The sequence below is a fragment of the Tyto alba genome, unplaced genomic scaffold, assembly GCF_018691265.1.
Source record: "Tyto alba isolate M040663 unplaced genomic scaffold, T.alba_DEE_v4.0 Super-Scaffold_44, whole genome shotgun sequence".
NCBI classification, from domain to species: Eukaryota; Metazoa; Chordata; class Aves; order Strigiformes; family Tytonidae; genus Tyto; species Tyto alba.
Window position 1 is genome coordinate 11,606,368 of NW_024881320.1, and position 115,396 is coordinate 11,721,763.

At 39.7% G+C, this 115,396-nt stretch overlaps 2 protein-coding genes across 10 annotated transcripts; both read right to left on the reverse strand.

Moving 5' to 3' along the window:
* Positions 1 to 1,297: 1,297 nt before the first annotated feature.
* Positions 1,298 to 31,361, reverse strand: ADORA2A (adenosine A2a receptor). 3 transcript variants are annotated; one of them, XM_042805573.1, is made up of 4 exons: positions 31,283 to 31,361; positions 25,769 to 25,896; positions 14,713 to 15,599; positions 1,298 to 7,177 (listed from the first exon to the last, which is right to left on the reverse strand). In XM_042805573.1, exons 3-4 carry the CDS (start codon positions 15,060 to 15,062, stop codon positions 6,217 to 6,219), a joined length of 1,311 nt encoding a protein of 436 aa, XP_042661507.1. In that variant the 5' UTR covers positions 15,063 to 15,599; positions 25,769 to 25,896; positions 31,283 to 31,361; the 3' UTR covers positions 1,298 to 6,216. The 3 variants fall into 3 exon arrangements, with proteins under 3 accessions (XP_042661507.1, XP_032857369.1, XP_042661508.1); XM_033001478.2 differs by having other exon boundaries at positions 25,769 to 25,936; positions 31,283 to 31,355; XM_042805574.1 differs by lacking the exon at positions 25,769 to 25,896 and having other exon boundaries at positions 31,283 to 31,303.
* Positions 31,362 to 39,616: 8,255 nt separating this feature from the next.
* Positions 39,617 to 112,701, reverse strand: SPECC1L (sperm antigen with calponin homology and coiled-coil domains 1 like). 7 transcript variants are annotated; one of them, XM_033001433.2, is made up of 16 exons: positions 112,532 to 112,701; positions 97,826 to 98,015; positions 92,157 to 92,316; positions 89,740 to 91,373; positions 87,686 to 87,893; positions 80,735 to 80,808; positions 80,041 to 80,216; positions 78,056 to 78,219; positions 76,306 to 76,397; positions 69,093 to 69,183; positions 67,106 to 67,189; positions 65,089 to 65,245; positions 61,488 to 61,590; positions 50,391 to 50,507; positions 49,411 to 49,470; positions 39,617 to 47,228 (listed from the first exon to the last, which is right to left on the reverse strand). In XM_033001433.2, exons 2-16 carry the CDS (start codon positions 97,976 to 97,978, stop codon positions 47,139 to 47,141), a joined length of 3,363 nt encoding a protein of 1,120 aa, XP_032857324.1. In that variant the 5' UTR covers positions 97,979 to 98,015; positions 112,532 to 112,701; the 3' UTR covers positions 39,617 to 47,138. The 7 variants fall into 7 exon arrangements, with proteins under 7 accessions (XP_032857324.1, XP_042661167.1, XP_032857322.1 ...); XM_042805233.1 differs by lacking the exon at positions 112,532 to 112,701 and adding an exon at positions 112,045 to 112,118; XM_033001431.2 differs by lacking the exon at positions 112,532 to 112,701 and adding an exon at positions 111,893 to 111,909.
* Between the last annotated feature and the right edge of the window lie 2,695 nt (positions 112,702 to 115,396).

Genomic DNA, 115,396 nt, shown 5'->3' on the forward strand with positions numbered 1-115,396 from the left:
AGAGATTTCCAGATCAGCCCAATTGTGTTGTTAAATTGGGAGCTCTCTCTGTTCTTTCAAGTACTTGCTTTCTTCCCCGGGCCAGGTACGGCCATTGTTCCCCCTGGGCTCCTGCAGTTGCCCATTGTTCCTCTGAGCTCCCAGCCTTTGATGCTGCAGAACAAAATGCACAGTGTTTGTGAAGGGAGGGAAAAATCAAAACCACTTTTCAATTACACAGTTGGTTGAACAGCTCAGGCACAGCTGGCTGCAGAGCACCGGCGTGCCAGCACCTCTCCACAAACTGGGGCCTCCAGTGAGGCCTCTGGCTCAGCTGCAAAATGAACCAAAAGAGAGAATGACCAGTAGTTGACAGTTATCTGGTGAACTTTGATTTTATCACTTTCCAATTCCAAATGCTCCTGGATTGTACAGACTTTCACTAACCTCACACACATAGTTAGTAGCTGCTGGCTGAAAATAGCTGGAAATTATTCCTGCTTCATTCTGTCAGCATTGCTCAGAATTGGCTTGAGAGGCATCACAGCAGCATCTAGATTCATTACCTCAATTTCCAGACTAATTTGGCTGACATCACGCCAGGGCTGGCTCAGCCTTAGTGGCATTGGCAGAACAGGACAGAAGTCTGAAATTGTGATGTTCTTACAAGGAGGTCTGAGGTGCACCAGCAGGGCTGTGTGGAAGGAGAGCCAGCAGGCTGGGATGCTCCAGTCACAGCTGCAAAGTTGTTCCATGGGCCAGTTATGGGCCCTCCAGGTCCTGCTATGCGACACACCGTGCCTGGCACTGCAGCAGTTTGGGCAAATACAGTGCTCTACCTTGTGCTCAATACACAGCTGTAAACATTTTCTCTTTTTTCAAGATGACAAATCCCAGGACGTCAGAGATGTGAGGAGTCTTCTGGTCCATCTGAGTCTGTCACCTTAGTCCATACTAATATCTTCTGCAAAAGAATAGGCAGCACCAGGGAGAGAGCTCTCCGGAAGGATCAATCTGTGGAAAAAGCTAATAAAATAATAAGAAAACACTTGCACAAAACAGAGCCAGCCAGCCGGATCTTCCTGGGACAAAGGCACTCACACTCTCTTTTACAAATATATTTTATTATTTTAATGCTTATTAAGAAATGTAACCAAGACAGACTCAGCAGCACCAGCGGCTCCTCACTGCCCAGCAGTCTGATGACTTCACAGATATGAAAACTTCACAGATTCAAAAAAACCTTTGGTCAATGCACTTTAAATACATTTGCATGCACAGGTTCTCCCACCCCCTTCCCTCCCCTCCCACTGGTAACTGACAAACAGAGGGAAAACAACAACTATATTCATAAAACATTTAAATTAAAAGAGTAATTGTTTTATAGTGACAGCGTGTGCAGCAGGGTGTTCATAGTGTCTTGGTTTGCAGACCACAGAGACAACCACTCCATAGGACAGGGGGCAGGAACACCAGCTCCTGAGAAAGAGTGGGGGAAGCAAAGGATGTTCTTGGATCAACAGGTTCCAGTCTTGATTTTAACACATTCTTGTGTGAACAGTCCCAGCAGACAAATAAGATGGGGAGTTACACACAACACTGCCCCAGTCTGGGGATTCTTAGTCTGTCAGGGTTAGTCACCTCTCAGGCAGATGAGGAACTGGTGTGATTTTAGTTACTCTTGATGTGTCTTACTGTAAAGGAGGCCAAAAGCTCAGGGCTAGAAAGAAAAAACTCTCTGGTATGACTCAGTCCAGTTATTAGGCAGCTAAACTTAGCAAACACCACTAGAGAGTATTCTACAGTTTAAATGCATTGCAGCACTGTTATAGCATGCTCGTCCTTCCCACAGAACATGGCTGGATTGATTTGGTTTTAGGTAGGGCTCATGTTCATGAAGCAGAAGGGCTTTTTGTTACACCTGGACACACTCACGAGACAAGGCAATGCATCTGAAAAGATAATCCATAAGAACCACCTCTCACATACAGACCATATGAAGTCAACTCTCCACACACATCAGACAAGGTTGCTCATTTTCAGTGACCCCAGGAGAGCAGCAAAATGTACATCCTTTCCAGAGCCCTTCCTCAGCAAGTCACACCTTGGTCTCATGCCAGCACGGCTCCCCTGAGACCAGCTGTGCAAGCCCCAGCACCTCCCAGCACATTCCTGCTCCCTGAAATCCTCCCAAACACCTACCTTACAAATCTTCCTTCAGCACCAAGATTTCCCCTTAACCCTAACCCTCCAGTCTGCTCCCCCACCTAAGAGACTTTTCTATATCCAGCAGTATCCCCTGGAGCCTCTTTTCAATGAACGATCAAAGATTCAGACTATTCCATATAACTCTCAAGTCCATCTGCACAATAAGCTTCCTAGCACCAACTGGGACCAGTGGCAAACCTTTCTGTCTCCAGTAACCCCAGCTGTTCCACCACGCCAAACTGCTTCTCTGTTCAAGAGCTGCAACTCAAGCTTGCACAGGGCTTTGAAATATTACCGATCCAAAACAAACTCTGCAGGACAAAGCTGTAAGTGCATTTATTTGCACATGCAAAAAGCAGCGCCCTATTGAGGAGAGGGCCCCAAGAAGAACTCTTGATAAAATTATTCCTGGCAACTGATCAAACCTTACTTTCTCCAAAACCCTATAAAACAAATAAACCCTGGAGCCTGAGTCTTCAGGGAATGGTGAAATTCATGGAATGCCCTCACACCAAGAGAGGCACCACATCTCACTATGGGTCCCCAGCCATTTTTAGTAAGACGTTCCAGTAGAGTGAAAATAGTTTTTTCTTACTCCAGCTCTCCCTCTCTGGACCCACTGTACCTTGGATTTCCAAGGAAGTCTTTTCCAGCCTCTCCTGATGGTTACCTAATTCTTCCCTTTGTCTTGGTACCATCTTTGTTTATCCAGAACAGCTATATTTCATCAGCTAAACATTCTCCAGCTGGAAAGAAAATGGGGATATGAGTGGGGATGTTAGGAAACAGTTATTAAACTTTCATTTTTCTAATGACTCCTGCCCTATGCAAGTTTGGAAGACAGGTACTTTTCTCAAGAGTGGAGAGCGCTGCCAGGAGAAAGAAAGAGGACACTTCATTGATGGGACCCTACAGCTCCTTTTTTTTTTTTTTTTTTAAAAAAAAGCAAGCCTTGAAATGATGATCCCTAGGAAACAATAAATAAGAAATCCAAAACTCTGTTCAAAAGGCTCATGCTCCCCAAACAACTACTTCAGAAACATCTTCTGAAGGTCCATCTCAGACATATGTTTGCCAGAAGGCACACAGCATGTGGTGCAATTGCCATCCCTTCCTTCCTGTGACTACAGACTTCCAGTTCTATAAAAAACACACTGCCTCCTTACCCACAGTGCACTTCCTCCTGCACACATCCCCTGGCCCCTTCACACACCCTTTTCATTTCAAATCTGGATCACTAATGTTGAAAGGGACTGGACACACTTGGGGGGCATCTCAAACAGCAACAGAAAAGCTAATTTCAAGACATCTGGAAACTCAGTAAGCTTGCATGGTGATCTGGTTGGGCAGGAAATTTTTCCAGAGGGACAATCCTAAGTCTGTTGCATCAACATAGATCAACTTGATTCTTGTGGCAACCAAGCAAGAAGCTGCCATAATTGAGTGCGAAGAAGCTCAGGAAACAATAGAAAGCAACCAACCCACATCAGCTGTTGAAAGTCTGATGCAATGTGGCATAAAACATCCCTTTACAATGGCAGCTAAAGCTCAATAGGAGACACTTCTGCACTCGTGTGTGTTCCAGCTCATGAGAGATGCTGGTATTTTCCCACACTTCCTTCCCTGCTCTGCTTCTTTGTGGACCTAATTGTTATTGACATGAATACCGGATGTAATCTTGTGTTATTCTTAGAAACATTTCAGCTCCCAACTGAGGCCTGAGGAGATCAGATCCCCATTTTCCTGCCTGAGTTCCTCTGCCACTGCTACAGGAGGTCCCTCCCACAAATAATCTATAGAGGAGCCACCCCACAAATAATCTCCAGAAATATTCCATCAAGAAAGATTAAGAATAAAAAGATCCCAAGCCACCCTACAGAGGAACTACCTGCAACGTCAGTCACAGGGAAATGGCTTAGAGTTTGTTAATGGTGCTGGAGTGATAATCCACTCCTCTGATGTTAGACTATGTGGAAGAGCTGTGCCAAGAAAGCAGTAATTCAATTAAACTGTGAGGTCTATTGTTCTACAAACTTGCCTGCCTTTCTGCTAAGGACCGTGGTGGCAACCACATCTTTCTATCCATCTCACAGTAAACCTTGTACTAGCCTGGAGCAGTTACATACTTGAACACGTTCAGCATTATAAACTCCTCCCTACCTTTGTGTAGAGAGACTGGCAAAAAGAAAATTCTCCTCAAATAAAACTGACTTTTCATTTTAATAGTTCACAATATTTAAAATAAACATGGAATAAGAACACACAAATCTAACCTGCTCTTCTTCAAATATCAAAATCCAGCTCCCCTTTCCTTTCTGAAAATTAGATTATTTGGCTTCTGAAATGTTAGTGGACAGACATGAGGATGAGCCAGCTTTGGGGGATGGTATTTCTGATGTTTTCAGCTAGGGAATAAGCTTCAGATCCCTGAAATTACCAGACTTTTAGTTTTCCAGTAGAACTGTTACTGCCTGTCTCTCCAGAAGGCTGGTGGTATTGGACAGGGATTATTTGTCTGGAAAACAAAAACCAGATAATCTTTAGGTAGAATTCAACCTGACGTGGCATTCTGCTGTCCTTGAGCTACCAGGCTTCGTAAGTGATACAGAAAATTATCAAACTGCTCTACACCTCTACAACAAACCACATCAGTGCATACACTTGCTGCAGCACAGATCTGCCTTTTCCCTTACACAGATGACTGCAGTTTCTAAGATGATTTCCACTACTGACGCCTCTCAGCTTCTCAGAATAGGAGCATCTTCTAACCAGACAGACCCAGCTCTGTTGGACTCTGCACTGCAGGGACACTTCAAGCTTCACAGTAAAGCACATCAGGAAAAAAACTGAAGTCACATAAGAAAGTCATAGGAGAAGAGGTGTTTAAATAATAAATTCCAAAAATAAGCGTTAGGTATGTGTGTGTGTTCCTCCCTACCCCAAGAAAGAAGAAAATAATCCCACAGCCCTTTGAGTAAGGATGAAAACGACCAAAATATGGAAAATTAGCTCCCCCCACACATATTTGGGGCCATGGAAAGAATTTGCATTCTAGGAGCTCAGGAGGACAAGCACAGAGGCAGGGGGAAAAGCAGACATTGCCCATCAGCCTACAGACAGCTCACACACCCAATAGCTCTTCACAGCACCTTAGGGCATGACCACCCAAGTGACAGACCACAACCTGGCCTGCTTGTCTACTATGTGCAGCACCAAGTCCTGCTAACAGCCCTTTTGCTAAGGGAAATCCATATTACAGACTCTGTTTTCATTATTTGTTAGATGAAGTGGAGAGCTATGAGGTTATATTTGCCTTGTGCATTGACAACATTGAGTGCTCAGGGAATGGATATGAATTCTTGCCCATCTTTTATAACTTAACATAAAGTAATCTTATCAAGACAAGAAGAAAAATCATTTGAGCAACCTGTTGCACTATAAGCTTTAAAAACATGAACTGAAAGACAAAATGCCATGGTTGAAGGTATTCAAAGTTCCCATCAGGTAATTTCCTTCCCTCTCCAAGCAGTTGCTGGCATCCTTCCTGACCAACAGATGCTGCTATCCCCCTTCTGTTTGTTGCAGGGCCAAAGTACTAAAAGGCCCCTTCCCTGTTGCTCTTCGCAATTCAGTGAATACTTCCAGCCATGCTTTTATTTCTGTTGGTAAAGACAGCAAAACTGACATACAACCACAGATACACAGTACAGCATGATGTCATGATATGCCCTGCATCAGCAGAGTCTCCCAGTGCTGAACTCGGAACACCATCTTTGACCTTGGCACTGATCTTGGTGACAGGTCATCGATGGGTAACGTGTCCTTCCTTCCTCAGTCCGTTTCAATGGGATCTTGGCTTTTCTCCAGTCTAGTATTTAGGATCATCCCCACAGTCCTGGGTAGGGACCCCTTTCTCCACAGCGATCTGCATACACACCTCTCCCCCCGCCCCCCAACTTCCCTTTCTGCCATGGCAGAGGTCACCAATGGAAAAAAAATAATTCTACCAGGAAGACTTTGGAAGTCTCATCAGGAAACATCAGCTGCTGCGAAGGCTGCTCTTTCCAGATCTGAGTAAGCCACCTGGGTATCAATTAGCTCTTCACTGTGAAGCTCCCTGTTCATGCATGCATCTGAAAGAATCCCATTTTTGCAGGAATGTGGGAGATGCCCATTTGTCTCCATGTCCAGAGCATTTCCATTCTGGTGCCATTCCAAACCAGCTTTGCATTTGTTTAAGTCCTGCTTTTCAGGATCCCTGTGGATCTCTCCATTGGTGTATACCTCTAATGCATACTCACTGATTCGTATGCTGGCGTTCTCTGCGTCCCCACCATGAGTGGAAGTCCTGGAGCTGGCTGTTCCTGCCTTGAACGGCTCCTTCCGGCCCAAGATATGCTGGCTGATAATTTTACGGAAGGTGTAGCGGAACTCCCTGATTCGGTAGGCATAAATAAGAGGATTTACAACCGAGTTGGCATGAGACAGGATAATAGCCAGATACATCAGCCAGAGTGGAGCATGGGCACAATTCGGGCAAAAAAGGGTAAAGCAGTTAATAATATGTAGTGGGAGCCAGCAGACTGCAAACAACCCAACAATGATGGCTAAAGACTTAGCTGCATGGACTTCCTTCTGCAAAGTGGAACGAGAACGTTCCCCATGTACCATCTTGTTCTCCATCTGCTTGAGCTGTCGCCGGGCTGCCATGAAGATTTTCAAGTAGATACCAAACATGAGGAGTAGGGGCAAGAGCACACAGGCAAAGAAGTTGTAGTAGACCATGTACTCCATGGTGACCACAGCCTCAAAGAGACATGCCACCATACTGTTGCTGCAGTTGATGGGAGAGGACTTATTGGAACCCAGCTCTTCTATCTGGGAACGATTGTGCCACCCTAGCATTGGTGTCAAGCCGATGATGAAAGATAATACCCAGCAGATGGCAATGATACCTTTAGCTCGAGAGCCAGTCACCAAGCCATTGTACCTATAAAGCAGAGGAAATGGGAATTACATCAATAGCACTCAACAAGCCCCTGACACCCAAGAGACTTCCCAAGGGCCCAGAAGACAGCAAGAAAGGCACCTGTTTCTTCAGATGGGCCTCTGAACTGCCGTGCAGAACCCATGGAGCACAGCAAGGACTCCATGGTGACATTGTATGCCACCTATTTCCCTCCCCTTTCCTTTAAGCAGTGTAGAGGTGATATGAAAGCAGGGAAATTGATACAGTTTTCATCTGTGTTCCTTCACCCCACCAGCCCACTTTGGTCATGCACATTGATCTTGCAGTCTGGATAATCAACAGCACTACTCTGACCCTGGGTGAAGACAATCACCGTGGCTCTCTTGCTGAAGGCTGAGGTAGTTCCTCCTTTCTGGCAAAGAAACAGCCTTGTAGTGTGGAATTTCTAGGTCTGTCTTGCAGTAAATCTGTTAGCCAAATAGCACAGAAGAACTCAAAGGCACAGTGCCAACAGCCCCATGTCCACATTCGGGTGTGCTCCAGGGAAATTCTGCTGACTCAGTCGCAGAAGCCAGGTTGGCATTGCCTTGCACAGCACCTCACTCTGCTCCACAACGGTACTTTCAGAAAGGCCAGCACCACCAATCTTCCTTAAATAACTGAGAAAATTCAGCAATTTTCCTCATCAGCCCAGATAAGCTGACCCCATCTTTTTCTCAGAAAGGAGGAATTAAGCTGAGGACAGTGCTCTGACTACAGGTGTGCTGTGGGCTGCACTGCACACACCAAAGGGGACTTCAGAGGTGGAGGTACTGATATGCCTGGTTGAAGCCAGTGCTCTTAGCAGTAAATTCATCAAGATCTGTTGAAAGAGACAATATGCAACATGGTGAGAATCTGACAGTGCAGCTAGAGACCTTGGTTTGTTTGAATTATTGGCCAGTTCCGAAGGCCTCACAGGTTACTGCAAGCTGACTCCACCAGTTATTCTCTCTGAAAATGTCAATCAGGGCAACAGTTTAATATTTCCATGCAACTTCCTTCCTTTGGTAATGCTTAGCATGGAACATAGATGGCTGGTTTCCCACAGTGTCCAGTGTGGATCCCACACTGTACTTGACCCCACGTGTCTGCGATCGCACAATGGTAGTGCTGGGCTCTCAGTGTTTACCCAATGCTCCTTCTCCCTCTGTCCCCAGAATTCTCTCAGCAAACAAAAATTAAAGAAAAATAATCCAGCAAGCCATAGAATTCTTTCCATCTCTCAATGAAATAGTTACTCTTAAAGGTTCATGCTCCTATCCCAATGCAAGTTCATGACAGGGGAGGAGAAAGACTGCTTTTGCCGGGCACAGTACAGAATGGAGATCTTGCACATGGTTTAAATCCCTGCTGATGGGCCCTGGAAAAAAACTGGCTCCACAGAAGACCCTGCAGGCTTGAGTGTCCCTTCCTCAGTTGCATTTCAAAACCGGAAAAGAGGGAGTGGGTGAGGGAACCAGCCACACAATTCCCAGTACCCAAAATACACTGAAACCCTCCTTCTAGAAATGAGGGAGAGATTCAGCTGATTCTGAGAGACAAAAAAGTTTATCCAGCAAGTAGCGGATCCTGCTCAATGCTTAGGGGATGCTAAGGGCACAGTACGGATAGTAGCGGGGAGCTGCTCACATTCAGATCTCATCAACACAGCAAAACAGCATCTGTGCTTTGAAAAGTACACTCAGGGAGCAAGAGATTGGCTGAAGGCACTTGAAGCTTGGAAAAACAAAAAACAAACCCTCAAAACCCTGCAGCCCTGGAATTGGCTACATCTTGTCAGAGGAATTTTGAAATTTTGCAGCTGTTATCCCACGACTAGAGATGTCCCTTCCACTAAAAATATATTCATTACTGCTCCAAGCAAACACGCCCCCACTTCTCCCTCCCTCTTACCCTCTGGGGATTCCCATGCAACAAACTTTACAAGGCTTAGGAACAGCACTTAAGCCAAGCAGCTGCCTGCTTTCCAGCTGCAGTGTATTGTGCTGGCAGTGGCAATTACCAACCTACCAGTGAGTGCATTTCCATAATGCCTTGCTCAGGATCTCCAAGAGTTGAGAGAGAAAGCTCTCAGCATCTCATGACACAGCATGTGGCACTATGTTGGCCAGGTACCCATCGAGAAGTGTAAATTTGCTTGGGAGAGCTTACTTTCTAGAATCCACAGGAGACCCCTCTGAATGACTTGGCTGAGGGTTATTGTCCAGATGGACTTTACCGGACTCATTCTTTCTGTCCGCTTGGAGATGTCACCAGGCCGACACTGAAGAGTCTGGGCACCTGTCTGAGTACCTTTCTAGGCTCACAGCAGCCAGGCCAAAGCTAATCTCTGTATCCCCAGTGCTGTACTGCTCCACGTGGTAAGTTCAGGGCTTCCAGGAAGCATCACATACACTGTGAGCTGCTGGCCCCTATGCAGGAGACGCAGCCTGCTGAAAGGAGCTGCTCACACCAGCAGCCCATGTTCTGCATAGTTGGCGGGTGACTTTGTAGCATGTCTGATGTGTCCGGACAGCACTGGATTGTCTGTGCACAAGCAGTTCTTGTGCTTCCTGGAAATACTGGACTTGCTACACAAACAACAACTTCTGCTCGTGAAAGTTCCAGACACAAAGAACACTACTGCAGAGCACAGGGACACTCACGGTGGAGTTGGGTGTGGGAACAGGGCCACCTGACTCCTCTAGAAAACAAAACCTACTTTTGCAAACACATGAAAATGTGGATGTTTTCTCCCAAATAATTTCACCTGCCCTGCTGCTCTCCCAACCATCAGACTGGCAAACTGACTGCAGGAGAACAGCTGCTCTTGGTGAGTGTACAACTCATCTGTGCTGTCTAGAGTAACTTGGCTGAGGATGTGACACTTCTGGGTCCTTGGCCTAAGCTCTGTGTCATCAAGACAATGATTTCCACAGAGTGTAGTACCTCACTTGTCCGATTCCTACACTGTGAAGCTGGACAGAAGACAGAGCTGGTCCTCGGGTAGAAGTTAAAATCTTTCCATACATTGCATGGTATGTAGCTGGCCTAACTCATCATCACAGCATCCATCCAGCCTGCTGCTTGTCTTCCAAACCCACCCCTGGCTGATGGCACTGCGCATCTTGGCCAGATGGCTCTGCCACACGTGGAGAACATTTCAGCCACCTTTACTGCATCACACCAGAAAGCCTGTGCTCAGCGTTGAGGACACTGGGCTTTGATGTGAATTCCAGCAGGGTGCAATGGTTTTTAACAAACCACTACAAAACACTGCTCACTGGACACTTTCACTCCACTCAAACCTCAGGCAGCTGCAGTCATAGGGGGCAAGAAAAAAGGAGGATACTCTATCCCTATTACATGTCATCTGGAAATGAGAGACACCAGCAATCCCAGATCATCCAGGAAATCTTGTGGCAGAGCAAGAAACCAAGCCCAGACCTTCTCAGGCTCCACCTAAACAATCCTTTCCCAGAACTCTCAGTCAAGGAACTTCCTCCCCTGTTACCAGTTGCTAACTGATACTAGTGCTTGTCTATGCTATGGAGATGAGTAGGGTGGGACACCACAGGTGGGCACAGGGCTCTAAACAGCAGAAGCAGTAACGGTGGACAGGCATCGTTCTTTTGCTCGTGGCACGGTCAGCTTCCAGACTAAAACCTTGGTAACAGCAAGTTCCGTGGTGGCCCATGAAGCCATAGACAACTGGCAGTACTTTCAAAGCCATGCCCATCCTTGTTCAAAGGAGGTGAATCTGCCCACAATCTATTTGACACAAACATGAGTGCATGTAGGAAATGCTTCTCATGAAGTCAAAAGGTTTATGGTGATCAGGGAAAGAAACAAGTCCGGATACGGCTTGAAGTGACAATAAAACATTAAATCCCTGATTCACTGATTCAGATGCTCATATACGAGCATTTGAGAAGGCAGCCCTAGAGAATTAAAGCAACAGCTGAAACAGACTGTTCTCAGCACAAAGGTCCCTTCCATGTCCTATACCTTATTCAGAGTTTGTGTTCATCTCTCCTATTCTTCCTGCCCCAGACTTTGAGAAGCCAGCTCTTTATGTTCAGCTCCCCTTAGCCTCTGGCAGAAAAGCATCGCAATGCCACCACAGAGCTGCAGTTTCAATCACCACTGCCTGGGACAAATCTGTCCCAAATTTAGGGAGCTGCACCTTAGTTATGGTTTACCAGAGACATGCCAGCAGCTTAGGCAGTCATCTTCAAGGCAACTCTCATCAGAGGAAAAGGTCTGCACATCAGCAGGTTACTGTAGTTGGCACTCTATGACCTGCGTTAGTATTTATGCCACAGGTGAATATCTGAATCCAGCAGACAGAGCAAGCAATAATCCGAGAAAACTTTTCCATTTGTTTGCAGGAAGAAAAATTTATCCTCTTTCCCATGCATCGGAGCTACCATGGGAGCTCTCACCATGGGAGTATCTTTACCAAAACGCCTGCACAGGAACACGTGGCTGGGCCCTGTGCCCACGGAGCATTTGCTGGCACCAAAGAGACGGGAAAGCGGCAATTGTTCTTGGCCCATGACTTCATCCTGGAGCTCAGACTTGCAGCCAGTTTTGTTTAGAACGCCTGGAGGTTTTATATCAGTGAGCACAGGTTTTCAGGTACCTGCCATGTTAGAGACACAGTTTGGATTTTATCCTAGATTGAACAATGGCTCAGACTCACTTCTTTGGGAGTGCTTTATTGCCACTGGCAGAGTGTTACATTTGTATAAAACCTGACAGAATTCGACAAAGTGTTTGAAAACTTTTGGAAAGTTTATCAAATTCTACACAATGTTTTAATCATTTGAAAGGTAGAGCTCATAAGATGTTCACAAATTAGTTTTTATGTATTTTAAAATTTTACCTGCAGATATCTTTTCCTCACTGCAATGTTTCAGAGGGAGGGTCTTTTATCCACAGAAAAATCAATCCAAAGGTAACTCTAATTATGTACTGAGGTGTCCAAAATCAAGCAATATCAGAAATACCACTCTTCTGCCTCCGTAATACTGACAGTTTATTTGTGTGGGAATATTCATCCACACATGTATTCACTGAAATATGTGGTTATCTTCCTTAGGACATATCAGACATGAAACAGTTAAAAAGAAAAAGAAGAATCAAAATTAGGTTTGACCCGTTTTGGTTTTGCTAGAGTGAAGGAAGTCTGATTTATTATTTTTTTAAGAGCATTCATCTAATGAATACCAGGAATGTCTAGTGTTACCTTTTTTTTTGTCCTCTGAGGAGGAGAGAAAAGACTTTCCTAGGTATTAAGGGATGGGGTGAAAATGCTGCATCTTTAGTGGCAGAACTTTCCTTCTAATGGTTTGACGCATTTTTGAGACAACCAGATATTAGAAAAAGATGAGGATGCGAGCAGTCTGAATCATATCACATTTCCCTCTTCAGCTAATCAGCTTTCACTTTCTCAGCATGTCTGAAGCTATAAATCTAAGATTTATTCATCCATAAATTCTTAAAGGGGAAACAGAATTGACAAGTTCTTCACTCCTACTGTAGAAGGACAAATTAGCAGAGGACAAGGAGGGGCAGGAACCCATGGATCTACCTGCAGGTTTCTGCATCCAGTCAACTCCACTGTTTCTGAGGCACAAGAAGGTGTTTTCTGTTTTTTCAAAAACAAAATCGTGAAACCGGTACCATGCCCAGCACCGATGATGCCTGATTTTTCTAGAAGACTCTTTACTACCTTGGCTATTCCAGGAAATTAAATTTTCATGACAATATAGTTATAGTGATACCCCCAAAAATGGGCAGAAATCCAGATTTTAAAAATCCTTTTCCTGGCAAGTCATCCTCTAGCAATAAGAGTGCTTAAACTGTCAGCAAAAGTCGTCAGAGTTAGCTCATGAGAGATGAATTAAAGACATTAGCCCTTCTCAAAATAATTTCAGAGGCAAGCTTCCAAGGGCTACTCTACATATGTTTCTTTGTACCATTTATCATTATTTTGTTTTTTAAACTGAAACCATCTATATGTAGAACTGTAGAAAAGTGGAGACAGTGTAATTTATAGGTAACCAATATTGATATAGCTTTCTCTGCAATTGAATGGAATAGTTATTCCTTACAACTACACCAAAAGTAGAAGCTGTAACAGGTATCACTACAGGTTTGGAAACCAACAATTAATGGTAATGTTATAGCAGCACAGGCTTGCTGAGGCAAGGCTTCAGGAAAGACTGTGCTGCACTGGTCCACATGGAAAGGTAATCTCCGAAGCTCTAGGGAAAAGAATGCTTTCTATTTTTGAATGGGAGGTTTGTGTTAATCAATATACATGCTGGATGATCAAAGTATTCACAAGAGACAAAACTAAATTGCACAGGTCAACACAAGTAATTGAAACTCAACAGGAGTAAGGATGTCCAAAACTCAAACGTGAGAGCACAACAATCAGAAATTTGTTCCATTTTTGCAGCCACATTTGTTGTTCAGGATAGGAAGCAAGTCTCTCCATTCCTGAGAGTGTGCTGCATCCTCCTCAGGACAAGACGGGAAGGAAGGAGACTCCTACACTTTGCCTGCACCGGCCTCTCCCGGGGCTTCCTCTACATCTTTTGAGCTTACTGAATGACTTGGAAGCATTGTCACACCGCATTCAAACCCAGCCCACAAAACACAATGCTGCTTCTTGCCCATGGTCAGATATATCCCATCACAACAATGTGCTTCTGGAAAACTGAACTGAGTAGCAGCCCCTCTGCATGTGGCGAAACTTTCCCTCATCCTACATTAGCCTCCCTGGTTACACAGAAAGTAGCAGCTAGTCATATTTAGCTTTCAAGGTCTAATATTGAAACACCCTTTTCTTTCTTTAAACTCCAGAGTAGAGACCACAGTACAACCTTCTGCAGGTCTGGGTTAAGACAAGCCTCTGCCTTGACCTAATACATAGTTTGATTTCAGAGGCAGTGCCTAAGCTAGTCCAAATCTTCCTAAGGCCCATTTCTTCACAGCCTGCTGCTTCTCCTCCTTTCCCATTCAATGGACCCCCAAGAGAAAACCCCCATCCAGACTCTCCACAACCCCGCTGCTACAGCTGCAGAGTCCCCCATTCTCCCCATGGGGAAGGAAACAAGTTGACCTCACCCCCTTTCTACCCTCCACCATGTGTTGCTTTAGCTCCACTTTCCCACAGCGATCCTTCTGGTGCTGTTGGCTGCAGCTCAGAGCACAGGTTATTGAGGTTACTGCATGATCCTGTCTAAATAAGGAGCGGCAGCTCCCAGGCAGCGCCGTTGCGATGCCATAGGCACACACCATATGAGGACAGAGAAGAACTGGAAGAAGAAGCAACCAGAATATCCAGCAGCCAAGGCAGCCTTCAAGACCTAGAAAAGTTTTTTTTCAAATTACAAGGGAAGAAGTGCTGCTCCTCATTTCACTTTTCCTTCCTCGTTTCATCTCCAGATCTGTTGTTTTTACTGACGTTCATCCCTCACCAACCTAGCCCCCTCCACCTCCCCAGCCCAACACGTGCTTACCTGAGGGGTATGCGGATCGCAATGATTCTGTCAATGGCAATAGCAAGGAGGCTGAAGATCGAACTCTGAGTCAAGACCAGGACGAAGCAGGCAATGAAAAGACAGCCATAGAAGAAGGCACAGAAGCCAGTGCTGATGGTGATGGCAAAGGGGATTGCCAGCACGCCCACGGCAATGTCAGCAGCAGCCAGGGACACCACAAAATAGTTGGTGACGTTCTGCAAGTTGCTATTCAGATAGACTGCCCAGCAGACCAGGATGTTCCCCAGGATGGCCAGCACTGCAATGACCAGTTCCAGGATGATGTAAGCTACGTCTGAGAGGAAGTCTTCTTTCCCATGTACTAGCATGGTGAGAATGACCAGGCCAATGTAAGAACGTGCCAGAAAAGCTCAGCGTTCATATCTGCAGAGCACTGAACAGCCAAGACACCTCAAAGCCTCCTGGGGTCTCGAAGAACGCTCAGCTGCCAGCCGGTGAAGGTTGCTCACACGTACCCTTTTCTCCCCATAGCTGTTCAAGATCTTTACAGTAGCAGTTGTCAAGAAAAAAACCCAGAGCTTTCCAACTGCTGCAAAGTTGATTAACCAGATGCAGAATAATTCAAACTCCAGCAGATGAATGGACAGGCGAATATCTCAGGTAGACATGCATGGCTCCCCAGGCCACAAAGTCCAGCAGGCAATACAACACAGAAAGTATGGCAGTGTCACATCGGCTGCGACTTTTTGTTTCCTGTTGACAATCACACTGCTAGTCATAGCTTCCTGCCATGTACATACCTACTAGCAACATCCTCCAGTTCTCTTTTTCACCTTTTCCCACTAGGACTTGAGAAACAGTCTTTTCAGCTGAAGCAAACATTCAACTTCTTCGCTTGTAGTTTCCTTTAAAAAAAGCAAACAAACACCAACCACATATACTATGTAATCAGCTGTACACAGGAGATGGAAAAAGCAAAATCTCATTAAAGCAGCACATTAAATTGATAACGGATATTAAACAGACCTAGAAGAATACATCATGGGCAAAAATCTCACATTTTGTCTATCCTGAAAGCTGCAGGGCCAAACCCAAGGTTCAGGAAGGCAGTATTTCACAGTGGTGATGAGAAACAAGGGATTTTTTGTTTTCAAGGCTACTAACTGAGCTGGCACTTCAGCAGCTGCTCAATGGTCTGCCCTGAAACACGAGAGCCCCACTAATTACGTCTTGGCAAGTGCTGTGGTTGCACGGAGGAAAGGTGGAGGAGCCTTTATGCATACACCTGTCTCCCTCTGATCACAAACACGAGACTTGAGGCGTCACGTGCTACCCACCCTCATGTACTTTGCCACACAAGTGTGCTGCACCAACATGCTGCTCTGTGATGACACGAACCTTCATTCATAAGGGGGGTTATGTTCCTGGCATGAGTGCTGCTCACCACTCTGCTGCCATACCCAGTCTTCCCTTCAAGTGCACAGATACTGGAACGTGATTAGTGGCAGGGAGAACAGTCCAAGGTCTGTCAGACAGTGACATCTTTGAGGACTTTCCTGCTGAGTGTGCACACTCTCTGCAAGGGGCGCTGCAGGTTCCCCTCCTGCAATGCCATCGGTTTTGTTCATGTAAATCTTTATCCTATAAGCAAACCATTTATTTGTTATACCTGCACCGTCCATAGCGTTTGTTGCATCCACAGATTCAGGTCAGCATCATTCTTCAACTACAACCAGCCAGAAGCACATCCACCAAGATACACCTCTCCCAGAAACACACACAGGCACAATGCCAACTTCATCTCTCAAGTATACAATCATGTTCCTGCAGTATCATGCACACAATCTGGGACTAAAGTTGGTGCCACTTTCATATGAACTGCCATTTCGTATGAACAGGTACACATCATCTACATGCTTACATGCCTCACTCACACACTGTGCTTGCAGGTCACCTTGTACCTCTGCCTTCAGACATGGGTGCATTTCATCACAGTTTCAGCTAAAAATATAGCAGTGGAGAATACAGTTCCCTGAGCTTCGTGCCAGTCAAGAGGTAATTGTTCGCTGTCCTACCCTGTCACTTCCAGAGTGGGTTTTAAACCTTATTTAGCAAGCTTTAGCAGTAATATTTTCTCATTAATTTAAGAAAACAGCTACTTGAAACATCAGAGGGTTGGGGGAGAGACAGCTGATAAATCACTTGAGCTCAGTTTTGGATGCAATATGAACCTCCAAATCAAAAGATTTTTGGGAGGCCATCCACAGGTGATCTGGTATGGTCTAACCCAGAAGGGTTTCATACCTTCACAGTTCACTCTGTTTTCAAGTCAGAAACCTAATTTCTCAGGATAAAATAAAAGGGTAAAGACAGTGATAATAAAAGAAAATATGATTAACTTGTGATTCACATCTGATCTCAGGAATACAATCTAATTTTAGACCTTTCATTGATTTAGAGCTCTATTGCTAATGCTGCATTTGAGAGGAAAGTGAATGATTCTTCTTGGTTTCAATATGCTTCACAACCCTAGCTTTTTCTCTACCTTCAGCAATCTTGCTTATGTGTTTTGTTTAGTTTGTGTGGAAGAAATCAACAGAAGAGATTAGTTTGTGATCTAGCTATTAAGAGGAAGATAAAGATCTTCCATTTAATCTTTTCTAAAGAACAAAAAAACCCCAAGATGACTCTATGTTGTCTACCTTGCTTTAGCAAAAACCCTGTTTTTTTCACTAACCTCCTAAAGATTGCTTCTACTTGCTTGAATTTCAAGTATGTCAGTGATACGCTCCTGCATTGCTCTGCTAGCATCTCATGGTCCATTACAAATTCCAACAGGTTTGTTTCAAAGCAGTGATACCGAAAACTCCTCCCTGCAGCCTGACTTCCAGGGAAGGGGATTAGAATTAATATAAGATATAAATAAAGAAAATCTGGAGGGAGACAAAACAGAAAGGGCAAGATGAAAAATAAAATACACTTTGTGCACGTGTGTGAGCAAGAAAGGGAAAAAAAAGACAGGAAAAATGTGGCAAGAGAAAAAAACCCCAAACAATGAAACAAGTGGAACAGTGGGCAAAACAGGTCTGTGAGAAACACAGTGCATGCCTGTCAGATGTGTGACACATGGCTGTGCCTGAAGGCTCTGAAGCAGGTGCAAGCTCCCATGGCCCTTAGCATCACGGCAGCAGAGACAGCACCGGGGTAATACTGCAGCAATGGAGCAGGGACTGTATGTGTCCCCAGTTCCTAACATGCTCACACGTTTCCATGCAGGTCAAGCTCATGACCAAACTCCAGTGTCAGGACAAGTTTAGAAAAATTTAACAAATCACTGTGACATACCTGGGCCAAAACTACTGCTATGTAAAATAAAACCACCATAAACACCGCCTCAAGCTACTCCAAGATGAAATTAAAAGAATTGAAGAAACCACTTTTTGAAAGGAGCCAGACTGAGAACTGGTCATGTTAATCCTGATGCTGAGAGGATTTAAAGTCCTGCTATGTTGCTTTTGCACCTCATATTCATACCACATACATCTCAGTGAAGAGGATCAAAGTGAAATTACTGGGATATTGTTCCCCATTTCAGAGCTTCCTTTAGTAGGATTATGAATTCATATTAATCCCAGAGACATTTTGTTTAACCTGACTCTTTCAATGGCTCATCTCAAACTCACTTTCCAGCAGGACATGGAGGGAACTAACAAAACTATGCTGCAGAGGTCTCCCACGTACTAAGTGTTCAGCACAAAGACAAAGCTGGAATTGCCTACAGCTCTGCATGTATCCTGTAAAAGCACGATGCTGGAATCTGAAGTTTAATGACCACATCACATACTGTTTTCTGACACAACAGAGCTTTTAACCTTCTACTTCAACTATATCATGGTCTGATGTTAAATGAGAATTTTTTATCTCTGAATTTGTTTAGTTCTTTGTTTCCCATCCCCCTTCACAGTGGCCAGATTCTTCAATCCAAGCCCTAGCCATTTATTCCAAAGCAATCTGTGAGATGTTATGTCCAGAAGAGGACAATGTGTCCTTCTACCTTCTGCTCTCGGATGGGCCAGAAAACACTTAAGAGAGTTCTGCAGAGCCAGCACATCTCAGAAGAGAAATGGCCAGAGCTGAGCAGGTGTCCCAGCCACGACAAAATAACATTTTGTGTCTGCTTCAGCATCAGTGCTTCTTGCAGTAGCCACTGACATTAGAAAAAGCACTTATTATCCACAAACCCCCAGTGCTTCAGAGGCTTCACCTGCTACTTACAGAAGGTGCCACAACCCGGGAGGTTCCCATGTTCAACCCAAACTCACCCATCTCTTGCAGTGTCAGCCTGCTATAGCTTTCATCCAACATGATAACAAGTCTTTAATTGTAGAAGTATTTGCAACTTGCTTTAAAACAAGAACAGGCTCAGTCTTTCTGCTCATACAGCCAGAAATTTAGTACATAGAGATAAAATGAAATACAGACCACCTAGAGAAGAAGACATATACCTAAAGGCAATACAAAATTTATTACAGAATCATCTACTTCATGTAAGACCCAAAGGCTCAGTAACTAGGTCTGACAAGACAAAATTAATTAACAACCTGCTTTACTCACCGGGGAAGTGTATATTTAACATCTCAGGCCCTTGAGGGATCAATATTGCAAGCCTCTTGAAACTTAAGAAAAATAACCCGTATCACACAACCTACTGGACAGCTACAATTAGTATTCCTTATTAAGCCTGTGTTTTATTTTGTTAATTGGGTTAATTCCATCTTGATACCTTGGGCTATGTTCCGGCCTTTTCTCCATTATTAAATAAGCCTTTTTTGCCACTCACAAACCTGTACAGCTGTTGCTCTGTTCACTTTTAGTGACTTGGAACACTCTGTTCGCTCTCGTATTTCAGCCCCAGTGAAAAACTGCTCCTTGAAAATTCAATAAAGCATCTGAACAGCACGTTCCCATGAAGCAATTCACCACTGGAGCCTAAGCAAGCTTTTGTTTGGCATCTCCAGTTGGCTTTGGACTAAGGCGTTGCCCCTTCTCTCTCCTGAGTGCCAAAAGCATTGAGGTGAGCCCTTGGCCACTGCTTGGTTCGAATCACCAACCTCAAACAAGCTAATTTCCTTCTCTTGGCCCCTTTAGTCTGAGTTCAGGCATCCTGGTTTTGGTTGCCCACACTCTATCACACTGGTACAGGGAAGATGCGCCCTCTGCTCCACATGCCAGGCTGACATACATGACAATGTCTGTGACACTTCAGTTTGATAGCTACTCTTAGATATTAGCAAAATCTCCAGAGGATCAGCAGCCCTCAGGGCCCCCAAGAGAGTCTAAAGGCACGTAGGTGGCAAGCTGCAGCTTCCCTGGGCTCCAAACAGGATTGGTTTCTCCTTGTCTGCTTCAGGATGGGGTAAGCAAGGCGGCAGGCGGCTCGCGAGGCCACGGGGGAGTCTTCATCAAGGCTCATTCCACAGATCACAATCTAGCATCTCCTTTTGACAACACGACCCTTCCCAGGTACCAGCCACGTACAGATTACCTAACTCCCTTAGGGAAAACCTTTGGATTCACACATGGCTGTAAACAGAAAAATTGGTGCTGCTAAATCATGTTTGCTACTTTCCAAAGCCTGGAGGGGGAGATGCTTGTCAGTTTTTATCCTTTCTTTGAAATCCCTTCAGCTCAAAGAGAATCCCCCTATCTTTTAAATCAAAGACTCTAAGAAATCTTGTCTCTCCCTATTTCTTTACAGGATCAAGTCACAATAAACGAGCCAATGTGCTCACAGGCAGTACACAAATCTGCAAAACAACCCAGGCTGTAAAACATAATGAAAACAGCTGTCCTGTTAGGGAGAATGATAGGGAAGGCAGCAGTAGCGCTTTTCTGCGTTGCTCAATGCTTTCTTTTCTGAAGTTTGATATTTTATGAATGATTCATGTAGAGAAGCTTCCTCATGCCCCTGACTGCTCACACTAAACCAGTGTACTTGGAGCTGTCAGAAAGCATCCTCAGTCCTGCCTCCTATTGAAGGATGAAGAGATGTGGCTGGGTGGGACAGGAAAAAGAGGGGAAAGGAGGCATCACCCATCTAACTAAGACATACTTTTTCTGGTTCCCCTATTTGCTTTATTAGTGGCTGCTGGCTAAATGATCTTTTAGGTCATCTGCTTACAGTAATAGGAGGAAATTAAATATTAATAATAGACTATTTCCCTCTAGACTGCTCTTTGTTAACAAAGGATACAAGTGAAACAAAGCAGGCAAAATTATCAGCACACCACGCTCTTGGTTTTCAGGTACCTGGAGCACTTGCAGTCTCCCTTAACCTCCCCCGGAGTTGCAGATGCCCAGTGTCCTGCACACCTGCCTGTGTGGCCACCCATAGAAGTGCAGAACTGGGTGATGTCTGGAAATACTTGTTCTATCAAGGGGGTGCTCATGGCAGTTTGACCCTTCAGAGGATCATTTTAGACTTTATCCAAAACATCATCTGAACCACCTATGCTCTGGCTGCAAAAAATGCAGGGCCAAGGATCTTCTGAAGCACACAGCTTGTCTCCATTTGGGTAGCGAAGTCTTCCTCCAGTGTAAACCCTAGTGGGGTAACAAGCTTTATGGGTTGGCTTTGAAAATTCTCCAGAAATACTACGTAAAATGAGGGCTTCAGCTTTGCTAAACTTGGTCTAATCTCCTCTTACAGGAAAGCAGCGACCTTCTAAGGCTTAAAACCTTCACTTCATGTACTTGTAAAAGGCAAAAGAAATGGCTCGTCAGAGATCTGTACTGCCTCTGATCTTTGTCTGTCAGTTCAGAAGAGGGACACATTTCTGCTTTACATTTCCATCTCTGCTGCAGTCCAGGCCCAAAAAGGAGCCTATACTCACAGCAAGAACAAGCATGGTGAATCTGGGTGTAAAGTCTTTACTGACTAGGGGGATTACTAGAGGCACCCATACCGCTGCAGCAGTGACAACAACAAAAAGCACAATAAAATTATACCCTTCAAGCCTGTCCCATGTCTCTCTTCTCCTCCTGTTTATACCCCATATAAAAATCACAAAACAAAAATGCCCAAAAGGTGAAAAATTGTCACTGGACAACAAGCAAAGGTCATAATATAGATGGGCTGGCTAATAGGAAGGGCTAATCCAAAATCAGTATTTCAGCTTTGCCTCCTTGCCTCCTGCCCTCCAAGTGCTAGAAGTAGATTAATTTTTATTGCAGTAGCGGAAGAGAAGACTAGAACAAAACGCATTTTACCATTTTTTTTTTCCCCTAAGTGGATGTTATAAATGTTTAAAAGCAAAAAAAAAAAACCTCACAGTAATTATTCCCATTCTAATGGTCACAAAAAGCCAGGGAGGGCAAAACTAAGTAAGGCTGAATGACCAGCAGTTAAATAAGCCAGATCAAACAAACAAACAAAAGGGAAAAGGCTCCCCTGTGCTCACTAGAGTAGTCTCACTGGGCAGCAGGCATCATGATATATTGCCAAAAGGCACAGAAACATGTTGGATTTTTGAGCAAACCATTTGTATCCAGGATTGATGATGCTGATTTACCTACAGTGGCATTTCCAAAAATATAAAATAGAGCATTTGGATAAGCTTTCATAAGACAGACATGTAGAAAAGCATAATTAAAACCATGTACCATGGCCAGAATCAAGTTATTACTGCCAATATCATCCACAATGTCTCTGAGGAGCCAGTTTTCCTTTCCTGTGTGAGGGAGGAACTCAAAAGCAAACTTTGCCTCTCCACAGCCCTACTAAAGCCAGCTGTGTTCATACATAAGGAGCATTTCCTTCAAGAACAAATAAGTGAAATGAGGAAACAGGATATCAAGAAGAGGTGACCCACTGAGGAATACAGGCAAGGGAAGAATTTGCCCTGAAAATATTTATCATATTGCTAATGCATCCATTGTGGTATATTGTAAAATAATGGAGTAGACTTCTCTCCAGATGTGACTTGACCTCTCATTTCTATATGAAGTTTCCAGACAGGCAGTTGAGAATTGGGTACATCTGTTCATTTTCCTGCATTTTTATTCAGTTGTTCCCAAACCCTATTTGCCTTCTCTAACTACAGGTTTGCTCTCCACCAGGCTTTGTGATCCCTGCTGCCTCTCCTCCAAGCACCGTTCTTCTGCAGGTTGCAAGTAGTATGTGTGTAAGCTCTGCCAGTGAAACAAAAGCTCTCTACTCCTGTGCAGGGAGTGCTGTTGAACCAGGTCAACCAACATCCTATCATCTACAGCAGAAAGTAATATAACTCTTTCCATCTCTGTCCATGTAACTTAAAATGATTCCCCAGCTGTCCTTCCCTATCCTGATGAAGGTACTGTATAACTTGAACAGAGATGAGCAAATTCTACCTGCCTCTGAGCCAAAGCAAAGCTGTCTCACTGCATTAGCTCATCCATGGCTCATACGCTGACCCCTCTAAGCAAGGGTTATTACTGAGGACTCACCATGAAGCTCCCATTACCACCCAAGTGGTTTGACTCATACCCACCCACATTATGAAAAGCAGTCAACCTCCATTGGGTTGCTAACACAGCTCATCACATCCTTCCTCCCCAACTTGTATTCATCCCAAAAGCAGGCAAAAGCCACACTAACACATTTTCTGCCTCCTTAGTTTGTTGCCATCAACCTTCCCTCTTCCATTTTTTAAGGTACTTACCCTGACTCGCTAATGCTTATTTGCTCTGTGTCACACCTCATCATCCCACTAGTGTTTCTGTCTCAGTCTTGAAGATATTTAAGACATTTTTAGTACTCTGTCACCCTCTGTGGATAAGGAGTTGATGCTCTGATGATGTCTTGAGGCCACATGCCCTTACTTTGTCCCTCCCTCTTCTCTTTGCTATGACTTGCACCATACTGCTGTCACTCTTGCAAAGTGACTTGCCTTTTCACTATCACAGTCAACTACACCAATACAAGCTTTTCTAGCAGTACTCAAAATGACCTTTTTTTTTTTCCCCCCAAGTCATTGATTATAATCTGATTCATTAAGAGCTCTCCAGTGTTACTGCTTACTGATCCCAAAGTCTCAGTGTTTAGCTGGTGCTCCGAGGACTCTAACAAAGTCCTTCCTTCATTTCCTAAGTCCTTGTGCTGTGGTAAAAGCACATCCGCTTACAAGCAACAGCCTGCTACCCGTGCCCACTTCCTCCTCTGGCTGCTCAGGCCAGAGACGCTGATGATCTGGGGTGGGGAGAGCATGCAGCTGCTGGTGAAAATGACATTTCTAGTCATTGGTTTCTCTCCTTCTACATCAAACCATTGCACTGGAGAACCAGTAGCCATTCATAAATCACTTTAGAAAACATTTTACGGGACTTTCTAGCTGTTTATGAGTTAGTGTGCTTGTCTAGAGGAAGCAGAAAAGCAAGGAGAGTAGCAGCAAGTACCCTGCTGCAATAGAGACACCTCCACCATGCTTGGGAAGTGGCCCTTTTCTCCTATGAAAACTTAAGATATTTTACAGTTTCTGCACAATAAGAGATCATAAAAAGCTCCAGCTATAGAGAAATCTGCAGTTATTTCTCAAATGCATGATAACCGTGATCCTCACACCTTGCTGAACAAGGATAAACCAAAAAGTACTCCCAAGGCATATTCCTTAGGGACTGAGGCATTTGACTCCAAACACAAACAGATGTTAGTCAAGCAAAGATGGATCCCAGGGAAGTGCCCAGAACAGACATCCCGCAACTTTAGGATGGTTTCTCCCAAGTGGCCTGTGTCCATCTCTTGCCTGCTATGATCATACAGCTATGCTGTACTGTGGCTACACGGAAGAAAAGATTTCCCTTTAGGAGTGGGGTAGAAAAGACAACAAAAACTGTCCAAGAATCCTCTTTCCAGTATTCAGCCCATGAATACAGCTTCTTACCTTCCTATATCCTGCAAGAGCTGACCCCATACAGCTGTACCAGAGAAAAAGAATCATGTAACTACATCAAATTTGCCAGAATCCTTGATGTCTACCCATGTTATAACCCTAAAGGAATCATAATAGTCAAGCAGAGTTTGGATCAGCATTTAGAAAGACACAGGATGATATAAAACAAAATATTAATGTTTTTTATGTGTTTGACAAAGTTAGGTACCTACATTTTAACAGGTCCAGCTAAAGTGGCCTGATTTCTGGGAGGGAAGCAGTTTTTGGAATCAGGGTATTTTAAGAAATCCCTGGCTTGGTGGCCATTAGCACATGTCATTTTTTGCCGAAATTCCGGGCTGCAGAACATTTAAGAAACTTTTCAAAAGTCAGCGTGCTTCCCCACACATGTGCCAGGAATTGTAATAGTGCTGGTGCCAGCCCAAGTCAGTATGATGTTATTTTCCATCATCTCATTGAACCTGGGCACTGATCTGTGGATTGGACGTATGTGGAAACTGTAATTATTCAAATCAATTTCAATCACGTGCCTCTCTTCTAAAGATTGTAAAGAGCCACATACCTCTTAGCTGTCTTTTATCCTGGGAAATGTTTCCTATGGAAAATCCCAGTCTGTGCCCAAGTATATGGATCTCACACTGCAACCAAAGTTGTTATCACCACAGAATATGATATTTAGCAGCATACCTCCCTTAACTCCTTGACCTCAACAACAGATTCATACCAGGATCTGACAATCCTGTTCTGGGGAAACCTCAATAACCAAAATGGTATGTCAGTTTGTAGAGGACCTTCCCAGTACAAGAAGTGGGATGTGGGTAACAGGCCAACGTTACAGAACAGGAAAAGAGAGCTGAAACACTTATGCTCTCCTAGTAAGAAAAAAAAAAAAAAAAAAAAGGGGAGGGTGGGGGAGGGAAGGAGATGAGAAGTGAGAGGAGAACACAATAGTCTAAAACCAAAACAAAATAGCTCCAAAGAAGTAAAACCAGGAGAGAAATGGGAGAGACTCTGAGATCTGAATACTAAACGAGGAAAGAAATTTCTAAGAGGGAAAATAGTACAAGCCTCACCACTCCCAAAGGGATGCATTAAAAGAGCAGAATGAGACCAAATTACAGTTCCCTCTGTTCAACAGCATTACTCACTCAAACACATGAGGGACGCTGCCCAGGGACATATGCAGACGCGACCCCCAGCTGATGCTGGCTCGGGTTCAGCTGAGCTTCGAATGGCTCCACCAGCGAACGATCCCTCTCCTGCCCTCCTCGAAGAGCTGCGGAACAAGGAGCCACAACTGTCACTGTGAGCGTCACCTGGGATAAACACAGGGGAAGGGAGACAGAGAAGGCTGAATCTCAGCTAGCCGGCAGATAAAACAGCCCCAATCTGCAAGTACTAGAGGCCTCCTGAGAATGCCTGAGTGCCTTCCACCCTGGGTTTGAGTGCAATCACAAATGCTAATCAACATACAGACAGGAGCCCAGCATGTCATTCGTCACGTCTCCAAAGCTTCAGGAAAACCCCCCTTTCCTCTCCCCGTATCAGAGAGGGACAGGAAGATTCCCTCATCCTCTGTATGCCCTTTCCTCCCCCTGTTCCTGGCTTGAACCATCCCTGGAAGAAATTTCACTCCCTGCTAACTTCTCCATTGTCCTAGATGCATTGTTTGCAAATGTTCCCTAAAAATGCTATGTAAAGTATTCTTTATTCTTGTTTCAGGTCTTTCCACATCCCTATGTAACACCTAGACTTTATCTTGATACCAATCAGATAGTGATAAACCTACTGCATGCAATCCCTGACTTATCACCTAAGATAAATATAATTTGTCTTGTAGCCATCATTTCTTTTCAAATACTGCCTTCCACTGTTGCATTTGTAGTTGTAACAAATTACTTATTTTATTTGGGCTTGAAATGTGTAATTTTTCAAAACATAAAAATAAAAAAAAAAACATCAGCAAGAGCCCCAAAACATAGATAAAATTTCAAGTGTGGCCTTCCTAGCGCTAGATTAACTGCTGCTTTGTGGGCAAGGAGGCTCCAGTACTCTTGCTCTTGCTTATCTTCTACAACAGCATTTGGATATACTTTACATGAAATACATTGTATTTTATGCTACCTGGTAATTTTTGTTTTGAATAATCAACCAACAGGCCCAATGGTAAAAAGCATCCTTTCCCCAGAACAAGCCATAAACCGAACTGATAAGGTTTGAGATAGTTGCTTAAGTATCAGTGAATAGTGGGGGTCTCAAGTGCTCTAAGCTATCACCTGAGCCTCTGCTGTCGCCTTAGAAAGACACTGGCCTCCCTCAGGTCCTATCCTATTCCCCGCCAGCCCCACCGGGATGTCTCACATAGCACTAGATGTCTGTTTATAGCACCCATATCAAGCCCCGGGCGTCCCAAACAGGAAGGGACAAAGCCTGCACTCAAACACCTGCCACTGCAGCACTGTTAATGCTTTTGCCCAACACCAGTGATCACCCTGAACATGTTAAGTTTTCCAGAAGCCATCCTGTGGCATTTGGCTTTTCTCTGAACTCTCCTAAGCACTTAGTGGCTCTTCAGATCTTTTCATAACCTCATTGTTGTGTGTTTATCCAAACAACTTGATCCTAACTGTGCAATTGCATCACCCTACGGTTGTGCAGCCTACCTATTCCATCCCTCCCATGCTACTGTGGATCTCCATCCGTACCAGTGATCTTATTCACCCCTCAACCTCTGTTCTGTAAGGAGCAAATCATACAAAAACTGGTGGATCTTCAGCCAGGTTTTGTACGATTTGCTTCTTACAGAACACAGGTTGATGGGTAAAAGAGATCACACCTTTATTCACTCACATTTACCAAATACCTGCCTTTGCTGAAGCACTTCTAAATAACTCTTTGCTGATCCTCTGTGGGTTGCTCACTGTGATCAGGATAAGAAATGAGTTACAGCAAAGGAGGTTTGTGCTGGACATCAGGGTGTTTCCTGCGCATGGGGAAAGTAAGCTTCTACTGCAGGTCTTTAAGAGCAGGATGGAGAAATAGCTGCCAGAAACGGCAAAAGCATAGCTGATCCTGCCTTTGGGCAGAGGCATAGATTAGATGACCTCGCAATACCTCCTGAGGGTATTTTCCATAATTGAGAGTTGTATGTGCCATCTGTCTATTCTGATCTACAGAGATTTACTTCAGAAAAAAAAAAAAAAAAAAAAAAAAAAAAAAAAAAGGGCAATACAACCAATAATTATTCCTGACACAGACGCAACCTTTGCGAGGGGAGAGGCATCTTCTGATTCTACAGAGGACACTGAAGCCTTCAGAGGTTAAACCACCTTCCGTGTATCTGCTCAGATCCTCTTGCCCTCCCAAGACAGAATGCTGCCGGCTCTTTACCTCTAACAGACCAACCCTCAATATTCAGCTACATGAACATCTCATTAAGTGAGCAACTTTCTCTGCCTTCTTAAAAATGAGCAGAGAGGCAAGGAACTGGTGCTGTTGTGTTCAAGTAGCTTCACCAAGGCTACATCAGGTGCACCTGATGCAAAACCTGGAGGTGACCCATGAGGGAACCAAGCTTTCTGGTCCTAAATACCAGACCCTGATGAAAGAGAGCAACTCTCCATCGACTTCTAAGAATCCTCCCTGATTCCTTGACACACAGCTCAAGATCTCTTGGTTTTTAGTTTAGAGTCCAACAAAAAAGAGTTTTAATAGCCCATCTCCATTTTCAGATGGAAAGCACACAATAAAGCAGGACCTAGGTAGTTACTCACCACCCAGATCAGATGGAGAGAATGAACACGAGCAGCTGAAATCTGTTCAAGTTGAAGACAAGGACAAACTTTGCAGGACACCAAGAGAGGTGCTGATACCAGCCTTTGGATGGAAAACACCTCACAGCTGCACAGAACTCTTAAGAGAGAGCTTGGCCGCACTATGCCTTGCCCCATCTCACGTGTGAAAACGTGGGTGGAAATGTCAAACCAAAGCGAAGAGCTGAAGCATAGTGAAAATAAGTGTTATGGTGGAAAATCTGTGAAGCCTTAAACATCCTGTATAGACAAGAAATTATACAGCCATCAGTCACCTAGGGAGAAAGGAAGTGGTAAAGGGGGAGGTTTTCCTTCCACACCAGACGGAAAAGCTGCCAGGCTCAAGACTGAAGGGGATGTACTTCGCCAGCCATCCTGGACCCTTCAGAGAAACACAACTGGAAGGAAGAGTGAAGATTCAGAACAGTCCCTCCAAACCTCCTGCTGGATTGAGCTTTTCCCAGTAGTTCTTAACAGGGCTTAACCACATGGCTCTACATAAAATCCATTATTGAAGATTAAACAAAAAAGATGAATAACTTTCAAAAGTTGATTACGTCCAAACACAATAGTGCCAGAAGCCTTGTGGAAACATCCTATTAAAATATCAGCAAAAATATAAATGCAAACATGGGAGACCTGGCAGGAGGCTTTTCAGCTCAGACCTTTAGTGCCTTTTGCACCCACTGACAGAAGGACAGAGGCTAAAAACATCATTACTAGGCTGACATCCCCTGACCTGGCACAGGGTGATGCTGATTCTATTTTTTATGTATAAAAATACATATGGAAAGAGAGGTAGATTATGTACATGCCTAAACTACAAACTTATCACCTGAACAGCATTAAAAAGGAAACCTCCTTGCTGTTTGGTGTTTTTTTTTTTTTTTTAATTCCCTCACACACCCTGGAATAGGTCATTTTATTTTATATACACACATACATGTTTGCAGTTTGTACCCACGTGTTTTCTCTACAAATTCAGAGGCTCATAGCTTTCCTGGTTAATTCAGAATTTAATCCATTTGGCACATTAGACAGGATTTAATTTTCATAGTATTTTTGTGATATGTGATTACATTTATATTGACTTTTTTATTGAGATTCAAAATAAGGTATTTCTTCCACAGATCTAATTCAATTGAAATATTTCTCATATCCCCTTGGTTACTTTATCTAATCTTTTTGTACTTTACTTGGGCACTGTGCTCTGGGGGGTGTCCCTCTAACAGCAGGAGCTGGCTGTGCTTTCCTTCTCTCTGTTAGTTTCTCTTGTGCAGAAGAATGAATTTATCAATTACTACAGTTCTTGAGTTACACAAGTCTGAGACTTACGAGCCTGATAAGAAACCTGAAAACAAATACATCCAAAGATCGAGTTATCTAATAGTTGACCATCTGTTTAGGAAAATAATTTTAAGTAGTTATGGCAATTCTATTAACTGCTATTTACTAAGTGAGTCATGTTGTTCTCTTTAAGTTAACCCTTCCTGTCTCCTCTGTGGGCCCTCTGCCCAAGGCAGTTTTGAAGAGGGTGCTCGACCACCTTTACTACTTTGAAGCTACAGCAAAGCCCGCAATACCTCTGCCCTCAAAACTTACCCCAAGCTCATAGTGCTGCAGGACATAAAAGAGCATTAAAGCGACTGTGCTGCTTCTAGGTGACTCTTAGAGAACGCAAATGACCATGCAGAAAAATCTCCTCGCAGAGGCATCCCGTGTGAGGGCACCGCAGGCCCGCACACCGCCCGCGGAACCACCCGCTGCCTCACGCGCTCTGCCAGGAGGGGCTGCTGGCACCCCGGGGGCCGGGGCACCCCGGCAGGCCCTGAGCCCTGCCTGCCAGGGCGGAAAGCCTTCTCACACATCCTCCAACAGCTTTGGAGACAACCGGCACCTTGCAGCCCGTTCGCCTTTCCTTCTCCTGCCCTCTCCCCCCAGCACAGAGACACCAGGCCCCTCTGTGACTGCCAGCTCCATGAACGTACTCGCTGGGTGCCAGGGCTGAGGGAGCTGCCGGGCACAGCAGAAGGGATGCTGCTGAAAAACTGCTTCTGTCGCTTGGCACGGATGAGGCAGGGTGGGGGCTAAGGAACGGGATAAGTTCACGCACAGGTTTAGTGCCATCTATTCAGTCCCTGCCCTTCTTCCCTTGGCATGATTGCAAAGCTCATGGGAATCTCCTTTGTTAAACACTACAGAGAAGTTTACGGGATGCAAGGTGCTCCAGTGGAATCACTATTTTACCATAAAGCACAAGCACAAATATCAGCTGAAGGGCCAGGAGCAGGGCTGGGTGCAGGGGGGCAAAGTCCAGCACTTGGTGTTTGAAGGAAGATCCGTGGAGCAAACATCTGGGAGCGTCGGGGTGTGTCGGGGGACTGACAGTTGGGTCCAGCACGGTGTGTGCGATGAGCACCAGCTCCGCGGTGGAAAAACCATCTGAGCCGGGGCACGGGAAAGCGGCGGCAAAGAAAAACCGACCCCGTCTTGGGGCAGGGGGTTAGGCGGTAGCGAGAGAGCAGCGGGCGGCCGCTTTTCAACCTCGCGGGAGAGGGACGGGGGCTGCCGCGAACATCGCCAAGAAAGTTGAGCTGCCCAGCGCGGTTCCCAGGACCGGCGGCCGCCGGGCTGGGGATGCACCAGCGGGGCGCCGGGGCCGCCCGCACCGCCCAGGCGGGAGGAGGCGGCGGGGCGAGACCCGTAGCCCGCCCCGGCCGGCAGGTCCCGCTCCGCCCCGAGAGCCGCGCACCGGGGGCCACCCGCCGCCCCGACTCACCGTGGGATGAGTGTGAGTGTGTGTGTGTGTGTGAACCCCCCACCCCACCCCGCGGCGCCGGCATCACCCACCTGCCCTCGGGGCTCCTCCGCTCCGCTCCGCGCCGCGCCGCGCCCGGGAGGCGTGTGCCGGTGTGGGTGCGGGTGCCGGTGTGGGTGCCGGTGCCGGCCCGCGGGCGCTGCCCGCTCCCGCCCCGCGGCAGGACGCGGCGGCTCCCCCTGGAGGGCGGCGCGGGCGGCGCGGGGCGGGAGCGGCGGGGGCGGCCCCCGCTCCCCGCTCCCCGCTCCCGGCCCCGGCCCCCAGCCCCTGCCCCCCGCGGGAAGGAGGCGGCGAGCCCCGGCGGGGCGGCCCCGCGGCCGCCCGAGCAGCGCCCCAAGGGCGAGCGAGCGAGCGGCGGAGGAGCCGGTGCCTGGAGTCGGGCGCCCGGCGGCTTTACCTGGCGGACACCGGGCGGGGAGAGGGGGTGGTTCGCACCAACAAGGGCAGCCCGGACAGCATCTGGCCGAGCGGCTGAAGGAGGGATTGCCGCTTACTTCAAAAAGTCCAGCTCTTGCCTTGAGGGACCTGCCAAGGGACAGAAACGGGCTTTTACTGTGCGTGATCTGCACACAATGACTGTAGAAAAGGAGAGAAGAGGAGGCTTCTTCCTACCTCGTTTTAAGCATCTACTTTTTCCCAGGCTGGAAAACCCAGCCAGCAGGTTTAAGACTGCATAGCGCAGTGCTGTCATTCCTACCAAAGGAAAGGAAACCCTGTGCCTTGCTACTCTGGAAGTATTTAACTGTTCTCGGTAGAGATACCAAGTATTTCACCGTTTCCCCCTGAGCAGGTCGTTGTGGATCCCGGGGGCCTGCACTCCTGTGCTCGCTGCCCGCAGTCGGGCGGCAGCGGTGCGGCCCTCGAGGCTGCGCCTGTGCCCCGCCACGAGTGGACTCGGGGCACAGCTGTGACTCATCCCGCAGCAATTCTGAAGCAGGGAAGAGAACCTCTCAAGAATTTGAACCCACTGCTCTTTGTGGATATTATCTAAGGTTTTTTTTTTTTTTTATTATTTCTATTTTTCAACTTTACATCTTTGCAAGTAATTTATCTACACGATCATATTGGTTGGACATTACAAACAGGAAAAACCACCAGCATGACTCCACACTTCCCACCAGCTCCATGGCAGATCCCAGCTTATGAAAAACCAATTCGTCTCACCAACAGCCATCCCAGGCCCCTCTGGGCAGGGGACCGCCACAGCCTCAATGCTTGTGCTATGCAACAAGAGTGTTTATTTCAGGATTCCTAACCCCAGAGATGCTTTGCTCACTGCCAGAAGCCTATGCACATTACTGACCCACAGGCAAGCAGCTTACCCAGCCTTCCCTGGCAGCAGGAGCATGAACAATGCTTTAATTATTTTTGGTGTTTCAAGACAGTAGGAAAGAAGTAGCAGAACTGGTGCCAGCCACTTCAGGACCAACCTCAAAACCTATGAGCATCTAAGCATTAAAAATTCAGCGCTGGCAGCAGCCCCTGGCACCGTGGTGTCCTCCCCTCCACTCGTACCCCAGACAGGAAGGCAGGCTGGTACATGGGCTGCCTCGACCACACAGCTACGAATTATGGAGCGGAGGCCAGTGCGCTGCTCCAAACACAATGGGAATCCCGTGGGGAGGGGAAAAAAAAAAAGGCAATTTTTCCCAGGAAGTTATAGAAAAGGCTGGAATAATCTACCACACAGTAACACGTAATGGTTTTAAGGACAACATATATTGACTAGTCAAGTTAAGAGAAAAAGCAAAAATGGGAGACCATGAGAAATTTAGAAGCCTCATCAAAACATACTGCAATATTGATAAATTTAGAAATGACACCTGCCTACATGAAGTTTGTCAGAGCTTTTTGAAACATGCTGACACTAGAATTGGGCACTGTTCATGTAACAGTCTCATTTTTGCCCTGTATGAGAGGTATTATTTTCCCACTCCTAGTTGATACTCCATGAAATTTTATGCTGTACAATTGTATTTGAACTAGAGGGGCAAGTGTGATGCTGTAGCAATTAGCTGTCTGCCAGGATCTGCTGCGGCTGCTCAGCGTTGCTCCTTTCCAGGTTAGTGTTTCCTTTATTGTAGTGGTTGCCTCTCATCTTTGGCCCACTTCCTCAAAGACATCCAAATGGCTCTCTCCCACTGAGATCAGTGAAAGCTGGGAATCAAAATACTTTCAAGGAGTAGGGATGCAGTTCCTAAATATGATTTTGTTCCTGAATACATTAAAAACAAAGTTGTTGCAGTCAGCTCCCTTTAATCAATCCGTCAGGCTGGTTTCTTCCAACCGTTCCATCCTTAACATATCATCTTACAAGTTTCCTGAGTCAGAGATGTTGATCAACAGCTCTCTGAAGGACCCCAGAAATGCTTCATTGGATGTTTCTTTTCCCAGCTTCTCTTATTTGATTTTTGCAGCTAATCGGTTTTAAGATTATTCAATGTAGACTCTATTGATTTTCTTCTAAATCAGCAAGTCATAGAAGATCCAAAGCAAATGTCCAAGTGCTTTCACAGGGCTGCCTGATAATGGCACCCTGAGAAGCATCTAACATTTCTTAGAAATTACTTTTTTGTTTTCCATAAAAGCATTCTGATACCTCTACCAAAATCACCAAACCACTGGTTCCTTCCCTCACCGGCCATTCCAGTTTGGATAGCGTATCAGGTCCCCATTGTCACCTACTGATTTTCTCTGGGCAGTTGGGAACTCTGCAGTGTTCCAAGATGTTAAAAATTGGTATTAACACCTCCCAGAGGAAGTGAGCCAGTTCCTCTATTACTTTTGCATGCCCATTTCTCACTTCTGCACAAGTAAATGTATTTATAATGAGGAGCTGCTGTTTTATGTCCTATTTAGTAGTTAGATAGGAAAGCTTTCATTACTATAGTAACATCTAAATAGATCTGTTGCCTTTCTTTTGAATTAAGAAATTAATTTGGTTTCTATTGTCCCTGTCAAGTATTGGAACTGCACTGTTCTTTCAGATCATATTTCTTCTTGTACATATTCAATGTGTTTTATCCTTACCTGTAGCTATTTCTATTTATGCCAACCCTTACCAGTGGCCAACAATGACAGTAAGATGACAGTAAGGAATACAGTCAGCTTTTTATTTTTTCTTTGTTTTTATAATATATGGAGGGGTGGCAGTACAAGAGAGCACTGAATTCCTTTCACTTCTTAGTCACTCATGAATGAAAAACCAGCATTACTACAACTACTGTGGCCAGATACACTTTGAGAAGGGACTACATGAAGAGGTAGGCTGAAACTACCTGGAAGCAAGACAGCTTCCAGCAGCCATGGGGAAGCTACTGTCACACGCTTAGAGGTGGCTGCTGGCTCAGGCTGTGAGCTGACAGAAGTCCAGGACTGCAAGGAGGGAAATTAAGTTTTCTGATTCTCCTGTGTACAGCCAAGAAGGGCTTTTCATTCCTGAAAAGCAGAGTTGCTGCCATGTACTGTACACTATCTAATTGAACAAGCCAAACTACTGAATTTTGCGCAGCTCAAGAATAGTGATATGAGACTATCTGCACTTCTCAGACCTAGCAAACTCAAGTAGTAACTCTAGAAAGACTGTGTAGAATAAACCTTGAAATGTTTCCTTCAAAAAGATGAGAGCAAAGTAAATAAAAACTTCACACTTGAGACCTATCATGAAACTCGCCCTTCTCTCTGCTGATACTGCATGAGGGACAGTCTGCTTGGGCAAGTCAGTGGTGCCACTGTAAACACAAAACAGACTCATATGACTAACCCAAATCAACCTGCCATCCTGGTAAGCTGCAAGATAGCAGCAAAACCATACCTATGTATCGAAGCTTCCGCGTGAAGGGCTGAAAGTGATCATCAGTGTTTCTACAACAGAATTTGGAAGAATTAATGCTTTTTTAAATAGAAAAAATACTTCTGTCTTTGAGAAAGAGATTACTCTTTATCAGTTTTGGAGCTCTTCTGTCATGAAACACTTCTTTCTAACCAAACTGAATCATGGGATATATGCAAAATTACATTTAAGGGATGCATAATTTGCAAAGAAGCATCAAACTGAGCATTGCATTAGATCACATATGCAATGTTGTTAAACAGGACACTTAAAATTACGTGTTCCAACTTGTACGTAATCCCACAGATACTGGCTGAATCTCCTCAGAAGCAGTGAAAGGCACTTGTGTTAGGCTAAGAGAAGGGATGGAGGCAGGGTTGCTTGAGGTCCTTTGGAAACACTAGCAAGTCCTTCAACATTGAAGTTAGATATATGTAAATAAAAATCTGTATGTGTGTTTATATATTTGCAGTTATTTCTCTCACATTGTTCAACATTAAATATTTGTTAGCAATTTTAAATTCAACATCGGAAAAAAAACCAAACCAGAAGCAGCTAGTTTTTCTGAAGAGAGTGTCCTTTAACAAAGTTACACATGCAAAATTTTGCTGGAAATGCCCACGGCTAACAGCTTAATGAAGGACACTGCTCTGTGCAAAAGACCAAATTCTTCTCGCAGACTGTTCAATTCCAGCACAGGAGGAGGTCAACTTTTACCTAGGCTTAAGGAAAACAAGCTGAAGTCAAGGTAAGGTTTGTGTTCACGGGGAAATGCAAACCATATCCCCTACACTCTTTAAATCCTGCCATTTGCACTTAGGTCAAGAACAAAAAGAAGGATTTTCAGTAATTTCATGTCAAGAGTTGGACTAGACGCTGTAAAAGGCACTGCCCAAACAGACTGCGGCTTCATTTCTCTAAATGCTATTCAGCATGACAGACTATGAGATGGAGTTCAATCCAAATATAAGCACTCTTGGTAGACTATTAATAGAAGGAAAAACTGGTAGCATGAATCATCATGTGGGAGCTGCAGAGCAACAGCTATTTATTTTCTATAATAGTAATATATAGAAGTTACCTTTATACAATAAATGAACTGTTGGATTTCCAAGGCCCAGCAGAAGTAGTCAGATGATTCTTCTTCTCTTACACTATTCTCATGTTATTCTAAGGAGCAATGAGAGGGCAACGCTTATTTAACTTGACAAAATACACATTGTATATAACCAAGCTCTGTCACAACACGAATTGGAGACAAAAAGTAGCTACTGACCCTGCCTCCCCACCACTCCCTGCTAGGGAATAGTGCATGCTGGAAATGAGGGTGCAAAATGATGGAACTTCATAGGTTTATAAAGTTAAGTTAGTATTTTAGCACCCCGTTCTAATGCCTGTGTAATGTCTGTGCCCCTGGCCAAAGGGAAAACTGTGGCATATCTTTCCTTCCCGTTTCCTAAGTCCAGCTATACTATTGTGTTAGACCAGCCATTTTGCGGAAAGATTTTTCGGAAGGACTGAACACCTAACAGTTCCTGAATTGCAAAACTGCTGATGCTCAGCACCCCTCAGGATCATACCTTCCAATGTTGTGATTTTCAAGAGACAGTGCTGGTTATGTGCACCGCATGCTGTACCCTGGGCTTTACTCTGTTACCGTCGATGGACTCTGAATGTGGCCCCACAGAGACACAGGGCTAACTCAACGCGCTGGCATTTTGGTGCTCTGTGGGATATTTATTTTTGAAAAATATGATATTGTCAACAGCTCAGTGAAGTTGTCTCCAGACTGTTATGTCTCCTTCTCAAGTTTCTTTCATTTTTAAGAGCTTAACTTTTAGGTTTCTGGCTTGAGGAAAGAGCCTAAAATGGTTTAAGAAAAGGAAGCATAAACAAGGGAAAGAGCTGTGCACAGCACTGGAGAGAACAAATATTTCCTCACACTATATAATCAATGCAAATGTCTAGCAGTTAAAATGCTGTGATAAGGCACCACTGTGTTCAACCCTATTTTCATAATGAGATTAAGGAGGTTCCAAAGAAGTAAAAATCCTCAAGGGCAAAGAACATCTAAGAAAAGTCGACATCATATTTTTCAAACAGGGCATTTCATATACAGAAATTTGGTTCTACCAGAAGAGTTCAGTAAAACCATGGTGATACAGAGAGCAATAGCAGACATAAAGATGAGTAAAAACTTTAACTTGGATTAGGATTGATTGCATCAACCCCTTATCGAGTTTTTTGTTGTTGGGTTTTTTTTTGTTTGTTTGGTTTTTTTTTTTTTTTTTTTTTTTTTTAATTCATAGACAAAATTTTTTTCTAAACCAAGATTTGCATGGGAAAAGGTTCAAAGCAACTTTTCTAATAGAAATAAACCTAACAACAAATATTTAATTAGACATAAATGCTCTTCTAATCTTGAGCATCCAGGAATAGAGACACTAATTAGCTAACTTCTGCATTCAAGGTGTTAGGCTGCAGCATCAAGCAGCAACTCAAATAGAAGGTATTAGAGTTTCCACAATACCATCACTACTTTTTGGGCAAATTCAAAGAAGAATTCTGTATGTTACTCAACCTTTAGTATTAAGGACGAAAAAGAAAACATACCAGTTTAAGAAATGAGAACACAAATGCTGGGCCCAAGAAAGATTGTGCTGAAAACCTGTAAACAAAACACTAAGTGAGGGAGCTAAGAGAGAATAAACAATGTGAAAGGCACAGAATTTAGTGCCCCTCCCCTTTTTTTTTTTTTTTTTTTTTTTAAAGTTTTAACAGTAGCTGCTGGCTGTTAATAACTCCCTTGTACGGATGGGAAGTTAACTTTTTAATGATAAATAAGTGTCTGTTTTAAAAAAATTTTGTGTAGGAAGAACTTACATCTCCATGATGCCCTCTTGTCCACGTACTTTGAGGAACTAAACACAGCTTCTGCAACATACATGATATAATCCATGTCTCTTCCATTGACCAAAGCAATTGTAAAACCCTTTATCATAAGAATTTTAGCTGAAAGTTCTGTAATGCTAACCTAGTTCCTATACAGAATTTAACTGAAGAACAACCGTGACTCCAATGTAAGTTTTTGTGATTTAATACAATGGAATATTGTATTGCTGTTGCTTCTGAGGTTCTTATTTTATTATTCCATATAGCTGCAGTTTTTCATTACAGTAAGGCGTTCAAAATTGTTTAACTGATTTTATTATACTCAACGTAAACACACTTGTGGAGCTAGCTTCACATTTTTAACAAAATTCTCTAGTGACAGCTTGGAATACAATCCATGAAAAAAAAACTTTGGTTTGGGAATATTATTTCAGTGGATATGGGAAAGAAAAGTTGCAGTTCTACAAATTGTATGGCCACTACTGTTTTAGCATACCTCAGGCCTGGCCTGTGTCTGGCTTGCTGCTTCTGTCTTGACCTTCAGATTGCCAATTGCAGGTGTACAAGTCACTTCTACAATGCTGTCATGCACTTGCTACAGAAAAGAAAAACATCTATTTTCTGACAGGAGTTTACTACACCACACTTTCAAAACATTTATTTTTTAAAAGAAGTATGAGAACTGAAGAATCATGCTTAAAGACAAGATATAAATCCATTTTGAGAACTAAGAAGAGTTTTCTTAAGCTACTCAAATTCAGGTAGAATATTTCACCTCAAGAAAGGAGAAGTGAGACTTTTTCTTGCAGAATAACAATACTAAGACAAAGACTTTTCTGGATTGCTGAACAGTCAGAAAACACCACACAATCTCAAAAAAATATATAAGAAATAGGTAGAATTAAAATACCTATATTAGTCAGTGTGTTTAAAAACAATATTTGTAATAAATAGTTCAATCCAAACCTCTGGATCCAATTTATTCCAGAGCACTTGAAATTAAAGCTCTAAACCAGCATTTGAAAACAGTTATCATCCTGGATGATTGAGACCAAATCAAATTTAAGGTGTTCTAGTCTTTATTTTCACCTGGAAGTTTTATTTTTAGGCATCTGCTTTAAATACTCCGAACAGTTCTAGAGATTAAGTCCCCAATCCCTCTCCAGCCCAATTCCTTTAAAGAGAGAGGGAGCGAGCGAGCACACACACATGCATTGCCTTAGGTTAGGTTAAGTAACATTCTAAATAATTCTAATCCTGCAGTGTATTACAGAAGTTGCCTAAATTGAATATATTTTTGTAATTCCCTTCTCTGTCACTCACATTCAAGACTAAGACAATACAGGCTAAGCAGAGGCTTTAAATATGTACCTCTTATCCAGGGTATTCACCATCTTACCATTTAAAGCCCTTTTGGGGGTAGATATCGTGAAGTATGCTGGTATACCAAAAGCAACGTGACTTCAAAAAAATCGTAAGGTTATATGCATGCAAATCACTCACATGCAATTCTCATCCATAGCATATAAACCTCTGCAAACTACTTCCTGTAACATTTACTCCTGAAAAAACACTGTGCCAGAAACAGCATTAAAATATTCCCTTTTGTAGCAGCTTCACCCAAGAAAACATAAACACACACTTTTCTATTTGCAATCTTTATTTCATGAATAATTAAGAAGAAAACATGGCAACATTGGCAAATTGAAGGCATACATACTAAATACTCATACAGAATACATTATGGAGAAAGTAAATGCCCAGATCTTTAGTGGTCCTTGCAAACTAAAAGCATATTGGTCCTCCAAAAGGTTTAGCTTAAAATACACTTGCCGACCTTTTAAGTTCCGACGATTAACAGCTTGTGCCTTTCAAACCAGAAACGGTGAAATAAAATTTGATCATACTTCCAAATTTTCCTCAACCCTGTATTTCTCAGCTCTAACCAGAAGCAAACAAAATTTTTCGTCCTTACCTTTTAAATATATACACTCATACACCACCCTAAGTATTCAAGACGCAACCACTACTTGAAAAATGCTTAGTTTTGTTAAGAACCTGCAGATGTACATATATGTATACACACATGTATGTATATGTGTGTGTATATATATGTGCATATATACATTTATGCAAAACCTCTCTATATATGTAAGATGTCCATATATGTCAACGTGTGTGTGTAAACCATTTGAAAGGGTTCTGGAAGAAAGAAAAGTGCTTGTTGTCTAGATCAAGAATTACTAAACCCACACATGTACTGTTGGGTCAGTCTAACGGTTGTGTTTCAAGGGAGTATAAAACAATACAAATCAGAAAAGCTGGATGGATGAGAAGAGTTTTCAAGAATCACTGTTTTTTACATCATCTTTAAAGGCCACAGAAAATGAGCTTTAAAATAGCTATTTAGAAAATATTACTGGCTACAGTGTCATCTCAAACAAGGTTAGTCCTTATCCAATACAGTGCTGTGAAGTTAGACTAAGACCTCAATAAAATTCTGTTATTTCATGAAGTCCAAAGTTCATCACACTGTTCTGTCAATTCTGCCCCATGCCTGAACTGAAAGTACCCTCATCCAAGAGTTGGAGGGTACCAATTAATGCCCTTCTGACTTTGGTCTAGAGAGTTATCCAATATTAAATGGGATCACTGATGTATTTCATATACATGGAACAACTCTTGATCGTTACTGACCTAAAGTGATTTTACAGTTTGGAGGCTAATTAGTCTATGCTTTGTTTAGTAGTGTTATACTTTCTTCCCATTCGATAACACACAGAAAAAATATTTCAGTTCAAAAAACCCCCTTCAGATACGTATAAAAGTGCTACTTAAAAATAGAGAAATTGACCTTACAATACACGTAAAAACAAAAGTTTCTAACAAACTGAAATGTTGTAAGTTACAAGGATTAATTACTTGAGTATGTTATGTGTACTTGTGCCCTCCTTACTGAACTGATTTCCAAGTAATCATCCTAATTAAACATATGCAATAATTGGAAACCAGTAAAAGCCTCCAGAGAAATTTCAACAATGGAACAAAAAAAAAAAAAAAAAAGGAGCCTCCTTCTATTTGCTGAAACAGAGTTCAGAAACAAAAATTGACTATTCCATTATTGCAAATGCAGTCTACTGTCAAAACAGGTCAGTTCATGAACTGTGGAACCAGGACTGCCAATGGCTCCTCTGCAGCAGGAAATGTCCACTGGGCTTCCTAATTACCATATAAATACACTAGTTACATGCAATTAAAATAATACATATATCACTAGAATGAAAATGCACGTAATACATTGCTGTGCTGGGGGCAGAGTAGGTTTTAAGCCTTGACTTCCCCAAACAACTTGTTCATATTCTAGAACTCTATGCAAAATAGAAAAGCATTAGAAAAGTGCAACAAAACTAGCTTCATGACATTTTTCTTTCCATTTCCATAAATACAATCGCATAAAAATATTATTAAACAGAAGCATATTTCCCAGCGGAAAACAAACATGCCAAATTTCAGCTCTGAGTAAGTGATTTTGGCTAAACTGAAACCCCCTGAAAATAGGGGATTAAAATGAAACCAGCTTAATTGCATCAGGTTGCCATAACATTCTGCCTCAAGTTTACCCTACCATTTTGCATCCACAAGTCCTGCTGGAATTGATGGGAACTCCATGTGCAATTCTGTGGCAGACAGTGGCCTAAAGGTAGGGAAAATTCCAAGTAAAAGCTAATTTCAGTTGGAAGGAAGTCATCCGGTATTCATAGGTTTTACTGAAGTTTCAGTGTGTGGAAATAATTCTATTATGGCAGAGTTAATTAATTTAAGGAGGCTAGGACAGTGGCCTGGTCAAACGGAGTTCAAGGGTATTGCATGCCAAAAACTGGCAAGAGCAAATACATAAGAAAAGACGACACTCATATCAACACTCTAACAGAAATCAGAACTGTACAAACCTTGATCTTTTAAGTTATTTAGCATCATCAAAACCTTACTTGCTACATATTCCAGATGCTTAACATCTTGGCTTTGACAACTACAAAGTGTACTACAACACTGATACCAAAATCAGGGAATACAACAACAACAACAAAAAGAAACTTAGATGAATGAAGGATTGGGAATCTTCAGCAAATCAGATCATAATTTAAAATCCAGCCAGCCACTCTTCTTTGAAAGCAGAAACACTATTAGCGAAACCTTTCTAAATAGAGACAATTAAATACATTAAGAGATGTGTATGGACCCTTAACTCATCTAAATGGATGATAATTTGGGGGCAAGAACACCTGATTGGAGATCCTGGGGTGATGTTGGCTATACAGGAGATAAGGAAGTTGTGGGAGAGTTACACAGCTCTAATATGTTTTGTCAATCAACACAAGCTAACTTGGGAAAGCTCAGTGGCATGTCCAGCGCTTGTGGATGACAACTACACTTTAATACCTCTTCTCACCAAATAATTTCTCAAACTGGTTAATATTACTGAGTATTCATACACTAACACTAGCTTTAAGAAAGGAACTGCAGAAATAGAGCTTGGCAGAACATAAAAATAAACCAGAAATAAATATTTACCAAGTCAAGGGAAGGACCACAAAAAACTATACAGTTAAATCAATCTGTACATGAACACTACTATTTTAAAATCCTCTTTCTTAGGCTACCTCAGCAAGAGTCTTACTCACAATAGGCAAAAAATAGTGTAAAAGTGTACAACTGGATTCCTTCCCAGAAGAATTCTGCTCCTTAATAGCTCCTGTTTGATGCAGCCTGCAGTTAAGCTGTGATTGTATTAGTTGCAAGAGGCAAATAAGAAGTAAAGTCACTATGAGTCACATGAGCACAGTTTTAAAGGCTTAACTTTAGCCTATGCATAGCTTCACGCCAGACATTCAGAGGGGGCAGCTTTGGAAGATATTGTCACATATCACCTGAAAACCAGACAGCGTTCCCAAACAAGTTGCAAGTAGAACACAGAAAGTAAGAAAACCACCCAGAAGTTCTCCATATCTCCAACTTCCAAATAATCTTGTTTCAAATTTGCACCCTGGTCCAAAACTGTACAGAAATAGAGAGAACTCAGTACATGTAATTTTTAGTGATGGAACAGAATCCAAATGTCTGAAGTGTTGAACCAGGGAACTGAAAAAAAAGATAAAAACTTAACATGGAGATCATTAACAGAAATGAGATGTCAATGAGAATTTTTTGTCACAGCTACAAAATTCTTAAGGTAGATCCTCAGCAGTTTAAACCACTGTACTGCATTATTACAGCAAGAGCCACATTTATTTCTCCTTATGCATGTAAAACCAGAGTATGACTGCTGCAAGTGATATTAATATAAGTTTATACCAATACATTAAAACTGAGTTCATTTAGGTCTGGCAAATTAAGGGGCCCCTAAAGCATGATATCAGACTTTACAGAAAAACACAGTGAAAATATTTTACAAAATTGAAGATAAAAAAAATACCAGAAATGCTACATGTAACTTGAATATATTTTATGCAAAAGAGACAAAAAATTACTTTTAAGTCAGAATATGCTGTAATTAAATACTATCTTCTGGAGAACCTATCCACAAATAAAATTTTAAAAGGGAAAATTTCACTCACAGTTTTTCAGAGGTCTTTGTGACGGACAGATATTCACATCAGAGATAATAAATTAGTGTTTCTATTTAAATATAGAAGACAACCAAATCAAACTGGATCAAACAAAACCAGCCGAAAACCAAATCAAGTGTAATCCATTCTGAAGTCACATCAGTTCTGTTGTTAGATACTCCATGTCAAAACCTCTCTGACATAATTTTCCTGAATAACAAAAATTAAATTTTCCCTCCCATCCCTTCACTTTTGCTAAAGAAAACCTCACAACTGTTCTTTCAGTTCATTGCTAATGATCTCGCATCAGGATGACAACTAGCCAAACTGAGCACTTATCTGGCTCTGAACTGACCTGTCTAACCTATGGAAGTGTTTCAGTAAATAGGATCCAGAGGATGATGTAGCTGTATCTGCATTAGTATGTTTGACAGCTCCATTTTGTTGCCCACCCCACTACTACAGCTGGCAATAAGTAACCCTGATATACTACAGCACAGGCATTTGCAAGGCACATATTAAAATGCAGTAATATAAATTGATGATAAAATATTTTCCTTTTTTTAGTACATTCACAAATACTTTCTGGATTAAAAAGAAAAGTAACTCAGCATAAACTTGCACTTCATATGTACAAAAAAACCCAGGCTGTTTCAGGATTAACTATGAGTAGGAACCAAACAGAACAGTATCATTCATGTCCAGAAGAGCTACAGCTATTCTTCCTCTTGAAAAATTAAATGTGGTTTGAACATTCAGAAAAAACATGCTGTAGAGTGCAGCAGGGCATTATGTTTGGTTTAGATCTTCCATTGCTTTATTACTTCCAGCTGTGGAGCATCTTATATGTAAATGCTCAGATATATCATTATATATAAAAAAAAAAATCTTCATGATGCACAATATTCCTTTACAGATATGAACACAGCAGAGGTTTATCAGGCAGATCACGCCAAGAAGTTTGCAGAGCTCTGAAGTTCAAAACAAGATCATTTTTATAATTACTAATAACTTTTCCTTCTCCCTCTATGAAGACAAGCAGCTCATCTTTTTAACAGAAAGCATCTCGAAAATGGGATTTCCTCTTTTTCGAATGGTTATATCATTAGTGTTATTTTAGTTAAGGACTAATACAACATTCCCAGTAAACGAGGTTGACCAATGGACAGAAAAAAAAATCAGCTTAAACTTCTTAAAGTTCAAATTACTGTACCAAAACAGGTCATGAGTGAATTTAGACCAACAAATACTATTCTTTTCATTAGAAAAGTATTTTCTTAAAATCTAAGGCAATAAGACAATCATAGGTAAGGGTGTCTATTCAGAGGATGACTAGGTTATTTTAAGCAGAAATTGGAAAAACCTGGAATTTAGTAGGAGATGGAATGTGAGACAGCAATAATATGTATTTCCACTACGACTATTATTGAAATTTGTTTGAAGAAATTAAGGAAACAAAAATTTCTGAAGGAATATACAAGAGAGGAAATTGTATTTCAGATTTTTATTAAAATCTGTTAAGGAAGATTTTTCACTTGAAACCTCTCTTGCAACAACTGTCTTTAGATCACGTTGGCTCTTCAAATGCACCAGTTAATAATCTGAGGGTATCTAGCTACTTTCAGGATTATAAAGAACTGTAAGAATGTGTGAGACACTGCTGCTCTGAAAACTTCTCCAAAGGCTCTCAGCATGGATTAAGTAGTTATTTTGCAAAATTTTGTAATTCTCATAGGCACATATCAATGTAAGAGTATATTTTTATACAATGCTAGCTGCTACAGGTATGCTGAATTATTACTCTTCAACATGGGCTATGTTTTCCAGATGATAGGTTTTTGGATTTGGCAATAATTTTGAGTTAAATCTGTGCTTTTATACCATGATGAAGTTTCACAGATGCCAAGCACGGTTGCATTCACTGGGTTAACATTTATGACATTCAAACTGTCCTTAACAGTCATAAGAGCACCATAGGAATGGCAGATTCATTTTCTTTATAACAGGGTTACTGTGTTCAAAGAGCATGTGCTTATAAATAGCAGTTGTTACAGAACTCACTTCTAAGTAGACTTCTGCTTAATATTAATGTGAGATGTTCAACTGTGGCTTAACTGCTGATAAGTATTCAGAAAAAAAAGAGGCAGAAGCAATGACAGAGTGAAGTCTTCCCTTGATGTGACAAACAAGATTACAACAAACAGCTTATGACAAATGGATATATGAGATTGTTCTGAGCCATTAACATTCTGCACAAGTGCCAGGATGTATCAATTCAATGATCGCTAAGGCACTTACTTGAACTCTTTTGACCAAGAGCTGTTACAAGAATTCAGGTACATTTTAGGACAATAGAAGCTGAGCAGACTAAAGTTTCTCAATTCCTTCCTTGTGACAGTGAGTCATTTCCACGCAATATTCGAGACTACTGGGTGTATACACATTACATCAGTTCCTCCACAGTTCTTGTCAGAGAACGCCTCACCTTCTGTCAGTCAGATGAGGATGTGCAAGATCAATGAAAAACACACAGAAAACATGGCAAAGCTGGATTTTGAGACAAACTACTACATTATTACATCGTATTGAAAATATCTTCTCTGCAGAGGAAATGCTATCCCAGTTCCAAAATTCTACCACAGAAATCCATGATGTATGCTTGTATTGCTGTAAAGCCTGGGGAAGCTGTATGTGCTATACAGGCAAAGAAGGAAGAGAGGAAAGAACAAGCCAAACAGGGGTTGATTATTGATTCATTTCTGTTATAATGGAAGCACAGGGAGTTCGGACAGATTCCTTGAAGTATAGCATACCCTGAAAACCAGGAGCTGTATGTGCTAGTCTTTACAATCTGTAAGATAAAGTTGGAAGCCACATCACTGTGACAGAGGTAGGCTGATAATGAAGCTTTAAAATGAAGAGTTCTTCTGTGCCAAATTTTTCGAGGTATTGAGAGCACTTTTCCACTCAATTTGTCATTATGGAATAAAAGCTTGTTTTCCTAGAATATTGTGCACATTTTAAAGATGGGAAAATAGCTGTAAAGGCAGTAACTAAATTGCCATTAAGAACTCTAGTATATCAGGGTGCTGTATGCTGTGAGTAGAATATTCAGACTCTGTGGTATCAGGGTGCTACAGAAAGTTCAGTAATATGATGCCATGTTATCCTTTTCCTTCTTAAAGCTTTATCTGTACATTCAGTCTCCTATATGCTAGAGGATCCATTCATCACACACTCATAGAAAAGAAAGCTTCAGGAAGCCTGGCTGGAAATGGCAGCACATTAGTCCAGGCTCTTTAGGCTACATAATTAATCTGAATAGCTTAATGACTTGTTTTATTCCAAGCACTGTGTCAACAAGTTCTTGCTTTTAAACAGTTGTTTCCAGGCTTAGTAGCTGAAGCAATCTGAGGCGATCCAGGATAGTGTCACTGAAGTTTGAGGGGACTCAAATGTTGCCAGTTTTCAGTGAAATGGGGATTAGCATTTCAGCAAGATTTCCATCTGGTAGCTCATGTTGGTTCTATCCCAGGATTCTGCTGAATTATTATGATTTCAGGTTTCAAAGTATTTGTAAATTGCTGTAACATACAGCATGACATTCTGCCAGTCTGGACGCTCAGTTCGCACCATTTCATTGATGTCCTGTCACAGAAAACAGATCGGGCAAAATCAGGAATGATAACCTTGTGAGTAATGTGGTAGTGTTTTTCCAAATTCTGGGGAGTGGTAAACCTATAAAGCTTCCACAGTTTAAAGCACTGACGAAGAAAGCTCTTGATTCCATATATCTTTGTATTACTTACAAAACGTAAACAGCTATGAATAGCATATCTGTAGACGGTTATTTTGTTGACTTAAGATCAAGATGTCTAATGCTGTGCATGTTTGAGTTGTCCCTCACTTAATACGATTAGTAAAGTAGTCAAGACTTCAGTGTTCACATACCCCTATACCACCGTTGCAAGTCAATGCAATCTACCTAGGAACTGAGTCACAGAATCAAAGCCCAGATGTTAATTGAAGCTGAAGTTCAACATTCATATCAGGGTAAGAGTCAAGCATCAATAAATAACTGAATCTCATTTTACAGGAGACTCCTGAAGTTTAGAGTAGTTTATACGTATTTTTGAGTAAACAGGCAAGGAAGAGGGAAGTTTACTTTACTACCAAATTTGGGTATATCCAAGAAGCCAAAGTGATCAGTTCATGTCTAACTGATAGGCAGATTCACATGTGTTTCATAGTAACAGTATACCAGATTGTCAGTGAATAAGCAGGGTAAACAAAGCCTGACCTACCCTTTTCAGCACATGTACAGAGGAGAACAGAATGATGTAGTTTAATATTTTTTGTTTACTGTAAGGGTCTATTCTGTAAGCCTTGGGTCCAGGAGCCTCCAGAACTCAAAAAAGAGAAAGCAATTTTTTTTTCATTTTCCACATGGAAGTAGGTGAACACCTTCTTATTCAGGGATCAAATAAGTTCTCCTTACATTACCACTCCTATTTACATAGGGTAGTTTTCTCACCCTTTTTCACCCTCCACCTATGGATGTGGACAAGGTAACATGGACAAGGATAAAAATCCACAAATATATACATGGTACACAATGTGTACATAGGTATGTAAATAGATAGTAAATCTTCAAGATGGATACAGTTTGCCTTTAGAAGATTTAATTCCATTTAATTTGCCTTTTTAGAGTATCTATTTAGAGTATTACATAAAGAAAGGACAGACAGGAACTATTTAGACTAAAGCTGAATTACCTAAGAATTACTGCAGTTATTCTCCACAATCTAGTTCTTACATCAGCACTTAGTAAGAAAATTCCATGTTTCAAATCACTGACAGTCAAAGTATGAAATCCCAACAGTTGCACTTCCATTGTCAGCAAATACAATGCTGGAGAGTAAAAGTGCTGATAAGGATCAAGAAAAGTGTTACTTTCAAAAATATCTGACTTTGTTGTATTATTAGTTGCTAACTATGCCAACTTTGTTAGAATTTAGGTTACAAATGTATCACTGAAGTATCATTTCTGATACTGGCAATTTTAAGTGAATTTTTCTGATTATTCACATGGGCTCAGGATACTCCCAATTCCATACCTTCAGAAACCTTCCTTTTCTAATAAATACTATACTATTGAAAACTAAATCTTTTAAGCTAGAATTTGTATAAGAAAGCTTATTATAAACAATTGAAACCCCCCCAATTATTTATGATTATGACAAATTAAGTCTAAACGTTAGTAAATTTTGACTCTCACATTACACTGAACAAAAGAACAAATTACATCACTTGATTTGTACCTCCAGAATTCCAAAAAACCCAAATAATTTGAAAGTAAGTCAGAGACAGGAAAGAACTAATGAATTCTTAAAGATTGTATTACATAACTATTTCTCAAATTATTCTCAAATAAATCCATTGCCTTTATTATTATTTCTTATGGTATTGAAGGATGCGTTTCGGTGAATGTTTCTTTTATAGCTTAAGCGTTTATCTGCTATAGGCTATCATGCTGTTGCCTTTGTTACAGCTGCTGTTCTACAGGTCTGTATCTCAGTCACTATTTAATGCAAAAAACATGTAAGCTTAAGCTGTTGACCACAGTGGGTTTATTAAACAAAGCCACTGAGGTAGGGAGTATCTTTTATATTTTTTAGTCAAGTATGACACAGGGGCAATAACCTCTAGCTGAGCATATCTGCTGCTATTTTTAAGTAAAAAGAATCAAAATATTTCCAAAGTACAAAATAGAATAATTTAAATTTTTATAAATGGGTCATAATTTATTCAGCATACACATAAAACTTACCAGAGTAGATTTAATGCCAACACTTTCAGCTGCCTGAAAAGCCAAAGTGAAATTTCTTCTCTGCATGAGATATAAAAACACATTAGAAACTAAGGAAATACTACTTCAAACATAAAAGTGGTACTAAGTACGTTCACAGTGATGCTGCTGTTTTTGCATAAAATGGAGTCTATAACTTCACTATAATAATTTAAAAAGAACCATAGAAATGAGCATGTCCTAATATAATCCAAGAAAATTTTGAAAAAATCCAAGAAAATATTGAAAATTTTTATTCATTCCTCAATTCAGAAGATAATGCTGAGAAATCATTGTCACTGAAGAATGACTGAGTTATAAAATGCTAAAGAACAGATTATTCTTTGAAAAGCATAATGAAAAAATCATTACATGTGTTAATGAAATAGTATTATATTTATTTAGGATGTATCAGCATTAATAATACAGCTCCAGATAACACACAAGTATTAACTGTAGCACACCAGAATACATACAGACCACTCTGCAGTCTTGACATCTTCTAGTTTACCTCTATTTGATACTTATCACTTGAGAGGAGTCACTTATCAGTGTAAGAAACTAGGATGAAACATCCTTGTGATATTGAAAGAGATAAACAGAATATATCAAGATACAAATTTGATGGATTTAAAATCTTTAAGCTTAAACACTTCTTGCTTCCAAAAACCAAACTGAATATACATCCCAGCTGTTTGGGTTAAATAAAATGCCCCAGACATAATTTTATGAACTTCTGTTATTTTGTTTTCCTTATATCTGTTCCAAAGTTCCGCTTAATCCAATTATCTCATAATATTAAAAGGTTATAATAAGAATAGCAGCAAGGTAGTTTGAAGTGTTTAATTACGATTCCTAGTAATACTGGCTTTTTTAGAACCCAAATTTTTTCATTCTTCTTTTTTAACTCATATTATTTATATAGTCTTGCAGTCCCAGGAATAGGATTTTGAATGTCTTACCTTGTCCTGGCTGTTTAGTTCTTGATAGGGAATATGGGCTGGGAGGTAAGTATGGAGGACTGCACAGAAAGCTAAGCCATCATTCCAGCTACTGCTGAAGTTTGTTATGTCGATATTCTTTAAAGGAAAAAAATATAAACAATATTAAAATCATAATCTAACAAGTATTGGTTCTACCAATCCACCAATACTTGTGTGTGGTTTTGTGATTTTTTTTTTTTGTTTGTTTGGTTTTTTTAACACCTTTGAAGAAACCAGCAGAGAAAGTGAACAGCCTAATACTAAAGTTCTGTGGTAAGAAACCAAAAAGTGCTACTACTGAGGACAATAAAAAAATTTAGTGATAAGAAAATCAGTTATCTTAATTCCACGTAATATTAATTCCACACCCCCCACCTCACCCCTCACCCCCCCCCCAAAAAAAGTGCAAGATGTGTTTTAAAAGGTGATAAATGTTGTGCTAGACAGGGTAAGAGCATACACACCAAGACAGAAAAGCAAACAAGTTAGACATGTAAGCCCAAATCCCCAAAACAGAAAACATGTTAATATCTCTGTTAATGTAAGGTTTTACTTTTCTGCTTCTACTGCATCAATATCCAGACAAAATTTTTAACTTATGAGGACAAATATTTTCTCTTCTAAACAAACCGTTTCTACACAGAAACTTACATGAACAAGATCACAAACAAAAATTAAGTTTAATTTGGAAATAAAGATGTTCCAACAGATTTGACACTGGCAGTGGCAGGGAATCATTATCTTTGGGGGTGAAACTGAAAACTGCAGTCTTGCACTCTTGATCTTTTAGTTCCAGTAGGAAACCCAGTGGCACTGGTAAATGCATCTCCTGAGATTATTGTAAAAAAAGTCATCCCAGTCCAAAGGAGTTATGAACAAGATACTTCGGTGACCTTTTAAAATACTATATACTTGGCTGTTGACAGTCAAACAATGGTAAAGAGGCTAAGTGGATAGCAGTCAGTTTAAACTTTAATTCAGAAACCACCAATAACAAGTAGTCACAGTTTATCTTTTAGACCTTTAAGGAGAAATATAAATATGCTTTAATATCTAACTCACTTAACTGGGCTTAAGCAGAAGCTAGCCAGCTCCCCTACTTAGTTTTGAAAATTTTAATGTAGCAGGAACTTGAACCTCCAGTCACAGAATTGCAGAAACACAATCACACAATTCAACCTTCCACCTGACAGCAATTTAATAATCATCACCTGTCTTTGACAAGACACTAAAACTTGTCATTCCTAATGCAGAAAATGCCACCCAGAATCAGTGTTACTGGGCCACGCAGGCTGAGAATGAAGGCAGTTGTATTTCTCGTCCAATGATTTGGGCTACAAGTGGAAAACAACTGCAATCCCCTCCAACAGAGCTAAAAAACAAAACCAAAGGCAATTTCTAGAAGAATGTGAGGGAAATCTCTACTTCCTGCTCAGCTTTAGCACTTTTTATACAAAGTCCACCAAATGCAGGTTCAAACTCTGGTGACGTAAGCGTACGTGCTCAGGCTCACAATGCCCAAGGCAGTGGTCTGAGCCTCGCCTGCTGTCCTGCTGCCTGCTTGCAAACGGAAATGTCATTGTTGGAGACCCCCAGTCTGTGGGAACATGTTCTTCACACAGCTTCCTCAAGCCACAGGGGTGGGAAAATTTAAAAGCAAAAGGAAAAAAAAAAAAAAAATTAAGCTCTCCCCCTCCTTTCTCCTCAAGAGAGACAGGAAATTGGATTTAAATTAATGCTTGGTTAAAACTTTTTCAACGTTACTTAACTTAGGCAAACAAATGCAACACACAGTACAAGGCTTTAAGGAAAAAAAGGGAAAAAAAATACCAGAGTGTTAAAGTCAACAAATTACTACTTGTGTCTGTTTACAAAGTTACTTTTTGAAAAGTTCTTTCCCCCTACCCTGTAACCAGTAATTCCTTGGGTCACATCTGTATCAATAAGATGGCTAAAGTTAGGGAGAGGGGTTTCTTCTTGTCAGAGTCATCTGTGGCAAGCTAGTTCTAAAAATCAAATATGAATGATCATATTTCCTTTGCTATACAACCTACTGAGGGAGAAAAACTCAGTCCTGGTTTTCACCCCTTCACTGAAATATTCTCCCTCCTTCCCCAGGATGGCCAAGTGGTGTGGGAAGGGGAGGAGAAAGATGTGCATTGGCATTGTCCCTGTTCAGTTAAACACAGACCTGATCAGACATACATGAATGCAACAAGCGAAACTATGAAAAAAAAAAATTGTATTAGTTAAAGCTACTGAAGAGCATTAGCAACTTTTTAAGTCTCAGGACTACAAGGATAGATATGACATTCCTTATTAAAGTAAGGAGGAATGCTGAAGCATTGCTGAATCTGATTAACAGTTTCTAACACACCAGTTTCCAATCTAGTGACTTAATGCTGTATATAGTTTCAACAAGTACCTGTTGAATTGCTATTATTGCAGAATATACTCTATTTATCATAGACCAGGAGTCCATTAAACCAGTCACCAGTCACTGTACAAATAAAATAAAATCTGATAGTACCTTGTATCACAGAGCTTACAATGTCTTTTTTCTCTCCCAGGTTGCCTCACACATTTAGGAAGAAGCAAAGCAATGTTTATCTGAAAATTTAAGAGTTTGAGCCTAAACACCAGCATCACTGAAGCACAGATGAGATCTTACTGCTGAAAGGGGGATGGAAAGGTACACAGCCTTCAAAGTGAGAACAGTAGCTTATATTGGAAGCGAGGGAGCACAAAGAACAGAGATGCAAACATTGCAATACCATTAAAGTAATGAGCTGAAATAGTGATCTTTGCAACAGTCAGGATGGACAACAACAGGCAAGCATGCATTCCTCAAAATTAGAAAATAGGATGCTGCAGTGATGTGTATGAGATCATCAGAACCTACACCTGAGGTTTGATCCTCATCCTTCATCCTGTGGATGAAGAAAGCAGACTTATGCTCAGGATATATGAAAAAAGAAATTGCAAGGTAACAAAACAGTCTGGATGCACTAGAAAATAGACCTATAGAGCAACTAGGGCTTAAGACAGGACTCTTCACATGATTTCAATAACAGAAGGAGTGCTCACGTCCAAAATCTAGAGAGGTTTTCATAGTTTTCTAAGTATATTCCCTCACCCCAACATGTAAGCAAGAAAAACAGGGTAAAGTTGTGCTGAAAATGGTAAATGAAATTAAAACAAGAGAAAGTAATCTTTCTCTTAAACATTATAGTTGTATAAACTAAAAATTTCACTTTAAATATTAGTAGCATCCATAGAATTTTGAATATAAACACTGGAAAAAAGGGCCAATTAAAGAAGTTCACATACAAATTTGGTTGGTTCTCAAAAAGAACCTGGAATATCCTATTTTTCTAAATCTTCCTGTAGGGTCCAACTTTTATTATTAAGACAACAAGCAGAAAACAAACCCATCATGCAAGAATCTTAATGTATCCAGAGAAGCTGAATTAAATACAACGGAAGGAAACAATTAAAAGGGACCGGTTTCTGTTTCCAATTGCTCTGAGCATTATGAATTATTATTACCTCTCAGACTAAAAAAGTATAATATTGGTCAGACACTAAAAAACAAATCTAGAAACTAGACAGATTGTAATTTAAACTGAAAATTTAATTTTTTATGTAGGGCTTTGAGCGCATAACTGGCACATTTAAAAACAGCGCAATTTTATTTCCCAAATGCTTTTAACTACTTGTGGTTTCTTGAAAAAGCTTGGTCAGTATAATGAAATCAATCTTGCATTAAGCTCTTATTTCTCAAAGAATTGACGGTAAACAGAACATCAGCCTAAAATCTCTGACATAATTTCTTTTTTTGTTACTGCTTTTATTAAGTAATTGGCTCTATTAAGAGAATACTGTTGGAATCTAATCCAGACTTTTTCTTCAAGCCATTTCAGACCACAAAGTATCAAAGCAATTGAAGGACATACTTTCAGATAAATTGTCAAATGAGGAATAAGCCTTTCTAGAGATAGGTGAACTAAAAGAAGATTTATCAGTCTTTGTCTATTAATGTTTAATACTTAGGATAGGAGCGAAGTCACCTCTAGTATTTGGGATAGATTATTTTTTTTTTTTTTTTAAAAAAGGCAATTCTAACAAAAGGAGTTAAGTAACAGGCTGTTGTCATCAAAAGATCTGTGGAAGACACTTTTCAACCAGGAACAAAAAACAGTTAAAACTTTGTAAGAATTTTCTAGAGACAGAGTATAAGAATAAATATTTTACATAACCAAACAGACCAAATATTCTATAGTCCATCCTACAGCCATGATAAAGAGGGGAAAAAATGATGGTAGGGGAACACCCTGGTGGATTCATAACTAAAAACCATTTCAAGTATGACTCAAGCTCTTCTTAAACTGCAAAGTGCAAAGTAGGAGTAGCCACCACAAAACGAGTATTCCCTTGCGTTCACATAGAAAAAAAAAAGAGTAAGAAGAATCTTTCTGAAACAAGGTTGAAATGTAATAGCAACAAAATGATCCATCAGCTTAGGCTGAAATGCAGTAGTGGATAAACACTAAGTGAACTGGATTTGAACATGAATCAGAAGTGCATCCTTGCAGTAAAGAAGGCAACCTGTATCCTGAGCTGCAGCAGTAAGAGTACAGCCAGCAGCTCGATGGACGGGATTCTTACACTCCTCTGGGCCCTTGTCAGTCTGCACCTGGTATACTGTATAGAGCTTTAGTCCTCCCAGTTCAAGAGAGTCACTGAAGAATGAAAAAGGGTCCAGCAGAGAGTTACCAAGATGATTAGATGGTTAGAGAATTTGACAGATGAAGAACGGTTGAAGGAATTTGGTCTATTTAGCCTAAAGAATATTCAGGAGAGATGTAAACAGTCTTCCAATGCCTAAAAGGCAGTTAGAGAGGATGGAGGTACTCTCTTCACAAGAGCACATGGTGACAGGACAAGCCGTAACAGGCATGATTTCTTTCGAGGGAAATTCTGTTTGGATAAGAAAAGTCTTCACCATGAAACAATTAAGCATTGAAGTAAGTTGACCAGAGAAGTAGAAAAATCTCCCTCACTAGAAACATTCTAGACTGTTTAACAGAGCTCTGCATAATATCAATCTAAGGTCTCCCCCAACATATGACTTCTCTAGAATTCACAATTTCAAAGTGTTTTTAAACAGTTTAGTGCTAATTTTGAAGTTGCCTCCTATTGCTTTTTGTAATAATCCTAAATTAACTGAACGTCTTCTATAGTGAGTGAATATACCTTTTTTTTTTTTTTAAAAAAAGGCAAGAAGCAGACATTAACTATTATTACTCAGTAATTCAACTTCCCCCACTCCCTCCCTCCCCCCCCCAAAAAAACCCTCCACAGCTAAAAAAACCCACAAACACCATAAAATATCAACTATAGAAAATACCATTTCTAACTTCAGTTACAAACTAAGAACTAAGTTATTTTAACTATCTCTTCAGTGGACATATCCACAGCTGTCTTCAATCTCCCTGAACTATGTATATTACAATTTGAGCAGAGGAGCATACTGCATTTTATACAGATCAAAGCTACATGTCTTCTCTGTATAAAATAGCAGCTATTTCTCCATTCCTTGTTCTGCACAAGGAGGAGAGGTTCCCACATCCTAACTCAGTTTGGCTCACAAATGAGTTAGGACATAGAGAAAATAAAAACATGTGTCTATGTCTCTTTTGTAATAATTAATGAAATAAGTGGGCTCAGAAAGCAAAAGCATTAATATGATTCTGTACTATAATATATTAAACAATTAAAACAAGATTTGAGATTTAAGTGTACAGACCTTGGCAGGCTTCCTCTCGTGGCAGACAATTACTATTAAAAAGCTTTTAGAGATACATATGCACACAAAATAAAAGAGTAGCCATTTAAAAAATCAGAAGAGTAAACTACAAAACTGCTATCCATGCTCCACTGAATCAGGATTCACTGATTCTCAAATCATGGATTAAAGCTGAGCCTATCAGTACTTCTGGCAGTAGGTGAGAATGTAAAAGTATTTCTGGAATAGACTTAGCAGCAGTCCCAACTACTGTCTCTTCAATCCTAGCTTCTGAAAAGGGTATAAATGGCAAATATAAACCATCAAAACCCTTAAATATTGACTGTTAATGTTTCTTTCCATACCAGAGACATGTTATTTTTCAGTTTTGGCACAAAACAGAACCATAGAAGGAGCAGTCATTCTCAAAGAAACCCCAGTAATAGCTGCAGACATTAACATCTGAAGCACTTACAGAGATACAGACAGATTCATAATTTATTCTAAATTTTGTCGTAATTAAATCTAACAAGTTGACATTTCTCTTATATCAGAATCCAATTCAAACAGAAAAAGGAAGCATGCCCTTCCTTAACTCAACAATTTTTGGCTAAAGCATCCCAACTTAAACCAAGGAGAGAAGTGTTTTGGCAGCCTGACTACTTTGATGAATCAACCAGACAGCACCAGGGAAGGCTTGCACACCCTGGAATCATTATTCGAACACAAGCTTACATAAGCAGTCAGTCCAATCCTCCTTTTGTGCTTTAAAAAAAAAAAAAAATCAATATATTTTGAGTGGAATATGATCTAGCTTAATGTTGATAAAGACATGTATATAAAAACAGATTTCAGAAAAAGCAACCCAAACCATCTGTTACCTTTAGTTTTGTTATTCTACACCGACTACTTGAGTACAAATGAAAGCACTGCTTGATTTCAAGGTGCATTTAGCATAGCATTAAGTACACGTACTTTCCTACGCAATCACACCACTCAATCACTAAACAATGCTGTTGTTTACTGGTGCCATGTAGATAGTACATTTTAAATTTTTTGTAAGACATGTAGCTTTGATCTGTATAAGAGATAAAAATTAGGTGGTCTTTCCAGAAAAAAGCATGAATTAGAGGACAGGTACTAAAAGGCTATGTTAGCAAGGTCTTCCAGTGTATCTGTAATTAGGAAGCATGGAAAGCTTAAAGGAAAGTTTTAAAAAAATTTAGTCTGTTCTTGCTGCTATCTTGTGACAATTGCTTTTTTGGTGTCAGACTTCTGGAAGTGAATAATCTCTCAGAACGCTGACAAAAAAATGGAAAATAAATTGAAATAGTGCTGTAGATAAGAACGGGTAAGGATGTGTGTATCCTGTTTATTGGTCCCCTTCTTAACATGAAACATGCATGCTCACATCCTTTTTTGGACTTTTATTAGTCATGTACTCAAAATGAAAGTAGCTGTGTTCCAGCTAGGCTAAATGCTCCATAACAGCTGGACAGGATTACTTTATGCTTTGAAGATATCTTGAATTTATGACGGTTTTATGACACTGCACATATTTTAGAGGAGCCTGGAGGATTTTCTTCCCTCTGGAAAATGCAGCACTTGGAACTGTGCTCTGAATTAGTATGTCAGATCCTGAGCAAAGCCAACACATGATCAAATTTAAAGTATTTTGTGCCTGTTCATCTGAAAACTAAAGGTGATTCACTCCTTTATCTATATGCTTAAAAAAAACACCCTTAAGAAAGCAACTCTTCTCTTTTATGGCTTCGGGACCTGTTCAGCCCTGAATATAATTAAACTGAGTAACCTAGTGAGTGCAACACTGTCTTGATTGAACAGGCTCTAGATGAAAGTTAATACAGAACCTGCCTGCTGTTAGTTCTGAAATGACCTTCTGCAGATGACCATTCTCCAAACCTAAGCTTCAAGGAGAAATTCTGCTTGCAAACATTCAGACAGCATGTATATTACAAGCAACAACGTAGTAAGAGGAAAAGCCATACAGTTTGTTATATCAGTAAGAATTGGTCTTATTTTCATTGGCTATTAACCTTTTTTTTTGTTTTTACTGAGGTACTCTCTAAAAAAATGTCAGATTTGGAACAAAGTTAAATATTGCTTAGCAGCTACATTTCAAGAAATCTGTTCATTTATTCCCTTCCAAATTTGCTTGAATAAATCAAGAAAGCTGCACAACAAATAATCTGTTGTAGTTTTTTAAAAGGATTAGGCATTACCTTGTTTATTATAATGCATTCACAAAAAAAGAAAGTCTTAAGATACCTTTACAAATATTGTTATGTGGAACTATATATTTTTCAGAGGTGGAAAGCACAGTTTGGCATAAATGTATGCGAATGTGCATGAATGGCTTTAACTAAAATCCTTCCACTCTTAAGAGGCTGAAATTAGAGTTTCACCACACCATTGTCTTTGAAGTATTTAGCATTCACAAAATTTCAGGCTTCTAAAACAGATACTCAAGACTTTTAATCAAAAGCTTGAAAGTAATTTCCTAGAGGGGATAGGAGAGTGAAGTTGTTCTTCTTCATTTAACTTGAGTAGACAAAAAAAAAAAAATACTAGTTGTACCAAGGAATTAACTAGCACTGTATCAAGTATCTTGTGAATGAAGGAAACCTCTATGAAACAGTATAGAATTTGGTGTGTTGGGCTTTTTTTTTTCCTCCTTTAGTATTTTCAACACATGCAATAAAAAGCAGCTCAAGAACTACAGGTGGCCTACAAAGAGAATAATGTTCATTCATATGCTGCTTGTCACTAATAAGGATAAGCCAACTACATCATACCTTGTTTTTAACATTTTAAGCCACTGGCAGCTCACCTATAACTCTGTACACTTTAAACAAAATTTTTGAAGTTAAGAATTGTGTCTGGCTATTTGTGTGATTACAGTTTATTAGTCCAGGTATAAATCAAAACCTCAACTATTCTGCAATATTGAGTGCAAAATGTAATTCCAGAAATGAAAGGTGCAATGACAGGAGCAAACATGGCTCTGTTAGAAATGGGGCTTTAACTCAATGTGCATGGTTCCATCTTCTCTATGAAACACCAATAGCTGAAATAATTTCCTATAAATATTTTACATACATATATACATAAAAAACTACAGCTGAGAGACATCACTCCAGGTGAGAGGGAGAAAACAAGACCAGAAAAGTGATTGCTGTTGGCAACTGATGAATTAGTAAATACATCTCTCCATGTTGGCAAAGACATACTTGAGAAATTACTGGCTCACAGGGCTGAGTTTTCCTTAAATATTGGTAGTTTAATTAGATTTATGTTAGAAACCAATTGATATAATATGAATAGGACAAAATTAACAAAAGAATTATTCTGAAACAAAAGCCTTCTAAGACTTCCTTTTCCTTGTTTCCAAGACATGGTTAAACTCTTGCATGCCATTTTAGAACTTGTTACAGACTCAATTTGCAAGTATTTTTCCTCTAACCTGTTATATTTGTAACTAAATAACAGCTAACAGTGATTTAAATTGGGAACAGGATAAAAATTGGTGACTAGATAGAAAGTGGACCTACTGCTATTCCTACAGAGGAAAAGGCTGGGATATTTAGGACTCCAGCATTCTGTGTGGCACATGCAGCAGCTCAGAGACAGAAGATGGCTGGTCACTCAGCAGGCAGGTAGCTCTAAAAAGCATGTGCTGGCTTTTGCCCAGATGCTAAGCCAAACAAAAGCAAATAGTAGTTTTGGAAAAAAGGAGAAGTTATAATGATGGGCAATGCTGGGGATAGAAGGGAACTGTGGCAGAGTGTAAGACACTAGGAGCAGCTGGATATAAGAAAAGGTACCCTGTCAATATTTGCGTGACAGGAAAGGAAGAAGAGAGCTAGAGTTCTTTAAATAGGACTGAATGAAGAGAGGAAATGTTCATTATTCTGATGCTTGTTTACTGCTTGCCAGTTTTGAATCCATGTAGATTTGAAATAAAATTAAAACTAAGCAAAGTTCCAATTAAAAAAAAAAAATCCTTATCTGGTATTGATAATTGATATTAGCAACACAAGCAGAGAACCATAGACAGTTGTTGAAGCAAGTACAGTAAGTCTCAAAACATATTCTTCTACTCGTGTTTATAAACCTTAAGTAATTATAAGCAGCAATCTATATAAATAAAAGCATGCTCTTGCATGTGCACACAAGTACAGAATGAAAAGTTTGGAATACCTTCTATTACTTTTCCTAACCAGATAAGGAAAGTGTCAAATTCATCTTTCATTTCAAGACAATATGGGAAAATATTTTTGCATTCAGTTTTAGAGCATTTATAAAGAAATATAACATCCTGCCTTTTTTAAAATGTGTGGAAGGAGAAAGGGTCTTTCCACAAAGAAGCTTATACTCAGAAATAGCACAGTTTAGTACTAGACGTGCCACAGGAAGAAGGGGGAGGGCTTATATCACAAGCTTGTCCATTGTACTGAAAGACGACTTTTCCTATGGATGGGCGATCATCCTGTTATGCGGCTCTCAACTTCCTCCTGCATTGTGAGTCTCAAGTCATGGAAAGAGTAAAGTTCTTAAACTGAGAATTGTGTTGGGAACTCGAAACACTTTCAATACAAGTTAACCAAACAAATACATCATGGTCAGACTATTAACATCCTGGTTTATTTTGCTGAAGCCACTATTCTTTTGAAAAAATAATGTAATCCGGGGAACTCTGGACAGTTATCTTGTTAGTTCTTTTGGCTTCTGATAACATTTGGGTTAACTGAAAAAACCCCTCTGGAACCATGGTAGAAACCCAAGTTCAAAATGCAAGACAATGCAACCTTCATAAAACAACTGTCCCTAAATAGAGACCAAATGGGAACACACTGAAAGATAGAAAATACCCTACACTAATTACCTATCAAAAAAAAAAAGTTTCTCAAGTCCAAGAATGGTACATTAACTGCATTTAGGAAACATTAATTTAAAGCTTAAGCTGCTAAAGTTTCAGTTACAGTTTCAAAAGTGCAATCTGTAAAAGGCTGTTTTAAAGTGCCTCCATAAGAGGTCAGCTGCCCCCTTAAGAAAAAAGCTGTTACTGACATGGAGCAAAGTGACTAAAGAGCTATTAAGGTTAGTTAGGTTAGGACTTGTAGCATGTGTTCCAAGAAGAGAGTACAGTACATACCAGTGCCGTTGCACTCCATGCAGTCAACTGTGGAGCAGCCTGGTTTATGCCACTGGCAGATTCTAATGTGTTGCAGCTATGAGTATGCTACATTAAACAGATCTACAGTTACCTGATATCCTTCGGTTTTTTTCTGGCACCACTTCAGCAAGGCATTTCTCTTGGATCCTCCATATTCTCTTGCTAGGGCAGACAAGGGATCTTTCCTCTCTTCCCTAGGAATGAAGCAGAAGTGCAACTTAGAGCTTGTAGCATACCTTTTGCAACAGAAATCCATATTGCAAAAGTTTTAAAAACAGGACAAATTGTCACAGTGAAAGCAGTACAGTACAGCACTACTGACTGAAAACCAGAATACACAGAAATACCTGTAGAGACTTAAAAGTTATTTTGGATAAATTTCCTCATTAGCAAATCATCATTCTTTTTCCTTTAAAGTAAACTTTTTTTCCTAGGGGTCTCAATCTCAGCGATATTTTTCCTAAAAGTTCCAAAAATTAAACTCACAACATGGTAAGTTCCAGCTCAAACCATTAAGCTAACTCAAGTGACTTTATTTTGTATTTAGAAAAAGAATAAACTGATGCTATCTCTTTCGCATCTCATGGCTGATTACAAATGTCACCTTGAAATAAGAAGTTTGTGTATTAGCAGCATGGTGTTATTAACAAAACATTTGCCTAGATGTAGAGTTCTCAAAATAGAGGGGGGAGATCTATCTAGGCTGATACACTATTTGATATACTGGCACAATAAAAGTTATCAATTCACTTCCAGTCTGCCAAGATATCTTAAGTAATTTTTTTCTTTAAGGAAAGATTGGGGAAGAGAACGATCATATCAGAGTTAGCCATTTTTTCACAAGTCTTACATTACAAGTATCTCTTTACCAGGCTTCAGAAATGAGTGCTTAGATTAAAATATATATATCTTATAGAGATCAATACTTTTGTAGTGGCCTAGTTACATGATTCAGTATTTATATAGATATTCTAGTGACTAGTCTTTGCAAAAAAGACTAGGTATTACACCATTATAGAGCTTAGTTACTGGACATAAAGTGTGTCAGCAGTTGTTCTTTTAACAATTTCCATTGGAAAATTAAAATAAGATAGCTATTAGTGAATCCATTCTGCAAAAATTTCCTCATCTGCCATTTTCTAAAGAGTTCTAGGCAGATCTATGCAATATTCTCACAATATCCACAGAGATGATATCTTAAGTTACTCCTTTTGGACATTTCCAAAAGGACATACAGATTGCATACATTCACTCTCAAATCTTCAACTCGTTGATCTTTACAATCCATTTGGTGACTAGAAAGAGGGGTGGAATGTGGAAATACATAGTATTTTCAGTGGATTCTCTGCAGCGCGTTTACAAGTAGCAATTCTCCACGTCCTGCTAGGGGAAAGAAAGCATCCAGGGAATGTGAATTTCTTCATGCATGTGTGCTACCAACGGAACACGAGAGACTGTTCCACGTATCAGCATCTGTCACTCAACGCATAAAAGAGGAGAACATGTGCCAACATACAATGAAAAATTCTAAGACAGTAATCTTAATTATATGTATTGCAATTTGTTTGGCAGTCATCACTGAAATACAGATCTCAAAGTTGCTTAGAGAGAGATAACATTTGAAATATCCATGAAAATATGTGCACAGCAGAACAATAAACAGGAAACAGTATGTGCCTTTCAGCATGAAAGATAGCAGTATGAGCCTTCAAACCTAACTGCTAATCTCAGAGATTTAACATGCTGAGGAAGTTGCTAATTGTGTATTTTAAATATGAAATAAATTATTTGAATAGGTTACTGTATCTAAACTTCATAGGCACAACACAGCCAGAATGATGCTTCAAGAAATTCTGTACTTCAGTTCTTTAATCAGTACATATTTCAACAGCCCAAACTGGTGCATTTTTTAAGTTGGTGATTGAAATAAAAAACAATGGGACTGCATATTCAATCTACAACAAAGATTATGCAACACTACGAGAACTTTAGAACAGAGATTTGGGACAACATACAAGAACTCAAATTAAAAGCTCCCTCTCTTTATGCTAAGCATACTGTTTAGCCATGAAGGAGCTGTACAGCCTGTTCTCAAACTCCAGTAAGAGCGCATGCTGTATGTCAGGTTCTCACAGTTGCGAAAACACTGCTGAAGAAAATAAATTAGCAAAAGTTGTATGGAGACAACGAGAAACGGTTTGACATATAAATCTTACATGTTAGTATATTAGGTCAACTGTATTTCAAATCAAAGAACCAACGAAGTTTCAACTAGAACAGGGAACAGTAAACTGCAAGTATTTGTTTCAGTGAACTATAGCAATAACTGTTTATTTTACAAGAACTTTCAGCAAAAAGTAGGGGAAAAAAAGAGAAACCTGATCACATAACAAACTGAAGTCCATCAGTGACATTCTGAGGACAGTTCCAAAGAACGTGCTCATCACTGCACACCCACTGCTGCAGATTCTGCTGCTAAATCTTGTAGTGCTTAGCATTGCAGTCAGTGGTCAGGTGGTTTAGTGATGATATCATAATCATAACTGTACAATTTTACCACGAAATACCATGTTATTTGCTACAGTCTGCAGGCTGCCATCAATGCAACTTTATACATTACCAGTTCAAAGTCCATATGCAGGTGGTTTAGTATTTTTTTTTATTTATTTATGGATGTACTTGGCCTAAATTTAGGTGCTAACACACATAATATTAATTGCTGCTGGTAAAGCACCCACAGATCCAAACTCAATTTAATTTCTGCACAATGAAAGGAGAGCAGCACAGAGGCATGACTCAACTGATTTCAGGAAAATCATTTTCAGTATCACCCCAGCTCTAAACTTCACAATTTTATAATGTAATTATTACATATTGCAAACGTCTCAGAACATTAGGAGTTTAATATTTCTGCTGTACAAAAGCTTTGTCAGGAATCTCTGCGTTAAATGGTCTTGAGAAAGTCATTTAACCTTTCTCTGTCCGTTTCCCAATCTATGAAGCAGGGCTAAGTATATACCTCACTTGCATAACATGAGGCTTAAATACTTTGAAGTCCTTTGACTGCTAACACTACAGATAGGAAAAGTTTTAAATTTATCACGGGCTTATCTTTTCATATTACTAATGAAAGGGGGTTGCCTGGTCATTTGTTACTTAGACTTGCATTATGATTTCATCTGTGGGACAAATAACCCAGGCCCATTCACTCATGGTTATTTAGATGAATTGGCAGAGTCTGGAATCAAGACCCTGTCATGTTGCCTTTGGTCTTCAGCTGCAATTACAAAAGTTAAGGTTTATCATGTGGTCTCCTTGGGTCGAATTCATACCGAAAGATTTGTTCAACAAGCTGTAAGCTCATTTCTTGAATTTAGCTTCATGGCATTTTGAACGGATATGATGCTATTCTTTAGTGACATGACTTAGCTTGGTTTTCTAGTGGAGCATAAAGTTTTGGTATTAACCTCATAAGCTAACTAAAGCTAACTAAAAAGCCTAACTTCTGGTGTTACCTTTAAAACATATACAGAGCTGCAGAAAACACTTTCTGAGGGTCTCAAAGATTATTGAAGATGGTTACTGTACAGCAGTATAGTCTCTATTCTTAGTGCCAATATTACATACTAGATACATGCAGGCAGATAGCTATGAAATTCACATTTCAATGCATCACAAAAAAGGGTTTTTACCTTATTCGACTTCTGGTTGTAGGGGTGACTGATGCCGTAGGAGAAGATGAGAGTGACAGCTGTGGTGAGGTGGTACCCATTGCCATGAGAGATGCTGGAGATGATCCATCAGGTGCACTGATATCCCGCTTGATTTCTTCACTACTTCTTCGAGAGACTAAGTGGGAAAATGCCCATGTATTTGTCATTTGCAAACATAAAAACTGTCAAAATTATTCTTGCTCTCTGACAATAATTATTTCAGAAACCATGCATAGAAACCTATCTCCAACACGAGGCTTCAACATTTTTCTTGATACTTTCCACTTTGGAAATATCAAGGACTTAGACTGCACTGACAACATTTATGATCAAGCCTGTATCTTGAAGCAAAGAAAATTTGATTAATATTTCTTAATGGAATGTCGCTACCTCCATTTGAAGGTTTTCATGAATGAGAAGGAATTTTAACACCAAACCATTTAATTTTCTCTAGTCCATGCAGTTATGTTGCTAAGCTTTAAGTAGTTAAGAAAAAAAGAAAACCAAACCCCAAACAGTTTAGAGATGACAGCTGCTTTACTTCCACTTAATTTTAATCACGAAATGGCCTGTATGTGATGCTCTAGACTTTAATTAAATATCATCAATGGGTATATATTGAAGACGGACCTGAGACAATTCAGCCACATTCCACAGAGCTTACTTCATTTATCAAAGGACAATTAATTTCTCTTTTGAATGAAAGTACAAGCATTATACTACGTAAAACCACATTTGGAATGGTTATGTATTCTCTGCATGGAAGAGTTTCCAGTTATAAGTATGACATTTGACTTTTATATCTAAATAGTCAGCACTGTTTATGTTTGTGCAAATAAAATATACAACTCTCCACATATATCTGAGACTTACTTTCTAATGACTTGGGGCAATTACATTAATTTATAAATATCAGACACAAGAATCTGGGGAAAAAAAAAAAAACAGTTTGGGGTACATTTACTTTTTTTAGGACAAATCAAAATGATCTACAACACATTTTCATGAAACCATTTACTCAAATACAGGTGTTTTTAAAAATATTTCTCTCAAATTAGTTCTGCCTAGTTTACAGAAAGTATCATTTTCACAGTATCACACTATTTATGCTATAAATCTTAAAGCTTTCTTTTTAGAAGGCCCTGCTGATACTGAGATGTCAGCTTGATAGCAAACTAACATTCCACATAAGCTTCTATTTAGCAAGTCGATTTTTTAAAAATCCAAAGTTAACATCAAATGTGCAGCAATGACTATGAGTAATACTGAAGAATATTTGTAGATTATGCCAGTCACAAAATGGATTATTTTCAAATTATTCACTGCAAACATTCTTCTGTCCTATAGAATGGGTAGTTTTGCTAGGTAATATGCAAAAAACATTTGTATGCATTAGATAACGTATAATGATGCATTTGTTACCTAAAAAGAACAATTCTCCTATTTTAAACCACTGACAATAGTTCTTTCAACAAATGAAAATGGAATTGCTTAATCAGAGAAGGACAATATGCTTCTCTGCCTCACTCACTTCAAAAATAAAAAAGCTACATCCAAGCAATAAAAAGTAACAGCCAGAAAGAGTCTCCTTCCTCACATATACCTTGCACACCAAAATTATTTGTAATACAAGGAAAAATGACATAGAATTCAACTGTTACATGCATGATTCATAGTGGCATGCTGGTGCAAGTCTGTATGTGCAATAATAAGGACACTACATGAACAACTAAAAAAAAAAAAATCTCTTCAATTCCACTTGATGCAATAAAACGGAATATTACATTACCACTGGATTTTAGTATCTTTCTCCAAATACTTCAACAGAAAACTTGAACACTGAAAAATAAGCTATTCCAAATGTCTAAATAGTTTTTTTTCACAAGAGCTTAATGGTTTGAAGACCAAAGATGTCTCTTGACAAAGTAGATCTGTAAGTACAGTGTTGAAATGAGAGTTCCTAATTTTACTAATCATCTAAAAACCATAATATTACCAGAAATAGATTTGGCACTTTCCATAGCAGGTACTCTTGGCAAAGATGCTGGCCTGCTGGTAGAAGATGTTCTCAACAAATGTTCTGGACAAAGGAAAAGGGAGAACATCATTAACAAAGACCCCAGTCAAATGTAAGACATTTACGCAAGAGTCACAAATATTGTCTACCAGTGCCTGCATTTGGCTGTTTTAGTGAGAGCAACTGATTTTATCCATACGAAAGAGAAGGCCTAAATTTGCTCACTAACAATGTAGTTCACTATGAATACATTATGACCTTCTTAATCATTTTTCCCTAAGGCCTTTTACTAATCCACTTGTCCTGCTCTATAAAAAATGATTTCTTAAACCAAAAGGTTGAGCAAGGAATCCTCATTTAGCACATGGCCAAAAATATTCAATATGCCATTCACAATGTGGATTGGTAAAGCAGATTGCTTTGGCTCTCGTGATTTTTTTTCCCCCCCTTTGGTTTGTTGGGTTGAGTGGTTTTATTTTTTAAATAAAAACATGCTTTTTTTTTTTCTTCCTCCTTCTTTCAGTGGAGTCTAAAAGGTGTCTTTACATATTGTACAGAAAGATTAGATCTGCCTACTGCCAAAGAGTAAAAACAAACTACAACAAACCTTATTTTCATCAAATCAAAGCTATTGCCTATCACTGAAGAAATATTCCTTCAAATAAAATCTTTAGATTGTAAACAAAAGGTTTACATACTCCTGTATAGAAACACTCAGAAGGCAGTAATGTGAACACAAAGAAAACCATGACAATGAAAAATAAGAATTAAAAAAAGTGAAGCCTCATTCATTAGTTGAAAAGGCGACATAAGAAACATATATTGCTACACAGATACTTTAAAAATATATACGGTTGTAAACGGAATTCCGTCTGGCACACTCTATTTGGATGCAGTCCTGCTCCTGCATTAACTGACTATAACAAAAACATAAAAACTATGTAAAGCATACCACTCATTTTGTGTTTAAGCTTATGTCTACCCATGAAGTCTGTACTCTGTAACAATTAAAGAATCCTAAACTATCTTCTTGGAAAGGCATTTCAATATTCCTAAAAATATCAAAGTTTCTAAAATTAAAACTCCAGCTGCATGGTACAAATAACCTCAAGATGCATTCAACAAAAGCAAGAAGGAAATCGGGCACATTCAGACTATTATGAAGTGCTACCAAAAAAAAAACCAAACCCAAACTCCAACCCTTTAGAAATCATCAGACCTCAGGAATACCAAATTGAGAGGAAATATTCAGCCTGGAGTCATATGGGGATTATCTTGAGAAACATCTACAAAAAAACCACCCTAAAGCAGGCATAAATCAGAGAGCTACACCCAACACATGATAGCCATTCATTCTCACAGGAAGAGCACATTGTGAACAGTGTTTTGAGAGACAAAACAAAGTTCACAGAACAGTGAAATATTGGGACACAGATAAATCAACACTCTATTTAATTCCATTCAATTTTTCATCTGGCTTCTAAAGATTTAATACCTAATGAGTTTATATTTTGTTATTCAATGAAATGTCAACCGTCATGCTTGATTCATTTGGGGGGAAAAGAAAAACCCACAACCACGCAACACATAACGTAACCCCAGAGGTGTGTATTTTTAATGTCTGGAAGACAGATGCAAGACATGTCCCTGAAATCATGTTATTTTGATTTTTGTGAGTGATCTCTTATGCACACATTAAGAACTGTCAGAATAATGCTGAGTTATCAGCATGCAATCATGGTTTTGTTGAAAATTCAAAAAAGCTTGTTTATGACATGCTACCACGTGTGATAAAACACAAGTAATAAAAACTTGAATACAAGATACTCTATGATTCTATGAAAATATTTCTGTAATAAAAAGTATATAATAAAATAATGCTTTGGATACTAAAGGATATATTTTTTTTTCTTAAGTATTAGTAGCATTGCTAAAAAACAAAGTTTGAATGAACTTGAATCAATACCTTGAACAGGGATTTCAGCATAGCTTGGTCTTTTGTCTGTCAGTGTAGCAAGGGGTTTTGAAGCTGAGATTGGTCCACTTATAGAATGCCTCTGAAATTCAAAAATACTTGTGTCAAGCGTAATTCAAAAGGTTAAAAAAAACAAATACGAAATTGCACAATTGGCTTCAGAAATTCAGGTATGACATTATTATTGATTTAAAAGAACAAAAAAAATGAACCCTTAAAAATACTTAGTGAAAAATGGTGTGTCCTCTTTACTGGTTGCTTTTGCTAATCTTAATATATATATACACACACACTATGCATTGATATTGTAACATTTACTTCTTTAAACTGAAACCTGTTGCTCAAACCTATGTTGCATATTAAGGCTGTGAATTCTCTTGCAGTGTTTGTATTTTCACCTTAATTTATATTTCATTTGTACAAACCTGTTCTGGTTAAACTTGATGTGTTTTTTCAAACTAATGTAACCCCCTATATGTAGCCAAGATGTTAGTCTTTGATTTGTGTTATTAACATATGCCTTTACAACTTCGTACCTTTTCTAAGAAAATTAGGATAATGGTGTATTGGGTGTAGTGATAAACTACACTTTGCTAAGAAAAACTCTACTGAAAAAGTTATTTTTTTATTCAGAATGTCAACAGCTTTTATTATCACCTACTTAAATGAGATGCTCTGTGAACAACTGGAGATAGACATTTAGTTAAGCATTTGTCAAATATGTAAGAGAAAATAATTATAATTGCACTTTATTTCTCAGGTCACTTTAATTTCTGTTCTGCTCTAGATATGAATCGAACTTTTTCTTTTCAAGTTTTATGTAAAATGTTTAGCAATGCATGGCTTCTGGCAGCTTAAAATGCAATTACATGATCACAGCTGTGTTAAATCTTGCACACAACAATCTAGCATTGAAATAAGCATTTTAGCATCACACAAATGAACCGTACAATGCAATAATCACCCTTACAGTTTCTGAAACTCATATTCAGTTGCTGAAGACTCAGGGAAGGCCATCCACAATTATTCTTTTTAAATTAATCATTTGAAAGAGTCTATTGCAAATTATAGTACATTCTTTATTCACTCTGTCCTTTCTATTAGATTCCAATATTTAATCACAATCAATCCAGTAATGGGTTTATCCTGAAAACTCTTTCAGCCCTCCCTCCGGCCTAAGATTGGATGAGTTTTATTGTCATAATAAAGGTCAGATGTTTCTCACATCAAATCATGTAAGGCAAGACAGATAATTCCAAAATTGTGACTAAAAAAAGTTAACAGTATATACTTTCCAGCATCCTGTAGCACAGGCAATTATTCATCATTTAGAATCAAACTAAAGTTATGCTTTTGTGCTAGAAATCAAATGGAGAAAACAACTGCCAAAATATAGCATGAAGAATTTAATCACTTTATATATCAAAAGTCCTGCATAAATACTACAAAGATAATTGCTTTAAATGTGCAGATGAAAAGTGACCGCAGTTGTGAGCCATGCACAGGAGTGCCTACAACAGCTTCCCATAAGAGCTGGTATTTCAAACTTGCATTATCTTTAAAGTTCACTTCACCCACTTTGGAATTTTATTTTTTTTTTCTTTTTATGTGAAGGACAAGGACTGTATCGAAGTGAGAGCCATTTTGTTCCACACCCCCCTCCCACCCCCTCCCTGTTCCTCCCAAGGAAATATCTACAATAGTTAGATAATGAGGTTACAAGAAAAATATTTCATTTTAGTTAGCTCTGAGATTGTCATTACAAAGACAGGGTAGTACAGAACTTCAGCCTGGAAACAAAGGTATGTACAGTACAGGCACAGTGCTGGATAACCATATACCTTTATCACTTTCTCAGCTTCCGGATATCACTTAAAAACAAACATCCTTTACGGATATTGTCAGAAAGTGGTCGTATTACTCAACTGATAACTTGCTGTGTACTGGTCTTGTCTCCTTGTTATGAAATGAACTGTTTGTCTTTTAGCTCCTGTTGACACTGCAGAGAAGGGCTTACTTTCACTGTTGCTAGTTCCTTATTACATATCTTACTACTACAACTACCAGTAGTAAATGTATAGAATCATAGAATGATTTGGGTTAGAGGGGACCTTAAAGATCATTTAGTTCCAACCCCCCTGCCATGGGCAGGGACACCTCCCACCAGCCCAGGGTGCTCACAGCCCCGTCCAACCTGGCCTTGAACCCTTCCAGGGAGGGGCCACAGCTTCTCTGGGCACCCTGGGCCAGTGCCTCACCACCCACACAGGGAAAAAATTCTGCCTTAGATCTAATCTAAATTACCCTCTTCCAGTTTAAAACTGTTACCTCTTGTCCTATCCCCACACCCCCTGACCAAGAGTCCCTCCCCACCTTTCCTGTCCCCCCTTTAAGCCCTGGGAGGCTGCTCGAAGGTCTCCCCAGAGCCTTCTCTTCTCCAGGCTGAACCCCCCCAACTCTCTCAGCCTGGCCTCCCAGGGGAGCTGCTCCAGCCCCCCCAGCATCTTCGTGGCCTCCTCTGGCCCCGCTCGAGCAGCTCCGTGTCCTTCTGATGTTGGGGGCCCCAGAGCTGGACTCAGAGCTGGACCCCCACTGGAGGCAGGGTCTCATGGAAGTGGAGCAGAGGGGTAAAATCCCCTCCCTCGACCTGCTGCCCACCCTGCTCTGGATGCAGCCCAGGACAGAGTTGGCTTTCTGGGCTGTAAGCACACATTGCTGGCTCTCATTCAGTTTTCCATCTACTCATATTGCCAAGGCCCTCTCCACAGGGCTGCTCTCAATCCACTCCTCACCCAGCCTGGATTTGGGCTTGGGATTGCTCTGACGCATGTGCAGCACTTCTCCCTTGGCCTTGTTGAACTTGATGAGGTTTGCACAGTCCCACCTCTCCAGCCTGTCCAGGTCCCTCTGGGTGGCATCCCTGTCCTCCTGTGTGTCACCGCACCGCACAGCTCGGTGGTCTTGGTGAACTTGCTGAGGATGCACTCAATACACTGTGTTGCCAAAAAAGATGTTAAACAGCACCAGTCCCAACACCAACCCCTGAAGAATACCACTCGTCACTGCTCTCCACCTGGATATCAAGCTGTTGACCACAACTCTTTGAGTGTGACCATCCAGACAATTCCTTATCCACTAAGTGGTCCATCCATCAAATCCATGTCTCTACAACTTAGAGAGAATGATGTCGTGCAGGACAGTGTCAAAAGCTTTGCACAAGTCCAGGTAGATGACATCAGTTGCTCTTCCCTTATCCACCAGCACTGTAGCGCCATCGTAAGAAGCCACCAAATTTGTCAGGCACAATTTGCCCTTAGTGAAGCCATGCTGGCTGTCACCGATCACCTCCTTACTTTCCACGTGCCCTAGCATAGTTTCCAGGAAGATCTGCTCCATGATCTCACTGGGTACAAAGGTGAGACTGACTGGCCTGCAGTTCCCCAGGTCTTCCTTATTTCCCTTTTTAAAAATGGGGGTTATGTTTCTCCTTCTCCAGTCAGCAGGAACTTTATCACACTGCCACAACTTCTCAAATATGATCAATGACATATAATGTAGTTATGAAGTATATAATGTAGTGACTAATACACTGTGAATTAGAGGAAAATGAACCAATTAAACTTTATCCAGTTCCACCTGGCATCATCTAAATAGTAGTAGTAGTAGTAGTGGTGCACAAGTCTCTTAGAGAATACTTTTTCCTGAAATACTTTGCAAGTGTTAGGAACTTTCTGCTTGACTGAAATTTTGCTGAATTTGCAGATCAGCCATTCCTCATTTCACTTGAAAAACAAAACACATCTGATATGCAAACACATACAGATCCTTTATAAATACCTTTATTTCTTCAACTAGAAATACATTCTAAAACTCATTTAACTGCTAAAAACCATTTGTGTTTTACCCAAGTGTCCAAATCCTCAACACTAAATGAAAGGATCAAACAACTGTGGGAATCACATGCTTTTGAGGCTATTCATGGAGGCTACTAATGGGACAGAAATTACTACAGATGCTTTGCAATCTGTGATCCTCTTATTCATCCTACATTGAGGTCTAGCAGAAGAAAATGCTAGAAACTTTAAGGACTAGTTTTGACGTGCTGTATGAAGAAAATTGTTCACAGAGTTAAATAACATGTTTCTACATAGTAGTCTTTGTAGAACGTAATTACAGAAACAGATAAAGTTGAAGACGCTCAGAGCATCAACAACTACTTTCTCACAGCCATTCCTAGTTTGAAGACAAAGTTTCTGGTAGATAACTAGGACTTCTCAGATTTTTTTTTTTTTTAATGAGTAACAAGTCCAAAAGAGGAACCAGCACACAGGTGAGACAAAAAAAGTAGAGGAGAACAAACACCTGACACTTAAAATTTGAGAAAGAACAATGGGAGGATGAACTAATCCCTTAACGCTTAAACTCCAAATAATTTTCTTCTGACTCTTCATCCTTGTGTCTTCATCCTGCTGTTGACTATGGAAGGAACCACGACCTTCAACCACTATCCAGGTACCTACTCCTGATCACTTTGCACTTCACTACGTACTTCTGTAAGTACTTAATGTCACATGAAGTGTATTTCAAGTATACGTGGCAATTTCAGAGCACACACAGTTCTTCACATACTAAGTAGTTAAGATATGGAAGTCTTTGACACCAAATTGCTTGGAGCCTGAAAGTTTATATGCTGAAAGCAAAGCTGGGCATTCAGTGGCGACCAGTAAATCTGAAACCACATCTACTTCAGAGTCCTCCAGCTATGAAACAGAAAAAGAAAGTACTCAGAGAAAGCAGCAGATATGCTTCATCCCTAGGCATCTGCTCTGGTCACTCTCAGTGGCATACCAGAGTAGCTAAGCTTTGGGCTACCCCAGCAGGGTTGTTTTTACACTGTGAAGAACATTCTCCTCATACCTTCCTGTCTTCCTAAACTGTTTTGCAGTATTGCTGAGCGCTATGGTAAATAACAGCTATGTTTCACTGCAGGCTTGGACCTGAAGCCAGGAAGAGTTTTGTTTGCTTGCTTGTTTTCAGTTGCAAAAATGTATCCAAGAAAGTATCTCCTTATACATACATATATTACTGTAAAGAAAAACAAACAAAGCAAACAAAAACTCTCCAAGACTGAGGGAATTCATGACACAGTCCAACACAAAAATGAAGTGATACTCATAATTCGGAGATAGCACATGTTGATGCATCTGTACTTGGGGAATCTTTTTTGCAACTAATCCATCTTATCATAATATCAAAATTGTGCCAGTTTCTCAGTAGGTGTCCATATAAATATTTCCCCTGTGACAGCATTTAGAAGCAACTGAACTTAAGCACTGCAACATCCATACAGAGATCAACCCTCCCAACTTTACTGAAGATCTTAAATCATGGATGACTTCTGTAAGGTGGGAGTTGATAAGACAACTCATATAGTGACTACTTATCAAAATCTTGCTTTTCAATTGCAAGAGAGCAAAAACCGCAGACAAAAAATATATTAAAAAATGAATAGCACACAACAGCAGAAAACAAGGTAGTGACATGAAAACGAAGAAAAAGAAAAGATGAAAATTGGTTTTGAATCAAACCCCCTTATCTCTTGAGCAGAAAATATTCTCTAAATGCAATTTACATAATTGAGGTCACAAAACCCAGCTGCCTTCTGGATAATTAGAAATACTTTTTAGAAAACCACCTATTTTCAAAAAAGACAATAGAAGCTGTTTTCACTTAGAGGCCCTCCCCTTGGTTTTCCAGGCAGTTTCCCACAAATGGGTATTCAGCTGTTAATGACTTGGTTCTATACCAGAAGCTGAATTCAAAATTCAAGTAATTCTGGCAGATCGAGAACATCAAACAGGAGCTGTAAACCTGAGCAGGTTTCCAGTATTCTAAGAGATTACTTTGGTTCATGGTTAATTTACAGGTAAATAAAGTAAAATAAGCCTTAGGCTTCATAAAAAGTCTTCTGTCTGCCAAAACCCTGGTCTAGCCTTTTAGAACACGAGATTAAGTCTGCCTCTTCCTATGAGAGCACAGAAATAAACAGAAATATAAAGACAGATCAATAGGAACAAAGCATCTGTCAGAGAGCTTGTCACATTTAACTACTTTAGAAGACTGCTGTCAAGAGTGACTGAGCCACAGGAAGCAGCAGAAGCTCTCACAAAAAAACATTTAATTCTTTTTCTTTGCTTCAAGGCTATTTGTTTCATGAAACTCACTCTCAAATGAATAAAAGCTGCAACAGTCACCACAGAACAGCCAGTCTGTTCCAGGTATTGTTCCTTCAGCACTAAAAGCTAGTATGGATATAGATCCTTCAGTTCACACAGAGAGGATTTATTCCCGTAACATTATGCTGACCTGTAGTAAAAATCAGGTTTTGGTACTTCCGGTTAGCAATATCTTGAAGGCAACAGGAGAATCACTGATATTAAGGGAGTAAAACTTATAGTACATCCTTAGATTCTTCTTTGTGAATCTGGTCCCATCTGCTTTGTCCTTAAACCTGATGGCTTTTGCCATAATCTCACTTCACACAGCTAGTGAGATAGTAAAACCAGCAACGACCTATAAAGCTGAGCATTAGAGTACTGATGATGCAATCTTAGTGTACCTAGGCTCCTGTAGCAGCTGAACAAATGGACAAAGCTTCAGAGGCAACAGGACAAAATACACAGTACAATCACCAACTGGCCAAACTCCCAGACAGTACAAAATGAACAAAGATAATAAATTCACAATTATTTAATTCCTCTCTGGTCATGTCTGATATTGAAAGCCCATGCAACATGGGATACATTTATACTGATGATTGCTGACAGATTCTGCACAGATCTCAGTCCATTGCCCAAAGGGGATTACTGCTGTTTCCGTGCCAGGCACAGGACTGAGAACTGACAAACAGCAACTTTAAAACTAAGGAATGCAGATAAAATTTTCCTCTCATGCTTCTCAGTAGCACAGGAATAGTAATAGTTGGGAATATTTGACAAGATCTTCCAAATTATGCCAAATCTTGTATTTATAACATGGTTGTCAGTGAAAGACTTTTATTAGACTGAACACTTTAGTAATTACTTACTTGAGGCAACATTTTATCATTATTTCCCTACAAAGTCAGCCAACACTTGTATATTACCACCTGCAGTTTCACATGCTCTTCTTTACAAAGGATTAAGTGCAGTCATAAAACACCTACCTGCATAGGTGACACAGCAGCAGCTGGGGGAGTTTTCATGGGACTTGGGCTCAGGGGAGTGCGAGGAATTGTGGCAGCAGCAGGGCTTGGAACTAGTAGCAACACAGAAAGGAAGCCATCGTGAGCATCGCACTGTTTTGCAGTGAAACAGGAGACTGGCTGTTACAGTGAACTCTCACCTTGTACTTTACATTACTAGTTTTACCAGATCACGTCTTTCAGAATTTCAATTAGCAAATCACTGCAAAAATCATTTAAAAGTATGCCTACACATTGAATCCTCTGTAATTACATTCTTTTTATGTCTTGAATATATCATCCATGGTAAAAGTGTAAGTCTACTGAGGGTGGACAGGGCTAAGGTGCAGGATACTATTACCCTGGCAAATGTAAATGATGGCATTACTAGTTCTCTGAACTCCAGATAATTAAAGAGATAGTAGCAGGCTCCTGGGTCTGCCAGTAAGACAAGAAAGATAACCTATATGACCTGCTTCTCCTTTGTAGTTTCCAGTCAAAGTCCACAGGTACTAGATACAACATCCCTGAAATTTTGGGATTAAACAAATAAGATGTTTAGAAATGTATGAAGACAAATACTGGATTCGTTAATCAGTCATCTGATTATTTAACAGCATGATTAGACATAAAAGCTGAGGCAGGAGGCAGATATTCGCTTGAAATAAAAGATTAAAAAGAAGGGAGAGGATTTATCATTTTGCCAAACTAACTCTGGCAAGAAAGCACTTTTATCCAATAAGAGATTATAGAAACTATCTAAATGAACACTAGGAAAGTAAAAAACTGTAAATACCTATAAACAAAGAGAACAAGTATGGAAATAGAACCATTTACAGAATTGCCAAATAATACAAAGACGCTTCTACACCTTAACAAATTTTCAGGTTATAAGCAACTAAAAGTAGATTTGCCATGCACAGTACCGTAAGTCTCTCTGGTAATACAGTCTACTTCAGGCCAAGCTTTTTTACATCAGAGACTTACAGTGACATTATTGTAAATTAAATTCAAAACCCAAAGACCTGGCAAGGGAAATATTTTAATCCATACAAGGTCTCTAAAGTAGTCACAGATAATACCCAAGTGCTTCTCATTTCAGGATAATTGCTTGGATTTCTTATTCTGCTCATCTATAGAGAACGACAACAGCATCTCTTTCTATAACCATAATTACAGTGAAGTTCATTGTCTCAACAGTAAGATTCCTTTAGTTTTAGAAAATATTCCCTGTATCTTTTAATAGGTGATATTGGATGGACCTTATTTTTCATTTTTATCAGCACTATGACTATAAGTTATTCAAAGAAACGAACTCAGCTCTAGCTATTACATGGCTTTTAGAATGCTTAATTTGGCACATTAAGTGCACATTTTAATAGGCTGAAATCAGCTGTGCTTCCAGCTATAATTATATGTGTAATCTGTGTTTATGCATTTCTAATATATGGGAGCACTGAATCAAAGCATCTAGCATATGAGTCATTGGCAATGAGACAATAAATAAAAAAATAAAAAAGACAAGACAAAAAAAGGATGCTTGCACTTAACCGCAGTGAACGATCTGTTGTGCAATCTAGTTTAGGTTGGTTTGTTTCATCCATCATTTATAGGTCATGACAGTACAATAAAATAACTTACCTGTGAATTAGCTAAGCCTTTAGAAGTGTCCACATCAACATATGCAAAATTGTAACTTGGTACACCTACTACACTGGATGAAAATAATTACCTTGGGAAGCACTGTCAAAAGACTTGATGAGTGTTTTTACAGTAGGAGTTGGCTCTGAGGAGGTGGACGATCTGCGGCTCAGGCCCATTCCTTGTCTCAGAGCTGCCAAATCTCTCTCTACAGCATTCATGTAATTGTACACTCGACCACGTTCCTCTTCCTGCCTGAAATCAATATGCAGCCCATTTATGCATTTAAAAAACATTTTTAACATGTAAAGTCTTAAAAAAATCAACACAGATTTGAAGCCAAATTAAAATCTATGGTCCAAATTGGTCATTACATTAACGTAGTTTTCTTTCCACTGTAATTTAGAAATAGATTATCAACCTAAATTATCACTGTAAATTCTTACTAATTGTCAGCAAGAGAGTTTAAGCACCAGGTGAAAATTCTATCAAATCAATACTTGATTTAAGGCTTAATTCCTGGTTCCTCTCTCTCATACACACACAGATAGACAGGGATGGAAAAAAACTGAGCCTTAAGGATTTCACCATTTCACATGAAAATAATTCTCTCTGAAGGGAGAATTTTCTTCCACCTGCATAAACAGGAAGGAATTTAAATGCATACTAAGGAGATACATTTCTGGCATCCATCTTTAGGGAACATATGAATCCATTTTTAACAAAAATTAGATTTTTAATACAGAATATTTATGGTGGTTCTTGTATTCAGTGTCACTCACAAGACAAGAATTGTTTGAAGCAACCTATTTTCTAAAGTCTGCAATAATTATACTGACTGATTTTTGCTTCAGACACTGTAACAGACTTTCCTAACACTTTCCCTCCAGTACAGTCCCTCCATGACTTCCAAGGAACCTGAATCAATTCCCTTTTTGTTCTTCATCTGCAGCAAATCAAATGTGAAAAGATGCTTGCGTATCGATGATAATGAATATACTGACCAGAATCAGCAAGCCAATTCTACTTTCAGAAGTGCAACCGTAACCTCGAAGGTTCACTTGCAAGCAGTAACTGAACAATTATATTTCTGGCTGAAATGTATTGGCAATAATTGTTCATATTACTTAATTTGGTGATCTGACTTCAGATGAGATGCCTTACGCCCACCACTCGTTCATCCAGGTAATTTTCCATTTTCAATGTAACCAGACTGCTTTTCCTACCATCAGCTTTTCCCCAAGTTCCATAGCCTACATTATCTCATATCCTACTGGATGCTGAGTTAAGTGTAATTTATCCTATAAAATGCCCATCCATGTGGAAAAAACCTGTTTAATAGGTACATATCACAAACATTATTACTGTAATTGTAAGCTATACATGTATTCAAACCACAGGTACAATGTAGTGAGGATTCAGATAGTGCTGTCCAAGATGCTCCTATTCTATGGATTTGAGGACTTCAATACTTCTGAAAGATCTATAACTCGGTTTCTAAATAACTGTAGCACTTAATTCAAGCCACAATACGTCACAATTCCAATTATTTTTATTAAAAATGTCTTTATACACAAAGCATTTCTAATTATTCCTAAAAATAATTATCAGTGGAAAGAAAACAGTACAAGATATATGCAGAATTAGACTAAGGCTTCTTCTCAGATAAAAATCCAGCTGTGTTTTTAACCATACCAGAAGAATTGGCTGTTAAGAAGTAGTATTAATGATGGTACAGAAAAGCCAACACTCCTTGTTTTTCACACTGAAGGGAGTTAAATCACATCCAGCTGTTAAATGGGAAAATTCCTCCACTTCAATCTGGTTTTGTAGAAGCATCAAACTTAATATTCTTGCATGGATTAAGTACACAGTGTAAAGAAACAAATATTGTTCTTATAAGTTTACCCATTTCAAACCCTGAAAGCCTGCATAAAAGCAGCTCGTTGAAATACAGATCCTCACAGTGAAAGGATTTATGAACTACCCAAGTCTCTATAATAGTTAAGATACTGGATTTCCAAAATTGTACCCCCTGCTACAAAAGAGACAATATCCCTGTTGTCTTTTGCATACTTGCGTGACTTTATTTCCTCCAACTCTTTAGTGAGCTTCTCATTTTTCTCCTGAGCTTCATGTAATCTACGCTTCAGGTCTCCTATCTCTTCCTGGGCTTCAGACTTTATATCATTTGCTATAACCACTGCAGTCTGTAGATCAGCCTGGAACTGACGCCATTCTGCTGACTCCTCCTATAAGTAAATAAAACTTTAAATTGAAAGCAGCAACAAGAATTTTGAAGTTAAAAATAAGTTATCCTTATTATTCATAGTTTCCCTATGCTGTTACAGGAAACAATTTACAGGCATGATAAAGGCCCTCATGTCTGGCATTAGGCACAACCTAACTTACAAGTTAAATTGAAGAAGTTTTGTTGAATATAACTAGACTTCCAAGATCATTAACTTATTTTCTAGAAACAAAGAAAATGTAGAGGGGAAAAAAGATATTAATATTAAACTATGTGTCACACGACACAGGAATGTTTTCTCCTAAGCCCAACACCATACTTTTGTGACACTGAGAATTTTTCTGAAGTTAATTCTTTAGTGTCTGTAGGTTAGTAAATATATTGCCACATGATGCCTGTCTCTCAGAAATAATTATTTTAATGGTATTATATCTAATCATATTAGCTTTTCACAATTTCACATACAGGTCTTATGACATTCCAAGTTTACAGTTTCTGGAGTTTTTAGGTTTAACCTACCCGAAGCCTCCTGTGAAGATTCTTTATCTCTCTTTCCATGTCATGCTTTTGGTCCTGAAGTTTTTTAACTGTATCTGGAAAGCAAGTCAAAATCTCTGTAAGATCTTATTCAGTGATGTATTTACTTAAAAAAAAAAGTAACTGAAAAAACCTGCAAATGCTTTTAAAAACTTACTCAGAGAAAACATTTTTATAACCAAAGCCATCTGGAGAGAAATAGTATGAGCAGAAATAACTTGACAGAAAGTGTCAATAGGTACATACTCCTCTATGACTGGTGCAGGGAACAGCGTAAGCAAACTCAATTCTTATACAAATCACAGTCTCTTCTCTACTCTTCATAATATTAAAATGACAAAGCAATAACAAAGAGTAAATAAATAAGGTACATAATTTAACATGGATGGATGCTAAAAACATGGATGTCTGGAGGGGTTGTCTCTTCAAACCTAAGGTGCAGCTACATGAAGCCTTTTGATTCACAATTTACTCCCTGCCACAAAGCAGCTGACATAATACGCACAGCCATGACTTCAATGGGGATAAAATTCTACTCGTTCTCAAGAATCTTACATTCTTGTCTATCAAGCTACTAACTGAAGTTGAAGCGAGCTGTATTTACAGCAAGGGACAAACAGTCTATGAGATCATGTTATGAAAGAGATGGTCCCCTAAATCTCAGCAGCTATACTAAAGGGTATGAAGCTTGATCACCACTGACTCCTCACATGGAGTCTGACTGCAATTATTATTCGTTACTTTATTCAATACATGAGGACAATGTGATTGATACACCATTCTTACAACTAAGCAACTAATAAAGAACACAGCATAAATTTCTAATTAGTGTGTCATTTCACCTATCCTTGGATTCTAGTATCTATTTCTATAGAATTGTCTAGCTATATCCAAACTGTAACAATGATGGGCCAACTGACTGTATTTTTTCTGTCCAGGTTCATTATTTCAAGATCTGCTGGAAACGCTTTCTCTCTATATTAGCAGTACTCTTTCCACAAAAAGACTGAAGGTGCCTAATACATTCAGACTGTTCAGAATACAAAATCTTGGCAAAAATTTGTGGAACTTCATAATAAATGTTTGAACAGTCAGGAGATAGGTATATATGTTCATACAAACAGACTGATAGAGTAAAGCTTTGTGGCTCTCATTTTCTAACATGAAAAAGTTTTCCAGTGCCTTTATTTAGGTATCGGGTCTCAGGAAAACCATTAAACCAGGGTTTATTCAAACCTACTTGTTCTACAAATACCTACCAATGTCCTCCCAAGTAAGCCTATACCTTCCATACTCCTGGATTTTTGTCAAAGGGCTTTTCTTAACAATAAAAATGAGACTATGGCAGATCAAACAGAAAATAGTAAGCATTTCAAAAACATTTAATTCAGATGTAACAAAGACTGAGAACAGATTTAAGCTGGTTTCTGCTGATGTGTACGTACAGGAGCCTCAACTTGTAAGAACATTTCAATTTTTTAGCTATGGAATTCTTTCTGGTTTCTTCACCAGAAGAAATTCTTAAGTTTTGCCTCTATAGTCCCAAGTACAGAGGCATTTAATACTATGGCTAACTTCTTTACAAGAATGGTATAAACCTCACTTGGCCTGAAAGCATGACAACCTTTCAGGCCTGGAAAAGTTGAAATGCTAAAATTAGTCAGGTATTTCTGTATTTATTTCCTCCTTATAAGACTGCACATTTTAAAATGCATCCAACTGATCTTTAAACTTTGAAGATAAGCCTAATAGAGTGGGCCACTCAAATCTCATATTGCCATGACATTTAAGCAAAGCCCTCCAATTTTTAGCTTGTCTCTAGCTCAAAGAAGTTGTGTATACAAAGTCAGCACTGAGATGCCAGCTTTAGGTCAAAGCTATAATAGTTGCTCCCCCTCCACACCGTTTTTGCATTTAAATACATGATTAAAAAATACGCTGCAAATTAGGTAACTTTCAACAGTGACAGCAAGTCAACATGCCCTAAAGAGCTTTCAGTAGCGTTCTGAAACAAAAATCAAATGGATGACCATTTTCTCTTTTAAAGACAGTTCAAAATAAATGTTTTTAAAAATAAAATTTATTCTACTAGTAAAAGCAAGCTAGAGTTCATCTAAAAATAACCACAGACCAGAAACTATAAATGCATCCAGAGTTAAAGCTTGTGTAATGCCATTGTTTTGAGCTTCTGAGATATGAAATGCACCATTAAGTTTTAGTATATTTATGCTTTGAAGTAAAACACAATGGTCTGAATATTCTGCAGTTACCATAAACAATACAGAGCACTTTACAGCAGTTGTTGGAAACCATCTTCTCCCCCAGTCAAAGAGATTGTAAAAACAAACAAACAAAAGAACTGAAAAGAACTACCGAATTGCAACTGAACTTGAAAAGTAGTGAGAAATTAAGATAATTAAGATAAGTGATTTCACTTCTTACAGCCTGAACTCCATTCTTCACATTGTGTCACCAAGTACTGCCTGAAAATTCAAGTAGTCAAAATAGGTACACAGGCAGCAATTCTCTGTACAGCTGCCTTGTGGTACGTTCCTTTCTGCATCCTCACAACCTCCATGATTCTTCTCTAACACACACAAACCCTTTCCACCTGTATGTGCTGCAATTTTCAGTAGGGTAGGACAGTTACTTCTCTACCACCATTATCCAGCCCTCCTTTTAAGGAATATAGACAAGAAAGAGGACCAAGATAAAAGGAAAGGTAACTATTGATTAGGGAAAGAAAAGAATAAGGAGCATTCCGATGAATGAATAGGATAATCAAAAATGGCAAATCAGCAAGCTGCTTGTGTTTTACTGCAGGATTCAATTAAATCTACATTTTACAAAACAATATTCATTTAATTCACAGTTTGACAAGGCCTTCCTTTTTAAAAGGTAGAAAAATTCATTATGGGAAATGCAGACAAATTATAAAGAAAAACATTACAACTAGGACTGAAGGTGGGAGGAAGAAACTAAGATATCATCTGAATTTTGTAAGGCTGCCAGAGAAAAAATATCACTGTATTCTGTATCTATACCTCTTAATAATTACATTTAGCAGTTAGAATTTATCACTATGAAGTAAAAATGAGTATCAACATTCAATTGTTTAATTTCAATAGTCTCGGGGGGGGTGGGAAGAGGTAAAAAGGCAATATTCAGAGATGCATAGTAGTTCCAAAATATGACATTATAACCCCTGATAAGCAAGACTAAATCAAGTAATCCTGACACAGGCAAATCCACAACGGGCATTCTCACAGTTTTTGTGCTAGTTACATTGGTTTGCATTATAGTAGGACAGCATTTCAATTTGTTAGCATAGAAATGGCTATCCCAGTATAATCACATCTACATGGAGTTGTGCCAGCTTTACAGTTAATTTAAGAATTATAACTTCCTTATTGAAGGAAGAGGCACTGCTTACAAATATACAAAAACTCAGGCAATTTGCATATCAATCTTGCTTTTGAGCTCATCGTTGTCAGACAATAGGTCTATATAGCAAAAAAGCTGAATTTTTTAAGGGTTCAACACTAAAACAAACAAAGAAAAAGTACTAACGATTAGAAAACTAACATCCAATTGACTTTTCCAGCTCTATGGTAGAAAAGGCCTAAATATGGTAATGTAGAAATTTAGTTTCATAACTGCTGTCAAGATCCTTTTCAAAATGAGATACAGTAGAATTAAAAGCTAACTCTGTCAGCTCCATAAAAGAACTATTTATTCACTGAACATTAGATACATCAACCTTCTTGTTCACCTACCCTTGTCCAAAAAATGTACTGACTTAAAATAGCTACAGATTAAGAGAACGGATATGTTTAGCACATGTACCTTGTGCAAAGTGAACATGCAATGAGTACTTTCAGGCTTCAGAAGAAACATCTGACAACTGATAAACCAACCTACAAACATTCTGCAAATCAGGTGACAAAGTTCTCTGAAAAAAATTCCCCACAAACTCTTGTTAACTGCTTGGAAGAGTAACCGGTTTCTTTTTTTCCCTTAGTCATCAAAGATGACTAATATGACAGCTTGGCTACCAGACTACTGAAAATATTTCTGAAGCCAGAAAAGAAAACCAGAGGAAACACGCCATCTAGCGCAACGCCCGCCGGCTGCCCTGCCCTCTCCAGGCCCTCACCTCCACTCCGGCACCTACAGACTCATCGCAACTACAGGCTGTTTCACCTCAGTGCACTAGTGCAGATATCAAACATACAGGTTATTTTACTATTTCTTAGACTTTTTAGATACAATACTACTTAAAACTCCTTATCCCACCAGTAACAAGTTCAGCTGTCACTGACTACAGTTCCCATCACATCTGGATGGGCATCAGGGACATACTTTATTTTTTTAATCAGTGCAATTTGCATCCCACTGTTCAAGTCAAAGAGATCCCAGTTTCTGCAGGCAGACATATTAAAAGCTAAAATATGACAGTTCCATATTCAGATTACTGTAAAAAATACTTCATTATATCTTTGCTGTGCTTCTTTTCGGTGTTTGGAAAGCCCACAATGAAGTGCACCCTAAGTACCAGTGGCAGAGCATTTCACATTCCTACATTACTATTTAGTGTTGATTAACCATTATATTGAATGAACACTCACCACCTCATCTATGAAGCATCTTTCTCCTAACTGTAAAGTCTGCCTTTTGTGATTTTTTTTATTTTCTATTACTTATCATTTATCAGTTGTCTTGCCATCATGTTCATTAACCCAGTAACTTTGCCATTAGGCAAATTCTCTCCTTAAGGGGTGGGTTAGATTTCTTCATATTTTAAAATCTAAAATGGAAGTTGATTAAAGAAAATCTTTATGGATCTTTTTTACACTTGGCTATTTAGACTGAAAAAACACCATTCTTCTAACTAGTGCTTTATAATAGCTACACTAAATTACCCACATTTAAAAGCACAGGTATTGTACATTTGGCTGACAGAATATCAGAACTGACCAAAAGTCTGATCACCGTAAGATAATATACTACTACTAAAACATGCTTTTCTGTTGCTTTAATGCAAATTATTAAAATTCTATGTTGTATGTACGAACTCCAAATCCCAGAATTTCTGAGATGCTGTTCTTTGCTGTCACTACTTAGAGGCTACCACGAAGAAACTCCTGTACAAGGTTTAATTGTGAACCCATAACGAACAGTGTTTTAAAGTGGTCAAAGTAAAATATTTAACTATTCTTTGTGTGCCATCCTTCCTGACCACCACTAGATGTCACTCTCCTTCTTGCCTATAACTAAAATATTGATTTTCTTCCCTAAAGTATCACACCAGGCCAGCCATCAGCTAGTAGTTGAATTTTCCAAACTATTTCAAGAATGATGAGTAACAAAATCTGTGGCAATTTTTGTTGAAATTTTCTGCCCAGACAGAGGTTTATCTGTCTGAATTTTTACCACTAAGTGAAATATCTGACACCTGCTTTGTACCCCCAAAACAGAAGCATCTGAAAACTAGAGCTGCCTGGTAATTGGGCATTAGTAGGGAGATACCTAAATGTTTACTTGACTCCTGTGCTGTTTTCTCTAAGAATGTGTTTCGGTTACTGGGACAAAACAATGCAAGCAGAAAAGTGTTTAACCTTTTTACGACTTTGCTACACAATTACTTCAGGAACAAAGTCAGAGCCACTGACCATGTGCCTCAGTTCCCCCTGCCAAGTAAACGCTGGTCTTTGCTTTTGGAACAGAAAGAGCAAAAGAAAATTACAGAATAAAAACCTAAAGCAATTTTGTAACGAGAAACAGTGATTGTCTTTCAAGATAAAGGAGGGTTACTTAGGGAAACCAAGCTAACAGCCCCATGTCTGAAGACACAGCTTCAGATGAATAAACAAATTAACTTAAGACACTACTTTTTCTTGATAGCAGACCAATTTAAAATCCCTTCTATGAATATTTCCCTTGCTGTTAAAAAGGGATCATGCTTTGTTTTTTTTTTTTTGGTTTTTTTTTTTTTTTGCTATCTTGTTTAGTCTTTCTATACCATTGAAGAATAGCATGATGTTTGAATTCTGTAAGCAGCACTGTGCAAATACAGCTTGCCAGGGTACAGTTGCCCAAGTTCTTAGTAAGCTAGAGACTAATTGCATAATACCAGACTGCGGTAGGAATGTCTGAGCAGGTCTTGGAGATCAGAGAAGGAACTAAGGCACAGGGAGCTAGACAAGTATACAGTAAACACGAATTTCATTATAAGCCTCAATCATTTCTTGTACAGTGGCAAGGTAAACAGATGAAGTTTTATTCTAACTTGCTTGAGACTTGTCAGATTCATTTTTAGGTTCACAGATCAGTTTCATGACTTCAGCAAATCTACACAGAAAGAGGTATATAATACATCCACATATTGTCAAGTCAGCTCAAACATTTGTAACTTTCAGGGCCTCCATTCACCCACTTCTCTGCTAAAAAAACATTTCCTAAGGTGGGAGAAATCATAAATTATAAACATTCTCAAGCTACCTGGTAAGCCCTAACATTCAGGCACTCGAAAGCTAGAGCATTTTAAAAAAAAAAAAAAACAAAAAACAAACAAAAAAAAACACACCAAAACACTGTATCAGTCATTCAGTCTACAAAATGCACAAGGAGCATACTATTAAGTCTGTAATTACATCATGTTCTACCTTGAAAAACAACTTGAAAACAGCATTATCAGATGTGATATTTATTCTCAATTCATAGGTTTTCATTTCCATACCAACTGTTACCAGGACTAGAAAAGCAAAGCCAACTTGATTTTTTTCCCCTAGTGTATAAGGGTTCTGCAAAGCCCAGTCAGACTTGAATTCAGATATAAAAAAGACAAGCAAAAATATTTTCAGTATTACAGCATTCTACTTCCGATGTTGTTAAATTTTCATTTCTCTCGTAAGAGAAACCCGTAACACTTACTCTCCAAATCTGATATGATGAGATTGTCATGAAGCTTCACAGCACGATGCTGCTCTACTTCATCCTCCAACTCAAAGATAGTTTCTTTCATGTCACTTCTCTCGGTCTCTTTCTCATCTAGTTCTGTCCGAAGTTTTTCTAGAGTCACATTGAGATCCTCAATTTGTTTCTTGGCTTCTTCTTGAAACACTCTGTATTCATCTTCAACCTGAAAAATAATGTATCTTATTGTAACTAAAGTGGTTGTATTTTAAACCACACTTTTAGTTTCATAACTACCATACTTACAATATATTTTTGCAACCATAAAAAAATATGGGACAAGAAGTCAAGTGTAAGCCTTTAGAAATTTATTGTTCTATTGCAACTATTTTCCTGAGCCAGAGTTAAATTCTTATTCCCAAGCTGAATATGAGCATTCCCCAGCTACTCTAACACCAGTATCCTGTATTCAAGTGAAGCAACAACACCATAGTACCAAGGTTGTGATTTCACGAGCAGCTGGTCCAATTTAAGATCTAGCTGCCATGAAAAAGGGAGGAGGTCGGGGGGGAAATTTTTTACCCCTTCTTTCTCTTGCCAAAAAAGAGCCTGCTTTCTTCTGTGCATGAATTTTAGTGCTTGGTAGACCTGTGAGATGATTCATTCCCTTATCCAAGTAGCAGGATTCACATTTGTGAGATGGAACTACTTCAACTCACTAGAACAAGAGGAGTCTTACAAGCTATTGAACTGAATTAAAAAAAAACAGGGAATGGAAGAGGTAGTAGACTTCCCCCTTTCAGTAGCAGCAGCAAAGCTATTTTATCCTGCCTCATGAAACTGCAAGGTAAGTAACAAGCTGGGATCAGAGGCACAGTAACATTAACCCAACAGCAAAAACAGGGTGTCAGAAAAACAAGAGAAATTAGGTCATGGCTTAGGGTGGGTCACACAGTCAGGCACCAAGTTTAATAGACAAAATGCCCTGCTTTAAATCATCTGTTTCATTATTTTTTATTTAATAGCAGCACCCAATGTAAATTATACAAATTTTATTTTATTTTTTTCTCCCAAATTAAGATTGATTCTAACTGGCTGGTGATCATGACTAAAATGTTGATTTGCAACTAATATGTAGTTCAGACATTAAATTTGACATAAATTTTCTCCTCAGGAAGATATACCTTTAAATGCACATTTACAGTTATTAAATACACGTTATCGTTCTTATTTTTATATTAAATTATGGTAAATACTTTTACTAGACATATTTACTAGATAAATTAGTTCTATTTGAGTCAAAATAACTGTTCTAGAACTAGTAATATACATTCAAATCCAAAACCCAGTCAACACACAAGCTGCTCCTGGATGGATCATTAGTAAAAAAACCTATGTGTATTTGCCATGCTTAATAATAATTAAAAGCTTGTAATTTTTTATTTTTTGATTTAATACTAAAATATGTGTTCAGTAAACTAAATTAAATTTGGTAAAAATCTCTGTCTACATGAAAATTAATAATTTCTTGATTGGAAAATGAAGATGATTTTCTGCTCTCCTTATTAGTTTATTCTAAATTAACTGAACCAACTTGAATAAGCTGAAACTTCAAACTATTCTTTCAACACTTGTGAAAGGTCCTACAACACATCAACAGCTGGGTTATCATTACAAACTTTGGCTCCCAGTACTTCCGCAGTGACATCCCTCTTGCATCAGTATGACACGAACTCCTTTTAATTCTTACAGAAGGCATGCAGATTAAGCACAAAATTCATACAGTATCTTAAATACTGTTTAAGTTTGACCTTTGAAATAAGTTGTGGAGTTTAAATACCAGTAATTTAAAAAAGTAACATGGCAGCTACCTTGGGTCTGAATGTATCCATGTAATTTTTAAAAAGGTCTCCATTTTCATAACAAAGGTTAAGAGGAAGTAAGCAATTCTAAGACTACTACAATCTGACTAGCTTTATAATTAATCCTTTACTTCTGAAAGAACTACAGTGACCAACAGTAAGTCATGTTGTATATGGGATGTTAAAATACAAGTTTGTTTTAAACATTACCTTAGCAATGGCATCTTGCAATCGATTGGCATCATTGCGAGTGTGTGCCAGCTCTTCTTGCAGACTACTGGCCAATGTCTCTGCTTTTTCTTTATCCAGCCTGACACTCTCCAGCAAATCTTGTATGTCTGATTTATCTCCAGAGTTGTGTATAGAATACAACTCAGCCACCTTCTGCTTTTCATGCTCTAACTGAGCTTTCAGCCTGTTCATCTCAATCTGGTCACTGGCTACTGTGGCCTTGTACTCCTCTAAGGTAGATGCTATCGCTGTTTTGCTTTTCTGCTCTGACTCAATAATCCGTTCCATGTGGTGATTTCGTTCTTTTAATGCCCCTATCATTTCTTGGGCCTCCTTGTTGTCTTGTTCTGCCATCTTCAAAGTGTTGCTCAAGTGCTGCTGAACACCTAACAGCTGCTCTCGCTCAAACCGAGCATTCTCTGCAAGGTCCATATACCGTTGCTCTAACTCCATGTAGCGACCACTTTTCATGTCTTCATCAATTACATATGAGATATGGTGTTCATCTAAAAGGGACCGAAAATACTCAATCTGACGGCTGAAGTGTTCTAACTTGTCACTTTGCTGGCACAAAGATTCCATAAGGATTACTTTCTCCTCTCCAAGTCTTTCATTCTCACTGTTTAGCTCTTGTGTTATTTGTTGCAAATCTGCAAGCTCTTGAAGTGTGGCTTGGAGCTCTTCAGCTGTACTGTGTTGATTCTCTTCCATCTGATGTATTCGTTCTGTCAAACAAGCTACAGACACTTCACTTGCATTGCCACTGCTTCCCTTCCTAGATCTTTCTATACTTGGTACGCCTTCAGACTCTGAAGATGATGGCGCATCTAAGGCATCATCGCTTGATGTTAGTGGCTGATAAACTTCACTGCACTCACTGTCTAAATTATCCATGGAATTACTATGTTGGTTGTCCATCAAAGTGTTTTCATCCTGACTTAACAAGTCTTCCATTGATCCAGGAGCAGAACCTTCCACTGAAGATGTCAAAGTACCACCACCATCACTATGGTTGCCAGCTGTAATCTCTGGACTCAAAGACTGATAGCCGAAGAGTTTTTCAGAGTTGTCCAGCCTTTGTTCCAAAGAAAAGCCTAATGCATTTAGTCTGTCTTTTAACATTCGATTCTCATTCTTCAGCTGGTTGAGCTCTTCTCGAATGGCAGTGTTTTGTTCCTGTAACTGTAGCAACGTAGACTCTACATCAGTTGGCTGATGTACAACAATGGCCTCTTTTTCTTCAGATTTTTCATCACCTTCAAGTTGATCTTCATTAAGTCCCAGCTGAGCACGCATGTCCCTTAGTTCATTCCTCAGATGCAAGATTTCTACATCTTTAGTTTTTGCCAATGTCAAAAGATCGTTCACCTTTGCTTCCAGTGCAGCTTTGTCACTGATTTGATTGTCTGATTTGGACTTGCTCATTCGAATATCTGATTCTGGATTGGTGCGACTACGGGAGCGTTTTGCCAGTACCGTATCATTGGTCCCCTGTCCAGTCAAAGGCAGCTTTTTGCTCTGGCTTAAACGAGAACGATCGCGTATCCTTTCTCTAGAAGAGCTTGACTCTTTATTTCCAGATGAAGTGCTACGCTTAGTTGTGGAACTTGTACCTACATGTTTTTTGAAAGTTAGGAACATTAATTTAAAATACAGTATCTGTAACAGAAGACTGTATTTTGTACCAGCAAGACAGTGGTTGATTTTCTGAATCACACTGGTAAACACATTTCATAAAATACATTTAGAGTAAATATTTACGCAAACTTAGTCATGAATCAGTGCAGTTACATTTTAATTGATACATGCTTTACCAATTGCTATGCTTTATCAGTATTTTGAAAATAAGTTAGACTTTAAAGTTTAACATTTGCAAGTTTCTTTTCTGTTTTCAACAGCTTTTGATAAATTATACAAAAACTGCAGCAGTGTTATTCCTACAAGTTCAAATTTGTTTCTCTTCTCAGTAGATTTAAATGCAAGCTTTTCGGTGAAGGATTGCATATTGTGATTCCCCAAAATGAAAGCTAAGAATTTTTTTTTACTTTATTTCTATAAAGCAATACAGAATGTCCAAAATGTTAACTTCAACAAGTATTTGTGGCATGGACTTTTTTTAGACAAATTAAATGATTTTTGACAAATCTGTGATTCTCTAGATTAATTATATTATCTAGTTTTATACAGTAGTTGCATAATCAGTACTGAAAAAATTAAAAGGAACACCCTCCAGAAAGTCAATTATATTATTAAAAAACAGGAAAAGAGCACAGGAGGTGTTTGATTTGACCATGGCCTTACTGACCACTTCATAAAGCAGTCTGGATCCTCAGTGTATAATAGGAAAATAAAAAGTCACCCAACTACCATCTTTAAGGATCAATTTCTCCATTTACCTGCAATAGTTTTGGGTTTATTTTCCAGACTGTTCATGGTTGTCCCTGATGCTGAAGATGCTGTTGAGACACAAGTGCTCTTCTTTGCCTTGACACCATTGGTCATTGTCACTCCACCACCACCGGCCATCCCCGCTAAGAGGTCATCATTACTCTTAGTCTGAAAGAAAGGGAAGAAGCAGCTTTAAGACAGCTGGCTGAGAAGTCTGCATAGCCAACATTTCTTCTGTTAAGGATTCCATCAGTTTAAAAAGTACATATTTGACTAGTCATGTGTCTATGTAAGAATGCTGAAAAGTATAAATGCACTGCACTGTGCAGGGTTGGTAAGCTGAAATTGAATTTCAACTCCTTACATATGATTGACCATAGAAACTGAGCCTTCTTTCTCCCAGACAAAATAATTGATGCTTCAATACCAAGCAAGGGGAAAAAAAAATAATTAAGGAAACACAACCCAGTGTAACACTTCTCAATTTTGACTGAAGGTTTGCTTAAGCATAAAAAAAGAAGACAATTCTTAAATAATTAAATCACCAAATAGTAGGAAGTTAGTATAATGTCCTTCAATAGAATATGATCAGAGTTTTCTGGTGGACAAGTTCACAACAAAAAGGTCAAACTAAAGAACAACAAAAAAATCAAATCAACTTTAATAAAATACCCTTTCTAGCTCAAAATACTAAGCTACGAATCACTAGAGATTGGGACAGTATTCAGGGGGTGGGAAAAAGCCACCTTCACCATATATCTTTGCCTTGTTTTCATACTCTTTATTAGGCACTCTCAGAGACCGGATATTTGTTTGATGCACTTTTTGTTTGACCTCATATGATCATTCCTGAAACTACTGTGAGCCACAAAAGCTGCCTGGAATGTGACAAGGCAGTAAATACAGGAGTCTCAGGAACCAGATTCCCAAAGAGAAAATACATCTTTCTGAATAAAGCAAACTCTAGAAATACTATGTTCTTAACTTTTAATTGGCAGACTTTGCAACTCTTTAAAAAATTGCATTTTAAATGACAAAACAATCAAAATATGTTAAACATTTCTCCCACTATAAGGGCAGGAACAATTAAAAGAAAACAGCTGCTTTAGCAGCATTCCTTGAGTAACTGTATTATCCAGCTGGAAAACATATCTGAGGTCTCAACAAGCATCTCAGCTAAAAGGTAATGCTTAGGAATCAACCAGTTGCTTTACAACATGACTTGCAAATTCTTCAGGTTTGTAACTTCTAGCTCCCATACATATTCATGTTAAAAACATGTTAGACATTACGATTCTATACATTAACAATGAAGGTATACTTGCTTAATTAAAAAAAAAAAAGTTGCCTCTCACTCCATTCTATATAGTTTCTTTTTGCAAGTGAGAATTTCAGGAACATTGATCATGATATCGTGGGAAAGGCATGGGTGGGATTTGTGTCATTTACAAAGAGCAGCTGGAAAACAAAAGGGAGCTTGGGAAGAGAACATATTTGTTCGGCAAGCAGTTTTCAGAAATACAAATAATTTACAGCTAGAAACAGGTATTTGCAAAGGTAAAATCCTCTAGGACAAGAATGTTTTTATCAAATCTTGTAGGAAATGGTATAGCCTTCTAAAAAGGTTTATAAAAGACTGGAAGAAAACACATTACTCTGAAGATCTAGTTTGATGTGCACCTAAGCTGGCTTTTCTGCTATGAAAAGGCCACTGTTGTTCTATCCTGCTCTTCTCCATGTGCTTACACACTGCGCTCTGTAAACTGAAGCCTTTTCAAAGGGCTCCTTCCTCCCAGGAGCCAGATCAGTTCCTTGATCTGCTATGTCACACAGCCGTGCAAAACAGCAGATGCAATGTGAGTACCAATGGGAAAATAAAAATGTTGGAGGGCTACAAAATCAACAAAGCCCACACTACTTGTGCAGGGGGAAAGAGTTGAGCACAGACTAGACAATCCTCCATTAACCTGTAATCTAATCAGATTTCATATCCAATCTAAACTCATCTGGGGGGCATGGGGGTAGAGGGTGAGGGAAACAACCCTGCGATGCAACTATCACCTAAACTAAGGTATCACAAAAAGGCACAGAACAGTGATTTTCTACTTTGCTACTCAATCTACCAATCTGTTGGCAAATGTGATAGTTCAAATGGACTATTAGCTGTCAGCGTTTGTACCCTGTTGAAAGAGTGGGGAAATTAGATTAAGCGTTCAGACTCTTACAGTACAAGTATATATTATCAAGCCAAATAGGTCAAGATGTGACTCAGATTGAGGAGAAAAAAAAAAAAAAACTACGTAAAATACACACTTTCTGATATTAGTCATCTCCAGTCCTTGCTGAACAAAGGAATTTAAGACAGTCATTCTTCTTCCAATTTACCCATAAACTATTTCTAGTCTAGGTTGGAAGGCACTGCCTCCTCTGCAGCCAATTAGTAAACAGTTTCTCAAAATTGTAACACTACACTCTTGGCAAAGAAAACTATTTAGCAAAGCTTTGGAAAAATTACAAACCAGCAGCTCTCTTTTCTGAATGCTCCACAAAGGCAACCATTTTTGACTTTAAAAATCAAAGTATTTTTGTAGTGTATAGTTTTAATGGAAGCAAAATCAATGTCTTATGTTTATTAAACAGCTTCTTCCTCAAGGAAGAACAGTTCCTCCCATTTACTGAGAACAGTGCAATTCTACTTAGCATTAAAACCCCTACATTAAAATACAAAAAATTAGAAAATACCCTAATTAGAAATGCTCATCCAGACTTATTTTGATTTTCTCTATATAAAACCACTTTAAATTATACAATTCATACTCCATTTTCCCTCACACCTTTCTTTCAGTGAAAAGAAACTTGAATGATCACCTCTACAATTCATTTCATCTTAGTTTCTCAACATGCATATCTTTCTTACTGCACCTCATTCAAATCCATTTATATATATATATCTATCTCTATCTAATTATTCCTACCGGGGATTTTCTTTGATGCTCACTGTTGCTTCATTTGAGTGCTTCAAACAAGAAACTTCACAACAATCTGTAATTAAGTTACTGCATTTTGCAAACAGAATACTGAAGCCCAGACACATAAAGACCGAAACACATTCTAATTTTTAATATTCAAATGTTGGTGTCCAAGTCCCGGCTTTTCAGGGACACTGGATTTTGCAATTCATTTGCATGAAGTACAGCTGCTGTCTAATTACAGTCGTGTTAGCATGATCACAAGCTCATTAGCTAAAGAAGGCAAAAAATAATAATCTTAAAAATAGAAACACACACTGTTATTTGCAGAGTATTTCTGACAGATTAAAAACTAGAAGTTTCTGGCAGTTAACCTTCTGCTGTAATAATGTGTGTGGGGTGGTGGTGGGGTCCTGAATATTTACAGAAGCCCTGAGCAAAGTGGGAGCCAAAAGCCTACAAAGAAGTAACCGACAAAAAGACGTTCTGAAGCTGACAGACAGCCCCACCTCTGCAACAGTGTTCAGCTGTAGAGAAGGGTGGGTCTCCCAGTTTCTTCATGTGTTCATTGTCCACACACTTTGAAAAACTCCACAAAATAAGGACAAATCTATGGAACAATGCATAGTGAAAGAAGCCCACTCAAAGCTGAAAACTGGCTGACAGTTACATCATGAAGGGGATAGGAACAAAACCAGACTATAATTACAAAGTAATTTTCAATTTTGCAACATTATTATTGACGGAATTAAGATTGGTATAGTACTGTAAATGTGTATTTCTACTGCTTAATAGTGGCCTTTCATTCAAAGTCCAAAGTTATCTGTATCTATATGCACACTTACTTTGAGGACCAAATAAATTAGTAAACTGATGCAATTAAACTTATTTAACGCAGGCTTTTTTCCTTTTTTTTTTTTGTTGGCCAAGGAATATTAAATGAAATTCAAAATACCCACACCAATTCATCAAGAAAGAGGAACCTACAACCACTATGAGGAAAACAATGTGCCAATTGCTTCATCAACAAGATCAAATATAAAACTATACAAAAAATTACTTGAAAAGTAATATAACTTGTTATTGATACTTCTTTCAAGTCAGTTATTACAAACATGACTTGTCAGTATCAGTAAGTCAAAAAAATACAAACAACTAACTTTCTTGTGGAAGTATGGAACACTCAAAGAAGGGAAGAGTCATCATTATTAGTAAGTCACATAGTTGGCACAGCAGCAGCTTAAGTAAAAGACATCCAACTGTATGAGTAATCCTGGCTGTAACGTAAAGCTGAGATAAATCTTAGTAATTAAGAGAAATTTTTTCATTGTGCCTCAAACATACAATTGTCACAAATTCTAATTTGACACCCGAGCATAGCCAGAAGTGTTAGCAATATAAGTAAAATTGTGAAAGCCTAGTGGGTCAAATTTCTTCAGTATTAGATCATACCCCTCCTTTATCTCACTGAGAGGTATGACAAAAGAAACTTGGTAAGTAAAGTACAAAGGACTTTTGTTTCCATATTCTTTGAGAGGTTTCTAGAAATACAAAATAAGTAGTTTCAACAAGCATCAAAAGATTAATTAAAGTTAAGAAAACTGCAAGAAATGTTGTGTGGCAGAGGAAAGGAGGGGCACCAGGAGAAAATTTAGCTCAAACCTGGCTTGCAAGCTCCTCAGCAAAAGTCTTAACCATTCTTCCATAAAAGAAAAGTAAGAGAGAAAGGGAACACACCTTTTTACCTCAGTAATCCTGCATAGCTATTACAGAAAGACCTCAACCCTTACCACTTCTTTAATTTTAGGTCTTTATTTGCCAGTTATTTAAATGGCCTATTGGGCTTCCTGGAGGTGACAGTGGTTCAGGTCCCAGTTGCAGACATCGGTCCTTTTCCTTGTTCTGTTCATTTGCTCCAGGGCAGCAGTGCCACAGCTCTGCATACTGGGCTGCAGAAAGGCAAAAGGAGGTGGGTCCAGCTATGTTTCCATGCCAGGAGTGAGGGGCACACCAGGCAGGCTCATACCACCCGTCCTGCCCAGATGTGTTCTCTCCCAGGTGAAAACTCCACACCAGCACATCTCAGTACGTCTTATTTTTCTTGGTTGTTGAAAACCATATGCTCCTAAGTCTACTGCCATGTTTTGCTAATATAAGCGAAAACCTCTACCTTTGAACTTGTTCTAGGAGCAAGAATCAACTTGTGAAAATTCAGATCAAGAAGTACTTCACATAAAGCAAGGGCCAGAACAGCTACAAGGCAGCAGCTGCACTGACCTGACATGGATCACCAATATCAGAAAGTTTCTCATGTTAGATACCTCATTATTTCTTTTTTCAGAACTAGTAAATAACTCTTATCAAATCCCATTTGTCACTGACACACCATTCAGGCATAACACATGACACTACTAATAACTTTCATCAGAATGCAACTTCCACTCTGCTCCTTTTGCAGAACAGCCAAGTTCTGAAAAGTATATTGCTTTCCATCACATCACACATTGCAATATGAAAAATACAGCACAAATGCCATAAAAGGTCCTATCACCCTGCCCAGTGCTGTGTAACTATACAAATGCCCTTCAGTTACCCATGTAACAAACCTCTAGTCTAAGCTGCATTAAAGACATACCTTAAAATTATCTTCTTTTTAAAGGTTTATTGTAAAAAAATCTAAATAATCAGAGTGTTCTATTGGTTATTACCTTCAAAAGAGATGCTGATGTCCCAGTTTTGGAGAGTTTTGTTACTGCAGACACTGAGGAGCCGTTTTCTGGTTTGGCTTTTTCGGTTGTTTGAGTTTTATTTACTCCAGGCACTTTGGGCACTGAGCCAACACTCCTGCTTGCTTTCTTCATTCTGGGCTGTCTGTTTATGATGCATTTACAAACAAATCTACAAACAGAAAGAAAAAAATCTTAGATATAAAATATGAAAGAAAAGCAATGTCTTTTTTTTATAATGCTTTATTTAAGACCAGAAGTCCAGAATAGCAGTAAAGACCACAAATTAGAGCCAAACAGAATGCATGTGACTGACCAATTGTTTTTTTTTTTTTTTTTTTTTTTTTTAAATTTTTAACAAGAAATAAGTACTTCCTACAGCTCCATTCCAAATTATATTTTTTTTCAGTTCTCTTTCCACAAATGGCAGTGAACCGAGGATATTTTATAAGTGACCCATATTGCCGAGTTCACTCGTTAGCTAGCAAAAGAAAGGCTTATTAGGACAGCAGTGTTCTTTATTTCTGACTGTGGGAAGGAAAATACTGTGGGAGTATTCAAGCAACAGCCTGACTACCAACAACACTGAATCTGAGAAAAGATTACCACCAGTTTGGTAACTAATGTACTGAGAGAGTAACAGCAGTTGCAGAGAAGAAGAATTTTATAAAAATTAAAATAAGTTGACAAATTCAGATTCCCTGAAGCCATTTATTATTAAAAACCATTCTAATAAACACATGGGATTTTAGAAAATGTAATACTAGTCATACGATTATGAGTATTATCTCCGAGAATAAACCAGACGTAACCCACTGCATTCCATGGTCCGCAGTCAGGACGCTTCAGCATCTTTACCTTGCCTTCAAGTTTTCTCAAACAGCAGACAACTGTCAAAACCATCACTCCAACCACGAGCAAACAAACAAAACCCCAGAAAACAATGCTGACTTTACTCAAACCAGAAGCAGCTGCAGCAGACTCAAACGCTGCAGTTATCACTAGAACACTGCAGTTATCACTAGAACTGTTAGTTCTGGAAGACAACCTAAAAAAGGATAGACTAGCCAACAGCCATAATTTGAAACATGGACTACAAAAAAGATTAGACACATTGGGATCTTCTTCCCTCTTGCAAGAGTGAGTTCGTTGGCAGCTTTCTTCATCTCCCCTGAGTCAGAAGACACAGGATGGAAGATTGAGAGGAAGAAACTTCCACTCCCGTTTCTTGCAGATTCTGGGTGGAAGTAAGTGATCAGGTTTATCTGAGTCCAGTACCCTGTGGCTGATGAGAAACACATCTAGTTGTTTCCACATCTTTAAAAAGTGAAGCATTTCAAAGGTACAGATTGGGTGCATGAGACATGCAACACAAACACAGAGTGATCAGGAATACCAATACATTTCAGCTAACAAAATTAACACCATCCACTTACACATACTCCTTCCTCTCCACCACCACCTCAGCTGCACACAGGTATATTTCAAACCTGACTTTTATCAAAGTCAGTAAAACTCCAGGAGTTTTGCCTCCTCAGACCCCTAAGTGCTGTTAACAGAAGCAACAGGAAGTTTCATTTTAAGACACTGAAAATATTTGTTTATAGCTTCCAGATTCCCTTTAGCTCTAAAAGCCGACATGAACAGACATAGAAAACTTTGTTTGCTGTTGCAGTTTCATCATCAGAATGTCAAAAATGCAGCGGTCCTGCCATACAGCTACTAGTAATCAGAACGCCTTCACAGAAGATTAAATAACAGAGAGATAATTTGAAATGAGACACTCCTAAGAAAACCAAAACCCAAACCAGAAAAGCCCCATGAAGATAATATGTTTGCTACACACATATCATTTTAACTGCCTACTAGATTCCAGAAACAGATGCTAATGTTTACAGGTAAGACCAAACATTTCTTACCTTTTTCATGTTTATGAATTGAACACTTACTTGTGCTTTTGATCTTATTCAATTGAAAAGTAAAACTGAAAAGACCAAAGAGGATAGAGTTGTTTAGTAAACTGGCATCACTACTATTGAATGGTATTTTTGATGTTCTACAGACTACATAAAAAAGTTGTCCATAGCATGCTTGAGAAATAATCAAACAAATTTCACTTGTTGTGAAGCTGACTGCATTTAAAAAATTACCTTAAAGGAAAAGCTCTACTCTTGCACAAACCCAGTAAATTAGAACCATGGCTTTTTGACATGTCATAGAGCTACTAAACCAGTGCTGTATTGAAGGTTAAGGTACTGGCAACAATATGACTATCATACACTGGGGCAGAGCTTGACAACCCTGTCTGGCAATCCAGAGACAGCCGTAGCCCTCCAGCTGGCCTGCAGCCAGGCAGCCATGGCCATTTGCAGCACACATTTATCAAGTCTGCAGAGCACATTCACCAAGCCTAGCATACCTTACAACATGCCAGATAGACACTACACACATGATCTTTGCATGCACAGTAAAAGATCAATACATTTGGGATCTGCTTACTACAGCAAGTAATACAGTAACATAACCCACTGGATGTATAATCTTAAAAAAAGAAATACAGGCTAACATTAGCTTTTACAGTAGAAACCATTTATACTATTACGAATATATCACAGAGGTCATTAGTGACAAAAGACCGTGTGAAGTCAAATGTTTCTCATCTACAATGGACTTGTAAAAAATGCATGTTTTAGAAGTATTCCTGAAAACATGCAATAGTATTTGCTTCAAGAACAGCAAATGCATAGCAAAGTGATGTAAGTGAAACTAAACCAAGAAACTAAGTATAATTCTCATGTTTCATCACACCATTACTTTAAAATAACCATGAATTTGACATTGAAATAAACTGTTTGTGGTTTACTGAAAGTCAAAGGTAAAAATCACATTTCCAGAAACTTCAAAGATACTTAGTGGACAGGGAGGGTTAGGGACCACTGTTTCTGTTTTTCTTCCAGAGAAACTAAGCTCTAGTAGTTACTTTCTTACTGAAAGACCACTGTGTAATTATAGTTTAAAAAATTATAAAAGGATACAAATGAGACCAACTTAACTTAAAATAAGGACATTAATTAGCATTACAGGTTCTAGAAGCAGCTGCTCACTCAGGCTCCTAAAGTGAATTTATAACCTCTCAGTGCCACTTTCTCCCACCACCACCTTCTCCAGAAAGGAAAAGGGAGAAAGTGGGGGGGAAAGGGAGAAGTAGAATTTTAACACTAAAATGTTGCAGTGGAATTGAGTTGTAACTTCACAAGACAGTCAAGAGAAACTTTTGGAGGTCCCTCATATTACTCTATTAAACAAAATACTCATCTATCAACAGACACAAGACATTATGAGAAAACATTTGGTTAATGTTAGAACTACAGTATTAATTATAAAATTAATCAGGATGGAAAAAAGCCAAAACAAGCCCAAAATATCAGATAGAAAGACTGCATTCCTAAACTAAAATGTAACGATTTGCTCTAACCTGTACCCCTTCCCAGACGTGTCTCTCTCCACAGCACACATAGTACAGGAAACAAAAGGGAATCTTGTTCAGGAGCGTGCTCTCCTTGCTCTGGTGTAGGCATGTGAAACCAGTCCTGCATTTTATACCAACTGCAAATACAACTCCATAAATAATAACTTAAAAGTGTTTTGCCCAATAGCATAGCTCTGCTCCTTGCTGTTAACTGATAGGATACATCCACCCAGGCAACATGAAATGCTTTCAGGGTTACTCTTATGTACTATTTAGAAACCTGAAAACTGAAGGGTGTGTGTGTATGATTTCTTATTGTGATGATTTTAATCGCATCCATTATTCAATATGCTTATTTATGCTAATATTGCTGTGACAAAAGTAAGGCTCAATTACAAGAGTACGAAAAATAGTTTCCTGTGCCTGTAAGGTGAGACAGGGTTAAGCAGCAAAGAAGGTATTAGGCTTTTGCCTTTGGTTGAAAATACAAAGTTAAAGAGGTATGAAGCAGTTTTATCTATTAAGAAATTGTGAATTATTAAGAAAATTATAAATCATCTTAGAATTATCTTTTAAAAGTTCCAGAAAAATAGAAATAACTGATGCCTCAAATTTGAAGCTACTGAGCATTTCTGAAACACCAAATACCTCAAACAGATGAAAATAGTAACATTCACATCTAACGAAGTCAGTACACTTTCACTCTCTATTTGTACAAGTTCTTTGGTTTTGATATATTTAGGCTGACAACTTTTGCCCAAATAATTAGGGAAAGACGTTTTTAGGTCACTTAGCCAGTCTCAAAAGGCAGAACTGAAGAAAAGATTATGAAATACAGCCTCTTTAACCCCTTGTAAAACACAGATTCAGAACTTCCCCAAGTCTCTGCAGGCAAGACAGCGTAGTCACCAACAAATTAATGTCTGGGATATGAAATAAGCTATGTACTACAAGACAGAGTTTTCTATGTTTATAATGTCCACAGCTCAAGCTTCCAGCCTGCAAGCTGCACAAGCACTCTAAAATGATGTCTCTTGCTCAGTAATTCCAAAAACATAATCCATTAACCGCTGGATTCCAGAAGCCCAGAGCAAGCAGTGCATTTGTTTTACTGCCTAAGATGAAGACATCCGTTTTAGTGACTTGAAAGTTTGCTGATGCTAGAGTTATTTAAGATATCAAGGGTAACAGGAAACTGCATGAAATCACAGAAGACCCTGATGAGACTGACTGGACAATAAAAACAGCAAATAAAATTAAATGTAGGTAAACACAAAGCAATATATCTCTTGGGGGAACGCAACCTCAGCTTTATATATAAATGTGCTCTGAACTCATCAATATTGCTCATGAAGACTTCACTGTTTTGATTCACTGCTTCATTAAACTATCGGTACAGTGTTTTCAATAAGGTAAAAAAAAAAGCAAAGCAATGCCAGGAATTATTAAAGAAAGAGAGAACAAATGTTAAAACACAAATCAATTTTTTGCCCATCTACCCACGCTTTAATTGGTATGTGCAGTTCTGGTCTCCCAATGTCAAAAAAGGGATTTCTTATAGACCTGAAAAAGGTTTAGCAAGGGGTAAAAGTAAGATCAAAGTTATATAATACATCCCATGAGATATCTCATAGGGAATATGACAAAAGCCTATCAAATCTTGAATGGCCCCAAGAAGGCAGACTGGGATTGGCTGTTAATTATCTCTTCCAGTACTAAAACTAGGCACCAACAAATGAAGTTCAAGTCAGGTTGAAAATAAGAAAAGTGAACCATATTTTTAAAGCAGATTGAAAGAATGCTGTGGCTGCACAAGCATGAGTGGAAAGGGAGACTGGACATGCACAAGGTAGAGAAATTCCCTAATGGATGCTAAATAGCTGAGAACAAAGGGCTCAAACTCCTCTGAGACAAAAATAATTGCAGGGTGGGAAAGCAGTCAGGGTAGGAGGGAAGACTTCAGTTTTGGTTGCTTTTTTTCCCCCAAGGCATCTGCTCACAGCCACAACTGGACACAAAGCACCAGGTGGGATGAATCCCTGTTCCAGTCAGGGTGGTGTCTGCTACCTTCTTATGCCGTGAGGAAAATACACAGATGTCAATGATTTATGGGTGCTGCAATTTCAGAACAACGGCTACAGGTAGTTATTTAGAGAGGAGAGACTTTCCTACTACTTTCTATGCAAAAAATTCAAAAGGACCTCTACAGTTTTCCGTTACAATTTGTAGAATTACAAAAATAGGAATTCTACTTTTATGTTACATTATCTGTCCACTGTTTTCAAGCCACATTTGCTATCACTACTTCTCTTTTAAACAGAAAGGAGGAAAGACCAGAACTTTGGGCAAGAATTGGCTGTTATACACCTAAATTTCTCTGTTCCTTCTTTGGAGAAAACTTCAGAGCTGTAACTGCTGTGAGCAATGTGTAACCGTTGCAATACTTAACATTCCAGACAAGTGACAGGAACATTTACAGAATAACTCCTAAACTTATGAAATGGGCTCTAAAAGCCTTTTCATAACAAATTAAATAATGTAGTCTTGTTTTCAAGCTCCTAGTTTCAACAACTGCTATTTCAAAAATATCGCTGAGGAATGAAAAAGCAACTGTTTATCAACTAAATCCAACTGATTCTTCCTAGTGTGGGGAATCTGTTCCACAAGGAAGGGGATCACGGTCCAAAACTTTTTTTTTTACTTGTAGTTTTGGAAACCAGAACAAAAGATCAGGTAAAACTCTATCTTCTTGGTATCCATCCTAGAGCTGATTAAAATATATTCTAACTGGGCTAAGTAGCCCACAGCACACCCATTAACTAGGGCTGCTCGTACTATAGTAATGTGAATGGCACTCTCATCTATTATACAGGTTTTGTTTCATTGGTGTTGATAATACACATAATGAAAATTATTGTTATATCTGAAGGCAGTCTGTGTGCCCCTTACAGTGCAAGCTGAGATAAACCTCAACCAGCAAAACATGAAAAAGGAAACAGAAGAGGGAATATTATATGTAGAATATTAGTATGATAAACATGGAGGGACACTAAAACCTGGGTTTGGCTACATTGACATTTTTCACTCCTTTTGGTAAATTTCACAGTTGCACCCAAATTTTAAGCCACACACTAACAGATGATGTTATAGATCCTACTTCCAGGGTAGTAATTACACCTCTCTGGCAGATTTTAAAGGCTTAAACAAACTTAGCAAAAATATCAACCTTCTCTGTAAAACCCTGAGGTTGATATTCCATTAAAATACAACAAACTCTTATTTTGGCACTGTAGGTTTTCTGGATAAAAAAAAAAATTACACAGTAATTTTCCCAGCCAAAGCACTGGCCATCTTTAATTATAAAAGCAGATAGTCTAAAAAGTCATACTTGGTCAGTTAACCATGTTAGCTGAAAACATTGTTATCTATCATTATTCTAAGCATGTTCTAAAGTAAGTGTTATTATAAAAATCAATAACCCTCCAGTTACAAAGTATATTTAGTATCATATCATCCCATCACCCTAAGTATATACTGTATTCTTTAACTAAGAATCAGACTCCCCTGCACACATGAAAACTTTCCTTGCACTACCAGGGAAGTACTTTCAAAACAAGGAGAAGAAAGGCAGACAGTAGCCTAGCTCCCATCAGAAAAAGGAGGAGAGAGAATGGATGTGCAACATGCTGTTTTCAGGAGCTAGTCCTGCAGCTCGCAGCACAAGTATGTTACAAGTAAAACCTGTAAAATAAGTGAGTAACTTCAACCAGATCCCATGTTCATCCAAAACACTCCATCAGATCTTCAGTTCGTGCAAAACCCCAAACCCCCAAATCCTGTTTCCAGCATGGTTACGATGACAAATCTGTTCTTACCAGCTGTTGACTAATGTGTTCTCAACTTGAGGACTTCCTATTGCTTGGATTTCTGGAACTGAGAGGTGACTGGGTGCTCACTTTGTCCACTTTACTACCAACCTGGACTGGCAACATTCCTCAAGGCATTACACCAAAAAAACAGAGGACAGGAAAAGCAGAGAGATACATCTCCTTAGGACCTTCCCAGCCCCCAGGTGCTTACAGGTGTGGGATTCCCAGCCCCAGGACTCTCCTGGTCTCAGCTGGACCAAGGGAATGGCCTGGATGGGAATGGCCCATCCACAAGCCAGCCTTGCTAAGGCTGGGGGAGGAAAACGCCTGCTGGGGATTGCTTAAGCTAGTCATGAAAATAATTTAATTGTACCCTGCCACCAAAAGAGGCAGTCCCACCCCTTCCTCAGTCCTCTCCCTTCTTTAAATTCTGGAGATCATAACTTGTTTTTTGATGAGTTGGTCTTTCAGTCAGATCAGGACTGATCTGACTCACCTTATAATTGCTAGATACTATGCAAAAGAAGCAGCGGGACTGTGAACTGGGAACAAGAAGGAAGGCTCACCCTTTCAGAGACAGTGAAACCCCAAATTTGTTTTAATTCAGTCTCAGGCTACTGGACACTCAGCAACAGCCCCGATTTAAATGAACTTCTTATTGCTGTCCAACCACCACCACTTTCCAAGCCAAGCTGTCCTGCGGAGACACATGGTAAGAGAGATGAGGCAACAAATGAACTGTGTCATTTTTAAGCAATCTAGTAAGACAAAGATGGTCTGAAGATTGGCTATCTATGGGTTTGCATTCTGTACTCTGACCCACATCTTCCTTCACCTCCAAGACCTGTCAGCAGCACACTCGTTAGCTTAAAATCCTTCAGACTTGGCAGACAGAGAAGACAGAACTGCATGCAAATCTTTCCTAAATACCCTGGTATGGCTAGAGGAGGAGCATTTACCCACCCCATTGTGGAAGCCCAAGGACCTACATTTGAATTACACAGGAGAAAAGTCCTTGGGATAGGATGGAGAGGCTCCTATCTGCAGCCACTATTATTTTTTTCTTCCCCTGGGCAAAAGGATGAGATACTGCTTCTGTTCCACAGTTTTATTCCAAGCCTTCCAGAAAAGGGTGAATCACTAACCATTTCTGGAGTCCCTGTTTCCTTGGACAGTTTGGTTGTTGGAGCAATGCAGGAGTCCACATGGGACAAAGCCTTGGAGAGCACCAAGAGCCCAGGGCTAGTCCAGCAGTCCTAACTGATGTGCCTGATGACGTGCTGATACCATCACCCAATGCCAAGTGCCTAACTCTTTAGTGCTTTCCATTGCGAAACACTTTTATGGTATTTCTTTGAAAAGCTCCTATACCTCCAGGTTCCACAGCAAGCCTTTGATGTTTTGCTGAAGGTCTCAGAATAGTTTTCCCATTCCCTTCAAAAGAATGTAGTCTTTCTACTAAAAAAGACTATACTAAAGTCTTTATAGTTCTTTTCTCCTTCAAATATCCTTTACTTACAACACTAATAAGCTATAGACTTAATATAATTTTTCTTCTGTAGATAAATACTATTTTTTTGACATGTATATAACAGAGACATCTTCAGAAAACTGTCAAAAAGTTCTTATAATGCATATTTGCATAATTTTATGTTTTTAATACAGCAAATTTACTTCTGAATGTGAAATGTACGTAGACTGAAATCTGATGTGCATATTTGGAATTATCATCTTTAAATTATTTTTCCTGAGTGAGCTTTCAGACAGAATTTATACTGTCTACTATGAATCTGAAAATGTTGGGTATCTTTCAGTCAGACACATAGAGGTAAAATGCAAAAAGAAATAGGTACAAAGCCTACAGTATCAGCATACAGAATATAAAACCTTGAAAGCGTAATATAGAGCACACGGTACAAACAGCAGTTTTTGTTTCTTTGTGACTGATGTATAAATACAACAAATCAATTCCTGCCATTAATGACAAGCTTTTGGGGCTGAAAATAGTGGTAACTTTGTAAGTGGGAAACAAAAGGGAGTTAGGAGAGTCACCCAAGGAATATGAAAAGATAGTGGTCTAAAGATACGGAACAAGCCCCCGTATTTTGAGTCCAGAAGAACGAAGGTTTGGCAGCACCATGGAACAGCACAAGCCATGGGGACCTCCACCAGCTTCACTCTCCTTTCCATTAGCCTTAGCACATTACTCTACAGTACTGGCTGCATCTGGAAGGCAAAGACCAGTGACCACAGCACTGAAGAAAGGGGGATAGGCCATCCTTGAAAATCCATAACACTCAATTAAGCAGATTTGTATTGGTAAAGGATATTATCTACTACAATACAAGGATACTTCACTATTAAATCAGGATTCTGGGTTCTAGTCCTACATCTGCCCATTTTTCTCTACAGCTTTGAGACAACCAGCTCATTGTACCTGAGCTTGTCTGTAAATTACAGTAATATCTATCACAGCAAACTATCAAAACATTTGGAGAATAGCATGACAGCACACTTAAGCTTTTTCAAAGTCAGAGGGATGCCCATACTTGCAGGTTGAGGAAACCCTCTCCTGTAGTTTTGTATAAGGCCAGAAAGAAGAATAGCAACAGTTATAGGGGAAAAGTTTATGTTAGAAGGTGTTCATTTTAACACCTTAATTCTTGATTAAAACATCTCAGTATAGTCAAACCCAGTGATATTGCCACATTCAAGGATGCATCTCATATTTACAAATCATACATCAAGAATAATTTGATGACAACAACTTCTACCAACTGTTCCTATTTAAGAAGTTCATCATTTCCAGAAGAAACATGTAATTGTCCATCTAGTATAAGCAAGTGCAGATAAAAAGTAGTTTTGCATGATTCTATCATTGCTAGGAAAGAAGTCTCTTTTTTGTCACAGAAAAAATTAAAAGCCAAACTAGAACTTAAAGTGAGCAGACATATTAATTCAAGATTTGTGTTAGGAATCGCGTCTAGAAAGAACAGCTTTAATTATTTTTTTTTTTTTTCCTCCAGAAAAGCCCATATTCCTTCAGGGACTTGAAGGAAATATTTGCCATTAACTATTTATAATGCTGGCTACTTCTTAGGGAAAAGCAAATTGAAACAGACAAAACCATTGTTTACAAAGAAAGAAAGAAAGATTTTTCACTGCACAACAGATGCTACTTTAAATGCATACCCATTAACAAACCTCAGTGTCATTTAGCTTGCTAATTAAAAGAAACTTTAAGCTCAGTACAACTTGGCAACTCGCTAAAAAAAAAATTTAAAAATCCTATGGCTAAACAGAGAAAGTCAAGTTCTAATAGATCATTTTTATAAACTTGTCTGTGTCAGTTAAGACTTGTCAATATGAAGACTGCCAACATTTTAGCAATGAACAGTGAAGTATGTTGAAGGAGCCTCTCCAGCACCAATCCTCACTCAACAAGGAAATTCTGTAGCCGAAGTTTCAAGAAGGCTCCATCTGCCAAAACCACTGTGTGCTTTTAATTAAGAACGTATATAGAAATGTATTAAGAACACAGAAACTTTCAAGGAGTGTTAGGAATACCAGCCTCCTGGTCAAGCCTTCCACCCACCCTCCCCAAATGTATATCCCATAGGAAGTCGTTACTCACTGCATGTACCTGTGCAAAACACGTATCCTACACTGGCTAAAGGACCAAAGTCAAGGAAATGTTTTTAGCATCGGAAAAATACCAATACTTTCAGGCTGATGTCATCAAATACATCTCTCAAGTACTTCAACACAACCTTTATTCTTTTTTAATACTATTTAAATACTAGATGTTAGATGCTTGGTTTATTTTCCTGAATAAAACTGTATATATACCAGTTAGTTGCAGGCGATCATTAGCTTGGCTTCATTCTGGCAAACAGTCCTGGAAAATAAAATTAACTGAGAATCATGAAAGACTTATGTTTCATAAATGTCAAACCAAGTCTTGAAGTAAATAAAAATGAGTTACTTTCTCTCCTGAAATTTTGCTTAAGTGGCTTTGCAACCCTTTAGTATGTAACAAATGGATACCTCTAAATTATGGGTTTTTTTACTAAAACCTTGCAGATTGATCCGCTTTAAAATCTCTCCTTTTACCTGACTTCGTAATTTATTATTGTATTATTCTTTTCTGCAATTTGGAAAGCTACTAGTTCTGCCACTTATTTGCAACACAGTGTCAGTTATTTGCAAAATTAAGGTATTCTGAGACATTTACTTACAAAGACGAAGATCAAAAGTTGTAGTGCCTTTACAGTAAATAAAAAATCCTCTTTCCCAAAGAAAATCATGTATGTGTGTGTGAAAACTAATGATGAATTATTTGTGTGTTAAAAGATAGTATCCTATGATTACTTGCAGGCTGCACTAAACTGTTAAGTGTTCCAAATGGTGGCTTCTCTGATCATTTCAGTTGGAATAAGCTCAAAAGAAACAAGTAATACGTTCCTTCTGACTAGTCATTTAGGGCTACAATTAAGTATATAACTCAGCTTCTAACACCAGTTTTTTCTCCCTTTTTCAGTATAAAGACTAAAAATAAGATCAAATGGGGTGATTTTTGAAGCCAGGAAGTACAAGCATAACATTTCTTATGTGGTTTTTCCCACTGAGCAATAGATATTCATTCACATTAATAGCATTATATACTTCTAGAACTGGATCCCAGTTGGCAAGAGAGGCTCCAACGTTGCAAGATCAAGGTAAAAAAAAAGAACTTCTGAAGTACATCAGTGAAAGATCTCTTAAGGAGTTTCCATCACATGCCTCCACCTTCTGAGAATGTATTTTCCTCTTTCATACTAAGAGGAAAGCAGAAATGGCACAAACTTATTTCCCTTCACCACATTACTTGTAAGTATATATTTATTCATACCTAAAATGTTAACTGTTCACCACTTCAGCTACTCTGTACAATGAAATCTTTGCAGCATAAAAATAACTATTCCAACATGCACTTACACAGAAACTTCTAAAACTCATTGGCTACACCTTACACTAGTAACTAACACAGGCCAGAGATTGTTCTCCAATCTGGAGGCAAACCAGCACTGCTTAATTCGTGACTATACAGCCAAAATGGCTCTCCCTTCTACCCCATCCAGAAAGGGTGGCCACATCCCATCTCTGTTTGGAGAAGTCCTGGCACTTACCACCTTTGAATGATGCTCAGGTATGGCTTAGGAAAATGCTAGGTGGCCTAGCTAAGCCATATGAGTGACCATGCTGACAATTTACTAGCATGAATGATCACATGCCAGACCTCAGCCTAACGGTCATGTTTTCTTTGGTTTGCTACTATGGACACACTCTCCATTAGAAACTCCTTTGCTCCAGCCTCTCCTCAAGACTAACATAGAAGACACCAGGTAGCATGCCTGGAAGGCCACAGAGATCACACTGCCTTAGAACAGGGAGGGAAAGGAAAAATACCACAGAGCTGGTAAGCTGCAAAATGTGATAAAAAGCAGAGTCCACGAGAACTGGAAAACCCTGCACAGAGGTTTACCCACTGTGACATTCCACCATCATCAAACTTTAATAAAACAGTCCTTTATACTACTAAAGCGAGAACACAGATCTTTTTATTAATGATCACATCAAAACTCACGTCAACTGCTCTTCAACTTGAGCAGATAAAAGAACTGGGAAATGTGGACTGTAGTTTTTATCTCTAGAACACTGTATTCGACAGAAATGATATAATAAAGTAAAAAGATATAAATTAAGATTTGAGACGTTTTGCTCCCCACAATTACATACTGTATTCCATAGGGAAAAGAAACCAGACATGGGTCTTCAGACATACAAAAGCATCTGAAAACCCTAGTTTTATTTTCTCTTATTTCCAGCATAGTATCTGATTTTTCCATCTACTGAAAATTAAGTGTCAGTGTTACAAGAAACAAGACACTACTCCCATCTCAGTTTCTCAAATTTAATCTCAGACTGTTTACAATAACCTACTCTTTTCATTTTTGTTAGCAACTACCTAACAACAATCTGGAGGGGGCTGGAGGCGAAACCTTACTTGAGCTACTGCAAAACTATATGGTGATCTACAGAGTATTAAAGCAGCCACTGGCTTTAGTTTGGCTACATTTCAGCAGCCAAAGTCCATACTATTAATTAAGCAGGAAGCAGCAACAGCAGGTTTATGTTTGCTTTTGGGGTGAGCAGAGTTTGCACAGGCTATGTCCTTTGACAGGACCTATGGCTCTTCAGAACACTCTTCACCCAGTGGAAGCATTTACAAGACAAATTTTCTGCTACAAGAGAGCTGTTTTCCAGATCCTAGCACAAACAGACACTTCATGCAATCACAGACTGTGAGATGCTGCTGTGGACAGAAGCGTGGAGTTTACTGAGCATCAGCACTGCACTGTTTTTTCTCTCTGAGGACAAAGAGTACAGAAAATTCTTAGAACAGGCTGGCGACTCAGATTTTGGCCCAGCTATAGGAACCCGCTTTCCTCCATCCTTGGCACTACCAGGTCACGTAAGGTTTGCAAGAAGGAATACTATGAGGCACAGGAAGGCAGACAGCAGGCACAAAACTGGAACACGTAGGATCTTCCAGCTATAAAAATGCAGAAAAATGGCACTCCAGACAAGCATGAGACCAGAATCCAGACAAAGTTCCCCCCCACCACACCAAAACCTAGCTACAAAGGTGCTGGAGCGCAGGCACTCTACCTTTTTCCTCAGGAAGCTCCCACAGGCACCACCACCATCCCTCCCCGCAGAAACAAGCCATCAGCGTGAAACAAATGATTTCACCGCGGGATGCAAACCCGGGCAAACCTGAGCTTGCCCCACTAGCCGGGAACCGCGAAGTCCTCCGTTACCTCACCGCGTCCCAGCCCGACGGGCGAGCCGGTCTCCGCCGGGCACCCCGGGGCGGCTGTCGCCGGCAGCGCCTCGAAGGGACTGTCACAAAATGGGTGACAGGGAGGACGCAGCGCGCTCGGCCAGCGAGGGAAGGGAGGAGGAGGAGGAGGAGGAGGAGGATGCCGCCGCCGGGCGGCCCCTGAGGCGGGAGCGGGGCGGCTGTCACCGCCGCGGCCGGCTGAGAGGGCGAGCGGCGCGGCGGGGGCGACAGCGCAGCCGGCGGCCCCTCGGGAGCACGGGGAGGGGGCGCAGGGGGCGGAGAGGAGGAGAGCGAGCGCGGGGGGGGATCGAGCAGCGCGGGAAGGGGCTCCAGGAGGCGCCGCGGCCGGCGGGAGCGAGGAACCCGGGACAGAGGCCCTACCCGGGCCTGCGCCGCCGCGGGCGACCCCTCGGCGGGCGGGGGTCGGGGCTGGGATGGGGTGGGCTCGGCTCGCCGGCGCTTACCGGGCAGCCGCCTCCTTCCCGCTTCTTCGCGGCGCGGCCCGAGTCTCGGGGGGTGGGCGCCGGGCCGGGCCGGGCCGGGTCGCGAGCGCCGCCGGCGGGAGGGGGGAGGGGGCGCGGAGGGGCGCGCGGGGACGGCAGCGACCCCTCCGCCTGCGCCCCGCCCCTCGCGGGCGGTGCTACCGCACTGCGCAGGCGCAGACCCCCGCGCAGGCCAACCGCGCGCCGAAGGGGAGGTGGGAGGGGGCTGTGGCTGCACATGCGCTGTGACGCCCTCCCCCCGCTTCGCGCGCCTTTCCCGCACCTGAGGGCGCTGAGGGGGGTGAAGCTGGCGACCCCGGTCCGAGGGCTGGGTATCGCTCTGGTGAAAAAAAAAAAAAAAGGTGTTTTTGTTTTTGTTTTTTTTTTTTTCTGGAATAAAACCGTAGATTTTAAGCTTCAGAGAAACCCTGAGGAGGGACCCCGCGGAGTATGCAGGAAAACTTGAGGGTGAAGGTGCGGTGGGGGCGGCCTCGCGTCGTCGTCACGGCGCAGGTAGCGCCGCTGAGGTGGGAGCGGGGGGACTGTGGGTTTCCTGGGCCTGTGCCTCACGGTACGATATTAGATTAAGTATAGCTTTTCATTTGAGTGAGAAGAAAATGTTTAAATGTTGTAGAGAATAGCTTTGTCTTCTTAAGTTACAAGAACTACAAGTGAACACAAGCTTTCAGACTTCTAGTTCTTTTTAAAAGACTGCACCAAGCTAAGTTTGTAGCTCATCGTTGTTATGTGGGACGTATGACTGTTGTCATGAATAGCAAGCAACTGCAGTTAATAAACCCAAATTACAGTGTTGGTGCTTTAGTGGGAGGTACAGCAGTCTGTATTTACAGGCATTGGCTGGAAAGTGCTATGAACACAGTAACTAAGAAAATGTGCTGATTTGACATATCCATGTGAAAGTTTCTCCATCAGGTATTCTGTTTAGCTCAGACCATGGGTTAAAGCCTCTCTCCCAACAGCAATTCAGCTTTTTTATCACAAGAAACACTTCAATATAAAATCACGTTACAGCCTTTCCCTTGAGGCACATGCCTTCCTAGAATTTGTAGGGCTGCAGGTCACTGAGGGGAAGTATGATTTACTTGTTATCTTGGATGAAATTTAGTTTTTAATGCAGTAAAGCAAAGTAAATGACATGTATATTTCATCAGAATTCCCTTTAAAACTGAGAGGATATATACTTCCACATGTTACGACATAGTTTAGTTTACATTGTGGGGAAAAAAAATTCCTCCTTATATTACGAAGTGAGTCTTACAAAGTGAGTCATTTTATTTAGATGTCCTTCCTAAACCTAATTTTTCTGCTGGCCTGCCTGTTCTTATGCTGGTGGGTTTCCCCTGGAAGGCTGCTGCACAGACACGGTATATTTGTTTGACATTGAAAGGCTCTCTTAAGTAATATTTCCAATGTTTGTTTTATAAGTCTGGCAAATGTCATTCCACTAGGTTTCCTGATCCATGATGTGTTCAACAGACTTTCTGTGGTTCTACCTTTGAACTGAATTTTAAGAGTTACTTATCAGTAAAAAAAATGGCATTTCAGTGACAATCAGAAGCATTACTTGTGTATTAGGGATGTGAAAAATGTCTGCATTTGGTTTGTACAATATATTTACACAGTAGCTCACAAAGGAGCTCTGCTTTGTGTTTTCTGGCAGGAAACAGGACATGGTTCTTTCAGTTTGATGAATTAATGAACAAGCTGGTAGCTGACAGTGCATGTGACTGGTATCCTAGTTTGGGAACTTAAAAATGTCACTTGAAAAACCTGCATAGTATTGTGGCATTATATCCAGTAATTTGCGCAAGAGGAGTTCAACTGTCTACTGGGAAAACTCTCATTGTGGTTATGTTCTGGATTAGATTGCCCAAGAGGATTACAGAATCTCCATAATTGGAGGCTTCTGACAAAAGAGCAGACAAATGTCTCTCCGGAGTTGGGCAGGCACAGCTGATCCTGTCTTCAGACTGATAGCTGTATCCTGCAGGGCTTCTGGGGAGCAGCTGCCTCGGGGCAGCCTGCTCTGAGCTTCAGGAAGCAGCATGAGGCCTGTCTGGAAAATGAAGAGACACCTGCTCAAATGTAGCAATTTGCACAGAACATCCATGGTTATTATGCTCTCATACACTCTTCATCCTCCTGCTCCAGCCTTAGGTTTCATTCATTCTTCCTCTTTACAGGGAAGTAGTGTACTGTAAGTGTGTAGTGGCTGAATTTGTACAAGCTTGCACTCTGCAATTCATTTCAAGCCAGTGACAGCGTTGCTCGCCCAGGGTCTTCAAGTGGGGGAAAGCAGCTAGGAGAGGCGGCTGAGAGGCGCCAGCCTGGTAGTCACTGAAGAACTTGATGTGGTAGAAGCGTTGCTGTGTGAGCAGAGCTCCTACCTGGGGTAGGATCTGACCATATGAAATTTAACAAGAGCAAGTGCAGGATTTTCCACCTGGGGTGATGTAATCCTGGTTATACATACAGATGGGGGAAGGACAGGCTGGAGAGCAGCCCCGCAAAAAGAGATCTGGGGGTTTGGGTTGACAGCAAGTTGGATGTGAATCAGCAGTGTGTCCTGGCAGCAAAAAGGGCTAAGAGTGTCCCGGGGTGCACCAGGCACAGCACAGCCGGTCGAGGGAGGTGACTGTCCCGCTCGACACTGCCCTGGTGCAGACCCACCATGAGTACTCTGTGCAGTTTTGGGCACCCCAATATAAGGATGCCAGGATACTGGAGTGTGTCAAGAGGAGGGCGACCAAGATGGTGAAGAGTCTTGAGGGCAAGACTTACAAGGAGCATCCGAGGTCACTTGGTTTGTTCATCTTGGAGAAGAGC

Bases quoted from the DNA above. Each gene is read 5' to 3' on its own strand.
- ADORA2A (XM_042805573.1), bottom strand. From the start codon at position 15,062: ATGCTAGTACATGGGAAAGAAGACTTCCTCTCAGACGTAGCTTACATC. The intron at 7,178-14,712 runs GTAAGCACGTGT...TCTGCTTTATAG, and splicing joins GCGATCCGCATACCCCTCAG to GTACAATGGCTTGGTGACTG.
- SPECC1L (XM_033001429.2), bottom strand. From the start codon at position 101,359: ATGTGTGCTGTGGAGAGAGACACGTCTGGGAAGGGGTACAG. The intron at 76,398-78,055 runs GTAATTATTTTC...TGTTGCTACTAG, and splicing joins TTTTGACAGTGCTTCCCAAG to TTCCAAGCCCTGCTGCTGCC. The intron at 49,471-50,390 runs GTAAGACATTCA...TATCTCATGCAG, and splicing joins AACTAAACAGCCAGGACAAG to AGAAGAAATTTCACTTTGGC.